The following is a 144,179-nucleotide window of genomic DNA, read 5'->3' as shown; positions in this document are numbered from 1 at the left end:
CAAAACAGCAACAATCTAGTGTAGGGTACCAGAAACATGAATTTTTGAAGAATAAACATGTTCCAGTGCTTATAAACCAATAGTGCCAATTTGGGACATCTGGTCGTGCTTCACTGAGACAAAGTCAAAGTTTGAGGCTGACCACAGTGGAGACCTGGTTGGATACACTTTTGCCCACATGCATCAAACAGAATTGCATTCGCAAACGGTGCGAATCGCAGATTTCGGACGTTTGCGAATGCAAATCCTGTTTTTGAGATGCATCATTCAAAATGGTATTTTTCTCAATCTGCGAATTCGCAAATGCGTTTGCGATTCCTTATATTCTCGCAATTTTAAGGAATCGCAAAAAAAACTCAAAAATGTGTATGCATCAAAATTCGCACATTGCGTTTTTACAAAGGATTCGCATTTAGGAATCTCTAAAATTAGAAGTACTGGGAGCAGTCGGTAAAATTTTTTTTTTTTGAGGACACATGTGAAAGCAATTATTTGGGTACTTAAGGGGTTGTCAATGAGCAGCACACCTCTTTGAGGATGGCAGCAGTCATTTTTCTTGCCCGTCGCTGGAGGTTGAGAGCAGCAGGAAGGAGAAGGAGGATGCTCAGTGAAAGGATATTTAGATTGCGGATTACTTTGTTTGGACAGACACAGGCCGAAATCTATGACAAGTATAGGTTGAATGGTGACTCCATAATAGATCTCATTGCGGAATTAGACCCAATATTACGCAGACAAACACGTAGGACCCAAGCCATACCTACCCATGTGCAGGTCTTATGTTGTCTACACCTGTTAGCCTCAGGTTCCTTCCAGGGAGTAATAGCAATTGCTGGGGGGGTTTCACAGAGTGCACTTTCTAGATTTTTCAAAGAATTCCTAAATGCAATGCTGACAAGGATACAGCATCACATCTATTTGCCTAGAAATCAACAAGAGTTGTTGGAAACCAAGTTGGACTTCTACAACATGGCCAATTTCCCACATGTCATTGGTTGCATAGATGGAACCCATATTCCCATATGTCCTCCATCTACCAATGAGTATATTTTTCGGAACAGAAAAAACTACCACTCTTTAAACATCCAAGTAACTTGCAATTCCAAAACAATAATCACTGACCTAGTTGCAAGTTTTCCTGGGAGTGCCCATGACTCGTATATATTCAAACATAGTGCAATCCATGGGCGACTGTTGTCTGGTGAATTCGGAGATGGATATTTGCTAGGTAAGTCATGCATTACTACTCAAATTACATTGCTCTTACTGTCACATGAAGACTTAAGTGTAATTCCAATATTTGCAACTCTCATAGGAGACAGTGCATATGGTGTGAGAACATATATACTAACTCCATACCTGAATCCATCAACCCAGAAGCAGCAGAACTACAACCATGCCCATATTTCAACTAGAAATGTTGTGGAGCGGACCTTTGGGGTCATGAAGTCTAGGTTCAGGATACTTCACAAAACTGGGGGAGCATTGCAATATCGCCCAGATGTATGCTGCAAAATTGTAGCGACATGTGCCATCCTCCACAACATTGCCACACGGAGAGGCTTGGAACTGGATGCAGAAGACATTCTACCAAATAATGACAACCAGCCTCAACAACCTCATGCAAGAATACGTGGACCTGATGCTGCAGAAGGAAGGCGAAGACGAGCAGAAATCACAGAGCATTATTTTTAAAAAAAAGGTAAGAAACCAGATAATGTCATGTGTTCATAATGATTTTAATTGTAGAAGAAATTAGCAATAATGTCAAACCAATGTTACATGAACGCAAAAGAAGTTGTGAGTTTAAGAACATCTAGCTTTCAATTTTCAGCTGCTTAAACCCACTATTGCCAAGTTGTGATGCATTCATCATTTATCACATTCATTTTCGTCCTCTCACACCTAAAGCCTTGCATTTACTACTCTTGACAGATGTAGATGTAGATGAGTGGCCCTGCAGTGTCACATGTCTGGCACTACGTCGGCCAACCACCGTTTCAGTTTTTGATGCTGTAATCACTTCTGCACCATCATTTGCATTGCACCCTTTTGTTGATGGAAACACAGTCACGTTTTCCTGCATCACCTCCTTGGCATTACTTTTGGCAGCCATTTTAACTGACAGGGCCTTGCAGCATTTCTTTAAGTCCTTTTGCATAGACATTGCTGTTGTAATTAGTGTGGTGTTCGTGTTGCATATACGATGTATTGCTCTGGTGTACGTGTGTATACTAGAGTACATCCTCAGATGCCTATTCGCATTTGCAATGTTCTGTGCCTCCATGGCATCAGACATTCTCTCCATGGCTGTTGCCATGCGCTCAAATTGTGAAGTATTGGCCAAATGTGCATTTTCAAAAACAGAAAACATTCTGACAAGGCTGTCACTCATGGTGCTAATATTGCTTTTGATGTGGCTAAGTTGGCCCTTCATAACCCTGATGTCTTTGCCTTGCAGCCTTTGAACTTTGAGGAGCTTTTTCTCCACCGCACTGGCCTGGCTGTCATCTGGTGTGGACATTGCCTGGTGATCAGGACGTGCTCTTCTCCTGTAAAATTGTCTGAGTCTACTGCGTTGATTTATTATTTTCGTTGCATTACTTCCAACAGGTTCTTGCAAATTGTCCTGTGTATTGATATTTTCATCACTGTCAGACTCTTCCAGTTGTCGTATCCTTTTACATTTTTTCTTTAGAGATACTGTTGGAGAAGGAACATTTTGACTACGGACTGGCATGTCCTCTATGTCTGCATTGACAGTGTTCTCCAAATCTGTGATTTCCATCTCTTGAAATAAATCTACGAATTAAAAAAAAAAATGTTTGTTTCACATTATTGCAGTTATGTCAATTACCTTCTAACTCAAATAAAATGCTTTTCTTCAATAAAAGAAGTGTGTTCTTTATGTAGCAATTCGACTACTCTTCAGTCCTCTGACTTCGTAAGTCATTTGTGAATGTTTCATTCAAACAAATGTTAAGATTAAACTTCATACGAACTACATCTCCCACAATGCACTGATGCATTGCAGACTCCCATTTAGTCCTATGACTCTTTTAGTGTGTGTTTCAGAGAACATGCTGTAATTTAATAATAAATTTCAGATTTCCTAAGTAGGCAAATGTCTGTGACATATGTTAAGTAATAAAATTTACAGTTACACACTTACCTTGCGAAGTACCAGGCTTTTCAGATGTATCTATGTTGGTCACTCCAACCACTGCTTCAGTAAGCAGGGTCCCCTCAACCATCTCCTCCAGTGGGGTGTTTGGTTTATCCTTTGGGGGTCCACCACCTGTCTTGTTTGCATATTTTATCCTGGATGCAATTTTGTCCTTAGCACGGCTGCGCAAGTCATACCAGCGTTTTTGTAAGTTTGTAATATCTCTGTGGGCAACCCCCACCGCATTCACTTTCGATTGAATGGCCAGCCACAGTTTCCTCTTCACTCCTTCTGGAACCTTCAAGGAATCCTTACCAAAAAGCTGGTCATGCCTCAGAGTGACCTCTTCAATTAAGATTTCAAGTTCCTGGTCACTAAACTTTAATTTTCGCTTCCTTGCTTGCACGTCTTCAACGGCACTTCCCGCAGCCATCTCTCCGTCAAGGGCACACCAAACGCACTCCTCCAGTAGCTGAAAGCAGAGCTTCAACTGCCAACCGCCACTCCCAGTTTAAACTGAACTTCAGCTGTGTCTAATCTGTGTACTGGTTTCCTGGGTGTGTCCTCATTGGTATGCATGAAAATGCGAATTCGCATTTTGCGATTTCGCAATGTGCGAAGTCGCACCGGAAAAAATCGCATTTTTCTTGCGATTCGGAGACAAATGCGAATTTTACCGAATCGCAAAAAAAATGCGAAAAAAATGATGCATACCATTATGCGATTCCTAATCTGCGTTTCGCTAATTTTCGCAAATTAGAGAACGCAAAAAATAACTTTGATGCATGTGGGCATTAGTGAGAGGCCTCGCTACTAGAAAGGTTTCTGAAGGATTTTCTCTCAACGTCGAGTGGACCTCTCCAGGAGGCCAGATTTGCAGCAGCTTCATCTGCTTGGTCCAGCTGGCGCCCCTAGTCAACAACTGGAAGTCTTGAGCTCCGGAGCTTTCAGCGTGTTAAACCTAGAATCCAGAGTGGGACGCAGTTCAAAGTAGTCAGCTTGACTCTCGACATCGAGTTGGTCACCTTATGGAGCTTTATCCAAAAGCTGCTCCAAACTTCTGAAACTTCTTCCTGAAATTACTCTTGTGGGTTCAAAGGGTCCAAAATACCAATCCAAAGGTCTAGAAGTTCTGAGATGTCCTTGGGATGTTAGGACTACAAGACCTACAGTAGAACACACTCCAGAATGGGAATTTTAGTGGAGATGCTTAAGGAAGTTTACTCCTTAATTTGTGAATTTGTGAAGCCAGGAAAGGTCTGTCGGGCTGTAGTATCAGATTGTGTAGCCGGTGTAGTCCTTCAGAGTGCGCATTTTGGTGCAGATCACGGTTCCAGCAGGGCAGTCCTTCTTCTCCTTCTTTGTTCAGGAAGTAGTTCTGAGTTGCATGGCAACTATTCAATATTTATTCATTGTCCCTGGCCGTCAATCAGGGAGCATCCCTGACCAATGGGATGCAGGGTGCCATCCTCAGGTATGACCACTGCCTATAAAGGGTGCCATATTCTTGTCCCATAAAGCACTATTCTACCAAAATTCAAGATGGAGAAGCGTTAAGCAAACGACTGGTGCGGCTAAGGTCCTTTAACACTCCCCCTCCAGCCACTTCACCTGCCAATTGCTTCTGCAGTTCTCCATCCATGGGAAATCATTTTCTTTCTAGCAGGTCACTTCACAGCTCATTAAAGTTCATTTGGATTTAAGGTCCCTGAATTACATTTCTAGCTTGCTCCTGTCAATATTTAGACCTAAATTAAATATTCTAATGTTAGCCTATAGAGGTAGTTCTCTATAACAGGGAAAACAAAATTGGCAGTTTTTTCCTCACCATAAAACATATTTCATAATGTCTCTGCTTTTAGTTAAAATGCACCCTACCCCTGGGCAACCTAGGGGAGACCATAGGTGTGACTTGCATGTAAAACTAAGGTAGGTTGAGACTTTGAAAGTTCTTTAAATCCAAAATGTAATTTCCATATAAATTTAGGGCCTAATTAAGAGTCTGGTGGTCCTCAGACCGCCAGACTCGTAGTGAGGCAGTAGTGGCGGTTTTACCACTGCCGAAATATGACCCTAGTAGTTGTACCGCCCTGGGTCCACCGACACCGCTAGTTCCCTGGTGGTGGCGTGGTGGTCCAGAGGCATCCTTATGCTTGGTGGGACTGCCATGGTCCCACCAATCATATTACAAGTTTACTCTACGCCAGGGTTTTCATTGTGGTCCTTCCTCCATGAAAACCCTGGTGGAGAGAAAACAAAGGGGTTTCTGCAGGGTCCACTTGTGCCTCACACCCTATGGATGCCCCCTGAGGGCACAAGGAAGAGGAAGAGGTGTGGCGCCATGGCTAGGGCGACTGACTCCTGAATCTGGGGAGCAGGGTTCGATCCCTGGTGCCGGCAGCAGATTAACCCAGCACCATTTGACTCTGGGCAATAGCTTGCTTAATCTTCCCGACGGCCCCCAGTGCCTAGAGACCCTTACGGGTGATTGTGCGCTTTCCAAATGTGGATTATTATTGTGGAATATGTGCCCCCCTGTGTGCATGCAGCGACGTTCCAGCTTGGCATTGTCTTCTCAGTCCATGCCATGCTGGAACAGTTTTTGACATTTCCATTGTGGTCCTTATTTTATAGGCACCACTGTGGGAACACCAAAGGAATTACCAACCAATGTCTAAAAAAGTAATTATATGGCAGGCAGTTCTAACACAGGTTAGGCGGTACCGGTACAGGGTGGTCCCGTTGCCACATGGTCAAACTTTTAATTGGCCCTTAATGTAAAGGCAGCCTGAAAAAGCAGTGCTGTCTTTAAAATGAAGTGTATCTGCAACAAATGATGGACGGAATGCTGAATGATTCAGACATTCTCCCCCAGTCAAGAGATCTGGGTTAAATCTATTGTTCTTTTGCCCACGACGCCACTCCAGTTTGGACCCAGCCATATGCAAATCAGTCTTGACCCTGTGCAACAGGGGAACAGTGCAGACCGAACTGCCAACCCAGGTCCTCCCTGCACCGGACACAAGCATCCTAGGACCGGTTTCAGGGTATGTCACCTTTCATCAGATAGGATAGCTTGAATCCAGTGGCACAGTGAGCAAGGGACCCACATCTGGCGATACCCGCCCATTGTTTTTTTGCCCACTACGCAACCCCAGATTGGACCTAGAATGTATGACATTGTTCTGCATTCTGTCCATCAAATGTTCTTTTTGTCTTTAATATGACAGCGGGCACCAAAGTAGTGCACATTTATATACTACGGACTGACAGTACCAATTGCAATTATACCTAATTACCTTATACTTTTGAGCAAAGCACAAGCCCTATGTCTGGTTAGTCGAGCCCAGGGTGCAGTCAGAGTGAGTCAGAAAACCAGCACCCAGTAGTCAAAATGGGGCAAAAAGTGGAGGGAAACTGCAAACAGGTTGTGATTTCTCACAATAATAACCCAAAACATTTGAAGTTAGACAACACTTTGAAGAATTGTAATATGGTAATTTAATTTATATAAACCCTATTAAAATAAACCTCATTTTTGTTAAAACACTTACAAGCAACCCAATCTCAATAAATACCATGACATGTAAAATAACATGTAAAATAAACTTATACACCACAATCAATCAATCAAACAGGTGTTTGTTAAGAGCAACTACTCACCCGTAAGGGTCTCAAGGCGCTGGGGAGGGAGGGGGTTAGCAGGCTCCAGTCCATCTAGGGGGGGTCTGTCGAAGAGCCAGGTTTTGAGGTTTCTTGCAAGATGGGGAGCGATGTTGTCTGTCTGAGGTGGAGTGGCAGGGCGTTACAGGCTCAGGCCACGAGGAAGGAGAAGGACCGGCCTCCTGATCTGGTCTTTCTGGTGAGGGTGACCACAGCGTAGGATAGTTGGACAGATCGTAGGGTCCTCTGGGGTACGTGGAATTTGAGTCGGCTGTTCAGGTATGCTGGTCCGGTGTCGGGGAGGGCCTTGTGGGTGAGCATCTTGAAGGTGACTGTAGCTTCGATGGGGAGCCAGTGGAGTGTGAGCAGGTACTGGGAGATGTGGCAGTGTCTTGGCAGGTCAAGGCCCAGTCTTGCGGCGGCACTGTGGATGTTCTGTAGCTTGCGGTGAGGTTTTTGTTTATTCCGGCGTAGAGTGCGTTGCCCTAGTTGAATCTGCTGGTGACCAGGGCGTGAGTGACGGTCTTTCTGTGTTTGAGGGGGATCCATTTGAAGGTCTTACGTAGGAGGCGGAGGGTGTGGCAGCAGGAGGACAAGACGGAGTTGATCTGGCAGTCCATTTTGATCTCGGAGTCCAGGATGATAATTACCAGGTTGCATGCGTGGTCCGTGGGGGTGGGCGGGCTTCTGAGGACGGGATGCCACCAGGTGTTGTTCCATACATCGGGGTTGGGGCCCATGATGAAGAGTTCCGTTTTGTTGGTGTTTAGTTGAAGGCAGCTGTTTTTCATCAATTTGGCGACGGCTTCCATGCCTTCTCGAAAATTGTGTCTGGCGGTATTGGGTTAGTTGGATATGGAGAGGATGAGTTGGGTGTCGTCTGCGTATGACACAATGTTGAGTCTGTAGGTTCTGAGGGTGGGTTGAGCAGAGCCATGTAGACATTGAAGAGTGTAGGGCTGAGGGAGGACCCCTGGGGGACTCCGAAGGTGGTAAGTGTAGGGTCAGAGAGGAAAGGGGGGAGTCTGACCCACTGCGTTCTGCCGGAGAGGAAGGAGCAGATCCAGTTGAGGGCCCTGTCTTGGATCCCTGCGTCATGGAGTCTGCATATTAGGGTGTGGTGAGAGACTGTGTCGAACGCCGCTGAGAGGTCGAGGAGGATGAGTGCTGCTGTTTTTCCTTTGTCCAGTAGGGTGCGTATGTCATCTGTTGCAGCAAGGAAGGCGGTTTCTGTACTGTGGTTTGTCTCTGATGCCGGATTGGGAGGAGTCGAGGATGTTGTGTTCTTTGATGAATTTGGCGTGTTGGCTGTTGATGGCTTTCTTGATGACTTTCGCTGGGAACGGGAGCAGGGAGATGGGTCTGTAGTTTTTTTGGTCGGTGGGGTCCGCCAATGGTTTCTTCAGGAGGGGGTTGACCTCGGTGTGTTTGCAGTCATCGGGGAACGTGGCGGTTGCCAGGGAGCGGTTGATGGTGTGGCAGAGCATGGGTGCAAAGGTGTCGGTGGCTCTGTTGAAAATGTGGTGGGGGCAGGGGTCCGTGGGGGCCCCAGAGTGGATTGACTTCATCGGGGGGGGGTGGGGCTTGTGTTTTGGTTGTCTTCGTCGAAGTTGTCATAGATGCTCTTGATTTTGTGGTGGAAAAAGGTGCTGAGTTTGTTGAAGAGGTCTTATCAGGGAGGGATGTCAGTGGACTCTCTGGTGGGTTGGGCGAACTCCTTGATGATGTTGAAAAGTTCTTTGCTGTTGTGTGCGTGAGTGGAGATTCTGTCTTCAATCGCTTTTTTCCTTGCTTTTCTGATGAGTTGGTGGTGGGTGTTGGTGGCGCTCTGAATTTGTTGTAGGCTTCCGTGGATTTGGTGTTCCTCCAGGCCTTTTTGAGGTGGAGGCAAGTGCATCTGGACTCTCAAAGTTTGGTGGTAAACCATCTGGCTTTCTTGGAGAGGGTGTTGTCTTGAGCGGGCTATGTTGTTGGTGCTGTTGGCGATACATCTTTGCAGGGTTTGGGCTGCAGTGTTGGGGTTGTCGTTTCCGCGATGGTTGGGGTGAAGTTGCTGAGTGATGAGGTTAGTTGGTGTTCGGTGATTCTGGTCCAATTTCTTCATGGGAGCAGGTGCAGGTATTTGTGGATGGTGGGTGTTATGAGGGTGAAGTGGATACATCGATGGTCAGTCCATGGGAGTTCGGTGGTGTGGCTGAAGGTGATGGAGTTACCTGTTGTAAAGAGGGGGTCGAGGGTATGTCCTGCTGAGTGTGTGGGTTCAGTCACCCTCTGGCAGAGTCCAATGTTGTGGAGGTTGTCCAGAAGGGATGTGGTGCTGGGGTCCAGTTGGTTGTCGAGGTGGAAGTTGAGGTCTTCCAGTAGGGTGTAGTTGGTGGACGCGATGGCATGGGGGAGATGATGTCCGATATGGAGTTGGCAAAAAGTCTGCAGGGTCCAGGGGGTCGGTAGATGAGGGTTCCTCGGAGGGTTGTGGTAGGGCTGGCCAGTATCTTAAAGTGAAGGTGTTCCATTAGATCTGTGGGCTCGTCAGGGACTGTGCTCAGGCGTAGGTTCGATTTATGGACAATGGCGATTCCTCCTCCCGGGCGGGTGGGGTGGTCCTTCCTGGAGATCTTGTATCCTTGGGGAATGGCAATGGAGATGTCCAGTCCCGAAGTGGTGTTCGTCCATGTTTCGGTGAAGAACGCTACGTCCGGGGTGGTGCTGTTGAGGAGGTCCCAGATTTCGGTGGTGTGTTTGTGGAGGGATTGGACGTTGAGGAGGATGCATTGCAGGGTTTTTGGTTGGGTTGTGGTCTAGCGGGTGGGTTGTGCCAGGCCAGTGGTCTTGGCAGTGCTGCAAATGAGTCAGTGGTCTTGCACCAAAGGATACTTGAACCTATGCATCTTAAATTCATTTTAGATTTAAAATATTATTTGCATTTAACTAATTAGTTAAAACCAAAATAAAAATAATTGTAATTTCTTTCAAAATTGGTATAAATAAAACACTCTCAATACAAACTTCCAAAAAACCAACAAGCTGTTAAAAAAATAACATTAAGAAAATAGGAAAACTAATAGAAAGCCTTAAAATAAAAGTTAAACTGATTATAAAACTCTATTGAACCAATCTCTCACAAACTCAATAACCTCTGATATATACAATAATCTTTATGTCTGCATCCTAAAATACATTAAGCCAAACATTTAAAATCTTTTAGATTTAAAAATTACATTTATTGTATGAATGTTATTAATAACTTGCAGTCTTTCTACAACAACCATTGGGATGCAGGGTGCCATCCTCAGGTATGACCACTGCCTATAAAGGGTGCCATATTCTTGTCCGATAAAGCACTATTCTACCAAAATTCAAGATGGAGAAGCGTTAAGCAAACAACTGGTGTGGCTAAGATTCTATAACACTCCCCCTCCAGTCACTTCACCATCCTAATTACAAGGGATCCTCTGGGGCTGGGGGTACAGGTTGTGGGGTTGAGCCTGAGCTGTCCTAATTTGTCATTCTCCCCTTGAAGTCCAGTCTGGCTACTCCTCCTTCATCCTGCCATTTGCTTCTGCAGTTCTCCATCCATGGGAAATCATTTTCTTTCTAGCAGGTCACTTCACAACTCACTAAAGTTCATTTGGATTTAAGGTCCCTGAATTACATTTCTAGCTTGCACCTGTCAATATTTAGACCTAAATTAAACATTCTAATGTTAGCCTATAGAGGTAGTTCTCTACAACAGGGAAAACAAAATTGGCAGTTTTTTCCTCACCATAAAACATATTTCATAATGTCTCTGCTTTTAGTTAAAATGCACCGTACCCCTGGGCCACCTAGGGGAGACCATAGGAGTGACTTGCATGTAAAACTAAGGTAGGTTGAGACTTTGAAAGTTCTTTAAATCAAAAATGTAATTTTCATATACATTAATGTTTGATATTTGAATCGTACAAATTGCTTGGGGGTGTCTGGTTTCCAATAGTTACTCAGTGGGGGTCCTCAGGAGTCAGAGGTTTGAGAGAAACCACTGCTCTTGGAAAGAACACTGCTCTTCCGTGTAAAACGAAAACAATTTTTCCTCAAATAAATGATCAATAACACAATGCCTACTCACCTAAAATAACCCACAATATGTTAAAAAAGAATGCAACACAAAATCTGAATTAAGAAACAAACTAATTGAAATAGAATCCCTAAAAATATATTAACTCATTCAAACTAACATTATAACACCTGGCAATTTACTCACCAGTGAAGCAATGCATCCATAATATTTGAAAAGATTAAATAAATACACTCATAATTAGATAAACCCAATATTTTTTTTTAATATATGTTGAAATTATATCTATCACAAAAAGAAAAATAAGCATTAAAAAATAAAATAATGAAAAATAATTTTAGTTGTTATATAACAACATTACCCACCCAAAAACCTCAAAATAAGCTGTAACAAATAAATAGATGAATAAATACATGACAAAAAATAAATAAATAAATAAACTCATCTTCATATAAAGAAGATAATAAATAAATATGTTTTTGAATATTGTATCCCACTGTATTTTTGCAGTCGCAAAACTTTTAACACAGTATTTTGGTCCAACTATATTTTGAACCTGATTTTCAAGGACCATACTAATTACACTTCTGCTCCCTTAGTGGACAAACATAGACTTTAGGGCCTAATAAGCAAAGAGACAATGGGTGGAAACTGTGCACTATTTGTGAAGCACAAATTGATCATCACTCTGCCCCACCCTCTTCAACATCTACATGAGACCTCTACCCGCCATCGCAAGCCAACACAACCTCAACATCATCTTCTACGCCGACGACAGCCAGCTGATCCTCTCCCTCACCAGAGACCCCGACACTGCCAGAACCAGCCTACACGAAGGGATGAAAGACGTTGCCGAGTGGATGAAGAACAGTCGCCTGAAACTGAACTCAGACAAGACGGAAGTCCTCATCCTGGGACCATCACCCTCCGCCTGGAACGACTCCTGGTGGCCCCCAGCCCTGGGCACCGCCCCCAAGCCAACAGACCACGCACGCAACCTGGGCTTCATCCTGGACTCCTCCCTCTCGATGACCAGACAAGTCAACGCCGTATCCTCATCATGCTTTCACACCCTTCTTATGCTTTGTAAGATCTTCCGATGGATCCCGACCGAAACCAGGAAGACGGTCACCCAGGTCACTGAATTACATTTCTAGCTTGCACCTGTCAATATTTAGACCTAAATTAAACATTCTAATGTTAGCCTATAGAGGTAGTTCTCTACAACAGGGAAAACAAAATTGGCAGTTTTTTCCTCACCATAAAACATATTTCATAATGTCTCTGCTTTTAGTTAAAATGCACCGTACCCCTGGGCCACCTAGGGGAGACCATAGGAGTGACTTGCATGTAAAACTAAGGTAGGTTGAGACTTTGAAAGTTCTTTAAATCAAAAATGGAATTTTCATATACATTAATGTTTGATATTTGAATCATACAAATTGCTTGGGGGTGTCTGGTTTCCAATAGTTACTCAGTGGGGGTCCTCAGGAGTCAGAGGTTTGAGAGAAACCACTGCTCTTGGAAAGAACACTGCTCTTCCGTGTAAAACGAAAACAATTTTTCCTCAAATAAATGATCAATAACACAATGCCTACTCACCTAAAATAACCCACAATATGTTAAAAAAGAATGCAACACAAAATCTGAATTAAGAAACAAACTAATTGAAATAGAATCCCTAAAAATATATTAACTCATTCCAACTAACATTATAACACCTGGCAATTTACTCACCAGTGAAGCAATGCATCCATAATATTTGAAAAGATTAAATAAATACACTCATAATTACATAAACCCAATATTTTTTTTTAATATATTTTGAAATTATATCTATCACAAAAAGAAAAATAAGCATTAAAAAATAAAATAATGAAAAATAATTTTAGTTGTTATATAACAACATTACCCACCCAAAAACCTCAAAATAAGCTGTAACAAATAAATAGATGAATAAATACATGACAAAAAATAAATAAATAAATAAACTCATCTTCATATAAAGAAGATAATAAATAAATATGTTTTTGAATATTGTATTCCACTGTATTTTTGCAGTCGCAAAACTTTTAACACAGTATTTTGGTCCAACTATATTTTGAACCTGATTTTCAAGGACTATACTAATTACACTTCTGCTCCCTTAGTGGACAAACATAGCCTTTAGGGCCTAATAAGCAAAGAGACAATGGGTGGAAACTGTGCACTATTTGTGAAGCACAAATTGATCATCACTCAGCCCCACCCTCTTCAACATCTACATGAGACCTCTACCCGCCATCGCAAGCCAACACAACCTCAACATCATCTTCTACGCCGACGACAGCCAGCTGATCCTCTCCCTCACCAGAGACCCCGACACTGCCAGAACCAGCCTACACGAAGGGATGAAAGACGTTGCCGAGTGGATGAAGAACAGTCGCCTGAAACTGAACTCAGACAAGACGGAAGTCCTCATCCTGGGACCATCACCCTCCGCCTGGAACGACTCCTGGTGGCCCCCAGCCCTGGGCACCGCCCCCAAGCCAACAGACCACGCACGCAACCTGGGCTTCATCCTGGACTCCTCCCTCTCGATGACCAGACAAGTCAACGCCGTATCCTCATCATGCTTTCACACCCTTCTTATGCTTTGTAAGATCTTCCGATGGATCCCGACCGAAACCAGGAAGACGGTCACCCAGGCCCTCGTCACCAGCCGACTGGACTATGGAAACACCCTCTACGCCGGAACCACAGCCAAGCTACTGAAAAGACTCCAACGCATCCAGAACGCCTCTGCCCGACTCATTCTGGACATCCCCCGATGCAGCCACATCTCCAGCCACCTGAGGGACCTGCACTGGCTCCCTGTTGACAAGAGGATCACGTTCAGGCTCCTCACCCACGCACACAAGTCTCTCCACAACCTGGGCCCCAAGTACCTCAACGACCACCTGACCTTCTACGCACTCACCCGCCAGTTACGGTCTACCAGCCTCGCCCTCGCAACCGTACCACGCATCGGAAGAGCCACCGCCGGAGGCAGATCCTTCTCCTACATGGCGGCCAAGACATGGAACTCCCTCCCCATCCACCTCCGGCTGAGCCAGGACCACCTCCCCTTCAGGAGTCAACTGTGATTGATTGATTGATTGATTGATCAAAAGAACGACGATCCACCACCACCAGCAACAGGTTGCCCGAAGAAGCTGGAACAAGATCACAGCCGACCAGCTCGCCGCTTCCCTGAGCCAGCACCCTCCTGCCAGCTCAGCGAACCCCAGCCAGGCCGCCGACAACCTCACGAAGTGGATCAGCAACTGCGCGGACGAACTCGCCCCTCTGAGGACCCCGCCCAGCAGACCCGCCAGCAAGAAAGCCCCATGGTTCACAGACGAACTCAAGAGCTCCAAGAAGAACTGCCGAGCCCTCGAGAAAGTCTGGAGAAGGGAACCAACACCGGACAACATGACCACCCTCAAGCTCGCCACCCGGAAGCACCACCAACTGATCCGCGCCGCCAAGAAAACTGCATTCAAGGACCGGCTGGACAACAACGCACACAACTGCAAGGAACTCTTCAACATCGTGAAAGAGCTCTCCAACCCCAACGCCGGAAGCAACGACATCACCCCATCGCAAGACCTCTGCAACTCCCTCGCCTCCTACTTCCACAACAAGATCACGGACATACACAACAGCTTCAGCATTCAACCGACGCACGCCACGACCACAGCAACGCCGCCCACCACCACCCTCCGCGCCTGGACTCCGATCAGTACCGAAGACACCGTCCGCATGATGAACTCCGTCCACTCCGGATCTCCGACCGACCCCTGCCCTCACCACGTCTTCAACAAGGCCGACGCTATCATCGCACCCCACCTGCGGGACATTATCAACACCTCCTTCGACACCGCCACCTTCCCTGAGAGCTGGAAGCACGCCGAACTCAGCGCTCTACTCAAGAAACCTACAGCGGACCGCACCGAACTCAAGAATTACCGCCCCATCTCGCTCCTCCCGTTTCCAGCCAAAGTCATCGAGAAGACCGTCAACAAACAGCTGGCCGCCTTCCTCGAGACGAATGGATCCCTCGACCCCTCACAGTCTGGCTTCCGAGCCAACCACAGCACCGAGACCGCCCTCATCGCCGCCACCGACGACATCCGAGCCCTGATCGACAACGGAGAAACAGCGGCCCTCATCCTCCTAGACCTCTCCGCGGCATTCGACACTGTCTGCCACCGCACCCTAGTGCAGCGCCTCAGCAACGTCGGAATCCAGGAGAAGGCACTGGAATGGATCGTCTCCTTCCTCGGCGGAAGAACACAGAGAGTCCGCCTACCACCGTACAAGTCAGAGGCCACCGAAGTCATCTGCGGCGTCCCTCAAGGATCCTCGCTGAGCCCCACCCTCTTCAACGTCTACATGAGCCCCCTCGCGGCCATCGCACGCCAACACAACCTCAACATAATCTCCTACGCCGACGACACCCAGCTGATCCTCTCCCTGACCAACGACCCCGCCGCCGCCAGAGCCAACCTGCACGAAGGGATGAAAGATGTAGCCGAGTGGATGTCGACCAGCCGCCTGAAACTGAACTCAGACAAGACGGAGGTCCTCATCCTGGGCTCCTCGCCCTCCGCCTGGGACGACTCCTGGTGGCCCCCCGCCCTGGGCACCGCACCCAAACCGACGGACCACGCACGCAACCTGGGCTTCATCCTGGACTCCTCCCTCTCCATGACCAGACAAGTCAACGCCGTCTCCTCGTCGTGCTTCAACATCCTGCGCATGCTACAGAAGATCTTCTGGTGGATCCCCACGGAGACCAGGAAGACTGTCACCCAGGCCCTCGTCACCAGCCGACTGGACTACGGCAACGCCCTCTACGCCGGAACCACCGCCAAGCTCCAGAAGAGACTCCAGCGGATCCAGAACGCCTCAGCCAGACTCATCCTCGACATCCCACGAAACAGCCACATCTCTGGACATCTGAAAGACCTGCATTGGCTCCCCGTCAACAAAAGAATCACCTTCCGTCTCCTCACCCACTCACACAAAGCCCTACATGATCAAGGCCCGAGCTACCTCAACAACCGAATCAACTTCTACGCTCCCAAACGCCACCTCCGATCAGCCAGCCACGCCCTCGCCGCCGTCCCCCGCATCCGAAGAGCGACAACAGGAGGAAGGTCCTTCTCCTACCTGGCCGCCAAGACCTGGAACTCCCTCCCTCCCGACCTGCGCTTGACCCAAGACCACCTCTCCTTCAGGAAGAAGCTCAAGACCTGGCTGTTCGAGCAGTAAAGGCACCTCCCCCCCCCCAGCGCCTTGAGACCCTACGGGTAAGTAGTGCGCTCTATAAATGTCTTTGATTGATTGATTGATCAGTTACCGAAATATGCAGTCAAAGGAGTCGCTGACAACCTGCTTAACGAATATTGATTAGGCAGGACACAGGTTGTGTTTAGATACAAAAACAAAGGGATGGTGGCCTGCAAGGAACAGCGGACCATCATACCTGTGTTTGTATTCTGACAAAGGACATTTTTTTTAAGCTGTCTGTATTCCTTTAAAAATAAACGGGGGTGCTTTAAAAAAAGCCGGTTTGGGAAATCATCAGGGGGTGGGCAGTGGTCCTTTGGGTTACTTCCTGCTTCCCATGAAGCCGTCTACATGATTCAAGGGGACAACTTCCTTTTGCAAACCATTTATCACCTCAAATTGCAATGATTTTGTGAAATTCAGCTTTTTGCTGAAAAATCTAAAAGGGCTTTGTACATCAGGCCCTTTGTTATTTCTTTATCATCATACAGAATTTACTTTATGGATGAGTGTACTCATCTGCTGTAGCAGGTCACAGCAGTAAACCTCTACGTTCCTGTAACAATTGTGCTTGATGGGGTCATAAATCAGTTTGTCTCTTTAACTATGTGTAGATCATTAGACTATCTCCATCTCAATTGCTCTCATAGAATGTCTCTTTTGTGCAATGCAGCCAATGTGTGTTCTATGCACATAGTCATTTTGTGTGTGACTTTCCCTTTCTTGTCCTACCTTTTCTAGCAATGCAGTGTCCTGAGAACAGCCACTATGAGTTCTGTGGTGAAAGATGTCACAACGTCTGTCCAGACTACATGGAACATGCTGAGTGTGATTCCTCTTGCTTTGAGGGGTGCATCTGCAATAGTGGATTCTTCAAAAGTGAGGATGAGTGTGTCCCTGCTGAGCACTGTGGTTGTGCATACAATGGCACATACTACAAGGTAAGTTATATTTGGAAGGTTTAATGTCATTGGACGATGGTCTCATTCTATGATCAATAGCGCATAAATATATAACAGGAAACAAAAACATGACAGTGAAGGTTATCAACTTTTAATTTGCAGGCTACTCTAAACTGTTCATATTAGATTGGCTTTATCTTTACATTTTGTCCCATATCAAAAGAGATTCACCCGTCTGTTCAGTTACACATATCTTGTTATGTTGGTGGATTTGTAGAGCGCTCAAATCACCTTTGAGGATATATTGGTGAGCCAGTGGACCTCCCTGATGTGAGGAGAATTGTGTGTGAGGTGAGGCAGGTTGAGTATGATTGTAGCAGCATTGTTCTGGATGGTCCTTAGTATGTTCTGGAAATGTAAGCATACATTGAGTTGCCTTAGTCAATTCTTCTTGTGATAGCGCTTGTGTGGCGGTTCATCTGGTGTTCTGTGGTTGCCACTTGAAGATTTCTTGCAGCATCAGCAAAATGTGGAAGCAGGTGGAGCTCACTGCATTGTCTTGTGCCGTCATTTTGAGATTGTCGTCCAGGGTGATCCAAATATTTCTGGCGTGGTCGAAGGGTTCTGGTGTTAGCCCTAATTCTGTTGGCCACCAGGCGGAGTCATATGGGGAGGTCTAGTTTCCAAAGACCACTACTCCTGCTTTGTCAGAGTTGAGTTTCAGGCAGCTGTCCTGTGAGGAAGGAATAGATCCAGTTGGAGTGTTGATACTTGGATGGAAATCTCATGAAGTCTTCTGATGACAGTGTGGTGGGAGACCATTTTGAAAGCCGCAGAGAGGTCAAGCAAGATGAGGGCCTGTTTTGTCCTAGGTCTAGGATGCTCCTGATGTTGTCTGAAGCTGTGATGAGTGCAGATTGTGTGCTGGGATTTTCTGAAGCCTGATTGTGTGCTGTTCAGTAGTTGGTGGAGTTCGAGGTAGCTTGTGAGTTGTTTGTTGATGGCCTTCTTGATCACTTTTAGTCAGTGGGGAATTTTGGAAGTTGGATGGAAGTTTGCCATCTTGCTAAGGTCAGCTGAAAGTTTTTTTGAGAAGAGCATTGATTACTGCATGCTTCCAGGCTTCTTGGAAGGAGGTCTCAGAATGTGCTAGAGGGTTCTGCTGACTGTTAATGCACCAAGGGTATTGATGGCATGGCGACAGGGGCCCCTGGGGCCCCAGAGTGGACGGTTTCCATGAAGTTGGCTATTTCTTTACTGGTCAGGGTTTCCATGTGGTCAGATGGTTGTCTTAGTTGCTGACGGGCAGGTCGGCTCTGTGTTTGCTGGGGTGTGGATAGGGTGGGAAGATGCTGCAGATGTTCGCAATTTGGAGAGAACAGTTCTTGAGAAGGGGTGAGGCTGTTGGCAAAGGCCCAAGGTGTAGTGAACTCAATGATGATGGAGAGGATTTTTTTACTGCTGTTGAAGTTTCCTTTAATGCGTTAGTACTTTTTTCTAGGCCTGGTCAGAACTCGTGGAGTTTTACTCTGCAGAATTCCACGGTTTTACCTCAAAACTTCACTGTATTTCACAGAGTTCCACAGAGTTCAGCAACCAACAGAGTTTTACTACATTGCGCTGCTAGCACTTATTTTTCGAACTGGGAAGTTGTCCTGTGTTGAAAATCAGCACGTACAGCACCACGTGGCGCACCAGAGGGTGTTGCTTCTCTCTTGCGCTTGAGTAGATTTTCTACTCAAGCGGCAGCTTTCAATGTGTGTTTCAGCTTTCGCAATGAGAGTGTGTGACTGCCCACATTGAGAAACTCGCTGGGAGGTGGTCTAGTGCTTGATTTTCTCCCTCGCTCACCAACTTAGCCATGGCAAGCTACCCACTAGATAAAAATCCACCACATGGAGTGCAGCAGCATTTTTCTGAAACTCTGCACTCCAAGTGCAGTGCAGAGTGGGCAACATTCCACAAACTCCAACGGAGGATCAAAGTTTACCGCTCCCCCCAACTCTTTTCTTGGTAAATCTAAGTTTCTGGTGCTATCTTGGAGGAGGTCTTGATGGTGAATTTGAGGCAAGCCAAGCCACTTACTCTCTAGTTTGCATTGTCTTTTGGTATCACAAAAGTCCCCTGAGTAGCAGCTGGATTCCTTGTTGATTCTTCTCTGTTTGCTGAGTTTGATGGGTGCCAGAGAGTCTGTTCAGTTCTTGATCCAGTTGTTGACGTTGTCAATGTCCTCATTGATGTTGATTGTAGGGTTGGATTGGCCCATATAGAGTATGTTGAGTCAGTCTTAGTACGAAATTTTGCTCCAGCTGCGGCTGTGTATGCTAACGTTTGTGAGTGTGTCAGCTTTCAGTGTGTTGACGTGGAAGTGGACTATGGAGTTGCCATTCCAAGTAAGGGTGCTTGGAGCGTAGAGTTTGGCAAAACAAAATCAGCCAAACGCCGGTGGAGCAGAGTTTACTGGATTGCGCTCACAGGATACTGCTGCAACCCTTTTGGGGAGATAAAGTGGTTGGTACTGTGTGGTCACCAGGGAGACGAGCTGGAAAGGAGAGGAGTGCAGGCCGTTGGGCATGGTTGGGGACAAGTGTGAAAAGAAGGGAGGAGGAAGTGGGAGAAGAAGAAGCAGGTGAGGAATGGGGGGAAGTGGGAGGTTGGGAAAAGATTTTGGAGGGTGTAGGGGGGCAAGGGCTCCAAAGAGTTCCACAGGAACAGCTGCTGAGAAATCAAAAGAGCTAAAGGGCAGAAAGGGCTAAAGTGGCTTAAAGAGGCCAAAACACAGACAAGCATTTAAAAGGACTGTAGAGGCAAATAAAGCTTAAAGCACGTAAAAGAGCAAAAAAGAGATAAAAGACTAATCAAGGAAATGAGAGGAAATTAAGGGTGAAAGAGCGAAAGTTGTGAGACTGTGCAGCAGCGCATGCTTCAGCAGAGGGAGCAAAAAGTGGGCCAGAGGAGCCTGGGTTTGAGAGAATGCGAAGTGTAGACAAAAACCGCGAGCAGGGGACACAGGAGATGCAAAAGAAAATGTGAGCAGAAGGCCACAAAGAAGGTGTGAGAGAGAGCAAAAGTTGTGAAAGAGAGAGAGAGAGAGAGAGAGACTGAGGACAGCGATCGGTGACTCAGACAACGGGTGACTCCAGCCAACCCAGGAAGCCGGGTCTGAAAGGGCTTTGGAATGGTCAAGGTCAGAAGACTGGTCATTGTTAAGTGTGGGGGTGGGCTGGGCCTAGGCATCTTAACATAAATCCACTTCTTCTCTTATTATTTAGGATGCACATATACTTCATGTGTGCTTCATGTAAAGGAGATTCTGGTGAGGTGCTCACTGAACAGGGAATGGCATAGTTCTCCAAAAATCTTATGGGGACAAGCTTACTAGGTAAAGGACAACGCCATATTTTTATCTAAATGGCTCCTAAAGACCGTTGTTTTCATAAAATGCTCCCATTGTTTTTGTTCCCTTGAATTATAAACGTAGCACACTGAAATAATTTCACTTCAATTATAAAATGCTCACAAGTTGAAAATCTACCAGATGTTTAGCTTGTTTATTTGTATTTTTTTCTGGGTTTGTTAAACTTAATAAACAGCATCGTTTGATTGCTTTATGTATCATTCCCGTCTATTACAAAACTATCCCAAATTTGCCACTTGTAAAGAGTGTGAAGTAATTTCAAATGACTACATTTCTTTCAGACGTTTTCCCTCTTCTTCCACACTGTGCATATTGTTAAGCTTTCATTTTAAATTAACACATCCGTTTTTAAATGTACTGACAGAATGATGTGATCTTATCAGTTGGCAAGAGAATTTCATACCATCTAAAATGGACATTGCAGTAAGAGCTGGAACATTCTCTCCTTTTCTCCTCTCTTAACTATCAATATAATTGCTCCTAAAGTTCAATATTAGGAATGCTTTTGTTTGCAGTACACCTCATTATAAAATGACGTCCTGAGTGTTTTCAGATGTTGAATAGCGAGAATACCTGGGCAATACAACCAAGGTTTATGAAACAGCAGAGACAAATTTGGGATTACTGCCCAAGAAATAATTTTGTGTATGTTTTTAAAAGGTCAAATGATACATTAGTTATTATATCAGTTTCTTTCATGCAATCAAAATTGTTATTTTTATTTTGAGTGTCATTTGAACACCCTGGATAAGATAGGGATGCTGCAATCTGTTCGAGAGGTCACTAATGCTGTTAAATAATGGTCTTCCTACACAGCATTGTGCATGCCTGAATGTGAGCTATGGAGAAAGGTTTTAGCTGATGGTGGCCCATTCATCAGCAACATTATGGGCTAGATGTAGGCAAATTAGATTTACCGATTTTTAATTACCGATTTTTACCGATTCGGTAATTAAAAATCGGTAAAAGTAAAGGGTGGATATGTAGGTATTTCCAGATGTGGAAATACCGATTCTGTAACAATCGGTATTTACTGATTCTGTAAATACAGAATCGGTATTTCCCATTGATTCCTATGGGCTTTGAAGCCCATAGGAATCAATGGGAAATACCGATTCTGTATTTACAGAATCAGTAAATACCGAATTTTGCAAGGGTGCAGGGGGTGTCACTTTGACACCCTCTGGCACCCCACAAATAGGCATGTGCGCCATGTGGCACACAGACATGCCCTAAGGGCATGTCTGTCTGTCACATGGCTAGGTGTGCATGCACACATGTGCATGCACACCTGAATTCGGTATTTTACCACACAATAGGATTGTGTGGTAAAATACCGATTTTGTAGGGCCTTTGGGACTCAGAAGAGTCCCACCTACATCTGAAATTTACCGATTCTGTAAAATTGTGCCCCTACATGCCAATCCTTGAATACCGGTCGGTAACGGCCGAAAATAGCGATTTCGGCCCTTAGGGCCCGATGTAGGTAAATCCCATTTACCGATTTTGAAATACCGAATCCTACCGATTCGGTATTTCAAAATCGGTAAATGGTATGTAGGTCCCAACATCTGGATTCGATACCGAATCCTTAGCAATTCTTTAATTACCGATTCGGTAAATACCGAATCGGTAATGCCCATTCATTCCTATGGGCTTTGAAGCCCATTGGAATGATTAGGCATTACTGATTCGGTATTTACCGAATCGGTAATTAAAGAATTCACAAGGGTGCAGGGGGTGTCACTTTGACACCCTCTGGCACCCCCAAAACAGGCACAGGTGCCATGTGGCAGGCATACCTGCCCTAAGGGCAGGTCTGCCTGTCACATGACATAGGTGTGCATGCACACATGTGCATGCACACCGGAATCGGTATTTTACCATGGATTTGTATTCCATGGTAAAATACCGATTCTGTAAGCCATGTGCAGAAGGTACATTGCCTACCTACATTGCATTTTCGGTAATTTTACCAAATCGGTAAATGTTACCGAATCGGTAATTATTTTACCGATTCGGAACATATTACCGAATCGGTAAATTTAGCGATTCGGTAATGATACCGATTCGGTAAAATTACCGAAAATGTGCCCCTACATCTCGGTAGCCCTTTACCGATCGGAAACGGTCAAAAATCGGTATTTTCGGCCGATTCGGATCGGTAAAGGGCTCCCTACATCGGGCCCTTAGTCTCTTGGACCCACACCGTGATGGTATAATGACATACAGATTGGCAAAAAAGGCCTATTAGTTAGTCCATTTTTCAAATTATTCCTTATCTTATCAATACTTTAACAGGTACATGCATCAAACTCGGCATTTGCGATTCCTTAATTGCGATTTTTAAGGAATCGCAATTAAGGAATTGCAAATGCCTATGCATCAAGAAATCGCTAAATAAATTGCGATTTCTTAGAATTCGTTAATTGCGATTAGCATTTTGCGAATCGCAATTAAGGAATCCCTTCCCATTCATTCCTATGGGCCTAGAGGCCCATAGGAATGAATGGGAAGACAATCTCAATTTGCGAATCGCAATTAGCTAATCGCAAATTGAGATTGCGATTTCAAGGGTGCAGGGGTGTCCAAAGGACACCCTGTTGCACCCCTGAAATCAAACAATGCACATATGTTGTGTACACACATGCCCTAAGGGCATGTGTGTGCACAACATGAAAGTTAAAAAATGCAAAAAAAAGCATTTTTCTAACATTTTGCAAAATTACCATGAGGTCCAACCTCATGGTAATTTTTTCTCTCTAATTGCGAATTCGCAATTTTTTTTAGGTTCATGCATTGCTTTTGAGGAATCGCAAATTTGCGATTCCTTAAAAGTAATCGCACTTGAAAAAAATCGCTAAAATAGCGATTTATTCACTTTTAGGTTGATGCATCCCAAATAGTGATTTGGGAATCGCAAACGGCCGAATTTTGCGATTCGCACCGTTTGCGATTCCCAAATCGCTTGATGCATGTGCCTGTAAGAGACGCCCAGAAGATACACTGGTAGCAAGACACAACTTTTTACCAAGCTTTGCAGTGCTGTACTTTACTTCATGTTACTCTGCTTATACAACATGTTCTGCTCCAGCATCTTTTCCACGGCTCTGTAGATATTGTTATTCTTCTAGGTTGTTGTGATGTTGCCTAGCATACAAATTAAAACATTATTTGGCATAAAGAATGTTTTTGCAGACACAGTAAAGGTCTCTGCTCTCTTCAAGAGAGTATTGCCTTCAGCCTGTGCTAGGCTGACCAGTGAGAACTTCTGTTGTGATGGGACTGTGGTGACAGTGGTGGTGGTGTGGTGTTGTGTGCTGCTGTTACACCCATTGCGTGCTATCATGGGGGAGAAGAGGACATAGAAAGACCTAATGTATTGATCCAGGGTTTGAGGTAATGTTATCTTTCTGATCCTGGGTTTTAGTACTCTGAGGTAAATGTGATGCCTTCCTAAAGCCACAATGCTATCACACTAAAGGAATATACCTGTCAAAGCCTAGTGTCTGCAAGAAGGGCCACAATGCTGGTGGAAAAGACCAAGAGTCACATGAAACCTCCAAAAGATAGAGACGCCAACACATTCAGAAATGACAAAAGATGAAAATCCAGGTCAAAGCAAACACAAGGCAGAACTGTAGAAAAACATGGCTGAAAGGTCCCACTGGACTGGCGTCGAAAAATACTACAGCTGAATTGTGATGCAGATCCCGATAGAAAAATCTTTTCTCTTTATAAGAGGAAATATGAAGTTGAAAGTTACGAAATGTCATATTGCCTGGGCCCTTAATAAGAAACCATATCTTGAGGATTTGAGCTGCAAATCTTTTGTCACACCTCATGCCTTACCGTGGTGCCAAATGGGAGTTCCTGTGCTGCGCAATACCAATTGAAAGAAACAAAATACAAGAGAAGGCAGACCACAGTACAGCAGCAAGAGAATACTACCAACTCTACCAAGATGCTGAAAAACTGTTAAATATAGGCTTTCCACTGCCTGACTCCAGCAGGTAAATAGAATCAGGCAGATCGTGCCTTCCCACCAGGACTGTATGCCCAACAAGCCTGCCGGCCGGCCAGCATCTCTATCTTTGAATTCGAACTGCTAGTCTCAGGAAAAAATTCCCATCAGTTGGTGCAACAGTAGCAATGGAGACTGTGCAGATTTGCAGCATGTATCCAACAGCTTATAGCAAGTGCATAAACTAAATTCCTCTGCCATATATTTTTAGATATTGTGACAAAAAGAGCTCCTACAGGCTTTCACCTAAATTTGGCGAATTTGCCTGGCATTTTTGTAATTTACTAAGTAAGGCAGGAGTACTCTTGGGAAGCTGTGATCTATTGAGATTGAGATCCTCAGAGTATGAGTAGAATCCTTTTATACATTTGCTTCTATTTGGATATTTGGAGGGGTATTTATAAAGCGCGGCGTTCGCTCCGGAAGGAGCATCATGGCGCTGTAAGTCCTTGAGACCAGATCACAGAGTGATAGGGGGGGGAGGCTAGATGGCGGCTTTTGTCCAGTCGTCGGAGAGATTAAAAATCCAAGTTTTGAGGAGTTTCCTAAAAGGTTTCTCAAGAGTCTGAAGTCTGAGATGTCTTGGCATGCTGTTCCAGGCTCTAATAGCCAGGGTACTGAGGGTTTTTCCGCCTTTAGACTTCAGGTTGAACTTGGTGGAGGTCATGAAGTTTTCTTGTGAGGATCGGAGGGAACGACTCGGATTATAGTGAGGGAAGCGTCTGGTAAGATAATAGGGACCTGTTTTGTTGAAGGCTCGGAAGGTAACGGTGAGAATCTTAAAGAGTATTCTCTTGTGCAAGGGGAGCCAATGTAAGGTCTTGAGGGCTGCGGAGATTGATGATTTGCGTGGAAGTTTTAGGACAAGGCGGGCAGCAGTGTGTAAAACACTTTGAAGTTTCGAGAGAGTGGACTTTTTGGTTCCTGCCAGAAGGCCATTACAGTAGTCTACTCGTGAGAGTATAAGGGCTACTGTAACTGTCTTTCTAGAGTCAAGGGGGAGAAAATCAAAGAACTTTCTCAAGGATTTAATTATGCCGAAGCATTTTCCTGCTACGGACGTGACGTGGTGATCGAATGAGAGGTCAGAATCAAAAATGACCCCGAGGTTTCTGGCAGAAGTGACCGTCTGAGGGGGGGGCTACAGAGTTGTCAGGCCACCACAGGGCAGGACAGAACGAGGCATTCTTTCCAATGGGGAGGATCTCAGTTTTATTTGAGTTGCAGCGAAGGTGGTTAGCGTCCATCCATTGGAAAACTGCCGTTAGGCAGTGTTTAAGATTGAGCTCTGCTTTGTTGGAATTGTCGTCTAGGGGGATGATCAGCTGAGTATCATCGGCATAGGAAGTAACGGTTATGCCGAATGATTCTATCAGGGTGAGAAGAGGGATGAGATAAATGTTGAAGAGGAGGGGGCTTAGGATGGATCCTTGGGGGACTCCGGAGGACACCTTTTTCTCTTTTTTTTTTAACATATTTTATTATTGAAGTTTTATATCAAGTTCAAATAATAAAGAAAAATGCATATATTACATCGAAACAATTTAAAATCAGATTACATAATACAGCTTCCAAAATTACTCAAAAAAAGATTTCCAAATTTTATCAAATTTCCTTACCCCCCCAATTCGCTTAGCATAACAAAATTCGCTTGTTCTGACATTTCTCATTTTCTGAAACCAAATATTAAACAGAGGAGCTTGAATTGATTTCCAATTCTGCAGAACCAACGACCTTGCAACTGCCATCACAATAAATAATAATTTAACCGACTGTCCACACAATTCGAGTTCACTGTCATATCCATAAAGTATCAACTTAACATTATAATCAGTTTGAATTCCACAAAACATTTGTAAGTATTCGAATATCTCAGTCCAAAAAGGAACGATTTTAGTACAGTGAGCTGCAATGTGGGACCAATTAGCAGGGCTATGTTGCTTACATCTAAAACAGACAGCACTAACGTTCGTATACATTTTTGAGATGACAGCGGGAGTTCGATAAAGAAGCCATTTAGTAAAAAAAATCATTCTCCTCCAATTAGATCCGCGGAGAACACTGAAATTCAATTTATTTATACAGTTCCAAGTATTCATAGTAAGAACATGATTTTCTTGTTCTTGCCTTTTTTTAATGCATCTTACGCTAAGGTCCAAATCAGTATATTGAACTAAATATCGTTTCCAAGCTCCTGGTTTCTTATTCTGGGAAATGAGAAATAAATCATCCCACAACTGACAAGGAGAATCAATCATTCTTACTTCCACTTGCCCTAGAACTTTAAAATCGAAGCATATGAGTTAAGTAACATAAACTTCCCTGGGATTAATTGTTGCATTTCTCCTGGTGACAACCAAGCCCCTTGTCTTATAAAGTCAAATAAAGTGGGGAACCCAACTTGCTCCCATTGATAAACAATATCTGATCCGATATTAATTCTCATAAAAATTAGAGCGTTCCTTAAAGGAGTTCTAGAATTAAACTGCGGAAGGGAATATTTTTTTAGAAGAGCATCTCGACGTTTAAAAAACCAATACATTATCTTATATCGAGTCAGTTTGGGTGATTTAGGAATGTGCAAAGGAACAGGGGTTTGAGCCTCTTGGCTAATTTTATCCAGAAAAAAATTAATAAATAAACTTGGATTCTGCTTTTCTGATTTAAATCGTTCTAAATACTGAGCAAAATATGCACTGTAATAATCTCTAAGATTAGGAAGAGATAGACCTCCTAGCTCAGTATCTACATAAAGTATCTTAATTGCTATCCTAGGGCGTTTTTTAGTCCATATGAAATTCGAAAATAGGGATTCTACTTTGGAGAAAAGACTACCGGGTAGAAAACATGGGACTGCTGAAAATAAAAAATTGAATATTGGTAAAACAGACATCTTTATCAGTGCCACCCGTCCCATAATAGAGAGTGGTAGTGAGCCCCATCTAGTAAATAAAGATTGGACTTTTCGAACAAGTGGGTCAAAATTCAACGTATATAACTCAGAAACCAAGGTAGAAAACATAACCCCTAAGTATCGTTTTGGTCTTGGATTGATACAGCCAGCTAAATCCGCGTGTAAAACTACCTCCCCTCCTCCACATACTAAAATTTCATTTTTTTTTTATTAATTCGGTATCCTCCTAGAGCCTTAAATTCTTCGAAGAGCTGCAAAACAGCAGTTTGAGAATGGATATCCGTCTTGATTATCAACATAATGTCGTCAGCATAAAGTTTAATTTTTGCCATCGATGTAATAGGTGGAGGGATATTTACAGATTCGCGGATAGCAATGGCTAGTGGTTCAATAAAAAAAGCAAAAAGGATAGGGGATAAAGGGCAACCCTGTCTGGTGCCCCTTTCAACCGACACTGCGCCCACCATAACAGAATTTATAATTATATTTGCTCTGGCACCCGTGTACAAATTTTGAATTAAACTAATAATTTGTGCAGGAATACCAAAGTATTTTAAAATAACAAATAAAGTTGACCAAACTACTAAATCAAAAGCCTTCTCCGCATCTAATAATAAAATTAAAGCCGGGACTTTTTTAACTTGAAAATAATCTAACGCTTCTGTAAGAAAATGAGTATTAGTTGCTAATTGCCGGCCTGCAACAAAACCATTCTGATCTGGATGGATAAGATCTGTTGCCATTGAATTAAAACGTATTGCTAATAATTTCGTTAGGATCTTATAGTCGGTATTGAGTAGTGTAATAGGTCGGTATGAGTTAGGGTCTTTTGGATCTTTACCTTTTTTAGGAAAACTAACAACGGTCCCCTCCCCAAAAGAATCTGGAACTTGACCACCCATTAACATATAGTTGAGTAATTGCAATAATAAATCAGAGAGCGGAGAAAATAAACTCTTAAAAAATTCGGCCGGGAAACCATCCGGGCCACAAGCTTTACCAATTGGTAGGTTTTTAACCACTAGTTCTACTTCCGATTTAGTAAATAACTGTTGCATTGAATCACTATCTATCTGAGCTAGAGAGGGCATATTATGCTTGGTTAAAAAAATGTTAAGCCTAGAGTGATGTATAATTTGCTGCTGACTATATATCTGTTTATAGTGAGACAGCATAATGGTTCCAATAGCGTCCGTCTGTGAAACTTCAGTTTGAGTAACAGGACATTTTAAAGAATGGATTAATTTTGCGGCGGCTTGCTCTTTTGCTTGCCAGGCAAGGAGCTTCCCGGAAAAATTACTCTCCTCATAAACCCTCTGAGAATTAATTAAGAATTGCTGTTCACTCTGAGAAAAAAGGAGCGTATTTAGTTCCCATTTAACCTCGTTTAGTTCTTTTTGCACATCGCTCGAAGGGTTCACTTGACGCCGAAGAGTAAGTGAGTGGATTTTTTGATAAAGTAAGGTTTTAGTTTGTTTAAGAATACGCCATTCTTCTGCATCCTTACTAATTACGATCCCACGAATAAATGCTTTTAGTGAATCCCAAACAATATGGAGTGGAGCTGTCTGTAGATTGCGAGCTATAAACTCAGAGATTTCTAATTCTAAAAAAGAAACCCAATTACTATCCTGTAAATGCGTTTTATTAAATATCCATCTTTTTAATGATTTCATCTCTTCACCTACTTCAAATTCAATTAGCAGCATTGCGTGGTCTGAAAAACCATTATGAAGACATTTTTGATAGGAAAATGTTAATAACCTTGAAGCTAGAAAAAAATCTAATCGCGATGATGATTTATGTCTCCCAGACCAAAACACAAAAAATTCTCTTTTAAGTGGAAATTTAAGACGCCACGGGTCACAGAGATCCAATAAAGCTATATTTTGCATAATGGATCTTCTTGATTTTGGTTTCGATTGTTTTCTTGGCCTACTGGTGGAATCTAATTTTAAATCTATAAGGATATTAAAATCCCCACCTATCACTATGTCCCCCCTAACTAATAATAAGGATTGAAATAACACATCATAAATTGGGGCGCGATCTTCCACTGGTGCGTAAAAACTAACAAATGTAAATGGTCTTTTCCTGCCTTTTATTAGGCATGTAACCCAGCACCACCGTCCAGTCCCCCCATCTTCATACTGTACAATTTCTGCGTCTAAATTCTGATTAAGAAAGATAGCAACCCCGCTTTTAGTCTCTTGGGAACATGAAAAACCTCTATAACCCGACCAAGTTTTAAACATAGAAAAGGAGTTAATTTTAGCCGCAGCTATATGAGTCTCTTGGAGCAACACGACAGCTGGTCGTTCTAACTTGACCCAGTGCTCAATTGCTCGCATTTTTTTTTTATTGTTCAGCCCATTGACGTTAAAAGAGATCACTCTAAGCCCCCCAATAGACATATATATAATTCAATGATAACTCAAAACATGCATTTTTCCAACTTATTTTTCCATCAAAATCCAACAAAAACTTCAATTTTTTTTCTTTTTTTTATCCACCCCCCACCCCCCACCCCACAACCCTTCTCAGGTGCTCCCCTCCAGCACCATGTCCTGTGGCCTTGCCCATCACCTTCACACCACGCTGGCCACCTGACACTCACCCCTTCCATGGAGGCGCCTTGTTGTTGCGCCTCTAACTCTGTGACCTCCCTGTTCCTCCCCTTCCCTCCCCCTCGCCTTTACATTAACTCTGCAGTTGATTAAGCATCTCGCGTGCCTCATCAACGTCCGTAAACAAATAGAATTTGCCTTTTATCAAGACTTTTAGCTTTGCCTGTTGTGCCATTGATGCTTGGACACCTTTTTCTTTAAATAATTGTAACATTTTTACAAAGTCTTTTCTCCGTCTTGCTGCGGCCGCTGACATATCGGAGAAAATCCGGCATTTTGTAGTAGGATTTGCATGGAACTGTCTCTGCTTAAAGGCTTGCGATAGAATAGATTCTTTGACCCTTACATCAGCAAAGTTGACGATAATTGTCCGAGGAAAAGAAGAATTAAGGAATGGACGAGCTGGAACTCGATGTGCACGAGTAATTGTTAAATCTCCCTTAAAGTCCGGGATTACCTCTCGCATAAAGAAGGAAGAAATCCATTGCACCATATCGGATCCTTCGATATTTTCTGGCACACCTACCACTCGAAGGTTGACCTTCTATTATAGTTCTCCAACTCATCCAGTTTGATTTCAAAGGCCTTGGAGGATTTAGAGATAGTAAATACCTCTTTTTGGATCGTGGTCATATTATCCTCCAGCCCTGAAATTCTAGATTCGGACTCTTGAAATCTATTTGTGAAAGAAGTCATTGAGTCTTCAATTTTATCCAAACGATTACTGATTACTTCAAGCTCTGTCTTTTGAAATTGCTTCATTTCTCTTATTTCTCCTAGAATCATATTTAACATGTCTTTCACCGAGAACTGCGAGTCATCAGTAATCTTAGTGTCCATCTTCAAAATCGGACTCTGAGCCACTTCATATGCTATCGCATAATCCCTTAAATCTTCCTTTAAATCTGATCTGGATTGTGACTTAATTGACAAACCAGCGGAAGGGACAGTCCTGGTTGAGGCTCCACTTTTATTCAAGAAAACAGTTTTTGCATCTGTGGATGAAGAGTCTATTGAATTAACCACATTACTAACAGATGTCGCAAAGTCTCTTGAATTGAGCGAGGTTGGGGTTAGGGCCTCTGTTGGAAATGCCCCAATCTCAACTATATTCGTATTTGCATTATTAACTTGTCCTGTGCCCTTTCGCTCGAATAACGGAAATTGTTTAGAAACTTTAGAGACTTTAGGGGTAGAAATTACCAAAGCATCTTTAGCAGCAGTAGAAATCACCAGGGCATCTTTGGAAGCCAGCGGATCACATAAAAATTTAGATTGCGCCTCTTGCACCAGTCCTGGCTTAACCGCCGAGCTTAAAAGGGCTGTATCTGCCCTGACCACAGGTAACTCTGAGACCTCCATCAGCTCTTTCCCCTGCTTCCCTTCACTGGTAGCACAGGTACCGAGATCTTGCTGTTGAGCCTGTGTTGTATTCACACTTAGAAGATTATTTTCACCTTCTCCAGAGCTCTCCGAATTTTCAGCTGAAGAGTTCTCCCTCTCTGCCGCTGATCCTGCCAGTTTAGCTTTCTCAGATTTCAATTGTTGACGCTTTTTCAACGCCCTGGTCCTAGCCGTCAATTGTTTGCCCATAATCAGATTACAAGGCGAAGTACTCTCTCCTCAAAGTCAGTAGTCTCCAGTCTTTTAATTGAGCAAACTTGTAGTCTTAGTAGGCTGAAAGAACCTGAGTGTCAAAAATTATAAGGCAATATATCTCGATATCTCTTGCTGTCCGCGGAGCCCACTTATTTATTGCCTTGACCCAGCACTGCTTTCACCAGAAAGCAATTAAAAAGCAAAAATTTTTCCCCCCCAAAAAAAAGGGGTCCAGTACACTCTAGGGCGCTAAGAATGCTGGGACCTGTGGTTTTATCTTCTTCGCCACGTTTTTATAATCAGCAGCGAGTAAATCCACAGTCTTATCAATCTTTTACCAGCAATAGAAAAACCACAGTCTTATCTGTCTTCACCCCTTGTTTCCGAGTGTTCAAATTCTTACCCAGTGTGCCTCTTAAAGAACATTTGAACGTGCTGCCGTTTATTATACCACTGGAACCAGGTTCGAGTCTGGCAGCTGTGCTGTGCTCAGAGTTCTCTCGAAATTCTCAGAGTTCATCTAAGAGTGCAAATTTGCGTAGCTGTTTGTCTGCTGTGCACCATAAGAAACCGAGAAGCCAAAAGTCAAAGGGATTACAGGAGCTTAAAGTTCCACCCAGTCTGCAGGTTATCCGAACTGCAGAAATACGAATTTTGTATAATATTGCACAGTTGTATGAATCAGCAACGGGGTAATTGTCAATGCGCCAATTTTAACACTTCAGGCGTTACAGTGAAGAAAGCGTAGCGCTGCAGATAAACAAGTAAGAAGTCAGCCAAATTCAGTGTGCACGAGAGCTGGTGGTACATTCAATCTCAGCGTTACTATCAGAGACTGTCAGAGATGAAGAAGGTAGTATTTCTCTGATCCTGCCTGAGACAATGTATCCGTGCAAAGTTCGTCTCAAAAGTATAGAGCTTCTCACCTCACCTCACCTCCCCCGTGAGACAGTCTCAAACCCAGGCTCAGTGCAGGCTCCGCAGCAACCAATCTCTGCAGCTGTCAGCAATGAAAATGATGGGGGATTTCAGTGCCGTTTCAAAAACTCCGCACCCGGCAGCTAGCAGCAAGCAGCCCGCCGAACATCATCAAACTCCGCTGTAGCTGGCAAACGCCGTAGCTGGCAAACCCGTAACCAGTCACTCGCAGCCAGTCACTGCAGCAGGCATCGTAGCAATCAATCTCCACGGCCGCCGGTAATGAGGATAACAGAAACTCCAGCGCCGCCTCAGAAACACCACATCCAGCAGTGAACAGCACGCCAAACAACGGTGGTCGCCATCAGACTCGTGGTCAGGGGGAGGAGACAGGAACAGGGAATCCTAGCTACGTGGAGGCGTGGAACTCCGCCATAGAAACAAAATACAAGAGAAGGCAGACCACAGTACAGCAGCAAGAGAATACTACCAACTCTACCAAGATGCTGAAAAACTGTTAAATATAGGCTTTCCACTGCCTGACTCCAGCAGGTAAATAGAATCAGGCAGATCGTGCCTTCCCACCAGGACCGTATGCCCAACAAGCCTGCCGGCCGCCCAGCATCTCTATCTTTGATTTCGAACTGCTAGTCTCAGGAAAAAATTCCCATCAGTTGGTGCAACAGTAGCAATGGAGACTGTGCAGATTTGCAGCATGTATCCAACAGCTTATAGCAAGTGCATAAACTAAATTCCTCTGCCATATATTTTTAGATATTGTGACAAAAAGAGCTCCTACAGGCTTTCACCTAAATTTGGCGAATTTGCCTGGCATTTTTGTAATTTACTAAGTAAGGCAGGATTACTCTTGGGAAGCTGTGATCTATTGAGATTGAGATCCTCAGAGTATGAGTAGAATCCTTTTATACATTTGCTTCTATTTGGATATTTGGAGGGGTATTTATAAAGCGCGGCGTTCGCTCGGGAAGGAGCATCATGGCGCTGTAAGTCCTTGAGACCAGATCACGGAGTGATAGGGGGGGGAGGCTAGATGGCGGCTTTTGTCCAGTCGTCGGAGAGATTAAAAATCCAAGTTTTGAGGAGTTTCCTAAAAGGTTTCTCAAGAGTCTGAAGTCTGAGATGTCTTGGCATGCTGTTCCAGGCTCTAATAGCCAGGGTACTGAGGGTTTTTCCGCCTTTAGACTTCAGGTTGAACTTGGTGGAGGTCATGAAGTTTTCTTGTGAGGATCGGAGGGAACGACTCGGATTATAGTGAGGGAAGCGTCTGGTAAGATAATAGGGACCTGTTTTGTTGAAGGCTCGGAAGGTAACGGTGAGAATCTTAAAGAGTATTCTCTTGTGCAAGGGGAGCCAATGTAAGGTCTTGAGGGCTGCGGAGATTGATGATTTGCGTGGAAGTTTTAGGACAAGGCGGGCAGCAGTGTGTAAAACACTTTGAAGTTTCGAGAGAGTGGACTTTTTGGTTCCTGCCAGAAGGCCATTACAGTAGTCTACTCGTGAGAGTATAAGGGCTACTGTAACTGTCTTTCTAGAGTCAAGGGGGAGAAAATCAAAGAACTTTCTCAAGGATTTAATTATGCCGAAGCCTTTTCCTGCTACGGACGTGACGTGGGGATCGAATGAGAGGTCAGAATCAAAAATGACCGAGGTTTCAGGCAGAAGTGACCGTCTGAGGGGGGGCTACAGAGTTGTCAGGCCATCACAGGGCAGGACAGAACGAGGCATTCTTTCCAATGGGGAGGATCTCAGTTTTATTTGAGTTGCAGCGAAGGTGGTTAGCGTCCATCCATTGGAAAACTGCCGTTAGGCAGTGTTTAAGATTGAGCTCTGCTTTGTTGGAATTGTCGTCTAGGGGGATGATCAGCTGAGTATCATCGGCATAGGAAGTAACGGTTATGCCGAATGATTCTATCAGGGTGAGAAGAGGGATGAGATAAATGTTGAAGAGGAGGGGGCTTAGGATGCATCCTTGGGGGACTCCGGAGGACACCTTTTTCTCATTGGATTGAAAGGAGCCAAGGGTGACAGTTTGGGACCTATCGCTGAGAAAAGATCTAATCCATGATAGGGCTGAGTTGGTGATGCCGATGTCAATAAGTCTATTGATCAGGATGGAGTGGGATATGGTATCGAAAGCTGCCGTAAGGTCAAGAAGGATTAGAATAGCCTTCTTCCTTTGGTCTTGTAGGGATTTAATGGTATCGGTCAGTTCGATTAAGGCGGTTTCCGTTGAATGTTTGGACCGGAACCCGGATTGCTGGGGATGGAGTAAGTTATGGGATTCCAGAAAGGTCTTGAGCTCTTTGTGGACTAGCTGTTCTGGTTTTTTACCCAGAGCGGGTAGCAGGGTGATGGGACGGAGGTTGGTCAAGTCCGTTGGGGATTTGTTCGCCTTTTTCATAAGTGGCTTAACCATGCCTTTTTTCCATGCGAGGGGAACAGAGCTGGAACTAAGGGACAGGTTGATTATTTCATTGATGATAGGGTTGACCTCATTAATGATGAGGTGGAGAATCTTGGGGGGACAGGGGTCGGAGGGGGAGCCAGATTTGCAGGAAAGGATCGCTTCTCTGGTCTGAGTCAGAGTCACCGGAGTGAAGTTTTTGAGACTGTTAGCGGTCAGGCACGGTTGGTCCGGATCGGGGATTTTGTGTGTTGAAGCGGGAGGGGGGAAATTTTTTTGAATGGAGGTAATTTTATCGTCAAAGAAATCAGAGATCTTGTCACATAGCTCTTGGGATGGGGGGATTTCGGGTTGGAGAGCTTTGGGGTTGGTAAAGGTTTTTACTATTGTAAACAGAGTTTTTTGCTTTTGGCTGGCTTCTTTAATGGCATTTACGTAATAAGTTCCCTTAGCCGATTTGATGGTGGAGGGATAGCTTTTCCTCTGCAGAATGTAAGTGCTACGGTCGCCATTATCGTAGGTTCTGCGCCATTTACGTTCCGCTTTCCTGCAGAGTAGATGTGCGGAGGCTAAGTCAGGCGTATACCAGGGAGCTTTGATTTTAGTTTTCTTCAATGTACTATCCTGTTGATTGGGTGGGCATCGTTTAGCAATTTCTTGTGAGAGCCAGTTATGGAGGCGGACTGCATCTCTATCGATGTTGCCGGATAGAGAGGGGGCATTGGTTGGGGAAAAGGGATGAAGGATTAGATTTTTCTGGACCGTTTTCCAATTTGTAGAGTGAGCATGGTGAGGAATGCGTTTATTGCTGGTAGGAGGGTGGCAGCTGGAGATGTGGAAGGGGATCAGGCAATGATCAGTCCAAATCTGGGGTAGGGGGGACAGGGTGATGATGGAGGGGAAATTGGAACAAACACCGTCCAGGGTGCGACCAAGAGAGTGAGTAGGCAGCTTGACGCTTTGTTGTAGGTTGAAGATTTCAAGTGTCTGCAGGAAGTTGCTAGTTTGAGAGTCGGCAGAGGTCTCGAGGTGCAAGTTAAAATCTCCTAGGAGGGTAAAGTGTGGATAACGGAGTAGGAAATGTCCTAGAGCGTCGTTTAGAGAGTAGAGAAACTTAACAGCATTTCCGGGTGGGCGGTAGATCAGGCCACCGGAGAGGGAGAGGGATTGGCTGAGTTTGATGGAAAAGCCAAGTCCCTCTGCGTCGGTGAGAGGGTCAAGGCAGAAGGTGTGGCAGTTAAAGGTGTTCCTCAGTATGATAGCAACACCTCCTCCTCTACCTTTCTGTCTGTCCTCTCTATGGAAGGAGTAACCCTGAGGGAGGGCTACGGCTATGTCGGGGTTACTGTCTTCAGTGAGCCAGGTTTCAGTGATCATGAGACAGTCAAGGTCATGGTCAGTGATGAGGTCGGGGATGTCCTGACTATGTTTGCACATCGACCGGGTGTTTATCAGGCCACCTGTGAAGAAGGGTCGCTGGTGTTTGGGGGAGGTTGGCAGCTCAGAGTCAAAATTGAGTGACCAGCGACATTTAGTGCAGCTGGAGGAGCCGACTACTTTTGACAGATCAAACTTACAAGAGCAGCCGAACCTGCCTCGGAGTCGGCGAAGGTCGTTGGGAGCATACCTGATGCTAAGGGGGATTTGGGCAGGGGTTCCTGCGCCTGGCGCGGTCTTGGCGCGGACGGGCGCAGACGGGCTTGCCTTAGGCGCTCCCGCTGCGCGTCCTATGCATGCACATTTGTAGGGATAGGAAGGGGGCGTGGCCTCCAAGGGGGCGGAGTCAGCGCGCACGCCGCTGGTGATGGCGGCTGCAGGCAAGGAGCTAAGAAAGCGCGAACAGCTTTTAAGATCAGCTGGGCGCTAAGGTGAGAGCGAGCGCTGAGTTATGCTGCGTTTTAAAAGACAAATGAATCGTGACACCACACAGGAGACAGAGTGCAGTGAAATATACAGAATATTTAAAAACAACAGAGTACCTCCAGCCCCGGCTTCAGCCTCAGGGCTGGGTCAAGGTTTACATCCACATCCACATCCACATCAAATCATTTGCCAAGATCACTGACAAAATATCAGAAACACAAATATTGTGTGGACATAATATCGTGTAAAAAATAACAAGGAACAAAATACAGAGAAAATAAGTGAAAATAGGAAAGTATATATTTACTATTCTTAACCCTGCATCTATGTGCCTTGAAGAGATATATGAAGAGATATATATAATATATATGTATATATATATACTATATATATCTTCATACATACCTTTAAGGTACATAGATGCAAAGTTAAGAATAGTAAATATATGTATATATATATTTACTGAAAGCACACAGGTTTCAAGGACATTATAGTTAGGTGGATATTTCACTCGTATAAAACAAGAGAAATTCGGCTGTTATAGTTAGTTGAGCTAACTATAACTCATGCCCCCGCAATGCACTGCTGAAGTCTTCACAGATTACATCATTCATGACATGGTCAGTGAAATCACTGATGACATCACTGATGACATCTCAAATGACATCATTGATGACGTCACTGATGACACCATCCAGTGACTATGTGTTTCTGTAAAGTTTAAATATGTTATATATATGTATATGCCAATGTGTATTGAAGAATGAGTGAGTGTATAAGTGTCTGAACGGATGATTTAGTAGGTGCGTGACTGACTGTATAAGTGAGTGATTAATCGTGTCTTATTGAATGCATGGGTTAGTGACTAAACTGTGTGAATATATGTATTAGTCCATCAGTTCGTGTGTAGGCGGGTGCATGGTTGGTGAGTAGCTACATGAGTGTCTATATGGGTTATTGATTGGTTGTGTGAGTATCTGCATGGGTGCCTGAGTGTCTCTGTGGGTGTGTGAGGGGTATGTGACTTTGTGCATAAATGTGTGAGTAGGTGATTCACTGGGTGTATGGGTTCAAGAGTACATCTGTGAATGGCTGTATGGGTGGGTGAGTGTGTCTATGGGTGTGTTAGTGAGTGAATAGATGTCTCAGTGGTACATGTGTTACTAACTACATATGTGAAAGGCAGTATAGGTGAGTGTTGGATTATATAAAGGGCTATATGTGAGAGTGAGTGATTGTGAGAGTGGCTGTATAGATGAGTGTGTGCTTGGCCAGTGATTGTAGAAGAAAGTAAGTATGTGTTAGTATCTGTTTGAATAAGTGAAGTGGCATGTGTATAACTGTTTCGGTGAGTAAATGGAGGGTGATTTATTCTTTGCATGACTGACTAGGTATGTGAGTAACTCTATGGGTGAGTGGTGGTATGCGAGTGTCTGTATAGGTGTATGAGTGCATCTGATAGTGTTTTATTGATGAGTGACTGTATGTATGAGTAACTGTCTGGGTGAATGAGTGGTCGTGTGTTAGAACTAGGAATCATTGAGTGGGTGTGTAGTAACTAGTATTGGTGTTTCTATGGTTTTGAAAATGGTCGTCTGCATTTTAGAGTGGGTGTATCAAAAGTTATATTAGGGTTTGAGGTGGTGCATCAGATTAGCATGCGTATGATGTCATCAGTGATGTCATTTGAGATGTCATCAGTGATGTCACTGACCATGTCATAAAAGATCTAATATGTGACGTCATCAGCAGTGCATTGCGGGGGCGGGAGTTATAGTTAGCTCAACTAACTATAACAGCCGAATTTCTCTGGTTTTGTACGAGTGAAATGTCAACTAAAAATGACGTCCTTGAAACCTGAGGTTTTTTCTGTGAATTTCTATGCTTTTCTAAATGCTAACTTCTAACTATAATGTCATTGAAACCTTTGGTTTTTTTCAGTGATTTTTAAAGGTTTTTTTGAATGATGTTCTGCAACTGATATATGTAAAAAATAGGTTTACATGGGCTTTTATTTGTTGCAAAAATATTATGTTTTTCTTTTCCAAAATATGTATTTTTATTTTGTTTTTGCAAAAAAGTGGAGCTGCGTACCGATCATGTACCTATCTCAGTGGATGGGCGGAATAAAGCTGTCTGACTAGCAGAGAATGATCATTCCTGAGGTGGAAGCCGGGGAATGCAGCATAGCGTTACCAGTACTTTTAAAAAATTGTGTTTTTAACTTCATTTTTGCACTGACCTGTATTTTCGCCTTCCCACCGCAGCCGATTAGGTGCTGTCGGGGGGTTCTCCTCAGCCGCCATCTTAGAGGAGGATTTGGGTTGGCAGACCAGTTGCTCGGCCCTCCCGCCCTCATTGACATAAAAGACGCGCTCCTGCGCACGCGTGCAGACTAGCAGAGAACGATCATTCCTGAGGCGGAAGCCGAGAATGCAGCATAGCGTTACCAGTACTTTAAAAAAATTGTGTTTTTAACTTCATTTTTGCACTGACCTGTATTTTTGCCTTCCCACCGCAGCCGATTAGGTGCTGTCGGGGGGTTCTCCTCAGCCGCCATCTTAGAGGAGGATTTGGGTTGGCAGACCAGTTGCTCGGCCCTCCCGCCCTCATTGACATAAAAGACGCGCTCCTGCGCACGCGTGCAGACTAGCAGAGAACGATCATTCCTGAGGCGGAAGCCGAGAATGCAGCATAGCGTTACCAGTACTTTAAAAAAATTGTGTTTTTAACTTCATTTTTGCACTGACCTGTATTTTTGCCTTCCCACCGCAGCCGATTAGGTGCTGTCGGGGGGGTTCTCCTCAGCCGCCATCTTAGGGGAGGATTTGGGTTGGCGGACCAGTTGCTCGGCCCTCCCGCCCTACATGACAAAAAAGCTGCGCTCCTTCCCACGCGCACAGACTAGCAGAGAACGATCATTCCTGAGGCGAAAGCCGGGAATGCAGCATAGTGTTGCCAGTACTTTTAAAAAATTGTGTTTTTAACTTCATTTTTGCACTGACCTGTATTTTTGCCTTCCCACTGCAGCCGATTAGGTGCTGTCGGGGGTTCTCCTCAGCCGCCATCTTAGGGTAGGATTTGGGTTGGCGGACCAGGGGGAACAACCTTTATAATGCAACTTTTAGCACGCAGTGCTATTACAACGCAGACTTTAAAACAAAAACCATTACAACGCATTACACTGGGGGGCGCTCCAGGATAGGGAATAGTTTTACATTACTATCCAATACCTTCCCTAGTGTCCACGGGGACTAGTGTTGGAATAGTAGATTAAAATATACACTATCCAGCACCCCCCAGTGTAATGCGTTGAAATGGAATGCGTTTTAAAACTTGCGTTGTTACAGCATGCATGGTAAAAGCATGCGTTGTAACAATGTACATCCCAAATCAGTTGCTCGGCCCTCCCGCCCTCATTGATATAAGATGGCTACACCCTATCGGACGCGCACCGGGCGTGCCGATGGCGCGCCAAAGGCGAGCCCATCTGCGCCCATCCGCGCCAGGATGGTCCAAGGGGCCAGCACCCTTGCCCAAATGATTACCTATTCCTCGGAAGATTTAAGAACATTATACCAGGTCAAATTTCTGCCCTGTCCAGCCACTCTTGATTACTTGAACCATCTCGATATCCTCTGAGACCCCCCTAATGCATTAGACTCCTTACCCACTATTCCCTGTCAAAGCCGAAATTCCATTTTAACATCAGTCCCTAACTTAAAACTTCATACTTTGTATCTTAACACCCGTTCTTTGGTTAAGCACCAATTGAACATCTTTTTGCTTCTCCTTGATGACAAACCTGATGTATTTTTCATTACCGAAATATGGCTTAACACTGACTCCTCCACGGACATCCTGACAGCCCTTCCAGAGCCATATTATATTTTGCATGCCGATCGAGCTCCAGGAAAGCCGGGCGGTGGAGTAGCTGCAATTATTAAGAAAGAGCATGTTTTCACTTCTATGTCCACTCTAAATCTTTCTGGAGAAGACAACCTAATCATTAAACTCAGATCTAAGGCTGGTCAGTTAATCTGTGTTTTAATTTACAGACCCCCCAATACATGGCCTCATTCCCCCTCTCCTTGTGTGAACAATTAGCTACTGTGGTCACTGCCTACATGAAAATTCTCTTGCTTTGAGATTTTATTTATTGGTGCAATGATAAGCTTGGTTGCCCGCAGGCCACTGAACTCCTCTCTGGTCTCAACTTTTCCCACCATATCTCTTCTGCCACGCACGTTAAGGGACACATTCTCGATCAGGTGTGGAATAATAATCTCACCATTTCCATTCCCATCATATGCCCCTGCATATGGTCGGATCATTCTTTGATAAAATTTACCATATCTATTGCAGTTGATAGTAAACCTCCGACAATGGCCGGTGGTCTCATTAGGAAATGGAGCACTCTTAATAAACAAGCCTTTTTGGACAGCTTAGCGAGCACCATCCCAGCCGACACTATAGACCTTGAGAAGGCTGAAACGAATATCTCTCATTGGTTGCTGACAGCAAGTAACTTACACACTCCCCTGAAAAAATGTAAAACTGCCCACCGTCCGGAATCCCTAAAGTGGTTCTCCCAGGACTTGAGGGCAAAAAAATTAGACATCCGCCAAAAGGAACGAAAATGGAGGGAAAATTATGGCCCACATGTAAAATCTATTTATATAGCTGCTCGTACTGCTTATAAGCAAGCCATCATCCAAGCCAAGGCACCATATTTTTCAAATATAATTATTCACTCTGAAAATAAGTCTAAGGACATCTTTGCCATCGTTAATAAGCTGTCAAACATGGAGACATTTCGCCTCAAACCGACCATTACCCAAAATCTACGCAACTCCCTTAACCAATACTTTTAGGATAAAATCGCTGCAATCAAAGCCAGTATCCCAGCTACTGCCCCTAAACCAAATGCCACCCCACCGATCACCAGTGACCACTCCTTTGACCATTTTCCACTCCTCAATGCAGACTCTTTACAAACCCTCATGACAAGGGTAAAATCTGGCTCCCCCAGGGACTGCTGCCCTCCGTATATTTTAAAGGAAATTCTCTCGGTCCATTCTGCCCCCATTTTGACCTTTCTTAATGCTTCCCTTTCACAGGGTGTGGTCCCCAAAGCTTTCAAAGAGGCAGTAATCGGACCCCTTTTTAAAAAAACGGGTGCGGATTCCTCAGTCCTTTCTAATTATAGGCCTATCTCTCTCCTCCCCGGCTAAAATTCTTGAAGCTGATGTCACCATCCACCTTTCCAATTTTATTGAACACTTTAACCTTCTGGACCGTCTGGATCTTCTGGTCTGCGGTCGCTCCCACTCGCTCCCCCTCGATCCCTGCCTGTCCCGAGAGAGCGCCTCCACGACAGCATAGCGCCTGGAGCGCCTGGTATCAATATTTATAGACTGTCTATCATTCATTACTATTTGGTGCTGCATTACGATAATATAAATAATTAATCAGCGCTCGTGCAGTTTATTGGCATACCTGTCTATTATTCGTTGCTCTTTGCTGCCGCATTACGATAATTTAATTAATTAATCAGCGCTCGTGCAGTTTTTTTGGCATTTTGACCGGCGACTGTGCCCCTGCTTTGTATTGGGATATCCCACCGCCATCTTGCTGTTGTGTGTTTACCTGGGCCCCGTGTCTCCTCCCCGCTCCCGCCTCCCAGCCGACCCTCCCACACACTAGGACTGCTCTGGAAAACCCGTCCCCCCTCTGACCCTGTGACCGTCTGGATCTTCTGGTCTGCGGTCGCTCCCACTCGCTCCCCCTCGATCCCAGCCTGTCCCGAGAGAGCGCCTCTACGACAGCATAGCGCCTGGTATCGATATTTATAGACTGTCTATCATTCATTACTATTTGGTGCTGCATTACGATAAATAATTAATCAGCGCTCGTGCAGTTTATTGGCATACCTGTCTATTATTCATTGCTCTTTGCTGCCGCATTACGATAATTTAATTAATTAATCAGCGCTCGTGCAGTTTTTTTGGCATTTTGACTGGCGAATGTGCCCCTGCTTTGTATTGGGATACCCCACCGCCATCTTGCTGTTGTTGTGTGTTTACCTGGGCCCCGTGTCTCCTCCCCGCTCCCGCCTCCCAGCCAACCCTCCCATGCTCCGCCCCCCCCACTAACCATTTAAGTACAAATGGTCCTACGCGCAGCGTCCACTCGCTACGGGTTCGCCGAAGGTGCGCCAAAGGTAAGCCCGTCTACGCCCGTCCGTGCCTGGACCGCGCCCAGCGCCAGACCCCCTGGCCCCCGTCCCTCCCTCCCCTCCCGCATTACCTACGATGCCACCTCCCTCCTAGCCCTTAACCCCGGCCGCTCCCCCAATTGTGTCCAAGCCCCCCCTGGACACACCCACGGACCCTTCTCATGTAACTCCTGCAAGTTCGACGTCACCAAAACCAACTCCTCATCCACCAACGCCATACAGAGACCTGAAACCAACCACCTAAAATGCATCCTGCTCAACACCCGCTCAGTCCACAGACACGCCATCGACCTCTGGAATCTACTAGACACCATCTAACCGGACGTCGCCTTCCTAACAGAAACATGGATGAACGCCTCCTCAGCCCCAGACATCACCATTGCCATCCCAGAAGGATACAAGATCATCCGGAAGGACCACGTCAAGCACACAGGAGGAGGCATTGCCATCGTCCATAAGAATTCCATCCGCATCTCAACCAGCTCAGACGTCAACCTTGCCAGCGCCGAGCACCTTCACTTCCAGATCCACACTGACCCCAAGACCACACTCAGAGGCACCCTCCTCTACCGGCCCCCGGGACCCCGTGCACAATTCAATGACGACATCGCTGACTTTATCACCCCACACGCCCTCCCCCCCGAGGACTACATCCTACTGGGAGACCTCAATTTTCACCTGGAAAAGAGCAATGACAACAGCGCCACCACCCTTCTGGACAACCTCGCCAACCTCGGACTCAAACAACTTGTCACTTCCCCCACCCACATTACAGGTCACACACTCGACCCTATCTTCACCTGCAGCAAACATGTCTCATTCAGCCACACCACAGCTCCTCATTGGACGGACCACAGCTGCGTGCACTTTATCTACAATAAGACCACAATCCACAACCACCCTCAACCCACCCTGCGTAGAAATTGGAACAAACTCACCATCGACCAGATCTCCTCATCGCTCCTTCAAAATCCTCCTGTCCACTCTTCAAACCCCGACGAGCAGCCATCAACTTCACCCAATGGCTATCCAACAGCGCCGACATCCTGGCACCGTTGAAAAAACGTCAAATCAAACTAGGCAGCAAAAACGCCTCCTGGTTCAACGATGATCTTAAGAAATCCAAGAAACTCTGTCGCTCCCTCGAGAAGGCCTGGAAAAAAGACCCAAACACCAGCACCAAGGACGCCTCCAAAAACGCCACCCGCATACACCTAACCTAACTAATCCGGTCTGCCAAGAAAGCCGCTTTCAAAGACCGACTAGATAACAACGCCCACAACAGCAAGGAATTATTCAACATCGTCAAAGAATTTACCAACCCATCAGCCAACTCCAACGACATCACCCCCTCCCAAGCACTCTGCGACTCCCTAGCTTCCTTCTTCCACAACAAAATCGCAGACATCCACAACAGCTTCGACAACCGACCCGGAGACCAACCCACTCAACCTACTGCAGGACCTTCACCCCCCTTGAACATCCTTAACGACTGGAACCCAATCTCCACTGAGGACACCATCCGCCTGATGAACTCCATCCACTCAGGATCCCCAACTGACCCATGCCCTCACCACATCTTCAACAAAGCAGACTCCATCATAGCTCCACACCTCCGAGACGTCATCAACTGCTCTCTCAACTCCGCCACCTTCCCGGAAAGCTGGAAACACGCAGAACTCAGCGCCCTTCTGAAAAAACCCACAGCTGACCCCACCGAACTCAAAAACTACCGCCCCATCTCGCTTCCTCCTTTCCCGGCCAAAGTCATCGAGAAAGCTGTCAACAACCAGCTTGCCACCTTCCTCGAAAGCAACAAATCCCTCAACCCCTCACAGTCCGGATTCCGAGCCAAACAGCACTGAGACCGCACTCATCGCAGCAACAGACGATATCCGAACTCTATTGGACAATGGAGACACAGTCATCCTCCTTGACCTCTCCGCAGCCTTCGACACAGTCTGCCATAGCACCCTGCTACAGCGCCTCAGAAACATCGGAATCCAGGGAAAAGCACTGGAATGGATCACCTTGTTCCTCACCGGAAGAACTCAGAGAGTCCGGCTCCCTCCATTCAAGTCAGAGGCCTCTGAAGTCATCTGCGGCGTGCCCCAAGGATCATCACTCAGCCCCACCCTCTTCAACGTGTACATGAGCCCCCTTGCAACCATCGCTCGCCAACACAATCTCAACATCATCTCCTACGCTGACGACACCCAACTGATCCTCTCACTCACCAAAGACCCTAACACCGCCAAAAACAACTTACACGAAGGAATGAAAGAAGTAGCCGAGTGGATGAAGCACAGCGGTCTGAAACTTAACTCAGACAAAACAGAAGTCCTCATCTTAGGCACCTCCCCCTCCGCCTGGGATGACTCTTGGTGGCCAGAGGCCCTTGGAAAGGCACCCATCCCGACGGACCACGCACGGAACCTGGGCGTCATTCTGGACTCCTCACTCTCGATGACCAGACAAGTCAACGCCGTCTCATCATCTTGCTTCAACATTCTTCGCATGCTCAAAAAAACATTTCGCCTGATCCCCACCGAAACTAGAAAAACGGTCACCCACGCACTGGTCACGAGCCGCCTGGACTATGGAAACACCCTATACGCCGGTACCTCCGCAAAACTCCAGAAAAAACTCCAACGCATCCAGAACGCTTCAGCCAGGCTCATACTAGACATCCTGCGTAAAGAACACATCTCTGGTCACCTGAAAAACCTCCACTGGCTCCCCGTAAATAAGAGGATTACTTTCCGCCTCTTAACCCACGCACACAAAGCACTTTACGAACTTGGTCCCGAGTGCCTCAACACACGACTGTTCTTCTAAACCCCCTCCCGTCAGCTACGATCCTCCAACCAAGCCCTTGCCACTGTACCTCGCATCAACAAAGCCACCATGGGAGGTAGATCCTTTTCCTACCTGGCAGCTAAAACCTGGAACTCTCTTCCCACTCACCTCCGCCCTACTCAGAACCGCCTAGCATTCAGAAAGCAACTTAAAACTTGGATATTCGACAAGTAACTCCCCCCCCCCCCCTTCCTCAAGCGCCTTGAGACCCTATGGGTATGCAGTGCGCTATATAAATCTTGACTTGACTTGACTTGACTTGACCAAGCGGGGTTTAGGCCCACTCATTTCACCAAGACTTTCATCACTGCTGTCGTGGACTCTCTTTGCGACAATGCAGACAAGGGAATATCTCGGGCTCTGGTTCTACTTGATCTCTCTGCTGCTTTCAACACAGTTGACCATGCCATTTTATTGGACCATGTCGAACAAGCCGGCATTCGGAGTTCAGCTCATAGCTGGATCAGGTCCTTCCTCAGTGACCGCACTCAAGCGGTCCGCCTGGCTCCCTTCACTGCTCCCAAACTCCCGACCACTTGTGGGGTTCCCCAGGGTTCTTCATTGTCCCCTCTTTTGTTTAATCTGTATCTTGTCCCTCTGATTCAGTCCCTGGGAAAGTTCAAGGTCATCACATTCAATTATGCCGACGACCTTCAACTCATTTTCCCAATAGACAGTTCTCCCGATTCCATCAGGGAATTCCAGGATACCATGCTACATACCCGTTGCTGGATGGATTCTAATCATCTAAAACTGAACCCTGGTAAGACATAATTAATTCTCAACGGCAGAAGCCAAATATTCTGGGGCCCACACTATTGGCCCCCTTAATTAGGGCTCCCGCCCACTCCTGCCACATCGGTGAAGAGCCTGGGAGTAGTCATCGACAGAGATCTGTCATTGAAAACCCAGGTGTGCATGGTGGTATCCTCTTGCTTCTACCAGCTCCGCAGGATAAAGAAAAGGAGTCAGATGTTGACCCAGTCGGCATTGATCCAGGTGGTGATAGCGCTAGTACTATCACACCTGGATTATGCCAATTCAATTTATCTGGGCCTCCCTCTTTATCTTGGCAAACATCTCCAATTGGTCCAGAACCAAGCTGCAAGACTGATCCACCAGCAGCCTCGTTTACAGTCAGCCAGGCCCCTGTTAAAATCAATCAATCAATCAGGAATTTGTATAGCGCGCTACTCACCCAGAGGGTCTCAAGGCGCTTGGGGAGGAGGGTCCGCTACTGCTCGAATAACCAGGTCTTGAGTTGGTTCCTGAAGGTGAGGTGGTCTTGGGTCAGGCGGAGGTGGATGGGGAGGGAGTTCCAAGTCTTGGCCGCCAGGTAGGAGAAGGATCTTCCTCCCATTGTGGATCTTAGAATGCGTGGCACGGCGGCGAGGGAGTGGCTAGTCGATCGTAGCTGGCGGGTGGGTGTGTAGAAGGTCAGGCGGTTGTTGAGGTATCTGGGGCCCAGGTCGTGGAGGGCCTTGTGTGCATGGGTGAGGAGTCGGAACGTGATTCTCTTGCTGACGGGGAGCCAGTGGAGGTCTCTCAGGTGTTTCGGAGATGTGCTGTGTCGGGGGATGTCCACCGGCTCCCTTTTCCTCAACGAGTAGAATTTAAAACAGCATGTATCGTTTTCAAATCTCTCCATGCTTGCAGTCCCCAATTTATCAACACCCTTCTTCCAAGGACACCCCTTCCCGTAATCTTTGATCTGCCGATCTTCATCTTCTGGTTACTCCAGCTTTTAAGCTGCAGCACCAGGGCGGGCGCAGGTTTGCGACCCTTGCTTACAGACTCTGGAATTCCCTCCCTCTGGGGATCCGCTCCTGCACCGACCTCTTAGCTTTCAGAAAACAGCTTAAGACCTGGCTTTTCTCTCTGGCCTAGGCATAACCCCTTGTCCATCTGGGTTATCTGCTAGTCAGCGCCATGAAACCCCTGGGTGTACGCGTGCTATATAAAAGGCTATTAAAATAACATAACATGTTGGTAAGGTCGTGGTGGATGCGTGTTTGGTATGCGACAGGTGCGTGGTGTTCGGCTCCAAGTAACGTCACATACGTATAAGTGTATGTCAATAACTTTTATATGTGCATTAAAGGAAGAGATTATCCAAACTAAATATAAAAATCATATATTTGTAATTGCAATAAAGGTATATTATTGTTAAATATATTCTCTGTGAGTCGCGACAAATGCACATTTGGTATGCGATTGGTGTAAGGTTTCCAGCTCCACGTATCGTCACGTACGCATACTTTCCTGAAGACTCCCTGGTGCGCACTTTTTGCGGCCCCCGTGCGCGAACCCCACTTGATTTCAAAAGAGAGAATTTCATTGCTTTACAAGGTTTTGTTTCTAGAATATGAAGCACCCCTCCTTTATTTTTCCTACCTTCAACTACATACTCGGAGACAAACCTGTTGTGTTTTAGATATCTTGTACTTTTTTAGGTGTTTTTTGAACAACTATAAAATGGCTTCTTCTAATGATAATGTCAACTTGCTAACAGAAGAAGAAGAAGAGTTGGAGGAACCTGTAGAGAAGAAGAAGGATTCTATTGTTTGGGCCTTCTTTACAATTCCTGATGGAAGAAGAAGGTCATTGCAAGAAAAGTAAGCCGCACTATATGACCAAGGGTGGTCTCACGAGGAATTGAGAAAAAGTATTCCAGTGGGACGTCCAACATGCTAAACCACCTACAGACACTGCATCCTCAACATCTGGCCCGTGAGCAACATCGCCGCACCCAGGAAGCTGTGCAGCAAAGTGACAAGGCTGCTGGTCTGAGCATCCATTCAGAGTTTCCTAACCTGGAACAGCACTGCATCAAGTGCAAGGCTCTAGTATGTTGCGGTGAACAATCTGTCGATGCTGTGGTTTCTGCCGCAAGAAACCACTCTTGTCAAATTTTGTTTTGTAGCATTTTTTCTTGCAATGATTGTTTAATCATGTTTAAAAACACCCCAACATTTTACAAAATAGTTGAAAAACACAAAAAAGAAGAATAAAATGGTTCTGTTTGGAACCACCTACTCTGTTAAAAAAAAGAGCAATAAGTGTATGGTAATGCCTGGATGATTGCATGAGTACATATGTAGAGCTTGAGTGATTGGACGAGTGCATTGGTAGTACCCGGGTGAGTGCATGAGTGCATGGGTAGTCCCTGCATGATTGAACAAGTGCATGGGTAATGCCTGGATGGTTGCATGAGTGCTACCAGTGAGGTGTGGCTCACTGGTTAGAGGCGGCAGACCCGGAAGCAGAGAACGGCCTGGGACCAGGGTTCAATTCCCAACGCGGCAGGGTTGTGGACCAGGGTCAACAGACTCGATAATTCTCGCCTCGGTGCCTACTCTAACCAGGGATCACACTCGGCAACTCTGGGCATTAAGCTTGCCTCAACTCTACAACGGCCCCCACTACGCCGGGGATGCCTGGTTTCACCTTGGAGATGCCCAGAAGGGACCATCTCACAGGGAAAGCCAGGACCGGTTCCCCAGCGGTCTTCAGCGCCAGGACACCCCGAGATGGGGTAACAGTGCGCTTTACAAGTATCATCATTACATAGGTAGTGCCTGAGTGATTGCATGAGTACATAGGTAGTGGTTGAGTGATTGGAAGACTGCAAGGGTAGTGCCAGGGTGATTGCATGAGTGCATCAGTAGTATGTATGTGCTTGTATGAGTGCATGGATAGTACCTGTCTGATTTGACGTGTGCATGGGTAAACCCTGGGTTATTGCATAAGTGCATCAGTACTACATAGCTGCTTGTATGAGTGCATGACTAATGCCTGCATAATTGGAGGAGTGCATGGGTAGTGACAAAGTGATTGCTGGACTGCATGGGTAATACCTGGGTAATTGAAGGTATAAATGAGCAGTGTCTACGCAGTTAGAGGATTGTATGAGTACTGCACAGGTGATTGTAGAAGTGCATGGTTACTGCCTGAGTCATTGCATGAGTACATGGGCACTGACTGAATGATTAGAGTACTGTAAGCAGAGTGCATGGTAAATTTATAACTCCTTGGGTATTGGCGGAATGATTGGATAAGTACCTAGTACTGGCTGGGTTATTGGAGGAGTGCATGAGGAGTGAAAGGGTGATTGCTGGACTGCATGGGTACTACCTGTGGAATTGAAGGAGAGAATGAGTAGTGTGTAGGTGGTTAGAAGACTGCATTGATTGTGCACAGGGGATTGGAGCAGTGCACGTTTTAGTGCCTGGGTCATTGTATGAGTACATGGGTAGTGACTGGATGATTAGAGTACTGCGAGCAGAGTGCATGTTTAATTTGCAAGAGCTTGGGTATTAGCGGAGTGATTGAATTCAAACAAAATTCTAACTGGGTGATTGGAGGAGTGCACAGGGAGTGACAGGGTGATTGCTGGACTGCATGGGTACTGCCTGGGTTATTAAAGGAGCCAATAAGTAGAGTGTAGGTGGTTAGAGGACTGCATGGATAGTGCACAGTGGTTTGTAGCAGTGCATATGTTAGTGCCTGAGTCATTGCTTGAGTACATGGGCACTGACTGGATAATTAGAGTAATGCAAGGGGAGTGCATGGTGAATATATAAGTGCTTGGGTATTGGCGGAGTGATTGGATAAGTACATGGTACTAGCTTTGTGATTAGAGGAGTGCATGGGGAGTGACTGGGTGATTGCTGGACTGTATGGGTACTACCTGAGGAATTGAAGGAGCGAATGAGTAGTGTGTAGGTGGTTAGAGGACTGCATGGGTAGTGTACAGGATATTGTGGCAGTGCATGTGTTAGTGCCTGGGTCATTACATGAGTACATGTTTAATGACTGAATGATTAGAGTACTGCAAGGAGAGTGCATGGTGAATTTATAAGTGCTTGGGAATTGGCGGAGTGAATGGATAAGTACATGGTACTGTCTGGGTGATTGGATGAGTGCATGGGGCATGACAGGGTGATTGCTGTACTGCATGGGTACTACCTGGGTAATTGAAGGAGCAAATGAGTAGATTATAGGTGGTTAGAGGACTGCATGGGTAGTGCACAGAGGATTGTAGCAGTGCATGTGGTATTGCCTGTGTCATTACATGAGTACATGGGTACTGACTGCATGGTTAGAGTCCTGCAAGGAGAGTACACAGTGAATTTAAGAGTGCTTGGGAATTGGCAGAGTGATTTGCTAAGTACATAGTACTGGCTATATTAAAAACACAAGAAGAAAATACCTTAAGACAACACTCCAGTGAAAGTGCATTAAACATTCAAATTCACACAGATGTCATTCAAGTGTAGAATTATGGATGAATGTAGGGTCAGTGATTCCCTCCTACGTCCATTTTGCTCATGTTGTGAGACATGAGTCACAGGGTGCAACATTACCGATTGCGGTCCTGGTAGTGCGACACTACAACAGAGACACACACATTAGTTACTGCCTTGTCCAGCCCAGGATGGAACCACGCCCAGAGCCCCGGGATCATTGTTCACACCCCTACGCTGGACTGGCATATATATGATAGGCCAGCCCACTCCACTTATGCTTACAGGGGGGGGACAACGATACATGTCCCAGGTCTTCCCTGTCGTGATCTGCTGATCAGAGGTCTAGTTGTCAGCATACCACAGCCACTCCCCGAGGGCTGGTTTACACCCACACCACACCCATCCAGCACAGGCGGCATAGGGCATGTAACCCTGCCAATAAAGTGCTTGAGGCCCTTTCCACTGTCTATCTGGGTGTGTCCATGTGGTTATTATTTATGCATGAGGGCCTAGGGACCTACCACCTCACATTAGCCACTGCCGGATGTGACATGATGACGTCCACACCACCATACTCAATCATAAAGGGCCCATGAGTTGAGGTGCACTGAGTTGGTGGCAGCCAAGGCACTTTCTCTGACACGGGACTCTAGTCACATGGCAATGACTTAATGTGCACAGAGTTGGTGGCAGCCAAGACACTTTGGCTGACACGGACCTCCCGCCACGTGGCAATGACTTTAGGTGCACAGAGTTGGTGGCAGCCAGGCCTTTTAGCCGACACGGGCCTTCCGCCACATGGCGATGACAAGGTGCACAGAGTTGGTGGCAGCCGAAGCAATTTGGCTGACATGGGCCTACCACCACGTGGCGATGACTTGAGGTGCACTGAGTTTGTGGCACCAAAGCTGAGTGGGTGTGCAGCCTGTGATGATGGGTAGGCCTTGATACACCGTCCTGCCAGTAAAGAGTCTATTTGAATTGTGAGCCCAGCTGGACTGCAGTGTGCGCCGAAGAAAGCAGGCTCCACAGATATCACCACACGGCACGGTGCAGCTGGGTGCGCTGGGGGCCTGTGGTGCGGAATTCAGCTACGGCTGAGGAGGTTGCACCAGCACTTGGTGAGCCCTTTGGAGACACGCCGGTGGCGGCAGGTGAGCATGGAGATCTGGGTGCTCAGGTTTGGGGAGTCATCGCTGGCCGGCCGACCGGTCTGAGGACCAGGGCTGGTATGCTTGTGGAAAATGTACGAATAATGCTCTCTGCCTGGGAAGTGTGCAACAACATGAGAGTACAGGCCCCGGTGGTCAATTATGCCTGCAAATTGTTGGAATGCGTGTGGTTTCTGTTGCGGTAATTGTGTGCAGTGTCGGCAGGGGGCGCAAGTAGTACTTGTGTGCAGTCAATTGTCCCCAACACTTGTGGGAAACCTGGTATGGCATGATTATCTTACTTGCTCGACTGTAGTTTCTGCGCAGTGTGGGTGAACTGAAGCTGCAGGCATATCAAGCTGATACGAACGGTGATGCTTACAGGTATGATAAAGACTGCATAATGAAATCATAACAAAAGTTCGTGTGGTCGTAACTTTCCTTTTCTTTCCTACAAAGGTTACGACCACACAAACTTCTGTCATAGTTTTTTTGTGCAGGATTGATCATGCAGTTAATTGGATTCACAAGTTGCCCTGATGAAGTTCACCTTTGGAAATGGAGCTCGTTGGCTGATGTTTTTGTGTTGTTAATTTATGTTTTTGTAATAAAGTACTGTTTTTCCACTACTGTTGACTACTGGACTTCATGACCTGGCACACACCCATTTCAGAAACTACAATCGTGGATAAGGAGAACAGAGGTACTAGGCACCGACTGGTGTTGGGGTTGGTTGCGCAGGAACACTACTAATTGAGACGAGCATGTGGAGCAGATACAGGGGGCTGCCATTGCTTTTTTTTGCAAGAATCCAAGACATGTGTGAGGAAGTTTGATAGGGCTGGCTGTGAGACTCCTCCGACTCTGGCAGTAGTTGGTTGGAAGGTACCAGAGGCCAACAGGTGCAGCACAGCCAGGAGCTTTGTCTGCAGAGGGATATTGGTTGTCTGTTGGTACCGTCAGCCTGTGGGAAATGTGGGTCAAGATGCGGAGAATGGTTGTCCTTTTGAGCCTGTATTGGGCAATGGCATCCTCTGGCGTTAAGTTTCTAAGCCTGCTGCATTTTCAGAAGGTCCGCTGTCTTGTTCTGCACTGCATCGGTGGTAGTTCATGGAGATCCTGGGTGTGGGGGGTCCTGGGTGTGGTGCCGTTGGGTGTTGTGGCCTTCTTGAGTCTCCAAGCTGCATGATAATTGGCTCCATAGCATCTGTTGGTTTCAGATGTGGCTCTGGGCCGGGCTTCCTTTCATACTGCATGTAGTCGTCCAGCTTAACACCGTGTGTTTCCGCATTCCATAACGCGAAGACGAACTGGCAAGTCGGGCAGCGCTCTGAGAGAAGATTAATTCCTCCGCGCCTTGGATAGTGAATTTAGCAATCCATTCTGATTTTTCATTGGAGAGCATCCCCGAAGTAACTGGTGGTGTCAATTTGAGATTACAAATTTTGGGTGTGGACAAAACGTCGCACAGGTGGTGATGCACCACAGAAGGGTGCCCAATGACATTGGTTTTTAACCTGCGTGCTTATTGAAAGACTTTTTGCGCTCCCTCCCCCCATTTTGTCCTGATGAAGACCCTGATTTGAGGAATTGAACTACCCGGTTTATGGTTGGGTCGAAACGTCGACATTTTCCTTTGGGAGCCTGCACCTACTAGTCTTCCCCTTCTCCCCGTCTCCCTCCCTCCTAAATCCCATTGCCAACTGTGCAAACTAAGGATAATGGAGGCTGTGTTAAAAAACTACAAGCTAGTAAAAAAGAATTACATTTTTTGCAAGCGTTCTCTAGGGCAGGCTCATTTTTGTACATAAATAATCTGCACTTTGTTTCTCTTATCTCTTTGATCAATCACTTGAGCACACACTTTGACCTTTCTCTGTGCACGCCTCTCTTTTTTGCCTTAGAAACAACTTTTGTTTATTGTTAATGTAAATATTTGTATACAGATTTCCTAAATTCTTCCTTTTTCGAATTGTATATTAAATAAGATGTGACTGGACAAATAAAACAAAAGAGAAAGAATAAATAACAGTATAAGATATAATCTATGTTTCTATATCACAACACATAACTTTTAACATTCCCAGTAATGAGAGTAGGACTGGGAAGACTAGTATAATTATCTGACGAAGCAACCTAAAAATTCCATGGCATGGTTATAAATATATGTGGGAAAAGACAAAATAGAACGGACATAGCAGAATAGTGCTTAACCATCATCATTTAGAAAAAATATTCGTTTGATATACAGCGGAGCATCCTTAGTAAAACATGACAAGATTTTAAATTATATAAAGGAACAGGTTGACTATAGTTAAAAAAACGTCGATCGCGGAATGATATGCCTACACAACGTTATTTGTAAGAAATGCTCATGTGATAATACACAGCACAAGCAAGCTGAACGCTAACTGCTCATATGTAATTAAGCAATCATGACGCTCTACAAACTGAACAAGTAAAGAATTTTATCAAGAAAAAAAACCATGTATATTGATGGCGGTACATCAATAAGTGTATATATATTGATCAACACTTGTACAGGCGAGTCACAACTAACCTTAGCAAGTCGTATACGGGCTAGTTATCGGCAGAGTCCAGTATGTCAATCAAAAGGTACAAGATGTAAATAACAAGACCATCCGCTATATTAGAGTAGATTCATTTTCGTATTTGCAACCATGATAAGTTGCTTTCTAGGAAAGAACAGGAAACAAAAAAGGCACACCAAACATTAAGAGTTGTCGGCGCCATATATTACAAAGACCTAATGTCAAGAACAGGGATGTAAATAGCTGGCTTACCCGTAGGAAAATGGTTGTGCTCCCTGGGTGATCAGTAACCCATAGTGACAAACAGCAAAAGTGAAGAGACGGCAATATTTATACTAGTTTAAACAAAGTTTCCGAGTACCATGTGACAAGGAAACAGTCCTCAGATAGTAGAGATAAAAGACAGACTGCATAGGAATATAGATCGTGCTCACGAAAAGATGCGGCAGCCATCTTAGAATGTCTAAACCTGATACAAACAAGCCCAGCAAACTAGTTGAGTGCAGACCAAAAGATGTACAATATAATGCGCAGAACACTTGATAATCAGGAAACGATTGCAATTGAATAATCGATATCCAGAATTATAGATGGCAAATGTTTAAGGCATGCATAATAATCAATTTAGAGTCATGATAGAATAGCCATTATCGAAGGCAGAAATATGTATTTATGATAAAGTGACCAACAGCCATAGAATAGAAATGATGTAGATATAACCTTCCAACGTTTAGGTGATCCACATTGGATAGTTTAGGTAAGCCACATGGGATGGTTAGAATACTACAATATACTGCATTCATCGAAGGATAGAAAACACCGGATTTCTACATATAGAGGCATAGATTCTAATTTCATTCTTTGAGGATTGCATGTAGTTCTCGATCAGTGTTTAATCCCCTATCCACGGCTCGTAATTTAATTCCAACTTTATCAGTGCAGCCACTCTGTCCCCTCCTCTAGGGTTAGCTTTGGCTTCAGCAATGCCATTGAATTTAATAGCAACTATTTCAGAATCTGTATGTGTGGTGTTGTAGTGAACTGCCAAGGGATAGCTTTTGTTACAGTTACGAATGGCTCCTATATGTTCTTGAATTCTCTCTTTGAGGAGTCTGGTAGTACTTCCAACATAGATCTGACCACATTGGTAAACAATACAATATACAGTAAACTTGCTGTTACAGTTAATGAACTGATTGATGTGATGAGTTTGTTGAGTATTATATTTGAAAGTCTTCTTTTTATCCTCAGCAAACTGACATACACAGCATTGAGTGCATTTAAAAAAACCTTTAGGTTTATTCGGAAGCCACATATTAGTTAGATTAGTATTAACATTGTTGCTCACTATGGAAGGGCTTATGATGTTCCTGAGGGTTCTTCCTCTTCTTTAGGTTATTTTAGGTTTGTTCGTCAAGTAAACATCCAAATCTGGATCCATTTTAAGGATCTTCCAATGCTTGTTTATAGTCCTGTAGACTTGATTGCAGTGTGAGGTAAATTGGGTGATGAAGGATATTTTGTCATCTTTTCTAATTTGTCTTTTTCTGCGTTTGAGGGTTTCTGATCTAGATATTTTGTTGATACGATTGTGGGCTTGGTTCAATACTGATTTCATGTAACCTCTTACTAGAAAGCGTCCTTTAAGGTTAGTTATTTCCTGTTGGAAATCATTCTCAGAACTGAAATTTTGGCGCAGCCTGGACATTTCTCCAAAGGGAATGGCTGTTTTCTGAGAAGCAGGATGGGCACTACTCGCATGCCAAACTGAATTGCATGCGGTGGTCTTTCTAAATAGTTTACTCTCAAGCCTCCCATTGTTGACATAAAGAGTAATGTCTAGGAAGTCCACACTGTTTTTACTGTAGTTGGAGGTAAAACTCAGATCATATGTGTTGTCATTTATATATGTCACAAATTCATCAAATGAAGTTTCATTTCCTCCCCATATTAAAAAGTTGTCATCAATAAACCAACACCAAAATATGATGTGGTTAGATAGCTCGGGAGGACCATGTCTCCATATATGGAATTCTTCGAAAAATCCGATATAGATATTAGCGAAGGAAGGCGAAAATTTCGCCCCCATCGCTACACCTGAATGTTGGTGATACTATGTATTATTGTGGACAAAAAAGTTGTTATTCAATGCAAAAAGGGTAAATTCCAAGAGACAAAAGATCTTCTGAATAAATTGGAAAATTTGGTTTGGTTGTTTTGTATTTTATGCATTTTAACCAATCAAGTGTTTTAGTTAACGCGCTATGGGAAGCCATGGTAAATGATGCTAATTCAACCTGTAGCAAATATTTGTTCTCCTCATTATGTTTAATAAATGCTTGTGATCTGTGGGATATAAAATTGCTCACTGATAGAGGACAAAAGTGTATTTTCATGACAAGCCCATGCATGGATGACAATCCAAACGTATGTCACATTGCAACCTGCAACTTATTTACAGTTAACCTATCTAGTGCACTTTAAGAAACAACTATTGGCCATGCGCCTAGGGGATTTACCTTCTTTAGAGAGAGTAGAGTTTCATCCATCCATCTGTCTGGAATTTTGATTAACGCAGCAAAATATAGCAAGAAGGTATCAGTTTATTAAAACTATGCATAAAATACAACCAATTTATTCAGAAGATCTTTTGTGTCTTCTATAAAAGACAGAAGGTTACGTACAACAGGTTGCAAGGTGATATCTATATATTCCGAGATGTGTTCTATTGCAATACCTATGCCCGATATTATCGGTCTCCCTGGGGGCATGGTAGTGCTTTTGTGGACTTTAGGTAAGATGTACATATATGCCGCCATAGGATTATGATTGTATAGGTATTTAATCTCCAAATGAGACAGTACCCCTGAGCTGTACCAATACCTCAGCATTCTATCCAGACGCTGATTAATTTCCTGTGTGGGATTATGGTCCATTTTGGTATAGGATTTGACATCCATCAGCTGTCGATCGATTTCTGCAAAATAGTCAATTTTATTAAGTAGGACAATGTTCAATGTTCCCCCTTTATCAGCTTCTTTCAAAACCATATCATTGTAATTAGAAAGTTGTTTAAGAGCTGTTCTTTCTTTGATATCAAGATTATCACGTTTAGTGAGGGATACCCATTTCAGTTTATCCTCAAGTTTATACAGTTCTTCTGTAACAGCTCTAAAGGAACAATCTATAAGGTTGTCAGGTGGAAGCTGAGGGATAAAAAGGGATTTGTTTCTGAGGCCACTGTTGGTTGATTGCTCTCGATACCTAATTCATCCATCACTTCCTGTATTCCTAGAGGATTTCCAAGACTATCATCAAGTTCCAATAGCATTTGTACACTTTGAATGTCTCTAATTGATTGACCACTTTCAGACACCGTATATAAAGGTATGGTTGACAGTTTTTTGCTTGCATCAAAAAATGTCTTTAATTTGAGTCTGCGTGGGGCATATTCTCAAGGACTTATCGCCGAGTTATCGGCACTTTAGCGCAGCAAAAATGGCAAAAGAAATATCGTCCCATTCTTAAGCTGGTGCAAACTGCAAATATTGCCAATTTTCCAGTGATAGCTTCCGCAAAAAACATTGCCACAAATGAGAGCGACAACTAACTCTAATGATATGCAGAGTAGGCGTTCCAGTGTAAAAAAAATACGAAAACACCACTTCGCGATATTTTCTACAACCAGCCAGATCTGCGACGCGATCCAAAAACAAGCGATAAGGCGTGTTAGCAGCAGGGATTCAGCACCTGCCTTTTACTGGTGTAAAGCAGACTACTACCTGCAGTAATAAAGGGAGCCCAGTCAGAGCCACATCTGAAGACCAACACATGTCATGGAGCAACTGATCATGCAGCTCGGAGACCCTAGAGGACAACAACGCCCACCGCCACCACCCCCAGGACCCCCACCAGACCACCCCCGACTACCACCAAGGCAGGGCAGAACAGGACAGCTAACGTTCCGAACATGGCATGGCCCCTCAACCACACAATAGCTGAATGTTGGGAGAGGTGGAAACCAAGTATTTGTGAAGGAGGAAAGTCACCGATGAATAAGAATGCACAGAATGCCAAGTGTGGCAGTGATGTGCTAGACAGACCTCAGTATGCAGAGCACAGACCTGTCCATGTGGATATATACTGCTGGTGCTTGTAGTGTTGTGGACAGTGTATGCAACCATGTTACCTCATGCAGTGGGGAAGACCTCGGTCATTTACCTGTGTCATCCCCCCTGTAAGCATAAGCGGAATGGGCTGGTTTGACATACGCCAGTCCAGCATAGGATTGTGAATAAATAGGCCGGGGTTCTAGGAGTGGTTCACTTCCGGGAAGGCCAACTACTCTGGCAGGATGGCGGCCCTCACCCTGCCACGAGGCCGCCGCCGTGACCACTGGCCTCTTCGACACAGGCCCCCTGCAAACCCAGCAGCACAGCACCGCAGAGTTATGTCTGTGCTGACTACTGCCTTCGACCAACACTGCGGCCAGCAGGGCTCAAAATTCACATTGCGCCGTGATTACAGATGACGCAGTCCAGCAGGCAACATACATTGCTACCAGTGCAGCTCGCCTGGACAATGCAGGTGCTCGCGGGATCTTATGATCCTTATCATAGCAACATCTAAAGAACTAGCGGCAGAACTTAAAAAGGAAATAGAGGAGTTAGAGGAAAAGATAAAAAAATCCACCACCTTAGAAGAAGCTGATAAACAACTAGAGGCGTTGAAAAAAGATATTGTATCCTTTGCTGAATATCTTGCGAAGAGAAAACAGGAAAAGTTCTCAAAAGATAAAAGATTCTATACAATAGAAAGAACTTATCCATATTTGGGAGAGAACTTCTATAAAATAGAATATCAACAAGGAGGAAGTAATTATAATCAACCTAAAGTTAATACCTTTTCAGATTCATCTGATCCAGAATCAGATGGTGATTCAAATTATCTTGAAGAAGGTCCATACAACCCCAACAATGGACGTAGAAACCAGCGCCAACCTTTTTTAGGGTATCGCGGAGCGAAACGAGGGCGTCAACGAGTACGATTCCAGCCCCAATCACAAGGTCACTACCAATCCCATCAATCTCATCAACCCCATCAATATCCAGCGGAGCCCCAACAATATCTGGAGACCCGCAACAAACAGTATCAAAGGCAGTGGCTTTAATACCCATCTTTAATCTCTCCACCCATGCTCTTTCGGAGTCTGATGTCTCAATTCTAACAAAGGGCCTGACATTTGTACCTCATACTAATGTGAATGTATTCGAACTCTATCAAGATATACATTCCTTCTTTAGGAAAGTGAGACTTCAAAAGTTCTTCATGAACAAAGAAGATATACAAACAGAAATAGGTACTAATAATATTGTAGCCCTACCATCTAACTTTACCCCGTCGTTAGACCAGCTTGGTCCTGAGATGGCCATCTTTGAAAAAGTTGTCATCAACAAACTAAAATCTGCTCTCCAATTTATACCTAAACCGAGATATAACATCACAAAGGATGAACATACAGCTCTCCAAAATTTTAAACAAAATAAAGCAATCACAATCAAAAGCAGTGATAAGGGAGGTGGAATCGTTTTGATTGACTCTATCAACTATGAAACAAACATGCTTGCCATGCTAGATGATCCTATCTTTTATAAAAAAGTTACAAAGAACCCCACTGAGAAAGTGATTAAATCTATTCAGAGAATAACTACTCAAGCCTTACATAATAACATCATTACTAAAAAAGAGCATGAATTTCTCAACAAATCACAAAGAAAGTTGGCATGCATTTATGGTACCCCCAAAATGCATAAAAATGAAGAGAACCCGCCCTATCGTCCAATTGTGTCAACCATCGGAACTCCTACTGAAGCATTATCTAAGTATTTGGATAATATTTTAAGACCATTTATTCAGTTTACCCCATCAAATATAAAAGATACTGGGGCCATCATTGCCAAGGTCGAACATCTACCCTTTGATGAAAGAAAAGATTTATTAGTTACGCTGGATGTTGAATCCCTCTATAGCAACATCCCTCAAAAAGGAGCTATAGAGGCCACCAATTGGTTTATTGACCTACGTAAAATACCATGCAACAAACCCTTTATCCTACAATGCCTATCATTAGTGCTTGAGGAAAATGTGTTCCAATTTGGGGAACACATGTACCAGCAAACTAAGGGCGTAAGCATGGGGGCAGCCATGGCCCCATCAATAACTAATATCTATATGGCTAAGTTTGAATTTCACCATATACACAACGAGATGGCACCATTCTATGAGTCTGTTTCCCATTGGTACCGGTTTATTGACGATATATTTTTTATATGGACCAATGGGGAACAGACTCTCAAAGAATTTTTAGAATGGTTAAACTTGGCAGACAACAATCTCCAGTTTACTGCACATGTCAATACTAATAGCGTGGAGTTCCTTGATATATACATTAAAAATGACTCAGAAAAACTAATGGTTGACTTGTATACAAAGTCAACAGCAAGGAACACGCTACTTCATTTCAGTAGCTACCACCCCAGAAATCAGAAGGACGGGATACCTTTCTCGCAGTTTCTGAGAGTGCGGCGAAACTGCACCAATATTAAAGACTATGACACCCAGGCCATAACAATGAAAGAAAAGTTTCTCGCTCGTGGATATCCGCACCGGTTAATACGTGAGGTATATAAACGAGCTAGATATTTTGATCGTGATGCCCTTCTGAATTCGAATAAACAACAAAAAGAAAATAAGCTTGTCTGTATAACGAAACATTCTCCTTTAAACGCCACAGTCAGACAAATTATCAGCTCGAATTGGCACCTACTAAATATAGAACCAACGCAACCTAAACTACCCAAACCAATGTTTGCGCAACGACGCAACAAAAATCTTAAAGATCTAATAGTCAGGTCAAGATTTAGTGGTACTAATAAAACTGTTCCGTTTATACAAAAATCACTGAATGGAGAGAACGCTACTAAAGGAACCTCTAGATGTGGCGCATGCCAGTCATGTGAAGGCATCATACCAGGCCAAACGTTCATATTCAATAAAGTACATATACAAGCTAAAGATTTATGGACATGTAATACTACCAACATTGTTTACTTGCTACTATGTCCATGCAATTTAGGATATGTTGGAGAAACTGCAAGGACTATGAAACTCCGCCTAACGGAGCATAGATCTGCAATTAAAACAAAAAGACTGACCGCGCCATTGGCAGCCCACTTTGCAGACTTCAACCATTCCCCATCCCAGATTCGTTGGCGTATTCTTGAAAAAATCCATATAGCTAATAATAACCGTGGTGACAAGATCAGAAAAAAAAGAGAGGTCTTTTGGATCTTTACTCTAAATACATTTACCCAGGGTCTGAATAGTGATCTACCATGGGCAAATGCAATAATATGAAAAATAAGAACTGACGGCATACCCTCTCTAATCTGTAGAGAATAATAAATATGCCAAAAACTAAATAATTCAAGTTACAACCTTACCCCTTGTATAAATTAATATAAAATAATAGCTATAGTGTAGATATACGCCATACCAATATGAATACAAAAATAAGAATAAAAAGACCCAATCAGGGAAACTTAGTACACCTATAAAATGAAACTCCGCAATCCAAAACGTACGTATTTAAAGCATACGCCAGGAAACATCTTAGAGGATAAATGTTAAAATCAGCAAAGTAAAAAATTGCGGAACACATTTTGATCCACATATTTGAATTATGAAAAACAAGACCCCAACTATACTTAATGCTATATTGATGCTTGTAAGCAGCAAATAGCGTATCCTTATACCATTATATCATTTACTGAAATGGAAAAGAAACTAAACTTTCTTTACCTAATTAGTGCAGGCATGCAAGGAGTTAAAAACAAATCGTCTTAAAATGTATGAGGTAGTCAGGTGAACCAATCAGCTGACTGCATATATATACCAACCAGGAAACGCCTAGCAATCCTTATGCCAAACTATCAGAACCGTCGAGACGCCGCCCAGAGGGTCCACTCTTTAACACAGGAATAAGGTAAATACCTTAGTTGCAGTATATTTTAGCTATAAGAGTACTCTAATGTATATGGGCAAATCCACGTTAACACGTGAACGCTCTTTATCGTTTCAGTTGTGCTCATTAAAGTGCCGAAAAGAACGTGCAACGAGCAAGCTGACAAATAAATATCTGTGCAGAGTTTTCTTCGTCTGCTCAACAACATTTTAAAAGGTAAAAGCGTCTCCCGCTACATTGTTTCCGTTGCGGATTTTTGAGCTATAAACGCGTTGTTTGCCTACACGGGTTAATCACCGAAATTCATACACGATATCCGCTACCTTCTGTTGCAGCTGCGCTGACATCTTATCTTAATAAGCGCGAAACGAGCGGCAGTTGAATAACAAATACACCACGCCAGTAGCTCAAGCTGACTCGCGGTGCAAATAAAATATCCACAGGTTAAAGCAGTAATGTGAACAATCGGTATAAGGAATGTCTTTTAGTTTAAACAACGGGGACATTTAATCAAATGCACTCTGGGAAGTAATGTAAACTGGCACTATACCGGTGGACGTCTTAGACCACACATGCAAAAATCATGTCAGCGAGAATATGGAAGTCACTCTATTGATCTGTAAATTGAAATAAAGTAACTTTATAATTTGGAGTAAATACAATCAGGGGTAAAAACGATCTTGATAACATGGAGAAAATACAATCAGGAGTAATAACGATCTTTTTTCATAGATGTACTACTAATGCGGTTTGAATAAACTAAATATGGCACCTATGGATAACAAATACTGAAGACTTCTTTATTTTAACACGGTAAGCTAACATCACTATGAGCTGTAAAACACATGTAAATAAATAGGCATTAGGGAATCAAGATGTCTTTACTAATTGAAACACCGACTGGTAGTAAAATGATTGGAGCATAACCCAATTACATTACTCAAGAGGCAATCTGAAATATCTAACCAGCTATCAATGTTTCCTATACTACAGAATTTTATCATCTCCAATATTCAACTCTATGCAGCAATAAGCACTCCTTTGCTTAGGCCGTAGAAGCTTATCCTGATTCGAGCCTGTATATAGGTAAGCATATTAACAATATGAGGCATTAATATATAGGAAGTAGAGTTAAGACTAGGAAACAGTCCTCCTGTATTAGAATAGTGTGTAAAATAGTAACCTAGCCAATATAAGTAGATATATAGGATTACTATTAAGACAATAATTGAACATGCAAATAGGATTAGAACTGTAGGATGTCTATGAGCCCAAACACATAATACATCTTTTTCTTTCATCCAGGCCCCTCACTCTGGGGTATTTTTAGTTATGTAACCTTGAAATCTAAAAGTCTTTCTTACTTCTATTCTCCTGATAATTTGTAATTAGTAGGATATCCAATGGTACATTACAACTTCTCACTGTGATAATACAAATAAGGCACAACTTTTGTTACCAATGTATATCAATGTATAACTGAGCTATATGTTCTCATGTTCTTTGAGTCAAATACCAAGTTTGCTAGCTCTGTGTAATAAGTACCACAAGTGCCTATGTCCTCATCTCATATATATCAATGTATAACTGAATTGTATGTTCTCATGTTCTTTGAGTTATATACCTAGAATGTGCTAGCTACATTTAATAAGAACCAATAGTGCCCATGTTTTCATCCTACATGGATAATAAAATATATAGCAACCAAAACAGTAAATAGAATGTAGTGATATACGCAAGCGGTATTATCAAATGTCCTTGTTGAAAGCCAATATCTAACACATTAATTAAATAACGATAAGACTAACTGGTTTGTACATGGCAATATAACATTATAACATTATAAAATCGTGTATAAATATATATATATATTTATTATTATCATTTTTTTACAGCTTGATGGTACAGTCCTGAAGAAGGCACATTAAAGTGCCGAAACGCGTAGACAGGATACAGTAAAACCATCCAAGAATTTTTATACTTATGAATTGTTTAATATTCTGTAATTGTGCATATGTTATAATGCAAACTAATTTTTATATTTTATGTGTGTAATTATGTCAATTTTATCAATCAGTATGCAACTGGAATAAGTATTAAATTTGTATTCAAAAATATGTACAAACTGTAGTTGATTACTTTTTTATGTGTTAGTTGGCTTTTTCAATTTGCCTGGGTAATTTACTCACACTTGAAATGTTGCCCTGACCCAGGAAACTTAAAGGTATCAGGGGGTCCTTGTTGTCTCTCACATCATTGCAGGGTGTGCACACAATGAGCACTTCAGGTGCCAGTAACTCTGTGCACCACAAGTCAACGCCACATGGCCTTAGTGAGGCAGAATTCAGTAGGCAAAAGATATTGCTCCCAGTGCATGTGTTAGTACCTTGGTCATTACATGAGTACATGGGTACTGACTGAATGATTAAACTACTGCAAGGAGAGTCCATGGTGAATTTATAAGTGCTTGGGAGTTGGCGGAGTGATTGGATAAGAACATGGTACTGGCTGGGTGATTAGATGAGTGCATAGGGACTTTTAGCACATCGGATCAGGAGCGGAGACTGTAGCCTCTGAAGGAAGTGCACCAGCGGAAGCGGAAGATGGAGCCAGCTGGGGGAGAGAGGCCGGCGTGCGGCGTGCAGCGCGCGGTCTGTTGAGCCGTGACAGTTACGGACGGGAACCAGAGCAGCCACCAGTGGCTGACGAAGGAGAGAGGCTGGCAAGCGGTGTGTGGCGGTGCAGGGAGCCGCGACCGCAGGACCTGAAGTCAGCGGTGGTGGCGTAAGGAGTAAGGAGCCGTGCCTGCCTGGAGCCGGCAGCCGGAGGTGAGAAGCAAGCATGCGGCGTGAGTGTTTGGGCATTGCTGGGGAGGATCGAGTGAAGAGTGAAGAGAGAGCAAGGTGGAAGAGAGCCAGTAAGGGTAGCGACTCATTTTTTCTCCCTTGCTCTCTTGTTTTTTACTCTCTGCACCCTTGCTTCCACCTTTTCTCACACCATGACGGAGCCAAGGCAGCCATCAGTATAAGGGATAGGGGATAGGAGTGGTGCTGTGAGTGCCTTGGTGCTGTGGGAAGATCTGTTGAAGAGCTGGATTAATATATCTGGTTGAGCGGGTTACAAGCTGGAAAGCTCCCCGCTCCCCTGCCCCTGCATTACTCCCCCCCAGGCAGGGTGCATAGAGGAAAAGTAATTCCTCCCATCCTCCCATAATAAAGTACTCTGAGGGTCATAACGTTTGGAGATATAACGCCAAGCATGGAGTAGAAGCAGCTGAAGGAGTCAGTGTGAGCATGTTTCAAGTATAATTAGCATGTTAAGTATAATGTTATGCTATGTTATGTTATGTTATAAGTGGATTTGTAGCGCGCACTGTTAGTCAAGACTGTCCTGGTGCGTGGGAGAAACACTGACAGAAAGAGCTTAGAAACTAAACTACTTTTTGAAACAGATAGGTTTTTAGGCGTTTTTTGAAGATGGCCAGTTCAGTCGTATGTCTTAATAGGTCTGGTAGGTCATTCCACATGGTGGCAGCTCTAACAGCCAGAGACTGACCACCTAGACGTGATTTCCTAAACCTGGGGACCACCAGACGTCTAAGGGCCGCCGAGCATAGATGGCGCGTCGGCTGATAGAGCGTAAATCTGGCCCTCAGATAAGATGGACAAGGGCTTTGTGAGTCAAGACCAATGCCTTAAATCGCACTCTTTGAGTCACCGGGAGCCAATGAAGATCGCAAAGCTGTTTGCGGACACTTAGTCTCCTGGGGATGTCAAAGAGGAGCCGAACAGCTGCATTTTGAACCACTTGAAGTTTGCCCAGGAGAAAGCCAGGGGAGCCGATGTAGAGGGCATTTGCGTAGTCCAAGCGCAAGAGTATAAGCACCCTGGCAACTGCCTCCTTGGCAGCTTGGGGCAGAAGGGGGAAGAACTTCCTTAGGGTTGTTAGGGTACCGAAGCATGATCCCGCCAGTCTCACGATTTGCTCGTGGAAGCACAAGTCAGCCACAAACCAAATCCCTAGGTTCTTAGCTATCCCACAGTCACCCTTGGGACAGGGGGATCCTTTGGGACAACGTGATTCTTTAAAGGCCACCGGGAATTGGCCATAGAGGAGAATTTCGGATTTATCCTCGTTCCATTTGAGGCTGGCCTGGGCAAGCCAGGCAAATACTGAGGACAGACAATGTTGGGCTTCATCAGTGCGTAGGTCACTACCTTTCCAGGTAAAGAGGAGTTGGGTGTCATCGGCGTAAGCCATCATTTTTGCACCCAACCTCTCTGCTAGGTAGATGAACGGTTGATTTTCGTTGAAGTGCATTGGAACTTTGGGTTAAGCATCAGTCTCCAATTTGAACACCGGGAAGGAGCATTCTACTGCTTGCTGTTCTATAGCTATTCTATAGCACTTGTAGAACGTAGCGTGGGTATTAGTTTTTCCTTCAAATAAGATCCTTGGCTTTTAGGGCACACCGAGAAGTCTGCCAGCGGGACATAACTTTCTAAAGCAGATAAAAGAAATCACAGACAGTAACTCCTAAGAGGTGGTACACCAGAAGATGGTATAAGTGAAATGAGATCAGGACGGGTTAGGCAGGTGCCCCCTTTGCAAAAAACATACAAACAAACAAAAACACAACAAAAGTCAACTATAACAACCCTCTCAAATGGAAAATAATCCTGGAAAAAACACAAGGCAGAAACAAAAAATAAGCACATTTTTCTTTATGAAAGACCTTGCAGCAGCCATCTTTTCGGAAACCGGGAACATAAAGGGTTTGCTAACACCCCTTGCTCCACAAAAACCAAACGCTGCTGAATTGCAAGAAGTTCCACAACAAGTACCTCATGTAACGGCATCCCACATAGTGCCTGGATATAAGGAAAGTGTAGGAATAACGGATCAAACAATAACGGAGATAAGAAATGAGAAAAATTCCACCAAACGAAAAGTGCGAAAAAAACAATTGTACAGGCAATTTTACATTCAGTAAATAATAACAAAAATGACTTAGGAGGCACTAAGCCAATATGCACTGATCTGAATATGGAATCTGATAAAGTAAATTCACGACAGGATGATATAGCAACGACATAAAAACTTAAAATATCGGAGCATTTCCATTCAACACCGAACAGGCACAAACAAATACAGGATAATCAATGCCATGATTCCCTTGTAACTTCGTGTGATGTAAAGGCTTCAACTTCATGGTTACACTCACTATTAAAAATGGAGAATGTGGAATTGGTTGAAGCTTTGGAAAGAAAAACATTAAATCAACCAAATTGGGCAATTACCCTCGTAATCATGCAAATAGAATCTACAAAGCAAAAAGATGAAAAAAAAACTCAAGTCTCGGAAATAAGGACTATTGGCATTAAATCAAACCAGGATCCTTCCCCAATTATAGAAATATCAAGTCATTGTTCTACCCAGATTCCTACGGAGGTAAAGTATGATTCACCATATGGTCTGTTACGCAATGCAGGGAAGATCAAATTGATCAATCTGATATTCAAACAGAAATAAGTTTAAGTATTTCGGCTCTTCAGCAGGATAATCCGAAAGCAGGAGGATTCTATACAAGTAAGCCAAAAGACTATACCAACCAAATGGAGATGGATAACTTATCCTCTTTACATTCTTCATTATTAAACACCTTGCAAACGTCGATATCAGTACTGAATATGCAATCAGACAAATTGGACGTCCAAATTGATCTTATGAATATTATGGCAACTCACGTCTCTAGTATTAATACCAAAATAGATATACTGACCAATCAATTGAAGAAGTTCCAACCACCTAAGAGTACAGATCCGCAATGCATCTGTAAATGTGATCAAATAATAGATAAATTACGTACATTACCAGCCATATTAATTGATATATTGAAAGAAATAAAGTACAAGCCAACTTTAGAGAAAAACCCACCGGAAGATATGCAAGAATAATTACAGCCAATAGGAAATCTACCAAAAAATGACATCCATGAGCAACAGGTTGAGCAATCAAATGAGTTAAGTTGTGAAAATGTACATGAAATCCAAAACGACATGTCATTGATACACTCATCAAACAGTGGCAAAGAACCTATTGCGATAAAACCTCAAAACATTTTTACTCAAGTCTTAACAAATAGGCAGAAAAATGCACTAGGAAAGGAAGGCAGAACACGAATTGTTCTACGCGAAATGATGCAGAGGTCAACACTTGCTATTCACTATTTAGTACTATGAAACAAAAGAAATATTTTCCAGAATTACAAACCACGGAAAGAAAATGTACTTTAGTAGATCAACTACCGGATGGCACTATGCACTCTTGTTCCAATTTGACAAAAAATAAGGTCAGTGAAAATAATGTGAAAACCGGGAAAGCCATTCAGAAGGGTATAGATAAACTCACCCAAACGAAATTAGTTTCGTTTTCGAAAGAAAGTGATGCAAATAGAACAATAAAAAAAAATGGTTGCACATTTCGATAACTTGCAAATGGAGACACCAAAGACAGATGGAAAACATGACACATTAACAGAAACTCCAACAGGCCAAGATCAGATCAAGCGCCCTGAGATACCACTGTGTAAATGTTCTGAACAGAACCATATGGAAAGCCTCAAAATTACAAACACCAATCTACCAGTAGTCCTAACAAGCAATTACTGAAAGAAAGATTACAATCACAAACGCATAGTAACTGCTAGTGTGGATAAAAAAATAGTGATCACATGTCCTCCAATAGACAGTAATAATGAATACAAGTCTGATTGCACACCAGCCAGTATACCGCTTGGTAAAAGAAAAAATCCCTCCTATTGCCCAGGGCAAACAAAATATAAAATTCCAATGGAGGATCAAGCAAGAGAAGAATCGTCTGAACACACCTCCTTAACAGAAACAAGGAGTTCTAGTGACCAGTGGCAAATCACATTAGAACCGCTATACACGTCAAGAGGTAAGCAAGACATTTTAAAGAGAGAAAACATTTTGAGGCTGCTAGGAGAGGTGCAAACATCACAGTTTATTGAAATTACGGATTTACTTTTGGTCATGTTCATGCCAAACACACATAATCCACTCACAGAGACAACAATATCATCATGGAAGTCGGAAAAAATAGTAAATCAAATCTTAGATGCAAAGGAGCAATTTGAATCATGGGGTATAACAATAACAAAATCAACACCGCAGCATTACCCTGCTCCATTGGTTCAAGCGGCCAATCAGCTGAGTACACATTCTTCAGTACTGGAATGGATCATCTCCTTCCTCGACGGAAGAACACAGAGAGTCCGGCTACCACCGTACAAGTCAGAGGCCACCGAAGTCATCTGCGGCGTCCCTCAAGGATCCTCGCTGAGCCCCACCCTCTTCAACATCTACACAACCTCAACATCATCTCCTACGCTGACGACACCCAGCTGATCCTCCCCCTGACCAACGACCCCGCCGCCGCCAGAGCCAACCTTCACGAAGGGATGAAAAAAGTAGCCGAGTGGATGACGACCAGCCTTCTGAAACTGAACTCAGACAAGACGGAAGTCCTCATCATGGGCTCCTCGCCCTCCGCCTGGGACGACTCCTGGTGGCCCCCCGCCCTGGGCACCGCACCCAAACCGACAGACCACGCACGCAACCTGGGCTTCATCCTGGACTCCTCCCTCGCCATGACCAGACAAGTCAACGCTGTCTCCTCATCGTGCTTCAACATCCTGCGCATGCTACGGAAGATCTTCCGGTGGATCCCCACCGAGACCAGGAAGACGGTCACCCAGGCCCTCGTCACCAGCCGACTGGACTACGGCAACGCCCTCTATGCCGGAACCACCGCCAAGCTCCAGAAGAGACTCCAGCGGATCCAGAACACCTCAGCCAGACTCATCCTCGACATCTCACGACACAGCCACATCTCAGGACATCTGAGAAACCTGCATTGGCTCCCCGTCACCAAAAGAATCACCTTCCGTCTCCTCACCCACGCACACAAAGCCCTACACGATCAAGGCCCGAGCTACCTCAACAACCGCATCAACTTCTACGCTCCCAAGCGCCATATCTGATCAGCCAGTCACGCCCTCGTGACTGGCGAGCATCTGAAGAACGACAACAGGAGGAAGGTCCTTCTCCTACCTGGCCGCCAAGACCTGGAACTCCCTCCCTCCCGAACTGCGCCTGACCCAAGACCACCTCTCCTTCAGGAAGAAGCTCAAGACCTGGCTGTTCGAGCAGTAGCAGCACCCCCCCCCGCAAGCGCCTTGAGACCCTCCGGGTAAGTAGTGCGCTCTACAAATGTCTTGATTGATTGATTGATTGATATATTCGATTTTGCACAATGTCCGAGGTCCAATAGGTATAGAAACAGTATCTCCAACAAAAAGTAGGCGTAACTACAGGTATTAGTCACCAGTGAAGTAGTGTGGCTCACTGGTTAGAGGCGGCAGACCCGAGAGCAGAGGACGGCCCGGGACCAGGGTTCGATTCCCGGCGCGGCAGGTTTCTGGACCAGGGTCAGCGGACTCGATAATTCTCTCGCCTCGGTGCCCACTCTGATCAGCGATCACACTCGGCAACTCTGGGCATTAGCTTGCCTCATCTTCACTAACGGCCCCACCAGACCGCCGGGGATGCCTGGTCTCACCCTGGAGATACCCATTAAGGGACCATCTCTCAGTGAAGCCAGGAAGGGTTTCGCAGCGGTCGAAGCGCCTTGGGACCCTACGGGTAGGTAGTGCGCTATATAAATACCTATACATTTACATACATTTACATACATTAACACAAAATAGGCAATGACCAGTTACTGAATCAATACATGCCTGGCAAACTGATAAATTAAATATACTTTCCTGACATATTGCAGGTGCAATTACAAAGCTTACGGATAGAACCCAAATGGAAAGCTGGGCCCCATATGATATTATAGTACTGCAAGAAACCTGGCTGACAGAACCAATTCAGCTACCTGAATTCACAGTACATCAGGTGGATGTGCTGAAAACGAACCACTACGAAAGAGCAAAGGGTGGTCTTTTGGTCTACATATCAAATATTATTAAGGGAGAATCTGAACAAATGCAGACAACTTCAAAAAATATGCAAATAATAAGAATTTACTTTGGTAGTGGTCACTGGATAACCTCACAAATCCTGTTTAATATCTACGATCACCCAAATGCGCAAGAAAAATTAATAACATTCAAAAAGCTAATCTACAAAATAACTGAAGTAAGATACAATACCTCAACCTGGGAAATAGTCATTACAGGTGACTTTAATACTTATCTCATCTGTACACCAGACGAAGATGACCAGTTAATTGCAGAAAATGAAATATGGTCGATAAAACATTAAATTGCCCATCAGTGGAAGACGCCTATCAAAGTGGGTAAGGAACTAGTTACTACTCTGGAACATTTGGGTTTGAAAGTAATCAATGGGAGAACGTTGGATGACAGTCCACCAAGCATAACACAAACGGCCCACTACAGGGTCTGTCATTGATTATACAATTCTGAGCTTGCCACTAATCCAACAATTAAGTATGTTCAAAATTAAGTGTACCACGGAAAGTGATCATTCGATGCAGCAAATAGTAATAAACACTTGTTTGGACAGATTTCAATCAGTTCCAACATTGGATGAGGGAAGTACAGCACTCACCTACAAAAGAGTGAACTGGTCAAATGAACGACTACCTGAACTCGTAGGTTAAGCCAAAGCAATACTGGAGGATAGTATAGTGCTATCACCTACCATATTAAAAGCTTGGAGTAAATTTGTACTCAAAGTAACAAATCAGAAATCAAATATAACAACGAGATGGATTACAATTCATACTCATTCACCAGCACAAAAAATTAAGGTGCTAAAAAAAGAGTTGAGAAGAGAAAAAGGAAGGTAAAAAAACAAGGTAACAACTCAGATGCTTGGGGCAAGCTAAAAATACTGAAAAAGGAGTTTAAGAAACACATCTGGCAAGAAAAATGTAAAACAACAGATGAGTTTTGGGTAAAGTTGGTTTATAACTGCAAACAATCAAATGCCAAAGCATTTTGGAAAACAATAAAAGGCCTAAATAAGCCTCTTAACATAATAGTATCATCAAACGTAACAGAAGAATTTTGGACTGCGTATTTAAAACATTTTTTTTTAGCAGAAGATCAATTGAGGGCTAATGAAAATAACAAAATTAATAAAACCAATGAACTATCATCACATCATGCCTCTGTACCCATCCTGGATGATACATTGTGCACTAGAATTGAAAAAGTTATTAAATCAGGACGAAGTACAGTGCTCCCAGACCAAATGGGATCCCACCAGCCCTATTCAAAACTGACCCAAAATATTGGGCCAATCCCATAATACTATTATTCAAAGAGGTGGAAAATACAGGTTTGATTCCTGATAGTTGGAGAGGATCGATAATAAACCCTATCTACAAGGGTGGTGATAAAACAAACCCATCCAATTATAGATTAATAGCTCTTACTGATACAGAAGCAAAATACTATGAATCAATAATATTGGTAGAGCTAATTGAGTGGTCAAACGACAAGAATCTGATTCCACACCAGCAAACATGCTTCCAGAAGGGGTACGGTGCCACAATGAACATGTTAGCAGTAGCAGTCATTGCGTAAAAAAGCTAATGTCTAAAGAAGAAATACAACTTTGTTTTATAGACCTAAAAGCTGCCTTTGATTGGGTGGATTGTTCACTCCTTTTGGCCAAATTAAGAAGTTGGGGTATACGAAAACAATTACTAAGAGCAATCGAATCATTATATACAGTTACGTGGATTCAAATTAAAGTAGGGCATGGAACAAAACTGTCAAGGAAAATACCAACGGCTAGGGGGCTTAAGCAAGGCTGTGTGTTGGCCCCACACCTGTTTAATTTATTTATGGCGGATTAGTCTCTCCACTTGGATTTAGTTTATGCACATGCACCACGATTAGGGTCAGTGACGATATCCCATTTAGCATATGCTGATGATATTGTGTTGCTGAGTCACACAGAAATCGGTCTCCAAAGACTAATCGAAAAAACTGCGATGTATATAAAACACAACTAATTAGAAATAAATATCTCCAAAACAAAGGCTATACATATCGGGAGGAACATTGGTGCATCCGTAAAGATCAAGCTGGATAATCAAATCATAGAAGAAGTCACTATTTACAACTTCTTGGGATTTAATTTCGATAAAAATCTTAATTTTCAAGTGCAACAGCATTACATGGTTAGGAAAAACAAAGCTTTGATACATGCATTCAGCTTGCAAGCAAAAAACTAGATGGACCCTTCTATCAACCACTGCTTACAGTAATTAAAGCAAAGTTGCTCCCTTTGCTAACTTATGCAAGTGCGGTGATGTATGGTAGGGATGCTAAATTGTTAGACAGTCTACAAACCAAAACTTATAAGCAGGTATTCCATATACCCTGTAATGCCTCTCCAGCCCAAATCTGTCTGGAATTTTGATTAACGCAGCAAAATATAGCAAGAAGGTATCAGTTTATTAAAACTATGCATAAAATACAAAACAGCCAATCAATTGTTTTAGTTAACGCGCTATGGGAAGCCATGGTCAATGATGCTAATTCAACCTATAGCAAATATTTGTTCTCCTCATTATGTTTAATAAATGCTTGTGATCTGTGGGATATAAAATTGCTCACTGATAGAGGACAAAAGTGTATTTTCATGACGATCCCATGCATGGATGACAATCCAAACGTATGTCACATTGCAACCTGCAACTTATTTACAGTTAACCTATCTAGTGCACTTTAAGAAACAACTATTGGCCATGCGCCTAGGGGATTTACCTTCTTTATCAGAAAAACCACTTTGGCGATACAATGGACCAAAATCATGTAGATTATGTGACGCCGCAGAAGAAGACTTTTTGCATTTGGTCTGCATATTGCCCTGAAATGATGAATGCGCGTCGATTACATTTAAAGGTTTTATTCAATGAGCGAGCGATCCCTACATGCAGAACAGCAATTATGACAAGCTTGGACTCTACTGAACCTCGGCTAAATTGTAAATGGGTGTAGTTTTTGCAATCGCACGGCAAAGCAGTAAAACAGGCTTGTAAGGAGTATCCAAAAACGCAGGCTATAACAGTGTATGACATTGATAAGGAGGTTAAAATTGTAGCAATCGATGACATCTAGACCCGTAAAATCATGTTTGCTATATCACCTGCGTACCTCACACAAATAACTTGTTGAAAACTGCAAAATATCTGTAATTATGACCTGAATATATTTTATACAACTGTATTATAACTCAAGTTATGTGATATCTATCTATATCTATACTACTATAATAAAGGAAGAACTTTGCACCTTTGAGGCGGGTAAACTCAGGAACCACAGCGCCAATCCACACACCCGATACATCAATGTAATCGTCAGGGTGTGCAGATGGACATAGGCTATATAAATAAAAAATATATACGTTATTTAAAAAGTTGACGAATAAAAAAAAGGAGTCCCTTGCAAGTAGCGCCGGCGTGACCTGCGTGGTGACATCAGGAGTGCGGGGAGGAGCGGCGTGCAGGAGCGGAAGAGGGGCGGCGGACATGGCGCGGGGGAGGAGCAGTGACGAACGGCGGAATGGCGGTGAGGACCGGCGGACAGGCGGGAGCAGCGGTAAGCGGCGAGGAGCGGTGGAGCGGTGAAATGAGGAGCGCGGGGGAGGAGCGGCGGCTGAGGTAAGGCTCCGGGCAGGCGGGGATCGGGGCAGGCGGGGGACGGGGCACAGGGGCCCGAGCTACTTGACAATGTCACGGCAGGTGGGGGGCCAAGCTGCTGCAAAATGTAGGGGCAGGCGGGGGTCCGGGAAGCCTCATTGCTCGCGGGGGGCGGGAAGGGGCCCGAGCTGCTTCACAATGTCAGGGCGGGCGGGGGGCTGGGCTGATGCACAATGTCGGGGAGGGCGGGGGTCCGCGAAGCCTCATTGCTCGCCAGGGAGGGGCAGGCAGGGGCCCGAGCTGCTTGACAATGTCAGGGTGGGCGGGGGGCCGGGCTGCTGCACAATGTCAGGGAGGGCGGGGGTCCGGGAAGCCTGATTGCTCCCAGACAAGGTTGGGACGGGCTGCTAGTACTAATATATATTAATGTTTTAATGAAGATAAAGTAAAATCTTTTTAAAATGTATTTAACCTGTATTTGTATTGTGATGGTTTTTATTAACTAAAAAGAATAAACAATAAACACACAGCATGGGGAGTGGCAGGGTGATTGCTGTACTGCATGGGTACAACCTGGGTAATTGAAGGAGCGAATGTGTAGTGTGTATATGGGTAATGCACAGGGGATTGCAGCAGTATATGTGTTAGTGCCTGGGTCATTACATGAGTTCATGGGTACTCACTGAATAATTATACAACTGCAAGGAAAGTGCATGGTGAATGTATAAGTGTTTGGGAATTGGCAGAGTGATTGGATAAGTGCATGGTACTGGCTGGGTGATTGGAAGAGTGCAAGGGGAGTGACAGGTGATTGCTGGACTGCATGGGTACTACCTAGAGAATTTAAGGAGAGAATGAGTAGTGTGTAGGTGGTGAGAGGACTGCAAGGGTAGTGCACATGGGATTGTGGCAGTGCATGTGTTAGTGCCTGGGTCATTACATGAGTACATGTGTACTGACTGAATGATTAGACTACTGCAAGGAGAGTGTATGGCTAATTTTTAAGTTCTTGGGTTATTGCATGACTACATGGGTAGTACTTGGCTGATTGGGAGAGTGTATGAGTAGTGCCTGGGGGATTTCATAACGATTTAGGTAGTGACAGAGTGATTTCATGAGTGCTTGATACTAACTGGGTGATTATAGAGTATGGAATCAGTCAATCATTACTCAAGTAGTTTTAAAATTACCTACTCACTACCTTTGCACTCCTCTAATCGGTCAGGAACCTCTCAATAGTTCACTAAGCATACATATAACTGTATAAATACAATCTGAACACATAGATGAGTTATTACACATTAATTAGTTAAGTAGGTAAGTACAACATGCCTGCAAGGCTAATATGTGGTGGTTTAATTTTGAGCTACATCTTGACCATTCTATCTACAAATATGCCACATCATTAAACTATACCTCTCAACAGACTTAAGAAAGAAGGCTAATTAACAACACCAGCATTTTTAAAACCACACTTTTATTCTACATCTTCACCTTTGTATCTAAAATTATATGGCATCATTCAACTATGCCTTTGTTCAGGCTACAAAAAGAAGCGTAATTACCAGCACCTTATTTCACCATTCAATCTTAAAATATGGGGCATCATTTAACTTTACCTTTGTACAAAATAATAAAAAGAAACCTAATTATTAACAACGTATATGATCATCTTTGAAACAGCACAGTTATGCTGCATCTATAATTATGCAGTATCATTCAACTATACCTTTGTAGAGACAACAAAAAATGAAGTGTAAATAACCACACCTTAAATGAACATCCTTCAAACTACACATTTGTGTTGTATTTTCAGCCAGCTAACTAAAAATATGTTGCATCATTCAACTATACCTTCGTATTGACTTAGAAAAGAAGCCCAATTAATAACATCAATAATCATCCTAATAAATACACATATTACTGTACAGACTCTTTTTTAAACATTTAAGTACAATGTCACAAACTCCAATATACATCTATACATTTAATAATATATTTCAAACAACACAGTTCAGAATAATGTTAATTCTTTTTAAATAAACCTCACAAATGTATAACTCACCTTGCAAATAAATGTGTTGAATGAAAAATCTCAAAAACTCTGACAGGATTTAATTTTACGCACAATCAATATAATGAACCAGACTCAGCAAGGTAAAAACAGTAATGGCAAGGTTTCCATCTCTTTCTCCATACAAATACACTTACGCAACACATAACATTGCTTCCCAGAGTTTTTCAAATTGCAAAACACATTTCTATTGGTTCCACATAATAACCCTTAGCAACTGACTTCTTCCCCATTCTGCTGAATGACAGTTTCCATAGTAACAGTTCATGGAACATTCAATTTAACTGACAGGTCACACATTTATTTATTTGTATTTTGGCAGTTTTGTATAGCGCGAACAAGACCCTTGCGGGAAACAGAGCGCTTTACAAGGCACATAATGGTGATTGACAAATACATAAGAATTTGTTGCGTTAAGCGAGTACATGCATGGTAAATATTTAGCGACTAGCACATATAAGCAAGAATATATAAGAAAGATTAGGTGAATCTAGATAAGAGGATTGCTTTCACTTCTTTTTTGAAGAAGGCAGCGGACGGATTCAATCTTGCTTCTTGGGGCAGGGAGTTCCAAATCTTGGGGGCCAGTCCTGAGAAGGTACAATTGTATGATTTTTTGGGGGAGAAATTTTGTGGTTTTAGTAGAAGATTATCAGAGCTCCTAGTAGTTCTGCTTCCACCCGATAGAACTAGTTTCTCGCCAAGGTATATCAGTGTTTTTGGTGCAATGCCTTATGAGTCATGCATGCGATTTTCAAATGGATTCTGGCCTCAAAAGGTAACCAGTTGAGGGCACGGAGGTCGGGAGAAATGTGGCAATTTCTTCTGGAGCCTGTGATGAGTCTAGCAGATGTATTGATTGAAGCTCTTAGCGGAGCGGTTGTTAATCTCGGAAGGCCACAGAGAGCGATACTCTTGTAGTCCACTCTGGGAATTACTAGGATTTGGACTGCCTGTTTGAAGTTATTCACAGGTATGAATGGTTTCAGTCTTCTTATCAATCAATCAATCAATCAGTGACACTTATAAAGCGCGCTACATACCCGTGGGGTCTCAAGGCGCTGGGGGGGGGGGGAGCCGCTACTGCTCGAACAGCCAGGTCTTCAGCTTCTTCCTGAAGGAGAGGTGGTCTTGGGTCAGGCGCAGGTCGGTCGGGAGGGAGTTCCAGGTCTTGGCGGCCAGGTGGGAGAAGGACCTTCCTCCTGTAGTCGCTCTTCGGATGCGGGGGACGGCGGCGAGGGCGTGGTTGGCTGATCGGAGGTGGCGTTTGGGAGCGTAGAAGTTGACTCGGCTGTTGAGGTAGCTCGGGCCTTGGTCGTGTAGGGCTTTGTGTGCGTGGGTGAGGAGGCGGAAGGTGATTCTTTTGTTGACGGGGAGCCAGTGAAGGTCTCGCAGATGTCCGGAGATGTGGCTGGTTCGTGGGATGTCGAGGATGAGTCTGGCTGAGGCGTTCTGGATCCGCTGGAGTCTCTTCTGGAGCTTGGCGGTGGTCCCGGCGTAGAGGGCGTTGCCGTAGTCCAGTCGGCTGGTGACGAGGGCCTGGGTGACGGTCTTCCTGGTCTCGGTGGGGATCCACCAGAAGATCTTCCGTAGCATGCGTAGGATGTTGAAGCATGCCGAGGAGACGTTGTTGACTTGCCTGGTCATGGAGAGGGAGGAGTCCAGGATGAAGCCCAGGTTGCGTGCATGGTCTGTCGGTTTGGGTGCGGTGCCCAGGGCGGGAGGCCACCAGGAGTCGTCCCAGGCGGAGGGAGTGTGTCTATCTGAAAATTGGCTGCTTTAGTTGCCACGCTGATGTGTTTCTCCATGTTTAGATTGTTATCCAGTAATAATGCAATAATGCGATTTTGACCATCGAGTGCAGTTAGGTGCTGCATCCATTCGCAGATCGTGTCTGTTTGTTTGGGCGGGAGCGATAAGGAGGAATTTAGTTTTTTTGTGTGTTAAGTTTTGTGTATTAAGTTTTAAATGGTTGTTTGCCAGCCAGATCTGTGTTTTTTGGAGCGTTGAGTTAAGGGACTTGATGTCTTCAAGAGAGTCAACCTTAATATAGAGCTGCGTGTCGTTGGCGTACATGTGATATTGGATGTTTGTTGAGTTGAGAAGCTCAGTGAGTGGTTCCATAAACAGATTGAAGAGTGTAGGGGAGAGGGAGGATCCCTGTGGTACTCCCAAGGTGACTGGAGTGGGATTGGAAAAAGATTGATTGATCTTAAATCTTTGCGTCCTGTCTTGGAGGAAAGAAGTGAACCAGTTTAACACTGTTTCAGATAGACCCATTCTATTTTGCAAGAGGTCTAGTAGGCTGCTGTGTTTGAGTGTATCGAAGGCTGCGGATAAGTCAAGTAGGATAAACAAACAGGCTTTGTTTTGATCCAGTATTTGTAGGGCGTCATCTATGATGTTGGTCATGGCTGATTCGATACTATGCCCCGATCGAAAGCCAGATTGGAATTGATCTAACAGATTGAAGTAGTCGATGCGGTTCTCAGCTGCATGTGGACACATTTTTTTTGAGCAATTTGTCCGGGGTCGAAATGTTGGGTATAGGGCGATAGTTATTCAAGTCTGACTGGTCAGCTGATACTTTCTTTAGAATGAGGGATCCCTGACCAGCTATGAGGATGTCGGGGATGGTTCCTTGAAGAAGAGAGGTGTTTATAATCCTGGTCCATAGGGGCACTAGTTGTGGCAGGAAGGTCTTTAAGTGGGATGCTGGGCGAGGATCTGCGAAATGGTTAGAGGGATTCAAGGCCATGAGCGTATTTAATATAGTCTCTTCACTGTAGGAGTTGGCGGTGGACCAGGAAGTGTTGTTCTTGAGGTCGAGCTTTGAAGAACAATTAGGCGTGGTCAATGTTATGGTCAGCATGGTAATATTGTGTGTGTGGGTGTGGGAAAGTAGGTTGATACGTAGGTCTGTCTTTAAATTTTCAGTCTTTGTATTGAAAAAGGTGGCCAGCTCCTCGCAATTGGGGAGTGTTTCTGGACTATCCTGAGGGGAGTGGGAGACACCCTTTGATTGATTTTTGATTATTTCAAATAGTTTTTTGGGTCGGTTCTTGGCTTGGTCTAATTGTTTACATATGAAGTCCGCTTTTGAGCGTCTAAACTTTCTGTAATAGGAGTTTCTGATGCTTCTTAGTAGTTTGAGGTGGCCAGCAGATGGAGCGGATCTCCATCGTCTTTCAATTGCTCTCAGGGACCTTCTGTCATCGTTTAGCCTACCATCGTACCAAGGGTTTGTGTCTTTTTTAGTGACTCTTTGCAATTGAAGGGGTGCTATGTCATCGAGTATCGTGTTCATGGAGTTGAAGTAGTGATTGGTCAAGTCCTATACATAATCTAAGTCATTCAGTGGTGGAGTGAAGATGTGGCTGGCGGTTGCAAGAGTGGTAGGATTGAATTTATCTGGGTTCCTCCTCCAGATTTTTGTTCTCTTAGGTTGAATAGAGAGTAATTTAATGTGATAATGTGATGGTTGGACCAGTCGCAAGGAAGAATCAAATCAAGCTGAATAAAGTCTACTTTGGAGATCACTAGATCAAGGGTTGCGGCCTTATCGTGGGTGGGACTATCACAGATTTGGGACAGGTTGAGGTCGGACAAGCAAGCGTAGAGACTATTGACCTCTAGGTCGTTTAGATTGTTCGAGCGGATGTTGAAGTCCATAAGGAAGATCTGAGTAGTCTGTTGACCGACATTTGTTGCTAAACTATCAATGATGTGCTCCATGAAGGTAAGGTTGTTGCCTGGAGGATTGTAGAAAGAGTGAAATGAGCATATTGGTTTGTTATTGCTCGAGATGTCTAGGCAGAGGTATTCATATGAGGAGAATACCAGGGAGATAACACGGTTCACTGAGAGGTTGTTCCTATGAATGTGGTTGGCTTTGCAAAACATGACCTTATCCTTTCTACTGTACCTTTCAACATTTTTTTACTAACCAATAAGAAACATGCTTTTGAAAGAAAGTAAAATGCACGCTATTTTTGAATGTATAAAATTCTTAAACAGCCAATCAAATCTCTACTTTCTTAAAAACAGCATCTTGTCCACCATTTTACATACCTCTCATTCTCCAACCGGACTACCTCAGCTATAGACATCATTTCATTAGCTACAGTCATCCCTTCAAGATACTTTCAGTGTGGATTGTTGGGCACAGCTATGTTTTCTGGTGCAGAAGGTATGCAGAAAGCAGAGGTATTGACAAAGACCTAGCTGTGCAAAATGTAGACATTAAATGGATTGGACAGAGAGGATTAAAGTGGTATGAATTGATGCCTTTGGTTAAAACCTTTTTGCATCTCCAACCCCCTGACCTCATGATTGTGCACTGTGGTGGCAATGACTTAGGCACATTGACTGGGTAGGTCTGGAAATGCTAATGAAGGACACCTTCGCAGAATTGATATTGCTTTTCCCCAAAACAGTCTTTGTATACTCTAACATATGCCAAAGACAGAAATGGAAGTAGTCCAATCAATTTTGTCCTCAGATTGATAAAAGCTAGACAAAATGTCAATAAAGCTGTTTCTGATTACCTCAGAGACCATAGGATGGGCTCCATCTATAACAACAATCTACGTTTTCATTTGGATGGCATCCACAGAAGTGATGGAGTATACTTCACTGTTCAAGGCAACAGAATGTTTCTCAACAACCTGAAGCTTTGCATCTACACTTACATGTAGCTACAACAATCTCCCAATGAAAACAAGGGCTCTTTTTTGAGCCACCCAATAATCCAACATATAACCAAGCTTTTTAAAAACAATGGGGCATATTACCAACAACTAGCGATAATTTTTGTCTCTAACTTGTTTAGAGACAAAAATTATCGCCGAACATCGGCGATTTTTATCGCAGATAAACCTTGCTATTAACAAGGTTTATCGCAAATGCGATAAAAAACGGCCGAAATGCATGAATATCGCTGAAAAGTCCGCGATATTCATGCATTATCGAGCAAATGCTCTTAGCCATGTTATCCACCTCCCATTGGATAACATGGCTAAGAACTGCTCAGGGCAGGTGTTAGCTTTTGGAGATATTCCCGCTTAGCGCGAATATCTCCAAAAGTTGGTAATAGGAGATAGCGATGTTAGCGACTGTTTTCAGTCTCTAACATCTTGGCATGCCCACTTTGCATCTCATTAGTGATAAATATCACTGACATGCAAAGTGGGGCCCAAGATGGTCGCTATCTCCTACTAGCTGTCACTAACTGGTGTTAGCGACAGCTTGGTAATAGGGAGATAATTTTATCTCCGCTTTCTTGGCTTTTAAAGCCAAAAAAGCGGAGATAAACCCCCTTGATAATATGCCCCCATGTTAATTATTTTTGCTTGGAGTCGTGCACCCACCGCGGCTTTAGAAACCGTGCACCGATTGCGTTCACACTAGGGGTCCACGCTGGGAGCCGCGCACCCATCGCGTACACACTAGGGGGTGTTACTGAGCGTCACGCTCAGGTCGCAACACCAAACTTTGGGATTTTTTTTTACTACTTCCATTAATTTATATTTGCACTTGGGACCCCATCCCCCGGGGCATGGTCAATCCTTTTATATATTTTCTTTTAAAAAGGGAGGGGGAACCGCGTGGCCCCGGGAACTCCATCCCCAGGTCATGAACACTCATTAGGGACCGTGGGGGGAGCCTCATTAGCCTCACGGTCCCACCAGCTGCCCGCCTCCTGCCGAAGCCGGCATTTCTTTTGAACAAGCTCACGTGCAGCTTCCCTTGTCCAAAATCAAAGCTGCTTTGCTTCATTGAAGCAAGAGCAGATTTCCCTACTCTTGCTTCAACAAAGCAAAGCAGAGTTTGCTATGACAGGGCGAGAGATGTGCTCCCGCCTTGCCATAGCAAACAGCAGTGTCTTGGGGGTGGGCACCAAAGGACATTGCAAGAGTTGGCCCTGGTGGTGATTGTCCCCTGGGCCACTATGGGCTCCAGGAGGGGGGCCGTGCAGCCCCCTACTAACATTTCTAAAGCCGCAGGTAGGTGGTGTGCCCCGGGCCCATAACGACCCCCGAATTTCAATTTTAAGTGCCCCAGGGAAGTGGTGGTCCCTGGGGCGTGTGGCGGTGCTCTTCCCCCCACCCACATCATTTTTATTTTAAAACAGAGCCCTGGGGAAGTGGTGGTCCTGTAGTGTAGTTCCTATTTTCCCTATAGGCCCTGCGCATTGGAATAACATAAAAAGCAGTGTAGAAATGCGGTCTTCCAGGTCTCTACTGACTATGTTAGACCTAATTGGGTTTGTACCAACTAGCTCAGAGGTCACTGGAAACTTCCTTGACTGAATAGGAAGTGATCAGCTCCCCTGGCTCAGACAAGAAGGGATTCAGTTTTCCAAGAACCGCATAAACATGACAACTTTGCTCCTTAGAATAAGAGTCAATCTCTAGAGTCGTGTGAAACAATAGACAGCTATTTCAGTCAGTCAGTTGTGCAATAATTACTTTCACCAGGATGCAGAGAATAGAGAGACAGGCGTTTTCAATAAAAGATATTATTTATTGAACAGTCTTTCTTCTCGTGCAAGAGAAATGAATTGCAACAATTGCAAGACTTGTTATTATAAAAAGTGCGTACAGTAAAAGGAGGATTGCGAAATAATACTGTAAAAGCATTGATATGGTTTCTTAGCCATACAATAGTTAAAATGAATAAAATATATACATTCATATATACATTTAACTAACGTCCTTAACTGGTGCTTCTAACTACGCCTACCCCAGTGTAGCTGACCTAAGCCTAATACTTGGGAGGGAGTAAGTAAATAGCAGTTTAAGTTAAGTTGGTTTTGCCAAGGGTTTGCTTCAAGAATTCTCTCTAAGGGTTTAGTCAAAACTGTACCTCTGGAATAGAATGTTGGAGGTCTTGTATCTCCTCTCAGGACTCGATATCCCAGTTACCCGCAAGGGTAGCCTGGAAACGCCGGGGCTGGATTTTCTCGGCAGGAGAAAAGACAGCGTCTTTCTCAGTGCGTCAAGGAGGAGGAGGGGCAGCGTCCGTGGGCTTCTCGCATCTGCTTGGCTCTGTAAGGGACAGCTGTTCTGCTCCTGTATTCTCTACCACCATCGCTGTGTTTGCTTAAGGCAACGTTGGTATTATTTATACCTGGAAGGTGCCTTGTTTGACGTAAGTTTTTGGACATAAGACGTCAATAAAGATGTCACTCAGAACTGGTCGTTCTTACAGTGCTCATTTAAGTTCTATTACTAATGAAAGCAAAGCAAGCGGGGCTTTCCCAGGTTGCTGGGGGTTTTATCTGTTGAAAGAACTCGGTGTGTAATCTAGGAATCTAAGATAGTGGCTTCTGCTGTGTCATATACTGTATGAGCTGCAGAGGCGAGTTTCTGAAATATGGCTCTGATCGTTTATGCCATTATAGGGGTATGAATGGATTATAGCCGTATAGGTGCATAAGGTCACAATATTGATTGAGGTCCTAGATAGAACACGACACCCACTCCACGAATTTATGTCCATCAAATTACTAAAAACTAAAGCAATAAGATGCTCGTGTAATACTTCCCACCTAAAAATACATATCGCATTTGAAATGGTGTATTCAAAATACATGAAAATATAGGTACTGTACGTCTTTAAGCATTGAAATCATTCAAAAATTATAGCATATGTAATTAGTTGAAAGACTTATGCGAAAAAATAACACATGAAATGTCTCTTAATACAGAAAAAAAATGGCGAGACTATCTCATCACATATAAATGCATTTGTTGTAAAATGTGCTAGAGGCTGAGGTAAAGTTATATGTCTCTAGATCTACTAAAAATAGAAGTTCTGTTCTATATGAATAGTTCTACTTTAAGCAAAGGTATTCGTGCCAGGAAAAAAGATAAATATTTTGAAAAAATGTTCCATAAAAAAAAAAAAATCATGGTGAGCGGGGGAATAGAGTTCCAAACGCTTTTTAGTAGTTTTTGTTGATCAAAACTGAAGGCCAAATTCAGAGTTCATGAGAACGCTGTGCGCCGGAATGTGTTTCCAAAAATTCATTGTTGCTGCTCAGGCGAGAACATCATATCAGACAGGCTTTTAAAGAACAGGTCTACATATTCAGGTGACAGTTTGACCAAGTTCGATAATGCTGTAACTTGGCAGGTGTGAGAATGATTGCTATCATCGATGTTTGGATCAGCAATGCTCACAGAAGGCCGTACCTGGGTGATGTTGCTTTCATGTATCGCTTCACTGCCGCCACCTAGTCATAGCACAGGAGTCTCAACAAATGCCATCATCAGGATTGGTAGCCGCTGGGGACAACACGATGCGTGAGCCGTTACAGGACTTAGAAAAGTATCGATATCCATTGGTACTGCTGATGGTAGTGCAAGACAGGTGTCTAACACGCATTCTTCTCCGCATAGCATACATCGAAGCACAGGTAAGAAGCAGGTCTGCCATATAGGTCTGAATAAAAGAAACCAGGTCATGTTCAGATCTCTCAGCCTTGCCAATCCAAGGACTCTAGTTATGCGGTCCCGGTAGCGTACTGCTAGGATCGTTTCTTCCATCCTTGCCGGACTCATGTCTGTGTTTTGGCTTGCCATATCGGAGCAGGAGGATCAAAAATAAAATGCCTACTACAAGTTCCAAAGTTAAGGGTATGCCGCCAAAGACTGAATGGACAAAATTAGGAATAATCCCTAGGATTGCTTTGAATGGTGTTAAAAGTCCCGAAAAAATCGTCTTAAATACGTTTAAGATACCTACGGCATCAGACATATTTAGAATTTGGCTAAGCATTTCTGTGAAATGCACGGGGCAATTTGTTGATAAAAGGTCATGTATCTCCGATGTTGTCCTTGCAACTTGGAGATCATACGTCTCTTTTGATGACGTTATGGGCACTGTTGTCTGTAAAAGCACAGACTTCATTCTGCTTAAAGTATCAATTCGTACAGAAGAGACATTCAAAAGAGGCCAAATCGGCGTCTCGGAATCTTCAGGGCCGTTTGGAAACAATGCTTGCATACAGCAAGTGACCATGGAGTGACCATGGAAGTTACGCTTACGAGATATGCTTTCCCTGGCATCAAGCCACAACAGCTGTGATCTGTTATTAGAATGTAACTCCCGTTAGAGAGTTGCTTAAAGAAAGGCTTTATCTGTGTTGCAGGTGTGACATGTTGGTGGCATGAAAGGTTGTTTGAAGTTCCTTCACCGGCCCCGTGTAAATTAATACCCTGGCACAAAAGTATACCGCTTAGTGAATGTTTGCAATTTTCACCACTAAGAAATACATTTTTGTTGCTGTCACTATAGCATGTGTGTGTATATGGTAATTTCCATGCTGACTTAATGTACCCTTTACCCAATCGTTCATACTGGCCAGTCGGTATATACTCAAGGCAATTTTTAAATTGGAAAGTTGTTATCGGAATAGTGATAATCCCGTGTATTATCCATTCAATGACAGGTCTCTCTGACATTCTCAATGGTAATCTCTGAAGTTTTTCGATGCTCAGGATTGTATAGTCTGCTCCTTTCTGCCAAGCTAATTTGTTTATCAGTAAGGTTAAAGATGGAAAACAATGACGTTGTGTTGATTAAACGCCATGGCACATAGCCTGAACGAAGATTTTGCAGCGTCCAGCCTAGCTGTACAATAGAACGCAATTGCGACTGGCCATGTTGTAACATTAGCAAGCCTTTATCTATTATATCTATGGCAGATGATACAATGCTGTCCAGTGAATATATTCTGGAGGACAGAGTCATTAACCCATTGTCCACAACAGAAAGTGATTTTTCCAAATTAATACGATCAATTTCTCGTATTTTCTCAGCTGTTTCAATTTGCATTACTTTCCATGCCTCGTTGTAAGCCGCAAATACACTTGCCGCTATGAAACGTTTTTGACGCTGTTTGCGTGGTCCCAGAATGAAATCGCACAAATCAGCACCATCTTTAAGTAAAGATAAGTGTTGCTTAATTTCTGCCAGTGTGGATGATTCTAGCCATTCAAGGCGCAGCTTCCCTACACTGTATGTTGTTACTATCCCTGGATGTTGTCTCTGGGAGTATCTAGGGTCTGGCCTGGTCATTGTTAACCCCTGTGTTTTGTTCAGGAATTTATCTTGACAGTTATTTGTGTCAGTAGGCCAGATTAACCACTTTTTCCAATCAGGATGTGTTCTGTTTAGATGTAAAATTTTAGATACGTCTATTTCAACTTCTGTTGTTGCATTTTCAGATATTGGCTTTGGAATAGATGGTTTGTTAAGGTCTTTAATCTTAGCTAGGCCAAGACAGGTTGTTTGGTGAATTGTGTCATTTAAGAACATTATTTGTTCTGGGATCATGCAGGCTCGAAATAATGCTTCTAGGCCTTGTACCTGCCAATCTTTTGTACCCCAGATTGTTTTTGTTACAATGGTGTTTTTCCAGAAATCAAAACCAAATGTCATAATTTTTTCATAAAATGCTTCTGAATATATCAATTTAGAATTTGTCAACATTGTTTTCGTCCCTGTTTTATCCAACAGTTTATAATAAAATGTTTCTGCATTACTTGTATTAAACCCTTAGAAGTATTGGAATTTCCCAAAAAACGTTCTTGAACTGCTTTTAGGTGGAGTAGCACAATGTTCCCAAAACATTTCTAGGTTGTGCAGATTTATGTAAGTAATTGTCTCCGTAATTGAGAAGCAGTACATCTGTTCATAATTAGACGAACCTTGTAAATAATTATGTTCTGTAAATCTTGCTGACAACACTAAATTTGACATCATATTATTTATACTTTCAAAATCCCAATCATCAGAAAATGTACTAGGTTTTACAAAGTCACTTAATGAAACCTTGAACTGGTGAGGATATTTTAAGATCTCGACCGGGCCATATACTTCATAGTCAGTCTTGTCCCATACTACCCCGCCGGGTATTGGAATGGCTGTGACATTTACTGATGATAGTCCTCTTTTCTTCACGTGAGATGATTTGTGAGGTTTTAGAACTAAGTTGATGTTCTGACTTGCTGTGTCCATTGAAGTGTATTTCCCTCCAATGAATTTTCCCAAACAAAGTATCATGATGAGCCAAAGTAGGAGAAAAAATACACCTAGCCCAAACCAGAACTCTAACCATGGAGAAATAAGGTAAGTTTCCTTGAGTTGATGAAAGAGTTCTGTTGCTTTTTCTTTTAAAGTCTTTGTTTCTGGTCTCACTTCGGGGTCGTTTTGATCTTCAGAAAAATTATCGAAGTTGATGAAGTAGCCAGAGGCAGTTCTGTCAATTGTTGGAATTTGTTTCTCAATTTGTCTTTCGTTAGCACATTCTGATGCCACATCATTGTAGACTGGAGTTTCATGACGAACTGTTTCAATCTGTGTTTCAAGAGGCATGAGTTCCATGGCATTATTGCAAAGTCCCTCTCTGTGCACTGCAGGTTTATCAAATGTGATTAGTCTTTCAGTTTGAACCTCTTGGATTGTTGCAAATTTGGGTATTCTGTTGTTTCTTGGGAGTCCACTTGGCCTACTGTTGATTATAGGCCACATGATTGTGGTTTTACCAGGTCGATTGATACAACTCGGTTCTCCTTTTTACCAGCAAGAGGCGGTAGTACTACTGATCTTGTTCCGTTGATTGCCAAGACAGGTACTGCTTTTCTGTAAGAAGGCCCAAATTCCTTCTTCACTGCTACTTTCTCTCTGACTAGATCCCCAATCTTTGGAATCCAGACAGGTCTTGCTAGGACAGGTGGTGTGTCATCAGTGGTAGTTGGATGTTGCTTTAACTTTATGTTGCTTAAGGATTTTCTTGTTTCATTCAAGTCCTGTAAAACAGCCAAACGATCTTTGATGTCAAAGTCTTTATTCTTATCTTTTACCACTGAAGCCTGACTATCGAGGTCCTGAACATGCATTCTAGTTCCGAACAATAGTTCATACGGGCTGAAACCTTTTAGAGAATTTCTTGTCAAATTATTTAGAATAAGTTGGACACTTATTAAATGTTTGACCCACCCAGCACCCGAACCTAGTACCTTCGCTGTTATAGATTGCTTTATGTCTCCGTTTTTTCTTTCCACTACACTGTTCCCCTCAGGGTATGATGGGCAAGAGTATCACAACCCAACGCCCATACTGGCCATGGCCTCCTTATAAGCTCGAGAGCTGAAAGCAGGACCCTGGACAGAATGTAACATGGCAATTGCATATGTGCCGATAAAGACTCGCAGATCTTTTATAACAGTTTTGGCGTCAGCCGAGCGCTGGGGCCACATTTTCTAAGTGAATCTAGTCTTAAACAATTAATAGGACGCTGGTTTGCATATAGACAGCATTTTGCTACCTACAAACCAGGCCATGGCATTACTCCGCTTGACTCGCTGCTGCGATCTCTATCGCAGTCGGGACAGTTCTTTACATATTTATAGTGGTGCAGGCTCACCTCCGGCCACCAGTATACTGATTGTAATTCAGTCAGCGATTCTTTCATTTGTTTGTGCCTTGGACCTTCACCCATGTGTGCGTCTGCTATTAATAACTTTCTCCGGTTCGTGTTTGGAATTACCCTATCCCCCACTCCAGGGATTCGAGCAAAAGGAACAGAGTTTGCATCAATTACGTATGCATAATTGAGTGGATAGTTCATGGGTAGTGCTGCACAGTCGCCTTTTAAGGACGTCTTTACTGCCAGCATGATTTCCCCGTCTATGTATTTTTCTGAACGCTTTTTTGTGGCTACGGAAGCCGGTTTAGTTGCTTCTGCTGTGGCTGTATTAGCCAATAAATTCCCTCCAACGTGAACGCCATCACGTTGATGACTCAGAGTGTGTATCATATGAGTCTTTTGTAGATATTTCTGTAAGAGAACTACCTGTTTCCAAAGCATTTTATGCTTGATTGTGGCACCTGTGTCATCTTTGTAATCATTTTGGGCCCAGGTCTGCAAATCATTATTGTAGGAGTTGACGTAAAAATGCGAATCGCAAACGATTAGTGTCGGGATGAGGAAATAGAAATTTTTAGGTAGCCAATGTGTCCCCCACTCGCACCCCATCCATGCACCCATGTTCCTTGTATGTCATGTAACTTCCTTCCCGTACATGCTAGAAAGACGCATATGCATTTGCGTCCAACGTTAACATGTCAGTTATATAGTTCTCCAAGAAAATCACGTTAATTAGGCTTCTAGGCCTATGGTGCCAACGTCTTTACATGGTACACTTTTGAATCTCACACACGTTTTCTCCATGTTTCCTGGCTCCGTCGAGCTAGGCCCTTAATTGAGGATCCGAGTCTCTTCTGTCTCCGAAAGCTGTATGCATCCCTGACCTCTGCCTTACTTCCTGCCCAGCAAAGCGGTGCCCGGCTCAGCCTGGCCTGCCTGCCAAAACAGTATTTTGCCTACAAGTTATCTGCTCAGCCCCCTCGAAAACACATTCCAGTCTAGTGAAATAGGTAAACATATTCCCGGCTGCAGAGCAAAGGGCCCGGCCTTCCTGTCCTCCTTGCAAGTGATTTACAGAACCCGTTACCATGGTAGGCCCATGGCCCAGCGCATTGCACCAAGACACGTATGCACGCACTAGCATTCAGTATTAAGCGGCCTCTGTCCGAGAGACCTTTTACTTCAGACACTACATCCTCCAAACATGAGATACCAGATATGCTATAGGTACAGGTCGTTCTGACATCCCAGACACCAGTCTCCTCTACTAGTGCTAAAGTCAAAGCCCCCAGTTCTCCCCAGTTACACGTCATGCTCAGTTGCGTGCGCATCTAGGTCAAATGTTTCTGCTGATCCTGCAAACTTTCTCTATGCATCCACCCACTTGTGACGTTTCTTGTGACGTTTCTCTGACATGTCAAGTGCACGCCCACGTGTACGCCTTTTTACACGCCTCCTGTTACGCACATGTGTTCTTATCTCTCTCTTTTCACCTGTTACGCCTACTGCATTTGTTTCAATTATACTGTTTTACTATATATAATGTGTGATGTTAATAAAATGTTGAATATCCCTTCCTGAACCTTAGTGGTGATGGAACATGATGTCCTGTTCCTCGAGGAGCATAATTAAAGCCCTTTTGACTCAGATACCACGGACCATGCCTCTCATTTGATTGAGCTGTCCTTATTGATATTTAATGTATGGAAAAATAGTTCGGTAATTTTATTTACCACATAATTCTGGCGCCCGAACAGGGACCCCCCCTTCCCCACTCGCTGGCGATGTTACGCAGGCCTTGACCCCTTCTACAGCCGTGAAGGAACCAGTGCACACCTGTGGGTTTTCCTGCTATCTCCCTCAGGCCCACGGAGGAGACGGAGACTGCGGTCCGGCATCCAGACGAGGCGGTGAGGAATGCGGAGGATCCCGACCAGAGCCCCGAGTCGAGAGAGCAAGGTCCGAGGTATCCGGAGGCCCACCTGTTCCGAAGCGCATGCGTGGTAGCGTAGCAGCCAGACGCCGTAGCAGTCCAGTCCAGTCCAGTCCAGTTTCCAAGGCCTTCAGTTTCTGCTTCCCGGTGAGTACCGTTGTTGGGAACGCATCTAGACGGGTTCATAAATTTGTGCCCGGTCAAGACAGGTCTGGGTACACAGACCTGGTCCGGACGTGTTCACTTAGGTGAACGCGGTATGACGTGTCTTTTTATGGGACCGGTATTGTCTGTACTGTTTTAGCAGTGCATCTAGTAATCCAGTATTCTAGTATTGTTTTCTTGAGAATTTTCAGAATTCGTGTTTTCTATGTTCCAGGTAATATCAGTCTGACATGTTTCAATGTGTTTTTTGATGTTTGCTAGTCATTACTGTGTTTACTGTACTCACGTTCAAGTCAGTCTAAAAATGCCACTGTTCTCAAAATTACGTCAGATAGGAACTAGGAAAGGGATACTCGAAGAAGCAGTTCCCGTCCCGCCTAGGGACACTCCTGGACATTTTATGTACCATAAGCACGGCTTAGATGCCATACTGTATCTAGATTTGTGGGTGGAATATACTAAAGATCTGGAAGAGAAGTATAGATGGCCTGTCTCAGGGACATGGGATGCTGATTGCATCATGAGAATAGAAGAAGCATTATGGAAGAAGAAAGCCAGACAATCCCAGAAAGATGCCATAGGATTGTGGCGTAAAGGAGCGCATAGAAGAACAGAGAAAGAAATCAGGAAAGCAGAGAAAATTAGAGAAGAATCTGAAAAAGCCAGCGAAAGAGAGTTACTAGAAGAAGGAGAACGAGTAAGATTAGAACAATTAGACCGACAAAGAAATGCACTTATTACAGGCATGTATCCTGTTCTTGCCGAGGGCCTGCCCAAGGCGACCCCGGAAGTACCCCGTAACTTGCCACCACCATTGGTCCCGACTAAACTCCGTCACAAACAGACCGCAGCGGACATTTTCCTTTCTTCCTATTTAGATGATGTAGCACCAGCATATACCAATGTACGCGTGCCACTTGCTAATAATGTACAACAGCCTATTCAGCCTGTTCAAACCATACAGCAGCCTACTCAGCCTGGTCAAGACGCGACACCTCCACCCCCTCAAGACTCGACTTCCCCATCCGTTGTCATTTCCCATCCTGTCACAACTGTCCCTGTCACAACTATTCCTGTCACTACTACTACTACTACTGTCCCTCCTACTGTCAGTCCTTACAATCCTTTTGCTACACCGACAACCCAGAGTCTGCCTACATTACCTGCACCTGCTTTTCAAATTATGACACCAGCAGCCACATCACAGCTAGTTGATGGTTACGCTTCCGCTTCAGGGGGGGCCGTAGGAGGTCCTCCTGTCACCCCGCCTCAAGTAAAACGAATGACGCTTAGAGAAGTAGCGTTACAACGTACACCCAGAGCTGCGACATTCGCATCAGTACATTACAGATTGTAGATATGATCCAGTACCAGGTGTAGACGAGATGATGTTATATTCATTACTTTTACGACGTGTTACAAACTATTTGGTTCTTTTGCCAGAAATGATTGACCATTTAGACAACATATATCATTTTATTAGAACAGGGGAAAAACCAGAATGTATTCACGAGGCCATGGCACATCACAAGGTTGAGACACAAAAAATGATCTTACAGTTTTTGATAAATTGTTTGATAAGGGAACGAGATCGGCCAAGTACAAGCAAAGAAGAGATGAATGCCCTGATAAATTGGAGTAACAATATAGCTGATGGTAAACATGATAAACAAAGTAGTATAGAAGCCATGTACAGAAAGATTCATAAAGAAATTCTAGACATACACGAAAGGGACCAAGCAGCAAGAGAAGACGAGAAAGCAGATAGTGACGTCTCTGAGGACGAAGATATAGACACAGGAGCACAAGACGGAACCCGAGGCAGAATAGCGTATGTAGGAAGAGCGAGACTTCCTAAACAGAATCCTTTTGACAGACCCATACGCCTAGAAAACAAGCAACGTTTCCTTTCTCCCATACCAGAGCAATGTTCTCTTGAACATGTATTCCAAGCCACCGATAAAATACTGAAAGAAAGAATAGGTTACAGTGAACTTAGTACAATGCGTGATCAGGAACTAGCACGGTCAGCAGTACAATGGGCTGGAAATACCAGCATATATAAAGATGATTCAGTAGCGCAAACATTTTTTAGTCTTACCCCAGACGAGCAGCGATTAGTTGGTATGTACATGATCCAGCATCTCATTACACTATATGAAAGTCAGCATTCTGATCCAGGTCCCCTATATAATGTACTGGAAGAATTACTCCTAAAAAGATGGAGAGGCCTAGGCACCGATTTAATTAATATCATTCTAGAACAACGCCACAAATACAGAACTTTCCTGACTCCACATTTCGTTCCTGTCCCACCCCCAGTAAGACAACCATTTTACATAGACAGACAGAATCCCTTACGAGAAGTTCATCCCGTCCAGACCACAGGGGGTGCGCTCCAGTGAGTATTCGTGTACACTCCCCTGACCAAAATGGAACTATTGGAAATGAAGAAATTAGTGCCCTGTCATGATAAAGATCCAGCAGGATTTCACCGTGAATTAAAAGACATGTTACTCATGGGGGATTATACGTATCCCGACATTCTTAAAATGTTAAAGGTATTGTTGCCTGCCGGCATTTACGAAAAACTTAAAGAGAAAGAATGGGAGGTGGGAGATAAAAAGATTATTTGGGCTGAATTAGAAGACGAAGAAAATGGGCGAGTCCCAGGTATAGGTCTTGGGGACAAAGCCAAAGCATTACCAGGATTATTAGTACAAGTTTTGCCTAGGTTATTGACAATTAAAAAGGAAGACTGGGATGCAATCTCAGCCTGTAAACAGAAACAAGACGAAGACACTAGCGATTTTTATTCCAGATTCGAGAAATGTTTTATTATTAATAGCGGCCTGAAAACAAGTAGTGAATCATATCCACATCTTTTTGTGACCAAATTAGTCGAGAATTATTTACCGCAGGTTAAAAACAGAGTATTGAAAGTCAAGAGTACCTGGCAAGCTAATACCCCTTCCCAAATGTTACAAATGTTACAGTACCACCAGAACAGAATTAGAGAGGAACACGAACACGAACAGAGACGTATGAAAGATACGAAAATGAAAGTACTAGTTGCCCAGTCCGTCCCAGCAGATGGTCAGAAGAGGGGAACCACACAGACTAGTAACTCTGCAGCTCCTGTTAGAGGGAATTGCAACTACTGTAAACAGCCAGGTCACTACATAAATGAATGTGCCGTTCTAAGACACAACATAGCCACAGGCAAAACGAAAGAAAGACCGCGTCCACCTAGACCAGAACACGTTCCACAGAATATTCCACAGAACACGCAACCTCCACAGAATGCACAACAACAGACAGTAGCTGTACCCCAGCCCCAACCCATTGCCGCCACGCAACATGTCACACAGCAAATGTACCAGTATGCACAGTCAGATTACCCCGATTATCAGCAGTATACATGAAACAGCCTAGAGAGGGAGGTTGGCTTGCCCCTTATCGAGGTTCCTGTAGATCAAGAGGGTCCCTACGTACATAGTCAGATATTAGGGAAAGACAGAAGCTTTTTGATTGACACAGGGGCGAGCAGAACTACCATTAGTCACGACGAGGTTCCAGGGGCACCCCTCTCAGGCTCACAGAATGTTTCCCTTGGATTTTCAGGAAAGCCTATTGTTAACGAAGTGTCAAAGCCAGTTCCCCTTGCAGTTGGTCCATTGTCTCGTACTACAGATTTGTTACTTATGAAATCATGTCCTGAAAACTTGCTTGGTATTAAAACGTTGAACGCACTAAGAGCAGTTATATGTTGTTCTCCGGAAGAAGTGAGATTGTTTTTACGTGACTTTAAAGGTCATTATGTGTTGAGAGATTTTGATCCAAGATTGCAAAATGTACCACAGCATTTATGGGCGCAAGGTCCAACTGATGTAGGTTGTATGCACATTACTCCCTATCGTGTCACACTCAAGCAAGGTGTTGTACTGCCCCGAATCCGGCAATACAAATTGCCACCTGAGGCTGTAACAGCCTTACTGAAAATTATTGACGAGCTCATTGCCCAAGGAGTAGTTGTAGAAACTGACTCCAATGTATGTAATTCTCCAATCATTCCGATTCTTAAAAGAACTGCCCCAAATGCACCTCCAGTCCACAGACTGGTGATAGACCTTCGCGAACTTAATAAATGTATAATACCACAGTACCCAGTAGTCCCAGATATTTCTTCACTATTGACTGCCATTGATTCCGAAGCTGCGTTTTTCACCGTGATGGATCTAAAAAACGCCTTCTTTAGTGTCCCCATTCATCCGGAAAGCCAGTACCTTTTCGGTTTCTGTTTAAATGGCCGAAGCTTCAAATTTGCATGTGCACCTCAAGGGTTCACAGAAAGTCCTAGTATTTACAGCCAACCACTGAAACGACAACTAGACAGTATTCACATGCCTACTGACACTTCACTTCTGCAATATGTTGATGACTTGTTAATTACAGCACGGACCGAACGTGACTGCGAACGCGCATCACTGACTGTCTTGTATTTTCTGGCCGAAAAGGGGCATAAGGTGTCCCCTTCGAAGCTACAATTCTGTGACCAGCAAGTGGTATAGCTTGGACACTTGCTGTCCAAGAGGGGTAGACAGTTGACACCAGATCGTATCCAGTTAATTGCACATCTGCCACAACCCAAGACACAAAAGGAAGTACGGGCCTTCATTGGCCTCACTTCTTACTGCAGACAATGGATTCCTCAGTATGCATATCTAGCCAAACCACTCATACAGTTGACAACACAGGAGGCAGTGACTTCGACTGTCCTCCCTTGGACTCAGGAACATACACAAGCTTTTAATGACTTGAAGAAAGCTTTATGTCAAGCACCTGTTTTAGCGACACCATGTTACAGCAAACCTTTTACACTTTTTGTCACAGAACGCGATGGCACAGCATTATCTGTTCTCACACAAGATCAAGCAGGACACCACAAGCCTTGTGCTTATTTTTCTAGTACATTGGATCCAGTGGCCCAGGCTTTGCCTGCGTGCCTAAAATCAGTTGCAGCAACAGCTCTAGCTATCAGACAAAGCGACTCAATAGTGTTAGGACATCCCTTGACAGTACAGGTTCCACACTCCGTGGAAGTTCTTCTGAACCGAACCCAGACTCAACACTTGACCATAGCACGACTGACAGGTTATGAACTGACACTGTTTCAGCCACACATAGAAATCAGACGTTGCAACATACTCAACCCTGCCACATTGTTACCCTCAAGTACAACTGATCCAGCACCACATGACTGTGTAGAAGTCATTAATACAGTGACGAAGCCCCGACAAGACTTGACAGACATTGCATTTTCCGACCCAGACCTGACATTTTACATGGATGGTTCATGTATGAGAACAAGCACAGGAGAGTTAGTAGCCGCATATGCAGTGACCACTGAAACTGATGTCATAGAAACGCATCGTATTGACACATTATCTGCCCAAGCAGCAGAGCTCATCGCTCTGACCCAAGCTTGTATACTAGCCAAGAACAAGAAAGTAAACATATACACAGATTCACAGTATGCATTCGGAGTCGTTCACGACTTCGGTGTTCTTTGGGAAGAAAGAGGTTTTTTAACTTCTCGCGGTGCCAGGATACAACATGGTCCCCTCATTCAAGCCCTATTGGAAGCAATACATTTGCCTACAGCTATAGCCGTCATGAAGTGCAAAGCACATACTAAAGTCACCGACACTATTTCCCAGGGTAACGACCTGGCAGATCGAACAGCCAAACGTACAGCTCAGACTCAGACAGACATACCGATTGACATGACAAAGACTGAAGTAACTTCACTGACACATTGCATGACAGTTAAGGATCCCACACTAGATGTACTCGACATACAGACACATGCGACTCCAGATGAAATCAAGAAATGGACTGAACAAGGAGGGATCCAGACAGATCAGGGATGGATGACGAAGGGAAGAGCCACATGGTTCCTCCCCGACTCTATGGTTCAAGTTATCATTAACACAGCACATAGTCCAGCACATTTAGGAGAGAAAGCCATGTTAGACAGCATACAGAACCTTTGGTTCAACAAGCATTTACGTGCAGCAGCGAAACAGAAAGTGCGTACCTGCATGATCTGTTGTCAGTTCAATCCAGGCAAAGGTATCCCCGTGGAACAAGGTGGATTTCATCCTCCTGACCATCCTTTTGAAGTCCTCCAGATGGATTATATCCAGATGGACAGATGCCGAGGATTCAAGTATGTCCTCGTAGTTGTATGTGCCCTTTCCCGATGGACAGAAGCATATCCAGTCCCCGATTATACTGCTGTAACAACTGCCAAACAACTGGTCCGTGAATTTTTCCCGCGATACGGCTTGCCCCGTTTTGTGTACTCTGATAATGGTCAGCCATTCTCGTCCGAGCTTATGAAACAGGTATCACTCCTGTTAGGTTACCAGTGGAAATTCCACTGCGTACGACATCCCGAAGCCGCTGGTCTCGTTGAGAGACATAATCAAACCCTGAAAACACGGTTAGCGAAGGTCTGTGCAGAAAAAGGTGTAGATTCGATAGTAGCCCTGCCAGTTGCCCTCTTTTACATGCGAATGGTAGCCCATTCTAGAACCGGATTGTCCCCGTATGAGATAGTTTTTGGACGTCCCCCAAACATGTGGGGTACGCCTATGCCCCGAAAAATAACCGATGTTGACAATAATATGCTGACAGATTACCTAGCTTCCTTGATGCCTGCACTACTATCTTGTCGTTCACAGGTCGCGGCTGCCTTCCCGGACAACACCCAAGTAAAACCGCATGAAATCGTTCCAGGAGACCTGGTTTTGGTCAGAAACTTCGACAGAACGAGCCCTCTAGAGCCCAGGTGGAAGGAGCCCAAGTTGGTGTTGTTGACGACGAGGACCGCAGTGAAGATAGAAGGCCGGAAGGGGTGGTTGCACTCAAGTCATATCAAGCGCTTTCATGGATTGTGTCCAGAGACTACAATAAAGGACTGCCCCCTTTCGGACACTGACTCTAAACTCCCCCTGTTAGAGAAAACTCCTCAACAGGAGTACCGAGCCAAGTTGAGGTCTAGTAAGTCAGACAGCGTTTAATTGTTTAAGTCCCCCTCGGGTGAAGCGGTTAGACAGGTTTCTGACATGTATAAGATAGACCCAAGTAGTCAGAGAGATAGGCGAATCGAAAAGAGAGAACAATATTGTAAAAATCTGCACAGTCGATGCGTTATCGCATTAATTTTCATGTTTCTTCTGAGTCTTACGATTATATGCATAAGTTTAATGCTACATGTTTTCTTTCCTCTTGATTCTCATGTATATACTTCCTCTAATGATACTGTAGAGCACACTTTCAGCGACCTGCCCCCCCACGAACTGTCCTATCGATTAGCAATGCGCAACAATACATTCATTCGTATGTTACACCACTCTCACCAGACCAGCAATGCCACCAATTGCTGGGTATGTGGCCGACTCCCTCCCTATCAGAAATACAAGGGAGCTCTGCCCCTCTTTCCTTATCCATTTACACATAATGGTTCGTGTGGTGCATGGTTTACTTTAATGTCCTCCCTAGCCAGTAAGTCCACAGTTTCCCAAGGCGATTGGATATGGGGGAACCTGAATACAGTTATGAATAATATATGTTTCCCAGATAAGGAAGGTCTTCCCCAATGGACAGGGACCGATCTAGAAAATGAAGTGTATGGATTAGGTAACTTTACACTTAACCTCATGATTCTGAATGTGCAGTCTGAGACTAATTCGGACTTGCCGTTTATTACAGTTTTGCCAGTGAAAGGCGAATTATGCGTCAGAAAGAATGGTTCAGTACATCTAGGACACAGTGATTGTAATACTGTGGTCGAATTCAGTGATAAAGGAAAGTCTACTTTCAAAGCCTCCCGCCATTCTTATTTTATATGTGGTCAGACAGCCTATGTACGTCTGCCATTAGATTGGGATGGGACGTGTTATATTGCGTTCCTATTGCCACCTGTTTTCCTAGCCCCGCCTGATTATCATCGAAATTCGCATCTTGTACATGTGAGACATAAGAGAGACCTTCCTCCCGTTATTGATTATTCTGAATCAGCATGGGATCAGTATAAGGATTATATCAAAGGGTACTTCTGGTTCATAGGTCCTGTCCAAAATAGTAAGATAATACGAAGATTGACCACCACTTTGGAAGCAGTAGTGAATGAGACTACTTTTGCTTTAGGTAACCTGACTGAGGAGCAGTCTGCTATGAGACTTGTTGTTCTTCAAAATCGCCTTGTCCTTGACGTCATCCTGGCCGATAGGGGCGGGGCTTGTAGAGTCATCGGATCCAGTTGTTGCGTGTTTATTCCTAATAATGCGCCATCCGTGTATAAGGCCATAACCCGGCTCCACGAAATTGCTCACCTGATACACCAGAATCCAAGCACCTGGACTTGGTCCGGTTGGCTCTGGAGTGTGATATCCGCCTGGGGATGGAAATTGTTGTCATTCCTAGGAATAATATTGGTCATAGTATTCAGTTGTTGTCTCTGTCTGCAATGTGGGCCAGCGATTTGCAGCTTGTGCGCCACAGCTTGTATTCCCCGTTCAAGTACACGTTCCCGAATAAAGAAAGAAGAACAAATGATGCTTTATGAACAGATAGATGATCTAATGAATATAGATATATCCTAAAGGTTGTAGTAGGGGCCAAGGAGGGAATGAGGAAATAGAAATTTTTAGGTAGCCAATGTGTCCCCCACTCGCACCCCATCCATGCACCCATGTTCCTTGTATGTCATGTAACTTCCTTCCCATACATGCTAGAAAGACGCATATGCATTTGCGTCCAACGTTAACATGTCAGTTATATAGTTCTCCAAGAAAATCACGTTAATTAGGCTTCTAGGCCCATGGTGCCAACGTCTTTACATGGTACACTTTTGAATCTCACACACGTTTTCTCCATGTTTCCTGGCTCCGTCGAGCTAGGCCCTTAATTGAGGATCCGAGTCTCTTCTGTCTCCGAAAGCTGTATGCATCCCTGACCTCTGCCTTACTTCCTGCCCAGCGAAGCGGTGCCCGGCTCAGCCTGGCCTGCCTGCCAAAACTGTATTTTGCCTACAAGTTATCTGCTCAGCCCCTCGAAAACACATTCCAATCTAGTGAAATAGATAAACATATTCCCGGCTGCAGAGCAAAGGGCCCTGCCTTCCTGTCCTTCTTGCAAGTGATTTACAGTATTGAGCGGCCTCTGTCCGAGAGACCTTTTACTTCAGACACTACATCCTCCAAACATGAGATACCAGATATGCTATAGGTACAGGTCGTTCTGACATCCCAGACACCAGTCTCCTCTACTAGTGCTAAAGTCAAAGCCCCCAGTTCTCCCCAGTTACACGTCATGCTCAGTTGCGCGCGCATCTAGGTCAAATGTTTCTGCTGATCCTGCAAACTTTCTCTATGCATCCACCCACTTGTGACATTTCTTGTGACGTTTCTCTGACATGTCAAGTGCACGCCCACGTGTACGCCTTTTTACACGCCTCCTGTTACGCACATGTGTTCTTATCTCTCTCTTTTCACCTGTTACGCCTACTGCATTCATTTCAATTATACTGTTTTACTATATATAATGTGTGATGTTAATAAAATGTTGAATATCCCTTCCTGAACCTTAGTGGTGATGGAACATGATGTCCTGTTCCTCGAGGAGCATAATTAAAGCCCGTATGACTCAGATACCACGGACTCTGCCTCTCATTTGATTGAGCTGTCCTTATTGATATTTAATGTATGGAAAAATAGTTCGGTAATTTTATTTACCACAGGGAATTCACGTTCTGCATTTTCAAGCGCCATCTTTAAAGATCTGATTTCAGCTCGCTGAACCGAACATTTTCTCAGTGATTCAGTTTTTGTTATTTTCGGTCTGAATTTACCGCACAGCCAGCGACCTTTAACAATCGTGCAGGCTGCATCGTAGGATTTATTTTCTACATTGTAATGCTGTACAAATCTGTCTGTGTAGATTATACAGGAGTACTGTTCAAGGGGCAGAATTTCGATTGGCAGAGGAAATTCTTTTTCATAAGTTAAATCATTCAGTTTTTTCATGTGCGGGGCGAAATAGTATTTCACATCTTCCGCAGCAAGAGAATTTTCCCACTGTATCCATTTCGGATCCAGTGACAGTGGGCCCGATTCACAGAATGAACTTAAGACTCAATCCTAAACTTACTACTATTTTGGTATTCACAGAATGCACTTACTACTTTTGGCATTCACAGAATGAACTTACTACTTTTGGTATTCACAGAAGTTAGGATTTTGTCTTAAGTTTGTCTTAAGACAAACTTAAGACAGAGTTAAGACAGACTTAAGACAAACTTAAGACAGACTTAAGACAAACTTAAGACAAACTTAAGACAGACTTAAGACAAAATCCTAACTTAAGTCTGTCTTAAGTCTGTCTTAAGTCTGTCTTAAGTTTGTCTTAAGACAAACTTAAGAGAAAATCCTAACTTCTGTGAATACCAAAAGTAGTAAGTTCATTCTGTGAATACAAAAAGTAGTAAGTGCATTCTGTGAATGCCAAAAATAGTAAGTTTAGGATTGAGTCTTAAGTTCATTCTGTGAATCGGGCCCACTGTAGGCATGTTTACTGGGCTGAATAGCGCCTCGAAGGCGGATTCCGCCATGAGGACAATGATCCTTTTGCCGTGTGCTAGTTCTCGTTCATTCGCTATTGCAGTTTGTACTGCTTTCACAGTATTTTCTGTGAGACTGAATGTTTTTTCTGCTTGTGTGTACAAGTGAGATTTGTAAGCTATTGGTACCGTTTCTCCCTCATTAGAGGTCAGGTACGTGAATCCGCATCTTCCTGGAATGACTCGGATTACAAGGTCAATTGTATTGTCACGTGTATCTAATTTTGTTTTTGCTAACATGTCTGTTTGCAATGATCTCAAAATTTCTGTGTTTTTGAGTCCAGTTGATTGGTTTAAAATCAGGTTTAATTAGTTCGTAGAGAGGTTTAACCCTCTCCACATATTTTAGAATGTAAGTTCTTCCGAAATTCAGGAAACCTAGAATTGATTGTAAGTTCTTCAGCGTTTTTGGTGCTTGGAATACAGCGCACTTCTCTAAGAAGTTGTCCGCTAGGCTTTTCCCTTCACTTGCTAATTCGTATCCTTAAAATAATACTGTCAGATGGGCAATTCGAGACTTTTTAAAGTTGAATTTGTAACCCTCTGCTGCGAAACTAAGTATTATGGTGTTCACCCTTTTCAAGTGAGTATCCAAGTCGTCGTCTGTGAGATAGATGTCATCGACGTAAGATAATGCCTCATCATCATATATTTGTAGTAACTCTGTTACTTTGGCTGAGAATAATCCTGGGCTGTTCTTGAATCCCTGTAGGAGCCTACAGAAATTTTTCTGTGATCCCATTACTGAGAAAGCGGTCAAGTATCTGCTTTCTGGTGCAATATTTTGACAAAAGAAACCATTAGATATGTCTAATGTTGTTTTGTATTTTTTGCAAACTATGTTATTCATTAGTGCAGCACTATGCAAATTTTGTACTGCAAATGTTTTGCAACATGAGTTAAGGTGTCTGTAGTCCAAAACTAGACGTCAGGTTTGGAGACAGGAAACAAAGGATTGTTCATTTGAGAGGTGCATGTTTCAATCACCCCCTGGTATTCAAGTTGATCTAAAATCTCCCTGACTTGTTTTTTAGCTTCTTGCTTAAATGGATACTGCCTTTGTGCAGTCGGTTGACTTTTTTACTGGATTTTGTGAGGAAGAGAGTCCTCATCCCATCCTACATGGTTTTTATATAATGCTGGTGCCTGGGCCACTGCCCATTTCCTTGCATATATATATTTAGTGTGAATCGGAATGTGATTCGGGAAGGCAGGCATAATAATTTCTTCGCCACGAGGGCACTCCCTGAAAAACTCCGGGGGCCAATCTTTTTCAGCTAACAGGATGTCATAGCCTTTTGAGAGGTTATCCCAAAATAGACCCCTTATTTTCCTAGTCTTATCTCCCTCTATACGCAGTGTTTTTTCGTATATCTTATGAGGTTCTCTAACTCTGGTGTCGGCAGTTTTTACTTGAATGTATTCATTCGTGTCCACTGTCTCCAGATGACTCATCAGGATCTTGCGAGCTATGGTGATTTCTGCTGCACTGTCTAGCATAGTCTGTGCCCACTCCCCGTTTTTCAGCTCTGTCCTCAGTATTCTCGGCATGTTCGATTACTCTAATACTGGCTACCTTCTTTCTTGGAAATTGTGATTTTTTACTTTATGCAGGTTCCTTGTCTTTGGACTTGGTGTGCTATCCTGTGTCTGACCGTCCTCTTCTTTCCGATTTCTGTGAAAAAGATTGAGAGGGACGTGTATCAATACTTTGATATCGATCAGGTTTTTTCAAGTTATCCCTATTTCTAAGGTTATATCTTTTCTCACAAGGCTCCCTCTGGGGAGACTGGTGTTCTCAAGTCAGAGTTCTTTCCCTCCGTCGAGGAGACCTTCCTCCGGACTGGAAAACTTTTTCATTGGGAGTGGATTGTTTATTTCCATGTCAGCTCTTTTTAGGAGTGTTTGAATTATTTTTAATAAATAATTTTTCAGGATTTTCGAGTAGTTGGGGGTTTACTGGTTTCCCACCCAAGCTGTCTCTACCTAATTCTTCATAACATTTTTCTATAATTCTGGCAAGCTCAATTGGTTGATCTGTTATATCTGTTTCCTTCAACTTCTGGCGGATCGCCACAGATGCTGCTTCTCCTTTTATATTGGCTAGTAATATAGCCGAGACCTGCTTGAAGTCTTTCAGTAATTTCATACCAAGAGTTAAAGCAGGTTCTGGACCGTATTCATTCTGAATCTGTTTTAGCACATCTGGTATTACCGCCATTGACGGAACACCATGTGTTTTTGTGTAAATGGAAGCAAAGACTGTACCCCAAGTGTCACAGTCCTCCACATGTGGTGCCACCCCCATTGGAAGTCAGATGGTCGGAATTCTGTGTTTCTCAATAGGGGTAGTATTCGGAAATACTGCCTCTATTTGAGTAATTTTCTGCGCTAACCAGAAAGGAATTTGTTCCCGTTTTATGGGTGTTTTACCATGACATGATTGTATGTTCTGTGGTATAATTTTATTTGTGTTCCCCTGATGAGGGGTCAGCTGTGGGACATTAACAGTTGTTTGGACTTTTGCAGTCCGCATTACATATTGGAGTAACTGTCTATATATTTTGATTAATGTTTTTAGCTGTGCTAAAAGTTCTTCTTTCAACATTTTTGCAATGTCCGGGTGTGGTGTGTAGCTGGCTAGAACCGGCCACGTTGCTCCTGGTCTACCTAGTGGACCGAGCCTGGTAATATGATCATTATGTTTTAGGGCGCCTTTAAACCAGAGCAGATGCTCTTGGTACTTTAATGGGATTTCAATCTCCTCGAAAGGAGCGTAATTTTCCGGTGGATCCTCTATTTTGTAACAGTGGAACTCGTGTGTAGCAGCGTTTGCCGCTGGAAATTTTATGCAAGAATACCTCTGTCTGCCGATATTCATATGCCTCTATCACGAAGACGACTGTGCCACCTTGTGTGGTCAGTCCGTTTTCTATAAGTTTTAACGTTATAGTTTTTCTTATGTTGACCGGGATGATTGTCGCACCCAGTTCATTAATTTCATCGGGACCCTGCTGAGTCGCATTTACTTCAGCATCAGTGGTTCTGTTGTCTAATACTGACATTGTAAAAATGAAAGTTTTTCAGAGCAGGTCTCCAAGGAGACAAAGATTAGGTGCACAATATTTTGGAACACTGTATCCTTCAACGTTGAATAAACCAGAGCTTTACATAGGAATCTCTTCCTACTAAGTTCGGGCGGATTGTAACCTTTCACCCACTCCAGACGTCTATTGGAGTATTTACGGGAGAAAGGGTCTGTGTGAAAAAGCACGACTGAGTTACTCTAAAGTCTTGCGTTAGTTTTATCACCTTACCAAACGTTGGGCGCCGTGTAGTGTAGTTCCTATTTTCCCTACGCATTGCAATAAGATAAACAGCAGTGTAGACGTAGAAGTGCGGTCTTCCAGGTCTCTACTGACTATGTTAGACTTAATTGGGTTTGCACCAACATAGCTCAGAGGTCACTGGAAACTTTCTTGACTGAACAGGAAGTGATCAGATCCCCTGGCTCAGACAAGATGCGTTTCAGTTTTGCAACAACCGCATAAACATGACAACTTTGCTCCTTAGAATAAGAGTCAATCTCTAGAGTCGTGTGAAACAATAGACAGCTATTTGACTCATGTCAGTTGTGCAATAATTACTTTCACCAGGACGCAGAGAATAGAGAGACAGGGGTTTTCAATAAAAGATATTATTTATTGAACAGTCTTTCTTCTCGTGCAAGAGAAAGGAATTGCCACAATTGCAAGACTTGTTATTATAAAAAGTGCTTACAGTAAAAGGAGGATTGCGAAATAATACTGTAAAAGCCTTGATATGGTTCTTAGCCATACAATAGTTAAAATGAATAAAATATATACATTCATATATACATTTAACTAACGTCCTCAACGGGTGCTTCTAACTACGCCTACCCCAGTGTACCTGACCTAAGCCTAATACTTGGGAGGGAGTAAGTAAGTAGCAGTTTAAGTTAAGTTGGTTTTGCCAAGGGTTTGCTTCAAGAATTCTCTCTAAGGGTTTAGTCAACAATGTACCTCTGGAATAGAATGTTGGAGGTCTTGTATCTCCTCTCAGGACTCGATATCCCAGTTATCCGCAAGGGTAGGCTGGAAACGCCGGGCTGGATTTTCTCGGCAGGAGAAAAGACAGCGTCTTTCTCAGCGCGTCAAGGAGGAGGAGGGGCAGCGTCCGTGGGCTTCTCGCATCTGCTGGGCTCTGCAAGGGACAGCTGTTCTGCTCCTGTGTTCTCTACCACCATCGCTGTGTTTGCTTAAGGCAATGTTGGTATTATTTATACCTGGAAGGTGCCTTGTTTGACGTAAGTTTTTGGACATAAGACGTCAATAAAGATGTCACTCAGAACTGGTCGTACTTACTGTGCTCATTAGAGTTCTATTACTAATGAAAGCAAAGCAAGCAGGGCTTTCCCAGGTTGCTGGGGGTTTTATCTTTTGAAAGAACTCGGTGTGTTATCTAGGAGTCTAAGATAGTGGCTTCTGCTGTGTCATATACTGTAATGAGCTGCAGAGGCGAGTTTCTGAAATATGGCCAACTTCCGTTCCGCCCCCGAATGTGCGGAGATTTACCTCAAATCTCCGCCTTTTTTTGTGCAAGGGCGGAAGGGCAAATCTCTGCACATTCCGTGGGCAGAACAGAGATGTCGACCCACCCCAAAATAAATCTAGGTCCTAACTATAATTACCTACTGGCGACCGCCAGTAGGTAATAAATATATATGTTGAACTTGGCCCTGTTTGCAGGGTTATCCCCAAACCTTTCTCTTCTACCTCCTATTTTTTCCTGACCTGTTGTTGTTGGCTATTGGAACTTAGGTACTTTACCACTGCTAATCAGTGCTAAAGTGCATATGCTCTCTGTGTACATTGTGAACAAGTTTGGCTATCCATGATTAATCATCAGAACTGGAGCGATGTTACGCTCTTTGTCCAAAGCACTGCTTAATTAGTGACTGTTCACAAAAATACTGCAAACTTGTTCATATATTTGATAATGTTTATTCCATGTATTCCAAAATTCTTGCTCATTTGGTTCTCCATTCACATGTAGGATGCTTATGTTTTCCAAAGTTTCCAATGCTACAGATTTGCTTATCTAGACCTTTTTTGGGGCAACCAGAAATACATAATTCATCCTTGGCAGTATATCGTGTTTTACCCAATGCATTTTGGGCTTTTGTAGCCCTTCTTCAGGGGTTCACTATACAATTGAAAAAATTGCCATTTAGATTTAATGTTCAGACCTATATACATTCAATTACATTTTACACTCATTGCATTATGTAAAAACTCCTACCATGTTTACAACCATCCAATGAACAGCGCTATCACTCAAAAACTGTGTTTAAACGCATCCAAAAACTGTGCCCAAAGCAGATTCTCCCAAAATGTGCCTCCCCTACCGTGCCCCCAACCAAAACAATCTAAACGTACTCATCTGCCTACTTCCTCCATTTTAGTGCACTCGGCTCCAAACATTTTCCGTTCCTTCTGTGTCCGAATATTCCATTCACAGCTGCTACCTGTTCCTGCCCTTTGTAACTCATACTATGCGGCCACACCATGATAATTAACCAATCACTGCAAGCAACCCATTCAAATCCTCAACCCTCAGAAATACAAATCCCATAAATCACTGCTTTTAACCCCCAAGAACGCACACAAACCTACTGTGAAACCAATACTTTGTGACTGCACTTACGCAACCAGCTGGATATCTTGTTCATAACTGAAACTTGGGGAGACGCGGCCTCCGGCCCGGATTTTTGTGCAGCCACACCGGAGGGTTACTGTGTGGTAAGACAGGACAGAATTACGGGGAAAGGTGGTGGCTTAGCCATTATTTATAAAGGGATTTTTCAATCTAAAATCGAATCTATTCACCACCTGAATTGTGAAGCCTGTATTTTCTCCATTATACTTAACCACAACCAAGTCTTTAAGGGAATTCTTATATACCGCCCCCCTGGCCCACACATCAGTTTCCTGTCGACTCTTGATGATGTTACAGAACTCTCCTTGGGCCATTCTGACTATACCATTTTGGGGGACTTCAAATTTCATCGGGAACAAGTGGACAAAGACACCACCCAACTGATTTCCGACCTACTTGCTGTAGGATTACAGCAGTTGGTGGAAGCCCCCACCCACCAGGCAGGCCATACGCTTGATGGCTTGTTCACCAACAACCCTAACATCTCACTGATTACAGTTCGTCCTGTAGTATGGTCAGACCACTCGGCAGTTATCTTTACTATCTTGGCTCATAACCCCAATCCCCTGCAACACATTTACCGCACCCCCATTACTACCAGAGCCTGGAAAAGCATAGACTATTCTCTTTTGTCCAATATTCTGGCTGAGTCCTCCTATGAGCCATCGCCGCACCCCACGCTACTGTCCAGTAGATATCAGGATTGGATTCTGGACGCCATTAATAAAGTAGCCCCAGCGAAAACCATTATCTCCAACCGGGCCAAGCCATATGCCCAATGGTTCACAGAGGACCTTCGGCTACAACGCCAGAATTGCAGGAATTTAGAAAGGCGCTGGCGCAAGCACTATAAGATCTCAGATAAACAAACGTATAAAGATGCGCTTGCGTTATACAAAAAAGCCATCATTAAGCACAAAAGCGCTTTTTTTCTTGCTCAGATTGAGTCTACCCAGAACTCTGCCAGAAGGCTTTTTCAAGTCGTCGAGTCCCTCTCCAATCCTCCAACAGGGCTTCCCAGTGAACCATCCCAAGACCTCTGCAACGCCGTTGCAACTTTTTTCTTCACCAAGGTCATGAACATCTATTCATCTTTTTCCTCCCCTATAGGTTCGGACAACACTGAACCTTTTCCTCAGTCCTCCCCACTCACTCCCACCTTCCCTAACTTCCACATGGTCACGCCAGACCAGATTAGCAAGCTAATCACCTCCATTAAATCTGGGTCTCCTAGATCCCTCTCCCCCTTCTACAGTGAGTGCCTTAACTGAGGTTATTACCTCTCCGCTCACGGACCTATGCAACTCCATCTTCCTAACAGGCATATATTCTCAAATCTGGAAAAAAGCGGTCATCAAGCCCTTGTTAAAAAAGCCTTCCCTGGACCCCGCGGACTCAGCTAATTATAGACCTATCGCTTGCCTTCCATTCCCGGCCAAAATATTTGAAGCTATTATGAACAAACAGCTGTCGGGCTTCATCGATTGCCACCAACTTCAAGATGATACCCAGTTCGGCTTCAGGAAGGGCCATGGCACAGAGACGGCTTTGATAAAAGCCTCGGACGAGATCAGGACTATAATGGACCAGGGTGGGGCAGCGGTCCTTGTACTCCTAGATCTATCCGCTGCCTTTGACATGGTCGATCATTCCATCCTGATCGACCGTGTCACATCCCTGGGGTTGACCCATCTTGCCAGGGACCTCATTGCTTCATTTCTGGCTAATCGCACCCTGGCAGTAAAACTGGGCACTTTTTACTCACCCATCTTCACCCTGCCGTCCGGGGTGCTGCAGGGCTCCTCGCTAAGCCCCACATTATTCAATATATATGTGGTGGATTTGGCGAGAGTCATTAAAATTAAAGCACAGGGTCTCCGTTTAACCACCTACGCGGATGACACCCAATTGGTGTTGGCGATACACAAAGATGGACCAGCTGTGGCCGCAAGATTTCAGGAAGGGACATTAGCTCATGGATGGCAAGCAATTGCTTGAAGTTAAATTCAGACAAAACTGAGGTCATGACCTTTGGCAACCTTGCTCCAGAATGGTCTTCCATTTGGTGGCCCAGTGAAATGGGACCACCCCCAACTCCGGTTGCCAAGGTCAGATACCTCGGTGTTATGTTCGATGAGAAGCTGCTGTTCAAACACCACATGAATGCGGTGGTCTCATTGTCTTTCTTTATGCTAAGGAAGATCAAAAAACTATTGCCATACCTCCCTCCAGGGGCAGGGAAAACCTTGATCACCACTCTCATTTTCTCTAAAATGGATTATGGCAACACCCTCTTTCTTGGCACACAAGAACAGATCTTATCCAAACTACAATCGGTGCAAAATGCAGTGGCCAGAATTCTGCTTGGCATCCCCAGCCGCCGCCCCACCTCCCTGGCCATACATCATCTGCATTGGCTAGGAGTTAAGAGTCGTATAAAGTTTAAAGCACTTTGCATTGCCTACAAGGCCATCCATGACTCTGGACCCAGGTTCCTCAAAGAGGCTCCGCAAAGATCTCTTCCCTCGGCCTGTACCCACCTCCTTTCTGTCCCACGCACAAAAACCACCAGCTGGGGAGACAGATGTTTCTTAGTAGCCACCCCCAGGCTGTGGAACTCTCTTCCTTTGCCCATCAAAATCAGACCCACCCTTACCATCTTCCGCAAAGTCTTGAAAACCTGGTTATTCAATCAATGAGTCATCTGGTAGCTATCCATCACAGGCAGTCCGATATGCGCCGAGACACCCTCGGGTAGTTGTGCGAAATAAAAATCTCAAAAACATAAAACATAAACATAAACAAACCACTATTACCTAAACCTCCCCAAGCCTAATAAATGATATGCCCCACCCTTTGAACTGCTGTTCCGATTATCTGATTTTACATTACTTGCTTTCGGACATGACATTTGCATTGAGACATTTTTACAATTTTAAAAGTTTGTATATTCTTGCACTTGGTTTTCATTGTAAAAAATCCAAGATGAAAGGTCTGTTGTGACAATATATTCGATCATAATTTGTAACATGAATTTCCACTTCATGGATATGTTGTTGCTGTATCACCTTACAGGTTACTCCTTTTCTGTTTGTCTTGTTTAAATGGGTAATCCTGGGTGCAAACTATCAGCAGGGCAGAAGTAATAACTATATTTGAAGAAGTGGAAATAGAATGCACACCATGTTTCTAACACGTCGATTCAGCTTTGGTTTACATTATTTAGATTTCAAGAGCAGCCTGTTACAAGGGTGGAACACGTGAGTCTAGGCTGCACGCAAAATTTAATAATGAAAAGCAAAGCTCAATCAATGTATTAGAAACATGGTGTGCATTCTATCTCCCCTTCTTCAGATATTGTTATCCATGATTGGCATGTTTGATTTACTGGTAAGTTCCTATTAAAGTGCACAGAAGTATGCCAGGGCCTGTAAATCAAATGCTAGTATTGGACCGGGAGCACTGATAGTGCCACCCACATGAGTAGCCCTGAAAAGATGTCTCAGACCTGCCACTGCAGTGTCTGTCTGCTGTTTGATAACTGCCATGTTGAATGGCAAGTGCACCTGCTTGCCAGGCCCTAACCTTCCCTTTTTCTACATGTAAGGCACCCCTATGTTCGGCCAAAGGTACCCCCCTGGGCAGGGTGCAGTGTATGTGGAAGGTAGGACATGTAGTGGTGTGTGTAACATGTGCTGATAGTGAAATACTACCAATTGTGTTTTTCACTATTGAAAGGCTATCTTGTTCGATAGGATAGAATGGGAAGTGCTTTTACAAGTATAACTTCCCATTGGGACACGATAGAGAAATAAAGTTTAGGCTTTCTGAACTCAGAATTTAATAACACATTTTTTGTAAAACTGTTTTTTTCAATTGTGTGATTGAAAATGTCACTTTTAGAAAATAAATGAGAATTTTTTTATCTAGCTGTCACTTTTAGTGCTGTTATTTACTTGAACGGACTCAGACAATAGTCCAAATTACATACCAACACCTGGATACAAGTCAAGCTTGGTACCGGCTCACACCTGACGACAAGGGGAGTCAAACAGGGATGCGTGCTAGCTCCACTGCTTTTCAATCTGTTCATTGCCAACCCCTCAGAGGAGAATGGTGCAATAAACAGCCACCCCTCCAAGATTGAGGGTGTTCAGTTAAACAACCTCCTGTATGCCGGCGACCTTGCCCTCCTCAGATTTACACAAGTTGGGCTGCAACGACTGCTAAACAAGTTACATAGTTATACTGCCTTGAGCAACCTGTAGGTAAACCTAAAGAAAACTCAAGTGGTCATATTTGGCAGGAAGCTTCATAGAGGTGGTGGCTGGTCACATAACAACTCCGGACTCGCTGTAGGAAAATCATGTATACACCTGGGGATCAAAATCAATTCAAGGGGCACCTTTGTCAAATATTGCTGTGATATCAACTCGAAAGCCATGGCGCATCAAGTGTATCTTTCAAATCTTTCAAAAAAGCTGACAGTTCTGAGCCTAGCCCCAATGCTGTAAATCCTGAGAGCTAAAATAGGCCCCACATTGTCGTATTGCTTTCAAATCTCCTTGTGCAAACTCAGTAACACATTAAACCAACAGTTGACCAATATCTACAAAAGGGTCCTTCAGCTGCCAAAATCTGCATCTGCTGCACAGATTCAATTAGAACTAGGCCGTCAAAACCATGAAATCCTAAGCAAAGGTGCTTACCTAAAAATGTGCCATAAGCTAAGGCAGGCTGGAGCTGGTTCTCTCGAGTCACTGTTATGGTCAGATATCAGCTTTAGTAATCTCGGCAGGTCATACAGTCAGTTCTTCCATGAATGTGCACAGCAACTATCAGCAAGCGATCACTGGAATCTCAACCCAAGCAACACAGCTTTTAAAACAAGTATTAAGAAGCGCATCCAAATGTGTTCCTATCTTGCAAGCGTGGGCAGTAATCAACTCTTATCAGCTGGCATCTCTTCCATCTATCTGTCCTATCTAAAATCATGGCTTATCGCACTTAGACTGGGGGAGTGGTGCTTTCTGAAACATCTACCCCTTTGGCGCCGCCCATCAGATGAGCTGGGGAATCGGTGGAGTCATTGGAGCATGTTGTATGCCTCTGTCCAGCATTGCTGTCCTTGGGCAGATCAAAATTGAGGCCAGAGTGGAACGGATTGGGAGTCCGGTCTTGCAGGCAGGGAATCATCGCAGCATTGAATCTGGACAACACAGCTTTAAATATCAGCTTCACACTCTTTATCCATCTTGAATACCGCAAGCTGAATCAGCAAATCACAGGCCTCGTGTTAAAACCAGGTAACAAACACAGATGGCTACAACAAATGTACACCTTTGAAGCTGCTCCCTAACAAATCCAGTGTATTCAGCCCCAACCCTCCAACACGGAACTCAAACTTAATTGGCTTGCCACTGACTATTGATTGTTGTCACTTTGTTCTGCACATTGATTTTGGGATGCTCTTTAATAAGTTGCTGTTTTATCTGCTGCTTTTAGAAACAACCTCTATTTTTTACAAACTGTATTTATTGATATTAGGTCGCTATGTAGTTTCACTTAAGTGAAGGTTACCCTGTCTTAGAAGAAATCTCACACTAACCATTTTATTGTTTTACTTTTACTTGCGACCGATGGATGGAGCTCAGAGAAAAATAATGTATTTTAAGCTCAATTTGTATACGTGTAATGTAATGATTTAATCAATCAAACAATAAAATGTATTATCACAGACTCAGACCAATCACTTATTACATTAGTCTTTAGTAGTTATTTACCCTTAATTCTGTACTTTTTTTATACCATTTAATTTTTTATCTTTCACACACTGTTTGTTTAAACAATAAACATACAATCAAATTTAAACCATAATTAAACTGAAAAAACTTCTAAAACAGTGCAAATATTTGTGAAAAAAGATGACAACATTGAAAACAATGAACCAGTCATGAATTTTTCAAAAGCAGCAACAAAACAATCATAATTTATTTGTCATTTAATAAATCCCTCAAACAGTTGCTGCCTACTGGGAACAAATAGTCAGGCTCTAAAGTATAGGAATTATCAAACCATTTCTTTACAGCGGATCCTAGTCTCATGCATACGTATCTCAGATGGTTAGTTACGCCGACGCATTTCCAGCCCAGATATAATTCTTGGGGTTCTCTTCAGGACTATGACTGTTTGGTAGCTAATGGTACCTGCTGAATTTTTCGTCTTTGTGCTTTTGTAATTGCTCAGGTTACTCAATGTTTAGTATTCCTTTCCCAATAATACACATGTTTTTTCGACCGTCCTGTCTGCAAGGTGAAGGTCCTATATAAAAATCTGAGTCACACTCATTTAACTGTTTGAGGACGATAAAGATTTTGTGTCATGAAAACGTAAGCACGACTTCCTTTCCACTCGTTTGGCAACAACATGACTTAAACAATGCCTTTTCCTATTCCATGGTCGCAGGCTTAGAGTCGAGGTCCAATCAATGTGAGCTCAAATTTTTTTTAAAACGAACAAGATAAGCAACTGTGAATTTTTTGCAGTGTCGAACTATGTTTCAAATTCTGCAAGTAACGGGTGAGCCGGCGGCAAGCATTCTACAAACTTGCTTTGCAGCGGTTCTTTGTTCCACTTTGTCTGTACATTATCTCCAGCTGAATCAGTCTTTATAACTTCCGGTTTCTAGTTATTTATAGTCCACCATTCTCCGTGGTCCTGATGTTGCATTTTGGGATCTGTAGTAAATTTCAAACAGTTCAGTGTTATGATGCTGATTCAGATATGATGTTACTAAGAGCTACTCTCAGAGGTCCTCAATGGTCGTTATCAGACTTATATTACCTTCTTGAATCACTGAAACCACTGTTGGGTTAGTAATTTGTGCAACTCGTCATCTATGACCTGAATGTCCACACTTGTGTGTGATGAAATGAGGCACTTATAGAGTCAAAGGCTACTATTTCTCAATACTCCATACTCATATCCATTTGCCTTGCCGTTATGCTCTACCAACTTCTGACATTTTGTTGAGGCCACTCACAGCGCTATTGAATTTAAGAATTAAGTAAGCCTCTTTTTGAAGTAATGCTGTCTCTGTACCTCCTCCTCTAGGATACATTTAATTACACACAATATGGTCCATTTAAGTTCTTTTTCACTGTGATTCTTGTCCATGAAATGGCTGACCATCGGAGCAGTAACTGCCTTTGTATTAATTCTTGAACGATGCTGAACAATAGGTTGACCTCTTGATTTGTCTTCCCAATATAGATTTTCTGACATGGTCATCTTACGGTGTACAAAATATTTTTGTTTTAGAATTTAAAAAATCTTTGTGGGTCCATTTTGAGTTCTTGTGTGAGAACTCTGTCCCTTCAATTGTTGATTCGCAGACTGAGCAATTGCCACGCTTTGTGGTGGCCTTCATCAAATGCAAATTCCATTGTTATCTTAGATCTTTCTTATTGTTTAGGGGGGCAATCTGCGCCTGCGCAATTTGGTGGTACTGGTATTTTTCTTCAATGCAAATATTGGTGGTTGTAAAGGATATTCCACATTCTATAAAAGATGCCAATTCCTAAGTATGATTTGCCTGAATTTGTTTGTGTGTGAACCATAAGTAGAAACACAATCCAATTTGGCTGTTTGGTTTTCTTTGTCAGGAGTACTAGCTCAAGGACAGACACTTTGGCACCAGTTCTAAAGAATATAATTTGATCATACATTGTCAACTTGTCCAATAAGACATTAACCAAAGAAGAAGAAACTGTCCTTGAGTTAGGACTTAAATTTGTACCCAAGAAGTGTACTTATTTCACACGATTTAAAATCGAAGCCAATGAGTTTTTCCGTATGATCCAGTTGAAAGCCTTCTTTTCCACAAAAGAAAGCATTGGCTCTAATAAACCCTCGGGGCTTGCAAATAAATTTACATTTATCCCTCCATCACACACTATTCCAAAGAAATAACTGCCTTTAAACAAGTAGGCCTTTCATCAATACAACAGCCAACAGCTTGCGAGAAAGAAGACCTTTAACACAAACAACTTAATGACACAACAACAGAAAGCCATTAAGAGAGACAACTGAATAATTATCAAGCCGGCTGATAAAGGCGGTGCAGTGGTGGTTTGGCAAAGGAAATGTATTTGATGGAAGGGAGAAACCAGGTACAAAATATAGGTTGGTACCGGCATATTAATGAGTACCCAACACGGCGGATAGAAGAAAACATAACGAAGATCCTTATGGATGGATTGGAATCAGGAATACTAGGACCTACAGAATTTGAATATTTAAACAAAAAACATTCAAGGATTCGGGTAATTTATTTTTTACCGAAAATCCATAAGCAACTACTGGAGCCTCCAGAAAAACCCATTGTGTCTGGTTGTGACTCGCTAATGGAACCAGTTTCGAAATATGTTGAACATTTTTTTAACCCATTTTTGCAAGAATTTCCCTCATATTGGAGAGATACTATGGATGTAATGAATAAAATAGAAGAGAAACAAATTGATTCTTTACAACACTGGCTGGTATTGTTTTATATGGTCTCACTATACACACAGATTCCGCAGGATGAGGCACTACAAGCAATTGAGTTCTTTTTGGAAACCAGAACATGCCCCAACTGATTCCAACCGAGTTCATTCTACAACTGGCAGCAGTAGCAGTGAGGATGAACTATTTCAAGTTTAGAATAGAATAGAAGGCAACTTAACAAAACGTGTGCATTTTAGAATGGCAGTGTTTCTCCCAGATATAACTGAGCTATTTGACAACAATATTTTGTCCACATGATATTCTGTCTCCAGAATTTTGTCTAAACACCCATTTGCCATGAACTTCCTATCAGTAAAAGTGCAGTGGGTGCAATCATTTCTATGTTTACTAAAGTTTATGAATATTCAGTTAACTTTCCCATTTTGCACCCATTTTAGCTGTTATGATCTTAACTCACAAATGCATGTAAGAGTACATAAAATAGAACTACCGAATGACCACTGTACTTACTCCAAGATACCTTTTCCAATAGGCGTCTATGTGTTTACTATGGTATTTTGCTGTGTGTGATATGTTCAATGGCTGAATTTTACCTTTAAAGGTTTGGGAAACAGTATATGAAAACAAATACATTTCTTAATTATAAAAATGTAATATAATTTTAGAAAAAAGTAAAATGTCACAACGGTGATTAATGTAACTCTTTTTCTCTTTGATCAACAGCATAGTGACATTGCCTGGTTGCCTGAATACTCATTCAGGTGCATCTGCAATCTACCTGGTGGTTTGTACTGTGAAAGAGACAGATGTGAAGGAAACCAGTATTGTCAATTCAAAGACTGTGGGAATCTTGACTGCCACAGAGACATTGCAGCATGTGTGGTGACAGGTGGCACCCATTTTCTAACTTTTGACAAAGCATTAATACATTTTGAAGGCACTTGTGCCTATGAGCTCATTCAGGTCTGCAATTCATCCTCCAGCCATTCATTCCGTGTCACTGCAGAAAACCAAGGATATTTAAACTCTTTTGTCATTTCCCAAGTCAATATATCATTTCAGATGAGTGGTACAGAGGTGCAGCTTATGATGGGGCTTGATAAGTCGGTGCAGGTAATGCTGACCTTTTAAAAAAAGAAATATTACAGTTTTTATTAACACAACACAAATGGTACTGTATATAACAGATACAGTATAGTTAGTGTAGTGGTACAGTAATGTAGCAATGTTGACATAATGTCTATTATTTTCAACCTTCTTTAATTTGATTCCACTTGCTGGGTTAGCGGTCTGCTTTGGCATTGGGTGGCTTAGCTTAGTCCTATATATAGTGATTTATCCGGACTTCAGCAAAGAGTGCACCATTGGTAGTCATTTGTCCCAGATGGTTATATGAAGGAACCAATCATTCACTAACAAATCATGCCTGAACAACAACAATGTATTTACAAAGCATACGTTTACCACCCATGCCTTTACAAGGCATTTTGTTATAAAGGCATGTTTGGTAAAGGAAAATGAGTGGTAAAGGTTACAACCCTGAGACCTAAAACCCAGCCCCAGCATTTAAAACTACCCTACCCTATCCCTTAAAATATACCAGCCCCCCCACCCTGAGCCCTAAAACTGTCCACCAGCCCTAATAACTACTGACCCCTGCCCTTTAAATACGTATTCCCCACCATGAACCCTAAAACCAGCCCCAGCCAGTGGTGGCTGGCACAGATTTGGGGTTGCCGGGCAGGCTTTGCGGTGCGGGGATAGACAGGGCACGAGAAGGGGGAAGTAAAAAATAAAAATAAATGTACCCTCTTGCCACTTTGCCACCTCCTCCTCATCGCATCTCCCCTCCAGACGGAACATGAAACAGGAAGCACCCAGGCTCCCCTGAGCCAACCGCAATGCTGAATTTCTCCAACTTCATGTATAAGTTGTTGTCTGAGAGCTTCTTCATGACCACTCTTACATGCTCCACGTGGTCTGGCAAGTTTTTGGGAAAGATTAAAATATCATCAATGTATACTGTTTCCCACTCATCTCCTTTTGCCACACGGATCAAGTGGTAGGCACCACAAAGATCTAGTTTAGCATATACCTTTGCTTCCATGACCTGATCCAATAGTACTGAAATCAGGGGCAAGGGATATCGGTTTTTAGTCATCACCTAATTTAGGGCTCGAGAGTCGATGCAGGCTCTTAACTCTTGGTTCATTTTTGGGATGATGAAAAAGGGAGAGGAGACTGGAGATTGAGAGGGACCATTTAAGTTATTAGGCAAGTAGGTCTCTAAATATTCCTTGAATATAAATTTTTCTTTTCAGTTAGGGCATAGATATCCTACTGCAAGGCGAATTCGCTCCTGGTTCTAACTCAATCCTGCAGTCTTAGGGTCTGTGGAGAGGTAATCTTTCCGCTTCAGACTTATCAACGACTGCTGCTAGGTCTTCGTACTCCGCAGTAACGTCTTCTTTTTCTGAGGCGCAGATCATTTTTGAGTTAGATGCCAACACCTTAGCGGTGGAAAAAACAGAATCTCCTTCCACAGGACGATAACAATTTTTTGGGCAATACCTTGAATTTAATCGGACTGTTTTTTTCTTCCAATTTATTTCCGAGTTGTGCTCTGTTAGCCACGGCAATCCCAGAATTAACTGTAATTGAGGAACATCTATAAGATTCAAGGAAATTTCCTCTCGATGTCCATTAGGATCTTTGAGCTCAATGTGCTCCGTTTTATCAGTGATAGGACCTGAAGATAAATTAGTATTCAATTCAATTCAATAGAGACTTTATTTCGGTTTTGGTTCAAACCATAAAAGTACATACACAACAAAGCAGTTAAAAAATTCAATATATAAAAATACACAGTAATGTGCAGGAAGTACAAGGGTCAGTTATTCACGTACAATAAATAAGTTCATGAGATATATGAATCATCAAAAAGGACCATCACTGATCCAAACAGTTTCTCAGTTTTATACATAGCTTTAAAAATTCAGCAACTGGAAGAATACTGTCCTTATGCAGAAGTTGTAAGTACATAAGGGCTGGTCTGATCTGATTAAAATTGAGTTTTTTTAAAAGAGCAACCAGATAGTGTTTGCGTGGGTATTCATAAAATCTGCATATAAATATAAAATGCAGCATATCCTGTGGAGACTTTCCGCCTCAGCCACAGGGCGCTGCAGATTTGTTAAAAATGTCACTTTTTGGTCTAATCAGCAGATGATGATACAGATTTAACCTGAACCTAGTTAACAAAAATCTCTCAGGTGAGGACAATGAACTAGTCAAATATGGCTCCATTAATTCACATGTTTTAAGCATAACAGATTTTCTTACAGTTAGTTTTTGAAGCTCCACACCTTCCCTTTGCTAACTCCTGTCCATAAGGAAAGCCCGTTTAATCACCTCCACATCCCCTTTAACAATCCTGCTCGGATGTTCAAACAAATCCAAATGTCCGAGGCTGGAGAAACTAGATTTCAGGTATTTTAACCATGGGGTGACCAGTGCATTATCCTGAGATAAAAAGTCTTTCATAATCAAATGAGTCAGTGGAATGTCCTCATTTAGCCACAGATTTAGCCAACATGTCAGTGGGTGTAAAGAAAAGATGTCACATAAATATTGTGCCCCCAGCTCTTCATGTACTGCAAAGTTAGAGGTTCCAACTGGGACACACAATAGACGCTTCATGAAGGAATTTTCAACAGTCTGTAACTGCTCCCCCCTGATGTATCCCCACAGTTCACTGCCATAAACAGCAGTAGCCACTGATTTCGCATTATAACGTTTTATCATGGCACTGGTGGGTTTTTTCCCTAATTTAGCTGCAAAGTTAAAAATGGAGGCGTTCACCCTAGCCAATTCACCTTTCCTCTTGACAAGATGTGGACGCCAGCTAAGTTTGTTATCGAAAATAACCCCAAGATACGAGAATGATTTCGATACAAGGATCACTACATCATCTAGCTTAAACAAGAAGTTTCTACTTGGCTGTTGGCCAACTTGCATTATGAATGATTTAGAGTTGTTGACCAATAGGTCTCTGTCTGACATAAACAGTTTAAAAGCATTAGGTAAAGTTTGGAGTCCCCTCTCAGTTCTAGAGATTAAAACCTCATCATCTGCGTATAAAAGAACAGAAATACCCCGCCTACCAACTCTGGGACAGTCAGCATGAATATTCTGCAGATCGCCATCTAGGTCATTAATATAAAAGTTAAAAAGAAAGGGGGCAAGAATGCAACCTTGACGCACACCCTTTCTGATATTAAAATTACTAGTTACGCCCAGATCCTGAGAATACTTTACATTGACACTAGTATTACTGTGTAGATCAGCAAGGAAGTTAACAATCCCATTATCAACACCCTTTTCCCTCATGGACTGCCAGAGCTTTCCCCTGTTAACACAGTCGAAAGCAGATGACAGGTCCATGAAGGCAAGGTGGATTGTATCCCTCTTTGATACAGTATACTTGCTTAGAATTAAGAAGAGATTAAGGCACTGTGTTATAGTCGAACGTCCACCGCAGAAGCCATACTGAGCGATAGACATGATGTTATTTGTCAGCGCCCAGTCAGACAATCTCTGCAGTAGTATTCTTCCCACTATTTTGACCATCAAATCTATTAATAAAATTGGCCTATAGCACAGTGGACTACCCCTCTCCCCCTTCTTAAAGACCGGAACAATTGTGGAGACCCCCCAAGATTGTGGACAACCAGCTGTTGCAGCCGCATTAAAGACCGCCTCCAGAATGGGTGCCCAGAAGCTAGGATCAGATCTATACAAATCTGGGGGGATCCCATCAGGGCTTGGAGCTTTTCCTGCTGTCAATCCGAATATGCCCTCCAAAATCTCACCTCTTTCAAACCTGATAATGCTATCACTATTGCAAGGGGAAAAATTGGGGTTTTCCATCGACGTGCAACTATATAATCTTTTAAAATGGTTTACCCACTCATCCTTAGTTATGCAGCAATCCAGACCATCCCCCGGATCCTGCACCAGAAAAGGTTTCTTTACCTGTGCTCAGAATCTAGAGCTGCACTTCAAGGTATCGGGATCAAGAATCTCAGTCCAAGCCTCTTGTCTTAAAAAGTCCTTGCGTGTGGTAATAACAGATTTATATTCTTTCCTACACGCTTGTACAGTCAATTAATCTCTGGGGTTGGTTGCCAGAGCCAGCCTTAAGTTGTCGCTGCTTTAGAGCAATCCTGGTTAAACCATCTTGGTCCCCTGACTTCTATGTTTTTTGCAGGGGCCATCAACAATTGAGATACTTTATGCGATAAATTTTGGAAAGCACCCAGTACTGTAGTTGGTTCATTCACACCTGTGGTACAACTCAGGATTTCATCTGTACAAGTGTCTGTTTAGTACCATCTACTGCTCTCACTGACTCAGCAATCTTTTTCTACACCAAGTTTATTCCAGTCCTCTTGGTGTATTGGATCTCACAGAAATGTCCAGTACCACCTGAATCAATCATAACTGAAATTTCTTTCATAGTTTTCCCTCGAAAGTTGAGATTGAAAGACTTGGTTAGATGGGGGAAGCTGATTGCAAAGTATTTGTCACTTGTTGCTTATTCTGGTTTGACTCTTCATGAACATCCATCAGGGCAACCCTGTTCACTGATGGGGTGTCTCTTTTCTTGAACTATAATTCTTAGGTTTCTTCAGGCATTCTCTTAGGAAGTGTCCTGACTTCCCAGACTACAAACAAAGGTTTTTGGTTCTTCTATTTTCCTTTTATTCTTTAATTAAAGGACCTCTGATGGGGGGGCGTGGCCAAGACCGCTATGTGATCGGACGTGCCACGGGCGAGCTCCGTCGCCCCGTTGCCTGCATAAGCCTTTAACAGCGACGTTTGGGGGCCACCAAACGGAGTACCTGCACAGCTGCTTGTGCCTGGAGCGTGGGGCAGTCACTGGTGAAACGGACCCAGCGGGGAAGACCGGGGAGCACAGACCGGAGGGCTCGGAAGTTTTACCGCCGGCGGGCCCGCCCGCCATCTTGGTCCTGTGACGGGGGTCCGGCGCCTGGGTGACTGCGCCTCAGCGGATGCCCTAGACCCTGGCAGCGGCTGGGGATCGCGGACTGTGCTGTCCCACCCCGCGGGGTGCCCTCCGGTTCCGGGCCGGAGCCCATACATGCCTGGGAGCCGACCTGCAGCCTCCTCGCGCTCCGGCAGCACATGAGGCCAAGATGGCGCCGCCCCGTAGCTGTAGACTGGCCTGACGCCGAGGGTTGGACTGGACCCCCCAGGCCAGCGGGAGCTCCCTGCGGGACTGCGGGGAGGAGAGGAGCGTCCGGCCAACACCTTCACCCGTCCCTGAGGTGAGGGTCCCTGGGGTGAGCTGCAGCGGAGGGCCGGAGCTGGCTGGCCTTGCCTGACCCTAAGATGGCGGCGGTTCCCGAGGCCCGCGGTGACCTGCAGCGCTGCATCTAGCGCCTCCAACCCAGTGCGCGAGACGCCCCTCTGGCCCATCCTGCGAGAGGAGGGGAGCCCTTCGGACCTGCCCTGGCGACCCGACTGGGGGTGACAGGGGACTGCTGCCCGGCGCTGCTGGACTGCGGCGGGGGCCACTGCTCACGCCGCCTGCCGACTTGAGGCTCCTGAGTGCACAACATCGGATAATTCATTAAAGGAGGTACAAATACCTCACTGTGAGGCTCCTGGACTGGGCACTGCTTGGCATCCTGACCCCTCCGGCTTCTGCGACCGCAGACATCTGTGCCCCCGGGGCTGGCCCGACCGGGCTGGAGCGAGGGACCAGGGCTGCGACAGACCAGTGAGTACCCCCGCGCTGACTGTGGGCCCCGGGGTGACCAGAGCTACTCCCCGAAGGCGACGCCATTCCCCGAGGGACGGAAGGAGTGACACTCGGAGGGGGGGCTGACCTGTGAGGCAAGCTGGTGGCGACAAGAGGACCCGGGCCTGCACCCTGTCTTGCGGACAGAGCAAACTTGCGCACCGGGGAGTGCTTGGGTGGGGAGTGAAGGTCTGGTGGCGCTCTGCACTGTCTCCACACCCCGGCGACGCTATCGAGGAACCGCGCCCACGACGAGGGACACCGCGCTCCGGGTGGACGATGACCCGAGGCAGAGGAGGGGGCAAGGCGGACCCGGCGACGGTGTCTAAGGGCACGTCGGTGGTGGCCATGTGGGGCAAAGCGGGGGCGTCGGCCCCAAATGAAGACACACCGCCGCCTGTCACTGACTCTCCCCCGGTGACCCAGGCCTTCATGTCCTCCTTCATGGCAGACTTAAAATCTGAGATAGGATCCCTGCGGGCGGAGGTGCACACCTGCGTCAGGGAAATGCGCAAAGAAGTCACAGAACTGGGAGACAGGGTCGATGGACTTGAAAAAATTGTCGACACACGCACTGAAGATGTCGAGCAGTTGTGGCAGAGGGTGGTGGCCCTAGAGGAGCAAAACATCGAGCTCCAGGTCAAGCAGGAGGACCATGAGAATAGGGGGCGCCGCAACAACCTCCGAATCCGTGGCGTACCACTCGGAAAGGAAGGGACCGACATCATGGCCTACACGGCTCAGCTCCTGCACGAGGTGCGAGGCGGAGAGGGGGCCTCCCTGCCAATTCTGGACCGCGCACATCGAGTCTTCAGCGCGGGAGGCAGGACGGGCCTTCTCCCAGATATAATTACCCGAGTACACTATTTCACGGAGAAGGAGGCTATAATGAAAGCGGCAAGGGACAAACAGGACCTGCAATTTGGAGGACATAAGATCCAAATCTACCAAGATCTGGCACCTAACACGCTACATAGAAGGAGAGTCTTCCGTCCTGTGACAGAAAAACTATGGGCTCTCGACATCCCCTATCAGTGGGGGCACCCCTTCACCCTGATCTTTCGCTGGGGTGACAAGCGCAGGACACTCCGCTCCTACAATGAGGCGGCGCAACTGATTGGACTCTCGGAGTCCCCCGAACATAGCCTATCTCACCCCACGCGACAGGAGAGACCCCCGGCTCGACCGGATTGGACCATGGTGACCCGGCGTTGCCGGACGACCCCGAAGGACGACCTCTCCACATCCCAGGCCAAGCAAGACATCATTGACCACATTCGCTCCCTTGAGAGCGATCGCGAGGAGCACCCCGCGAAGCCTCATACACCCTGACCCCCGATGAGCCAGTCTCCACGTCTAGATGACCACCGGTCACCGAGGGAACTGCCACTACAACCACCTGTGCGGGAATGGGAACTTCTGTGCCCGTACGCTTACTGATGGGCATTCTGGCTCCACCTGCATTCCTGCGGCTTGCGCGTACTCCCACACCCCGGCAACAAGGGGGAAGCGCATGCTTGGCCCTACAACCTGCCGAATCTCTACAGGGGGCCAACTGACCAATAGAGGCGGCTCGGAGGGGCTGACGAGGCCATGGCCAGCGGTTGGGCCCCTGGGGTGATCGAGAGGATACGCCCTGGCGGGCCTTTGCTGCAGGACCTTGCCCCTGTCGCTGGATCCAGGTACTCCTGTAAAAGTTATTCAACCTTCCCCGTATTTGAGATACACTAGACTCACTTCCCCTGAACCCGCTCTGAGGCAACGGGGCAGACGGGCTCCGTGGCTACCGGGACCTTCATTCTCAACAGAACCCCCCCCACTCTGTCCCGTAGGAAGTGACATTCCTGAGATCATCCAAACCCTCGGGTAGAGGATGTCCGGAACATGGGACACTGTGCTAGGGCCCTGTTGGCCCGTCGTGATTCCTATCTCTTCCTGTTCTCTTTGTTTTCCCACTCTGCCTACTTCTCCTACTTTTCTCCCGAACTGTCCCTTTGCTGTCCCCTCTTCTGCCCTCGGGTGGGTTGGCAGTCCCGAGACCCTTGCAGATGCATATCAGGAGCTGCAGCAGTGGTGGCAGAGGGGGGTGATTCTTCCCACCCATGCGGGGTGGAGGGTGCTGGGTGATAAGGTGGCAGTATCCCCCCTAGTGTTATGGCAGTGAATGTACCCAGGCCCCTAAAGATCCTATCGCTCAATGTCAAGGGGCTGAACTCCCCCAACAAAAGGAACCAGGTATGGCGCTACCTTCTCCACCACTCCCCAGACATCATATTTCTGCAGGAGACGCATCTCCTACGGGGGACACTAAGCGCATGGCACACCCTAGATACCCCACACAATTCTGGGCATCGGCTGACACTAAAACGGCGGGGGTGGCGATCCTGTGTAGAGCGGGCTGTAGGCAGGGGCTCACCAAACCATACAGGAGCAGTGATGGGCGCTTCATCCGGGCTGCGGTGCAGATGGGGGGGTTACAATACACCCTGGGTAATGTATACGCACCCAGCCAGTCGCAGGACAAATATCTCCAGTCACTCCTGAGGACCCACTTCAAGTCTGACGAGCCGCGTACAATCCTGGGTGGCGACTTTAACCTAGTGTGGGACCCAGATATAGATCGCGGGGAAAACGCGGGTGGCGGCGCGGGAGCTATGTCCTCTGCGCTCAGGTCCCAGTTCACGGACTTGGGACTGGTCGACGCGTGGCGCTACCAAAACCCGGGGGTCCGAGACTACACCTTTTACTCCCACTCCCACCGGACATACTCGCGCATTGACTACATATTCACCTCCCTAGACCTTGCTCGGGACACGCTGCAAGCTGCCATTTCGGATATCTCGCTGTCGGACCACGCGCATGTGGAGCTTACGTTGCAGGACCCCCTGGCGTGCGGCCCTCGGGAGCGACGCTGGAACCTCCCACCGGGTGTCCTACGAGATCCGGACGATGTGAATAGCATCCGCGAAGCCATAGACTCGTACTTCACCGTCAATGATCTGCCCGAGACACCCCTCCCGGTAGTATGGGACGCCTTTAAGGCCACCATACGGGGGCACATCACGTCCCTAGCGAAAGCTAGACGACGGGAGACCCACAAGCTGGAATCTCAGCTTACGGGCGAAATCAAGCAGGCGGAGACACGGGACAGGACTAGATCTTCCCTAGCATCCAGAAGGGAGCTAGCTAACCTCAGGGGACAATTGCGTCTCCTACGCACTAACAAGGCAGAGTACTCCTTATTAGCGTTGAAGCAAAAATAATATGAAGGCGGAGACAAGGTAGGGCATATGTTGGCCAGACGGCTGAGAGCGAGAACAGCCAGAGCCCATATCGCTAAACTCCACTGTCAGGATGGCTCCACGGCCGTCACGGAGAAGACAAAACAGGACGCCTTCGTGGCTTACTACACCTCACTGTACGCGGGGGCACCCACATCGCAGGAGGTGCGAGCGGCGGTCCTTGACGATTACGAGGGGACTCCGTTACCGCCGGCTTGTGCTGCGGAACTGGAGGAGCCCATATTGGAAGAGGAGATTTCGGCGGCCATTAAGGACCTCCCCACCGGGAAAACCCCAGGCCCGGATGGCCTCCCGCTGATCTTTTATCAAGTGTTCCTAACCCAGCTCCGTCCCTATCGGCTCAGGCTTTACCACTCCTTCTCTGACACGTCCGGTCCGTCCTCAGACATGGGAATGGCAGAGATTGCGTTGATCCCGAAACCCGGAAAAGATCCTGCGCTCTGTGCTTCCTACAGACCTATCGCCCTCTTAAACACGGATCTGAAGATCTATACCAAGATCCTGGCCAAGCGATTGGACCCCTACATGCCGGGACATGTGGACCCGGACCAGGTGGGTTTCATTAGGGACCGACAAGGGGCGGACAATGTACGCCGACTGGCACACCTGGTGGGCAAGGCACGACACTGGGACATTCCGGCTTGCCTTCTCTCGCATGGCGCGGAGAAGGCCTTTGACCGGGTGGACTGGACCTTCTTGAGAGCGGTGCTCCGGAGGCTCGGTCTAGGTCCCAGAATGATAACTAGCATTATGGCCCCGTACCTTGGGCCGCAAGCCAGGGTCAGAGTCAACGGCCAACTAACACCGCCGCTTCAAATACATAGGGGTACGAGGCAGGGATGCCCGCTCTCGCCGCTCTTGTTCGCCCTCGCGGTGGAACCACTGGCGGCACTGATATGACGCGACCACAGAATACATGGAATAGCCCACGGGGGGAGGGACAACAAAGTGGCGCTATTTGCCGACGACTTGATCCTCACTCTCACACACCCCAGTGAATCCTTGCCTGCGCTTCACGAGGTACTGTGTCTATATGAACAGGCATCGGGCCTCAAAATAAACCACGACAAGTCCTGGGCGCTCAACCTCACTATACCCGCTGACGAGCTTCAACCGCTGAAGGCGGCGGTACCCTACCAGTGGGCGGAGGGCCAAATTAAATACCTGGGCCTCACGCTGACCCCCTATCTGGACTCCTGGTCTTCGGTAAACTGGACGGAGTGTCGTAAAGCGGTTCTGAAGGACCTCCGGAGATGGAGGCCTCTGATGATTTCCTGGCTGGGGCGCCTAAACGCGGTCAAAATGTCGATTCTGCCAAAAAAAAATTACGTTTTTCAGTGTCTGCCCACCCCGATTCCGCTTCACTGCATCCGGAGCCTCCAGCGAGAGATCACTTCCTTCATCTGGGGCGGGAAACGACCCCCGGTTCTCGCAGAAACTCCTTATGGAACCGAGGGACAGGGGCGGCCTGGCATGCCCCAACTTGGTCCACTACTACTGGGCAGCACACCTGCGCTTCGTAGTAGAGTGGGGTGCTCGTGCAAGTGACAAGCACTGGTTCCACATGGACCGGGCGGTCACGGGACGCACTATATGGGACCTGCCGTGGCTTCCGCGGGCGGCCCGCTCCAGGAGCGCCTACATAGCAGTCCCTACAAAAACGGTCCTGGATATATGGGACAAGATTGCCGTGCCTAGGGGGTCTCACAACGTTCCCATCTCTGCACACGCCGATAGTGGGTCACTCGCAATTCCCTCCGGCCCACAAAACACGTGCATTTGAGGAGTGGACGCAGGGAGAATGCAGAGTCGTTGGGGACCTTTTCCTCGGGGGCCTGCCCAAGACCTGGGAGGACTGCAGGGAAGAGTTCGGACTCCCCCCGTCGGCTGGTTTTCAGCACACCCAGCTACGTCATTGGACCGCGGTGATGAAGCATATCAGGCGGCCACCAGGGCTTTCACACCCTTCGAAAAGCTGGCGCGCTCTCTCGGGGGGCTGAAGAGACTAATCTCGCAAATATACCACATACTGCAGCACCCTAAGTCAACCCCCGCACACCCGTACCAGAAACAATGGCAGCTGACGGCGGGAGCGGACATCGAGCCCTCCCAATGGAGCAGGCTGTGGCGCGATATCCCCAAAATCTACCGCAGTGTCCCGCAGCAGGAAAATGCCTATAAATTGCTCACCCAATGGTACTACACCCCGCTGCGCCTTAGCAAAATGTTCCCTAAAACCTCGCCGATGTGCTGGAGATGTAGCTCTGCGACTGGTGACTTTGTGCATATATGGTGGCGTGTCCAACCTTGACAGTCTTTTGGAAGGAGGTACTCAGCCATATCAGAGGGGTGCTGGGGTTCCCCATTCCTGAAGAAGTGTCCACAATCCTACTCGACATTTTCCCTAGCACGGCACTTACCCGCAGCGACTGGGTACTCGCACTCCACATGCTAGGTGCGGCTAAGCAACTCATAGCCCTGTATTGGAAACGTACTGAAGCGCCGCCCATAGCATCCTGGTTTGTACGCCTTTGGCAGGTACTCGCGCTGGAACTGCTCACGGCTAGGCTACAGCTGAGAGACACACGCTTCACAGCAGTTTGGAAACCCCTAGTGCGATACCTCTGTTCGATACTACATGCACGACACATGCCCCCTAGACTCCGCACGCTACACCTCTTTGAGGACGCCATTGCCCCTGCGGACCCTGCCAGGCTGTGTCCTTGAGTGTTAGACACGCTACGGTACCCCGCGCTGCAGAGCAAGCCCCCCCCCCACCTTGCCCCCAGAAACGCCACCCACGGCCACTATCCCATCCCCTCTCACTACTCTCTGACCTCAGATTCTCTTGCTCCTTATACTTTCTTTCTTCCTACTTGCCGATCTGGCCTTCGTCTCGCTCGGAGACAGTTGTGCCCTGTTGGGCTGTTTACTACGGTTGGGCTCGTTGCCTGTTCTATACCTCCTATGACTAGTGGGCGTATGCCCGCTTGTGATGAGCCTCTGTCTACTCCTCCATAAGCCTCGCAGCCGGCTCTCCTGAGAGAGTTGTAGGTATTGCAAACGCGGCCGGCCTCTACAAGAGGTTGTAGGCTTAACGCTGTGTTTCAGATAAATAAATGTGGCCTGTATGGGCCTGAACATAAAGGACCTCTGATGCTTCCTATTTGCATGAGTTCCTCCGTGGGATGTCTTTCTGAAGTCTTAGAGCCTTCAGACTTAGGTGCAAGAATCTTGTTTATGTTCTGCTCTTGTCTCAAAGAAACGCTGATCAATCAGTTGAACAAGATCAATTCATTTTGACACCTCTGTGGGTCGATCTGAAATTTGAACCGGCGCATCTTATAGTACATCACGCAGCCCACAGTAAAAATCACCTCTCTTTTGCCATCAGGCCACTCTGTTTCCACAATTAACTTGTTAACTGGACCAGGTATGACATCAAGTCTCTGTTGTCAAGCACCTCATTATTTGTAGCTTGGGAGACAGTTCTGCGATCAAAAATTGTAAAAAAGTCAGTTTTAAATCATTCAAAATCATATAACATTGGGTTGTTTTGTGAGACCAATGGCATGGACCAGGACGCTGCTTCACCACTCAAATAAGACAATATGATGGCAAACTTAGCCTGATCATCAGCAAAAACAACTGGCCTGCAAAGAAAGTGGAGTGAACATTGTGTGAGGAAAATGTGAGCCTTGTGAGGATCACCATTAACGTGCTCTGGAGGGGCTAGGGGAATGCCTGAGGAAATTGAATGAAATACTTGGGTGGTGACCTCTGATGACAAATTAGGGAAAGTTTTGCCTGTAGTTCCCCTAGAGCTGGGAGGCATTCATTTAATCTTTGCAATAACTATTGAGATTCAACATGGGACTTTTTATCTCTTCTCTATGTTTTTACTCTCCTCAATGGTCAAGGTTAAGTTTTTATTCACCTCAATGGTCAAGATTAGTTGTTGCTGCATATTTTCTATAAGCGAGTCCAGGGCATTTACATTTAGAACTTTCTCCATTCTGCTCAGTGGAATGTTAAATTGGCACTTTATGCCAGTACTGCTTGTCTCTCTCGCGACTACAAGCACAGGTCCAGTAGTAAAACCTGTATTCCTGCAGCCACCAGGGGGAAAATGAATGGAATAGAAAGGAGAGACTGCCTCCAGGTCCAGAGATTCTGTCAGAATCCTCCCTTAAGGATTGGAATGTTTTTTGCTTTGCACTATGTTAGCCACTCGCATCCAGGAAAAACACTGTGACGGAACCTGCAGTTGGAAGATAAGATGTTTTTTAGTTAAGCTTATTTTTATTGCCATTTGTTTCACATAGGGCAAAAACACAAATAGGTTTTGAAGCCAAAGTGTTGTAGTGTGATAAAAAGAAACTCCCAGTCCACCCTATCAATTGCCTACTTGGCATCCAGGCCCACCAACAACGCAGGTATCTGACATATATTTGCTTTTTCAATTAAGTGAATTATCCTCTGTATATTGTTGTGGCTCTGCCTGCCTTTTATGAAGCCTGACTGATCAGGATGGACGAGGTCGGGCATCCGGTCATTCAACCAGGATAGCGTATTATAATTTGGTGTTTAAATTTAGGAGTGCTATGGGTCTGTAGTATGAACAGTGGAGCGCGTTTTTTCCCTGCCTTAGTTATCACTGTGATCACTGCCTCTGCCATAGAAGGGGTCACCCCTTATTTCTCTGCTATATGATTGAAGAGCCGCGTTAAGTGGGGAATGATGTCAGGCACAAATGTTTTATAAAAATGGACCGTCAAGTCATCTGGGCCCAGAACCTTATTGGATTTAAGTGCAGCTCTCACTTCCTCTTGGGAAATAGGAGCTGTAAGGGCATCATTCCAGGTCTGGGAGACTTGTGGGAGTTTAAGGGACTGTAAGTACTGAGTTTGTTCGTCCGTATCTCTTGGGTCCCTTGTGTACAGTTTTTCATAGAATTCCCTGAAAACTTTGGCCTTTTCAATATCGGAGTGCATCATAACACCCTCCCAATTTTGTATACTCCCAATGTATTCCTTTCCTCTGTTTTCTATAAGCTGCCACCTATTTTGTTCCCCTGTGTGTATGATATCTGTCTCAAACGCAAAAAGGTATGTACCGCCCTGTTGTATATCGCTTTTATCTTTCCCTTGAGGGCAGTGAGTTTGCGTTGTCTTTCTCTTGATGGTTTTTCCTTGTGTTCCTTCTCTACCCTCTCTAGTTCTGACTCTAACTCCTCTCTCTCCTTAGCTCTCTGTCGATTGAGGGCGGTATAGAGTTCTAGTCATTTACCTCTTATGACCGCCTTGAAGTCATCCCATTTGTTGAACGTCGAGGTGTCGTGTGGTGAATTTAGTTTTAAAAACTCTGTTATTGCCTCCCTCAGTGAGTCCCTCAGCAACCTGTCTCATCAGGGATGTTGGGAAGTGCCATCTAGGGGCCACAGCACACCATGGCCCCAACTCAAACGGATTGAAAAGGCGCAGTGGTCAGAGATCGTGAGCGGGAGGAACTTTGCTTCCTGGAGGGAGCCCAAAAAGAATTGGCTAATAAAAATATAGTCAATGCTAGAATAGGATTGGCGTGCGGCAGAGAAAAAAGTGTAGACTTTGGTCGTAGGGTAAAGCATACGCCAGGCGTCTCGAAGTCCGAGCATGTGAATAGGCATGGGCGGAAAATCCGTTTCGCTCGCGGATTTTGCGGATTTTCGGGAAATTCGCAATCCGCGAGATTTGTGAATCTCCCGCAAAATCCGCAAATCCGCGAGCAGCGGATTTTGCTCACACTGCTCGCACTGTTCGCGTGAGTTCGCGGCTTCCAAGTACAACTTCGCGCCCCGCGAATAAGTGCTAAATTGCAGAAATACGATCTTAGCAAAACTGAAACTACTTACCAGGTTCAAAAGTTCAGGCTCATCATTAGTAGCCATTTCCTGTAGTGCTTCCTGAGGGGCCCCTCCAGAGTTCAGTTGCCAGTTGCAACTATTATGTGACCCTGCTCTGAACCTCAGAATAGTTACACATATGCCACAAAGGTCCTGAATTACAGCTAAGGGAGACAAGCAGGAGCCAGGCTGGAAGTTAAAATCCATTAATCAGCCCCTAATTCATTATTGTCAGTTGGGGCAGGGCAGGTGTTGTAACTAATTTTGCAACAATGAAAGCACTTAGCAAGTGCAAAAGATCACTAATCAGGGCGCACTAAGGAAGCAGGTGCCAGCTAAAAAAATATTCTGTGACACATTAATCAGCCCCAAATTAATTCAGGTCACTTGAGGCAGGGAAGGTGTGCTTTGCTTTGCCGAAAATAATGTACACTGGACAACCAGAGGGTGTGGTGATGAAACAGAGGGTGGCATGGGTGGGCCAGAGGGTGGCATGAGTAGTCAGAGAGTGGCAGTGGTGACAGAGAGTGGCAGTGATGAAGAAGAGTGTCCCAAACAGGCTGGACACGTAGAAACAACAAGTTCGCAAAACTTGCGACCCGACAGGTAAGTTCGCAAATTGCGAAATTGTAAAAACCCTCGCGAACTGGCAGAAACACGGGCGAACACAAAAAAAAAAAATCCGCAAATTCGCGGGAATTCGCGGATTTTGCGGATTGCGAGTTCGCAAATCCGCAAAATTCGCGAACGCGAGATTCGCAAAATTCGCCCATGCTTACATGTGAAGAGTCTGCTTGACCCCCTCAGGGAAGGAGCATGTAGCCATCCTGTATGGATGGGTACTATCTAAATCTGCCTGCCAGGTAAGGTTAAACTCCCTGAGTAGGATCGTTGGACCTTCTGCCACTTCACCTATTTGATCTAGAAGTGATGACAAGAAAGCGGGTTGGCCTATGTTAGGTGCATATATTGCGACAAATGTGCCCCCGCACCATCCCCTTCAGCATAACTATCCGGCCATCCTTATTGGTTTTGACAGCAGCTGGCTGGAACTTGGTAGAGCCGTGGAACAGGAGCGCTACTCCTCTGTGTTTGGAGATCGCTGAGGACTGATATATGAGGGGTTATTGTTTGTGGCATAACCTCAACTTTTCTGCCCACTTTAAATGTGTCTCTTGCAGCGCTGTTATCTCGAATCGATGATCCATTTAATATTTCCACATTTTTTGCCTTTTAAGTTGCAAGTTCAGCCCTTTTATATTCTATGACACTACAGCTAGCACCATGACATTATCCAATTCCTACCTCCTCCCCCCGATCTATTGAGTCAGCAAACCTGTTCCCAGTTCCACACTCCCCAGCCACCGGGTCACCCATTCTGGCTCCCCACCAAAGGGCCATGTGGCCAAACGCTGAGTGTTAATGAAATATGACGTCTGCCACCAACCTACCCCCAAACCCCCTCCCCACCCAAACCAAAAAAATAAATAAAACCCCAACAATACCAACATCCAGTTGTATCGGATGAAAACTGGAACTTCACTGATGTGGGTCGCCCCTCGACTGGGCATGTTGGTGAGCAGCTCGACTGGAATCCCCATCCACACCCATCCTGGGATCTCTGCAAAGTTCTCCATCGCTTGGTGCTCACATACTGGCAAGCAACATTTTCCTCCATTCAGGGCTGGGGCCAATGTCTACAGAGAATGTGCTACCCTTTCGGGAGTTACTTATTTGAGAGTAGCCCCATACAGTCCTGAAGTGATAATCCACATGATGCGTACCTGAGAATGTCCAACCTTTTCTCACGGGTTTAAACCCATATAGCGCCCCCTGGGTGTGCATTGTCCAAGAATGGATTCCTCAGCCATGCGCACTACTGCACCCTTATACCCCTATAGTACTTGTATCGTCTCTTGTGGTAGCGTCAATCATTAATGTCTCCCCTTCTGACTTGTGCTCCACTGCAATGTTCTTTGGCTGTCTCGGTCTGCTCCCCCTGACAAGTCTCTGGAGCCTCCGGTATTCCCAGTGGCGAGACCCAGCACCCGCAGACCCTCCTCGAGGTCGGTGATTTGGCGTTGCTTATTGTCATATTCAAAACTCAGTACAAATAGATAGGTCCACCTGTACTTTATGCGGTCATCTCAGAGTTTCGTGGTGATGGGCAGGAATTGTTGTCTCCTCACTAGTTTGCCAGTGTTGCCGGAGCCAAATCTTAGTATACGCTGCAGTGAAATCCCTGGAATGAGAAATTGCTCCTCTTTCGGGCCTCTTGGAGGATGGCTTCCTTCACCTTGAAGGAGTAGAACTTTGCAAGGATACCTCGGGTCCGTCGACGGTCTCTAGTAGATTGAGATCCTAATCGGTGCACCCTCTCCAATTTAATCTTGAGCTGTCATGGGCTGAGGATCTCTGCAAATAGGCCCCCAAGGAAGGCCTCAAGGTTCGGACCCTCCGCTCCCTCCTCCAGGTCCCGGATCCAAATGTTGTGTCTCCGAGCCCTCTTTTCCACATCTTCCGACTTTAGCAGAGCGAGCTGGAGTTGCTTCTGGAGATCATGCAGTTGTTCTTGTATATCCGTGGTCCGCTTGTCGAGATCTTGTGTGTGAGTCTCTAAATCTACTGCTGCATCCACATCTTGCTGAAGCGAGGCCACCCTTGTGGTCAGGTCTGACTTGAGTTGCTCAATGGAGACTTTGATGTCTTGATTAAGCTCCGCGCACTGTTCTACCTTGAACTCTCGCAGAGAGGCCAGCAGGTCTTCCCTCGTGAGCGCCATGGCATCCGCGGTTTCACCCTGCGGCGAAAGTTGTCATTTATCAACGGGAGCAAAGAAGTTGGAGACTTTGGCAGTCACCTTCTTCGGTGGCAGAAGTGCGTCTTCAGTGAGCCCCTGTCATCTTTGCATTTTGTGTTGGCCTCAAACACTGGTTGCCGTCCTCTCCACATAATAGGCATAAGCAACTTCTTGATGATGACATCCACACACCCCAGCCCCGCAACACACCGGGTCAGCAGAGATATATAGGTGGGTGCTGTGGGTTTGCTTTACCTCCTGGTTGCTCATGACATGTCTTAGCTGCGTAGGGGGCACTAGGTCCTCCTCTCCTCCCCCGGGTGTTACTGTCTCTGATCAGGAAAAGCCATCTGGGGGGGCGCCTCAGGAACCCTCTCAAGTAATCGGCAGGACACCATGGCATCAGCAGCCATGTTAAGGTCAGGCAAGGCAGGCAGATCTCCTTAAAATCACAAATGTTCAGGCATGGCCCAGGCCATCAGGAACCAAGGTGCCCCCACCACCAATTGTGCCACCGTGCTCCGCTAAAACGTATCCCCTGCTCAACGCGTATTGAGGGGCCCGCTTCCCCTGCTGAATTTTGTTTCCCCAAGCATTGCGGCTCCGACCTCCAGGCAGCTATCCCATCAAAGCGGTCAGCCGCTCTCTATACTTGCCTCAGCTGCAGGGGTGTTAAAGAGGGGGAGGCCCCCAATGCCTCCAGGATCAAAAGGGGAGAGGACCCCTGGGGCTCAACATCCTCATCGCATCTCGTGGGTAGTGGCCGCAATTTTGCAGGACTCTTCAATCGCGGTCTCGGGCCCTGGCAATTTTGGGTGCAGCACTCCGCTGACCACAAACCACTCCCTTCCAATGTCACGCAGAGGGGGTTGGCTCCCCCATTCCCAGCCTGCCGCAGTGGGGGGCTCTCGGTGCTTAGAGACCTCTCCCTTAGCAGCTAGGGGCGGTCGCCATTTCGCACAGATCCCTCACCGTGCTCTTGGGCCTCTGACTCAGCTCCCCAGGGTGTCCAGTCGTCTCTACGGGACTACTGTTCCTGCTCTATGTGATCAGCATCAGGTGAGAGGTTGCGATTAGGAGATCTGTAAAGGCGCAAAACGGGAGCCGTGGTATAACACGCCTACCCAGCCATCTTGCCCGGCAACACCCACCGGCAGATAAGATTTTAAGGGGAAAACATCCTGTCTAACTTCCTCACCTCTTTCTCAATTTCATTCACATCATACTCTCCTCTACCTGGACACTGAACTGGCGTTCCCCTCTCTGTATGAATTACAATGTCAGTAGGCAGACTTACTTTGTAAACAGCCTTAGAACTTGGTGGTAGAAGAAGTGAACCTCTGTTAGAAAAGCTTTTTAGAATCCAAGAGAATGAATTTCATTAGTGGTTCAGAGTTCTCAAATACTTTTTCGAACAGTGTTGTTTTAAGTCTCAAAATCTTACTGTCCTTTTTCAAGCGATGAAGGGTCATCTTCAGATGTCTGAAACCGAATCTTCAGGAGATACCGGGGACAGAAGTCTCCAGTAATAGAAAACTCTGGGTGTGCACACCACTCCTTGCTAGGGGGACTGAGCAAGCGCCGAAAAATACAAGAAATTCTCCACAGAGCAGGCACCAAACAGAAACTCTGTTCTCCTCACAGGAGTTCAGTTGAAGTGCGAAGATTCTATGGCTCGGCCTTTCAAAAGCGCTATCAAGCTGGAAGGATCAGTACATCTAGGACCCCATTCACAGAACTAACTTAAGACAAAATCATAAACTTACTAGCATTTTGGTATTCACAGAAGGTACTTACTCATTTTGGTATTCACAGAAGGCACTTACACATTTTGGTATTCACAGAAGTTAGGAGTCCTAACTTTATTAATAATAATAATAATAATAATAATACTGAAGCTTATAAAGCGTGACAGCTGCCCCAGACAGAGGTGTCCCAGCCCTGAAGCAGCAGGTAATATGCGTCCAGAAACGAGCTCCAGTATAACCACTCATATTAGTCTGCCCAAAAGAGCCACGTCTTCAAGGCCTTTCTAAAACAGGTTTGTGACTTAGCCTGCCGTAGGGACCCTGGTAGAGCATTCCACAGTAAAGCTGTTCTGACTGTGAAAAATCTGCCGCCCAAGCGAGATTTCGCAAAGCGGGGGTGTGCAGCAGATTATAAGAATTTGATTGCTTGCCGGATTTTGCTTATGGAGACACAGTCTTTCCTTCAGATAACCAGAGCAATTTCCATTAAGGGCCCGATAAGCCAAAGTCAAGGCCTTAAATTAAATTATTTTCTCTACTGGGAGCCAATGAAGCTCCAGCAGATGTGGAGAGACTTGGTGTCAGAATGGTATGCGACAAACCAGTCTCGCAGCCGCATTCTGTATCATCTGGAAGTGGCAAACGGCCTATTTGGGAAGGCCCAGATATAGGCCATTTGCCTTATCTAGCCTAGATGTAATGTGGCAAGAACTACTGATTTACGGCAGTCTTCCTGTAGGGAATATAACATTTTCTGGAGTTTTTTTAATTTACTAAAGCAAGTTGCAGAGACCTGCTGAATTTGGGCTGTAAGAGAGAAGTCTGCCTCCCATCACACCCCTAAATTTCGAATGCGTGTGGCGGGGGATGGTGGTGGACCTATTTCTGGTGGCCACCATAGAGCTGAATCTGGCACTGGGCCCTTGCAAAGAACAAAACCTCTGTCTTCTCAGCGTTAAGTTTAGTTTATTAGAGTTCATCCACCGTGCTATATCACACATACAACCTTTAACATTTTTAAAGGCATCTAACATTCGCTCCTTAAACGAAAAAAAGAAACTGTGTCATCAGCGTAGGAAATCGCCTTCACACCCCAGTTGGCAATCAGGTAAAACAGTGGAGCTAGGTAGAGATTAAAAAGTATGAGCTCAACGCTGAACCCTGGGGGACACCACACCATAGCTGTTTGGGTTTAGATACAAAAGGTTGAAGGTCAACTCTCTGAGTACGACCACTTAGATAGGATGTCAGCAAGGTCAGCACTTTCCCTCCAAAGCCCACCCCTTGTAGTCTCAGGACCAGAATGGTGTGGTCGACATTGTTGAATGCCAAGGACAGATCCAGGAGCACCAGCAATGAGTTGCCCCTGAATCCAGCGGCCATCTAACCGACTCTGTTAGTTCAAGGAGAGTGGTCTCTGTGCTGAATCCCACATGGAAACCAGATTGTGTGTCATGCAGAGCGCCATTCTGCTCAATAAAAGTGGTCAGTTGGCGCTGGGCCATTTTCTCCAGCATTTTTCCTGGGGCGGTAAGTAGAGATATAGGTCTAAGGTTGCTAAGGTCTCCTGGGTCCCCATTTGGTTTCTTTCTCAGGGGGAGAAGTGTCGCATGCTTCCATTTGTCAGGAAGGAGCTAAAGACCATGCTCTTTTCTGTTTAATTCCTGAGATCGTAGCGTTTTGCAGCCTTTGAGTTTCTTGGTTTTCAGGCCTCTTTGTAAAAGCGCTGGGACACCCGCTGGGGTAGCCGTGCGCTCTAAAAGAAAGGCGTAACATAACATAACATAAGATGCCCCTGTCCAGAGAGGAGTTCCAAATGTGAAGTAGCCCACCCATCATTGAGCAGGATAGCATTTTCCGCAGTTTGGGAGGGCAAGGATCATCTGGGGCACCTGAATGGCATTTTTGGATTTCAGCTAAAGCATCCTGGGGCAAAATCGGTGTGAAGTTAGTCAGCGGAGGATCCTCCCTCGCGACCGTGGACCTTTCCGCTTTCTCAATTGCCTCAGGGGTCAAAAAGGAGTCGTAGACCTTTAAAATGTTATTATCAAAATAACTAGTGATTTTTTCCCACAAAGCTAGGGACGGTATCACTTCAGTGTCTATCGCCTTGGGTTTGAAAATGGTTTGGACAACTTTAAAAATCTCTCTACTGGAGTGGTCTGCATTATGGATGCGCGACACAATATAGTCCCGCCAAGCTGCTTTTAGAGCCTTATGAAAATCTTTTAGTGTTTTTTTATAAATTCCCTTAGCTAGAGCGCAATAACCCAACCTCCACTGGCGTTCCAATTTTTTGGACCTACTTTTTGTTTCTTTGAGGGCATTTGAAAACCAGAGAACAGAGGGAGACGATCTAATAGATTTCACTACTCTGACCGGCGTGAGTGACTCCACAGCCAAGGCAATCCACTGATGTAAAGCCGCTGCATCTGCATTGGGGTCAGAGGATAAACAATGGTAATTGTTCTGGAGAACAGGGCTTAATGAAACTTCAGTCAGGTTTTTCCAATTTCTTTTTAAAATGGATCGAGTGCCCTTCACTTGACCTGGTTTGAGCAGAGTAAACGAAAAAGGGATCACATAATGATCTGACCAAACCACAGGATATGGAAGCTCCATAGCAATAGCATAAACATTAGAAAAGACTAAATCCATGGTGTGCCCCACTATATGCGTCAGGGAAGACACCCATTGTGTAAGATTGGCACCAGCTAAGGCCAAGACAACTTGCAGTGCTTGTGCACACTGCGGGTCATTCACATGCAAATTAAAATCTCCCAGGGCCATAAAATTGGTGTACCTTATCGATTTTTGGGCAATAAAATTGCACAGGGTCTGCGACGCAGTTGCTGCACAGTCTGGTGGTATATAAATGAGAATGCCTGCAAAGGTGGATGAGGGGTTGATTTGTATATGGAAATTGAGACCTTCAATTCCTTGTACATTAAGAGGGGCAGAGGACACTAGCTCCCACAAATCTTTAAATATAATAGCAACCCCACCCCGCCTTGGCTTAACACATTTTAAAACGAGGGGGGATAGCTAGTGAGATTGATGTCACTGCATCTGAGTTTAGCCAAGTTTCCGTTAAGAACATAACATCCCAAATAGCCTCTGTTAATATTGACCAGACATATTCCGCTTGCTTGGGCAATGATCTACAATTGATGAGGCACGCATTGATTTTATCGTTGCACTCATTTGCTAAGTCCCTAGGGGAATACATTCCCATACTAAAAGCCTGACCTAGTTCAAGATCTGACTGAATCTACAAAAACTGTGTAGTAATAGGGCCTTATCTACATCAATCTGGTGTGACCCTGAGCAAATTGAGCCTTGAAGCCGCATCAGATTGTCTCGAGTCCAACATATGGCCTTACCTCCCCCATTTCGAGCAGCATGGCCGGCGCCGGCCGCGATCCGGTCGCGGACGGGTACAGACGGGCTTGTCTTTGGCAAGCCCGCTGTGTGGCCGGCAAGTCCTCTGCTTCATATCTCTGTGGGCAGGAAGTGAGGAGTAATGTGGGCGGAGTCGAGTCTGTCCCTCCGTGCAATCGGCACTAATCAACGTGACGGACCGGGGACTGCGAAATAGGCAGCAGGAGAATAAAATCAAGTAAGAATACTGTTTTAAAAGCACTTATTCAGTTAAACCCAATGTGCAACAAAGTGAAATACAAGTTTAAAGCAATTAATAGTAAAGTTCTAACTTTAGAACTCCTAACCTGAGAAAAATCCTAACTTTAAGACTTTCAGTATTCACAAAAGGCATTTAGGAGTCCTAACTTTACTACTCCTAAATGGAGAAAAATCCTAACTTTAAGACTTTCAGTATTCACAAAAGGCATTTAGGAGTCCTAACTTTACTACTCCTAAATGGAGAAAAATCCTTACTTTAAGACTTTCAGTATTCACAGAAGGCATTTAGGAGTCCTAAAGTTAGGACTCCTAACTTGTGTAAATACCATAATGAGTAAGTGCCTTCTGTGAATACCAAAATGAGTAAGTGCCTTCTGTGAATACCAAAATGGTAGTAAGTTTAGGATTTTGTCTTTAGTTATTTCTGTGAATCGGGCCTCTAGAATGCTGACTAAAGACTGCAAGGCAGCCGCCATGCTGGGTGAGTGGTGGCTTCACTGAAACCATATGGTGCATAAGTATTTTTAGTAGAAGCAAAGCATGTGGATGGCGCTTTAGCCAATTAGGGTACAGTGCTATTTTGCATCTTTTCCGATCTAGGCAGGGGTTTTATCCATGTGCAAGCGGCTGATTTCCTGACAACATGCCAAGTGCGCATGAATGTTTGGTTGGACCAAGATGGCTCTCCAAACATTCATGTGCACTTAGGGAGTGAAAACCGCTCGTCCCCTCCCCTGCTCAGCCGGCAGAGCAGCTTTGCCTGCACTGCCTTGCCAGGCAAAGCTTCTGTGCCTGCAATAGGAATAAATAAAATGATGTTGAGTTATTATCATTTTATTTTTCCTTACACTGCTGAAAAGCAGTGTGGAGATGCTCCTCCGTCTTAGCAGAGGAGCCTCCACTGGCCCCAGCCCAAAATACTACCCGAACTCCTGCCCTGAGCCCTAAAACCCTGCCCCAGCCCTAAAAGCTACCCTGACCCCAGCCCTGAAAACTACATGACCCTCTGACCTGAGCCCTAAATCCCATGCCCATCTTTGACAAATACCTGACCACCGCACCCTGAAACCTGATCCCCAGCCCTGTAAAATAACCAAACCCCCCACACTAAAACCCGGCTCCCAGCCCAAAAAACATACCCGCCCTGAGCCATAAAACCCAGCCCGCTCTTAAAACTACCGAACCTCATCCCTAAAAACTACCCAGACTCAGCCCGCTGAGCCCAAACCCTGAAAAATACACGGACCTCCTGCCCTGAAACCCGGGACTTAGCCCTGTGAAATACCCCGACCGTAGCCTACTGAGAAAAAAGTACTCACCCAGAAGCCCTTCCTTCCATTGTAGTCTGCAGTGAGTCTCCAACACCTAACTCATTCCAATGCTAGACCGCTGACTTCCTTGACCATGCATATGACCTTGTCACCTTTACAACAGAAATCGTTGTAAAGGACTGTGTGGTTAAGGCCTATGCATGTTGAAGAGAAGAATTGTTCCATTTGCATTGTAACAGCATGCGTGGTTTAGACCACACTGTTTATGCTGTTTCCGTCCCAAACCATAAATTCTCTCACCACATGTCTCAGTCACACCACAAGTATCACAGGGAGTGTGTTCTGATCTGCAGTCTTATGAGGGAGGATTTTTATCTGTCTCCCCTCTGTCTATTGTAACAGGCAAAATTAGAGGAGGACATTGTCTAGTGTGGTGTGGATGTTTGAGAATCCCCACAGAATGGAACCTTAAAGGAGATACCAGCTAGTGCTTCAATGGTAGATCCTTGGAATGGGAATGACATACTATTCGTTGGTACATTTATTAAAGTTTTCAGGGACACAAGGACTGACCTTTTTACCACTGACCGCCGCCTCTTCTTTCTCGGTCCTTCTCTCTGCACTGCATTAAGCACACAGTACCCAGAATACTGTGGCCAATCACAACGCTGCCTTAGCAGTATTGTGATTGGTTTGAGTGCTGTTGTTCTGTGCTCAGACATGGCTGGCAGGCTGTGCATGTACTCCGTCCAGGCTGTAACGCAGCCTGGGTGGAGAACATGCAGAGTGCTAATGACGTATTCGCCGGCCTGAGACTTTAGGTGCTGCCGCCACTCCTACCCCTGTGACGTGCGGGGAGCCCAGCCCCGCCCGCCTAGCTTCAGCTGCAGCTGAATAAACAAGCATTAGGAATGCATTAGGGCTCGGGTTTGTTTGAGTTTGAGATAATGGCATTGTAAATGGTAATGTGCATCAGCTGCTGATGATTGTGCCAATTGAAAGAGTGGCTGGTGCACTGTCCGCTGTTGGTGTTTGTGTGTGTTTAGTGAAAGTTGCACTGACATTGTTTGTTGTGTGCGTGGGTGTTTAGCGGCACTGATGCATGCTCGTGTTTGTTTTTGGTGAAAGCGTACATTGATGGTTGTTGGTGTTTGGGCCTGGTGAAAGCATTCATTGACGGCTGGGGGTGTGTTGTTGTGTGTCTTGTTTTCTGTGTAGTGGTGAGTGTGTGGGGGTGAGTCTGTGGGGGTGAGCCTGGGGAGTGAGTGTGGTGGTGAGTGTGTTGTGGTGAGTGGTGACGAGCGTGTGGTGTTGAGAGAGTGAGGTGTGTGGTTTGTGTGTGTGTTATGTGTGTGTGGTGTATGTGTGTGTGGTGTTTTCTGCACACTCACACACTGCCCCTACACATTCACACACTGCTCACCCGCATACTCCCAATGTCACCCTGCATAGTCACACACTGTTTATCCTGCACACTCATTCTGCACAC

This window comes from Lissotriton vulgaris, chromosome 7 (genome assembly GCF_964263255.1).
Source record: "Lissotriton vulgaris chromosome 7, aLisVul1.2, whole genome shotgun sequence".
Taxonomy (NCBI): Eukaryota; Metazoa; Chordata; class Amphibia; order Caudata; family Salamandridae; genus Lissotriton; species Lissotriton vulgaris.
This window is presented reverse-complemented; position numbering follows the sequence as displayed.